Raw genomic sequence first — 125388 nt, 5'->3', positions numbered from 1 at the left:
GTTTTGTGGTTTTTGCTTTTTGGCTAGAGTCGTGCTGATAACGTGTTTAAGTATATTGGTATTCAAGAGAGAATTGTAGAGAGAGATGTGTATTATTATTGAGAATAGGAGCCCTATATATAGGGATTACAAAGTACTAGTTCTAATGTTACAAGGAATACCAATCCATGTAGGATTGGGAAATCTAGAACCTTCTCTCCTATTGCTACTCCTAGTTTGATAAGGCACACTAAATCGATATTCCTTCAACAGGATGAACTTAATTTGATAGTAATAGTTAGTAGCATATATGGTCTTTACAGCGAAAGGAGATACCATGCTAAGTAACTAAGCTATAGACTATACTTGAAATCGTTCTACAACAAACATTTTTATAACAATATTTGAAAGTAAATTATCCGAGTTACACAACATATTTGTTAAAATTGAGTTTGTGTAATTGTTAAAAAAAAAAAAACTAAATAAAAAATATAACAACATGTGTGCATAGGAAGTTTTAACTATTTCGTTTGAGGATAGTCTGTTGTAGGGCGTGCTCTCATGCTTAAGGGAGCAAAACATAAGCTTTTTTAATGAAGCTCCTATACTGGAATGCCCGGGGAATTGCTAATGATGACACTCAGCGGGCTCTCTCGGACATGGTACGTATTCATCGTCCTCTTTTTGTTTGTCTTTCCGAACCGTTTATTCTGCTCGATAGTATCAACATGTCTTTTTGGAGATCTCTTGGCCTTGTTCCTATAACAACTAATAGCCGTGGACTTCAAGCACCAAATTTGTGGGTTTTGGGTCAGGAAGCACTCAAACCTACTGTAATATCTTCCACAGATCAACAGATCACCTTTTCTTGTTCACTGGATGGTTTACTTTGTGTTATTACTGCGGTCTATGCGAAGACTACCATTGTTGGGAGACGAATGCTTTGGCAGGATCTTTCTGTGATTAATACTTCCCAGCTTTTTGGTCGCCCATGGGTGGTTTTTGGGGATTTTAACTGCATTCTTGGTGCGCATGAGAAGCGGGGTGGTGGTCCTCCTAACTTAACTTCTTGCATGGACTTCCAGCAGATGTGTACTGTTTGTGGCTTAATTGATATTCCGACCAAGGGTCTTGCCTACACTTGGTCTAACCGTCGTATTAATGAGAAGTTGGATAGAGCTTTGGGGAATCTGGCGTGGTTGGAAGCTTGGCAGGTTATGGAGTGTTGCACATTAACAAAGTCCACTTCTGATCACTGTCCAATTTTGCTCTCATTCCAAAGATTTGCTCTCCCTTGTCATTCTCCTTTTAGGTTTCAGAATATGTGGTTGCAACACCCGAATTTCCTCCAGTTAATCAGGGGGTTTTGGACCACGCTGGAATTCCATGGTTGCCCGATGTTTATTTTAAGCTCCAAGCTGCGTGCCTTGAAGTTAATGCTTAAAAGCTGGAATAAAGTGCATTTTGGTAACATTCATGCAAGGGTGGAGGCTGCCAGGCAGGCTCTGGATGGTGTTCAATCTGAAATTTGTAATCTGGGTCCTTCTGATGAAAGGTTCAGCCGCGAAGATGAAGCACAAGCACTCTTTCAAGTGGAGCTTTCTTTGCAACACACCATGCTTCGAGATAAATCTCGGGTGAGGTGGCTCAAGGATGGTGATCGTAATACTGCATTTCTGCATAACTTGGTACGGATTCGTCGCTCGAATAAATCCATCACCTCTCTTTTTGATGGGAGGGCCGTTTTGCAAGATCATGATTCCATTGCCAGTTATATTGTTCAACACTATACAAACATGTTTACTAAAGACCAGGGCATCATTGATACAGGCCTTGTGGAAAGAACCATTCCCCATCTAGTTACTGCAGCAGACAATGAGATTCTTACTGCAATCCCTACAGATGAGGAGATTATGTTAGCAGTTCAGTCTATGGATGGTAGTAGCTCCCCTGGTCCTGATGGGTTTGGAGGTGGCTTCTTTAAATTCTGTTGGAATATAATTTCCAAGGATGTGATTGATGCTGTTAGAAGCTTCTTTGCAACTGGGTTCATTCTTCCCCACTTTAATTCCAACCTTATAACTTTGGTTTCGAAAGTTGTTGAAGCACAAGACATTAGTGACTATCGTCCGATTGCTCTGGCAAATTTCTCTTTCAAAATCATTACCAAAATTTTAGCTGATCGTCTACGTCCAATTGCTTCAAGGATTGTCTCCAAGAATCAGAGTGCTTTCATCAAGGGAAGATCAATTGCTGACCCTATTATCCTTACCTCTGAATGCATGAATCTCCTTGACCATCGGTGTAAGTATGGGAATATTGCCATTAAATTTGATATAGCAAAGGCATTTGACACAATTGATTGGCATTTTCTCTTAAAAGTTCTTAGTACCTTTGGGTTTGACTCGGTATTTGTGAGGTGGGTTCATTGCATTCTTCAGTCAGCACATCTCTCCATCCTAGTTAATGGCCAGTCTTGTGGGTTTTTCACTTGTTCAAGAGGAGTGCGCCAAGGCGATCCTTTATCACCAATCCTTTTTTGCCTTGCGGAAGAGGTGTTAAGCAGGGGTTTGTCCTTCCTTGTTTCTCAGAGAGAGATTGATTGTATTGCTGCTCCTGGTGCTTGCAATCCTCCTTCACATGTGCTATTTGCAGATGATGTAATGGTTTTTATGCAGGCTAGCCCCCTTGGCCTTAATGCCATTACCGAGTTCATAGAGGAATATGCAGCTAATTCTGGCCAGGTTGTGAATAAAAACAAGTCACTGCTATTCTTAGGGGCCTCAGCTCGTCCTCGGCAGAGTATCATTATTCAATCACTGGGCATACAGTTAGGATCTCTTCCTTTCAGCTATCTTGGAGTCCCCATCTTTCAAGGTTGTCCTACTAATGCATTTTTACGACCCATAACGGATAAGGTCCGTTGTAAACTCAGCTCCTGGAAGGGTAAGTTGTTATCTCAAGCTGCTAGATTACAACTTATTGATTCTGTAATACAGAGCTTACTCATCTATAGCTTTCATATCTATGCCTGGCCCCGCTCTCTCTTGAAAGTGGTTCAAAGGTGGATTCGTAACTTCTTTTGGAATGGGGACCCATTGAAAGATGGAGGAGCTTTGGTTTCTTGGGATCAAGTATGTCAACCTAAGGACAGAGGTGGTTTGAACCTAAAGAACCTTTTTGTGTTAAACCAAGCCTTGCTTCTTAAACGTGGGTGGGAGGTTGTTTCTAACGTTTCACCTTCAGCGAAGTTTCTACATGCCCGTTTTCTTTCGAATGGGTTACAACCTTGTACTTACTACAAAAAATCCTCAGTATGGCTTGGTCTAAAAAGAGTTTGGCGAGTTCTACTCTCCAAGCTTCGTTGGATAATTGGAGATGGTAAGTCGATAAGGTTGTGGAAAGATAATTGGATGGGTGACATCTTAGGTGAGGCTTTTCATTTTGATTCCCAAACTTTGGGGCAACTTGACAATAAAATCAGTGACTTCATTGTGCATGGAAGATGGGATTTGCCAGATATTTTCCTCCAGGCCTTTCCCGATGTAGCGGCTGCTCTCACCTCTCATACCCTTCCTTTCGAACCTATGAGGGACCAGGTTGTTTGGTCCGATACTTCATCGGGTGTTCCAACGGCTAAGGATGCGTATGGCACCTTGTCCCAATCGTTTCCCAAGTTACATTGGGGTTCGTTGATTTGGCATAAGGCAATACAACCACGGAAGAGCATTTGCACCTGGAAGATTCTTCACAGGAAGATTCTTACTGATGAGCGGCTACAAAGGAGGGGTGTGGCCCTTCCATCTAAATGCAGCTTTTGTGGGTCGGCTGGGGAATCATGGATGCACCTCTTTTGGAGCTGCATGGTTTCGAGGATGATTTGGAGGTGGTGTTTTAGCATGTTCAAGTTCCATTCCGTGCAACGACACTCTATACATCAACTCCTTTCATCAACCTTCATCTCTCCTCTCTCTCCATCAGTGAAATTGCTTTGGCGCATCACTCTTTGCAATCTTTTTTGGTGCTTTTGGTCAGAAAGGAACAAATTGAGACATGAGGGTGGCACTTTCAACCTCATCAGATTCATGCGCTTTTTCTTATTGTCCTTAAAAGAGTCAGCAGGTATGGCTTTTGTCCATTCTTCCCCAACTTCAACTTATCCTATTTTTAATATCTTATTACTTTCATCTTTGAGAGCAACCGCTCCTCGTTTCATAAAAGTGACCTGGACGCCTCCCATTCCCCCTTGGGTCAAGATTAACACCGACGGTTCTTTTCGAGATGCGAACAATGCTGGCTATGGTGGCATCGTTCGTGATGCTGAGGGTGCTTTTGTCCATGCTTTTGCTTCTAGGGTAAGAGTTCCTAGTGCCCTTGATGCTGAGGTTCTTGCTTTCCTGGAAGCAATTGGGGTGGCTAGGTCATGTAATTGGCGCCATTTGTGGATTGAGACGGACTCAGCGGTAGTGGTCAGATATTTTGCATCCCCATCTCTTGTCCCTTGGAGGCTGCGCATTGAGTGGCTAAACGGTATGGTTTTAGCAAGACAATTGCAGTTACGTGTCACTCACATCTTTCGGGAAGGGAATGCTGTGGCAGATGTGTTAGCTAACTACGGTGCATCACATGAAGGTACTCACAGATGAGATTCGTTGCCCCAGTTTTTGTCTTCTGCCTTTGGTCGAGACTTTGTTTCATGGCCGGCCTATAGATTTGCTTGTTGATTATTTGTTCAGTCCTTGTTTTTTCTTTTTTCTGGAGTTTGGTCTGATGTCCTTGTTTTGCTGTTTCTTTTGCTTCCTTTCTCTTTGTACCATGGGATGGAATATTATTTTAGATGGTCCTTGCTGATGGTTAGTAACTTTGTGTATTGTTCCATGGCTGGCTTTGGCCTAGTCCTCCAGCCAGTTTGTATTCTCCTTTTTTCGTTAATAAACTTTCGAGAGGGGACGAGGAGCTAGTCCCTCTCTCGCTTTCTAAAAAAAAAAAAAAAAAGATTAAGCTACTGTTTACGGATGTTTGATTTGTTGATAAAAACTCACCCAAACATTTCCTCAATTCTCATGGTTCTCTTCCTACACATTCTAGGAAAAATTAAGATGAAGGATACCGAGCAATTTTGCATTCTAAACTGGAGTAATATGTAGTTTGCAAGCTTCTTGAATTGGCAAAGTTTATGATCACCAAATATAAATAAACATAAATTATTATAATCTAAGATAGACATATATTAATGTTTAACAACTGATACTAAAATATAAGTGTATGATAGAAAGACATAACATTACAACTAATTAGTTAACTGATAAAAACTTTCTCTCGCATCATCGCATGGACAATCACATCAAAGGATTATGCAACACACTCCAATCAGATTAATGATCCTCGCTGGTAATATGCGTTCCCAACTTTTCAACAATCTTGCTGCACTCATCCTGATTTTGATCATATATCCCGATAAGGAAGATTATCCATCTCTTATCAATAGTAATTCCAGTATTTGAGGTCTACATATTCCACACATTTGAAGTTGATCATCACAAGCTAGGGATACATATTAAGAAAACATCTCTATCGCCCTACTACAAGCAATACGTCATGGTTGTTAACTCAATTGCTACCTTACTTCTGACAGAATAACATGTATTATATAGCCATCATCAATAATAATAATAATAATAATTAATAAAGAAAAAATCTCATCGGATCAATCTTTCCTGAATAACAAAAATACCTACATGTTGGATGTCCAAATATGTTTTTCCCGCAAATGATAATCTTTAAGCCAAAAGGGCAAAGGCTAGCTATGAAATCTCTCATTCATCTCTGATTTTTTGTTTTCTTTATGTCTTCTACTCAATCATTCATATAATGTGGATCGATCGAGCTCTAGACATAAGTCTCTTCCTCAACCATTTATTTCCATTAATACGATCAGGGCAATAAGAGACTACTCTCAGAACAGAAAAGAAAAAACTAAATGAAGATGAGGCAAATGATGAAAATGAGAAGGCACATGCATGTCTCTGTTGCAATTTATGAAGATGATGCTTATTTGATAGAAATCATTGTAGGAGAGTGCATATTTTTCTGGTGCAAGTAAGAGCTAACACAAGGGTAAAATTGTTGCCTTCTCCAAAGTGGGAAAGAGGATTGATGGCATTGCTTGCTTATTACAGATGAGGATGTAATATCTTATGCATGTTTTCCTGGAAATATGAAAGTGATAGGATGAGACCTCGATCGCTACTCTTTAAATTGCCAACTTCCTCAACAATTTTTCACACTTCCAAATTCTCATCAATTGTTCATAGTTTCAAACTTCATGGGAAACTATTTGAAGCATTTTCTTGCTGCTAACTCCAACAATTGAGCACCAACTCGTCCTCCATCACCACCACAAGGACCACTGCAACAGGGCCATGGAGCTGGTAGTAGAGGAATACGTTGGATCAATGAGTTGGCAAAGCCTCGTCAACTAGTTGTTCGAGTTCAACCGTCTATCAACCGCAATCAATCTAAGAGATTTCACTTTGTAATACCCCGAAAAATCCAAATTAAATTCTGTGGATTTTTAGAAATGATTTCACGATAGTGGGAGCGAGTACGAGGCTCGGAGGAATTGTGGAATTAGTTCGAACGATTAATTTTCGAAAAAACGAACGTTATTTAGGGGGTCTCAAAAAGTGACTTTTTATACATTGGGAATTTGGGAAAACTTCCTTCATGAAAGTTGTAGAGGACATTAAACCGAGTGCGTGCATATGTGGTACGTAAAAATCGGAGTTCGTATGCGAAAGTTATAAGCAAAATATGAAAGTTACTGTTTATGGTAGATTGGTATAAATTTGAAATGTTACTGTAGCCAGGTAACTTTTCTTTCTTTTCTCTCTCCTTCCCCCGTGCTCTCTCAGTCTCTCTCTTCTGCAACTCTCTCTTTCTCTCTTCTGCAACCTCCTCTTTCACCACCTCTAGACCACCAAATGGCGAGCTGCGAGCATCGATAGACTCGTCTCTTCCTCCTTATCACGCATGTGGGAGTTGTTTACGACGATTTGGCCGGAAATGTGGAGATCGAAGCCAACATTTTTACTGTAGCAAATTAGTCAACGCCGATTTCCGGCCACCTCCAGTCATAAACCCAGGTCCATTAGAAGCGCCTTAAGCCGCTCTTCATGCTCGCCAAGTCTCATAACCCAGATCGAAGCATGGAGGAAGAAAGCATAATTGGAAAATTTCACTGTACATCGGAGTGCTTAATTGTTCAGCTACTTCAAGGTATTTTCTGACTTTGTCACAGTTGAGAAAGTGATTGGAAATGTTGAGATGATGCTGTGGATGAAATTTGGTGGCCAGAGGAGGTGGTTGACCGCCGCGTTGACCGCCGTTGACCGCCCACTGACCGCCGCTTGTGGCGGCGTATTCGACCATATTTTGAGTTTTTATTATCTAGGTGATGATCTACGCATCCTTACGAGCGTTTTGATATATTACAAGGTCATTTTAGAAAACGTTGATAAATAGTGAATTTATGTTTTGACGTTACTATTTAACGTTTTTACGTTTTATCTTCGGTTTACGATCTGTGAGGATCTGACCATCGGTTTTACTTCAAATTTGGATATGATGATCTTATGACTGTCCCAGTGGCTTTGTGTGGTCATGGGCGAAGATCCGACCGTTGGATCTTCGTATAAATGTAAAACAATGATTCGGAAGGCGATTCGTGAGAATCCGACCGTCAGATTTTCGTATAATTTTATGGAGATGTTTGTTAGAGTGATTCAAGAAGATCTGACCATTGGATCTTTGTGATAATTTTGGAGGATGATCCTAAGGGCGATCCGTGAGGATCCGACCGTTGGATCATCGTATAATTTTGATCCGACCGTTGGATCATCGTATAATTTTGATCCGACCGTTGGATCATCGTATAATTAGGATCCGACCGTTGGATCATCGTATAAATTCGATCTGACCGTTGGATCATCATTAAATTAGAATCCGACCGTTGGATTTCCGTATATGTGTGGTTTATGAATGATTGCTAAGTTAAGATCGTATCTGACTAGGTGATTGACGGTTTGAGTTGGTGGACGATTGTGGATCGTATTTTGAGCTGAATTGAAGACGCAGCGGGATTATCGAGGTGAGTAAACCTCAAGTGGTTCATATTACGAACCCAATACAATTAATTGCTTTATTTTGTTGCAATCATATGAACTATTGTTGGTGTTACTAGACATTCCTGTGTGAATGTCTGTATATATATTATTACGTGAAATAATATGTATTGTTGGAGTTGTGTTGAGTTATTGTTGAGAAACAACATATTGTGAGAGGTATTGAGTTTATTGTTGAGAAACAATATATTGTGAGAGGTATTGAGTTTATTGTTGAGAAACAATATATTGTGAGAGGTGTTGAGTTTTATTGTTGAGGAACAATAAATTGTTGTGATCTGTGGAGATCACTAGGTCACGAGGTGACCATGGCATCTATTAGTGAATCACGCTCTCGTACCGGGCTGGTGGTTATTAATAGTATTAAATCGTAATCACGTCTGTGGCCGGACGAGTGGTTACGTTCAGTTAGAGCTCTAGTCTGTCTGCCAAATGTGGAGTGACCTTATGAGTGAAATTGAGAGTAACTCATAAGTGTCTATATATATGTGGTAACCTTATGAGGGAAATTGAGAGTAACTCATAAGGGTCTATATATATATAATGAGTCTGTCTGCCAATTGTTGAGTAGTGATGTGAGGGTAATGTTGAGGTTACTTGAGACTGTGAGGGGTCTTATGTGAGAAGTGTTGAGGATACTTGAGTCTTTTAAGAATGAGTTCTTAAAAGAGAGCCTCAAGAGTATCCTTCCTTTTATGGTGATCGTGTTGAGTTATAATAATTGTAAGGAAATAAATCAACAATTCTTTCTTGTTTACTCATACTGGCTGTAAAAAGCTTACCGGGTTTTGTGTTGTTGCAACTCCCGGTACACTATTCAAATTGTGTAGCGGGTATTCCTACAGGACAGGAGAACCAGGACGGTGATCGTGCGGTTAGAGCAATTGTTAGAGTTTTACAGCAATTGTAAGTTGTGAGGTGTGTTATGCTCATTTGAGCTTTACAATATTGCTTGTGAGAGTGAATTGTAATAATGAACTCGAAGTTTCGAGATTTGGATTTTGTAATTGTAATTATTCATGTTTCGGATTTGAATTTACTATTCAAAATTCGGGGCGTGACAGTTTGGTATCAGAGCGTAAGGTGCATATTTGGTGATGTGTCAATACCTTCCGAGTGATGGCCCGTCTGCAGCGGATCCCCATCGTGTGCTCTTTGGTATTGGCTAAGTCATTGGGTATGCGTGAGTGTTGGGAGTTGTTTAGGCCGCTAGGTCGTTTTAGGAACGTGAATACCTTCCCTATAGTATTGACTTGGTTAATATGAATTTGTATTTGACTTATACTGTGTTTTAAGTGTTATACATGTATTAGCCAAGCATACTATACTCCTTAGGTGATGGAGATTCGAAGGGGTTGTACTTAGAACCTTACAGTTGTCTTGTAGGTTCGTATTGGAATAAGTTCAGTGGCCGCGAGTTACAATCCTTGAGGAATAGAAACCTCTTGATTCAACTCTGTTAAGTCAACGAGGATTGTTTTATGGAAATGAGGTTCTTTTGATTGTTGAAGTGTTTGGTTGAAGGCATGGTGTGGACCTATGCTCGTCTGTAATGTGGATACGAGTATTAATCGATAGTAATTTTGCCTTTTTAAGTTGGATATACTAATGTTTTTGAATAGATTCTTGACTCATGTGGAGTTGTGAGTAGTGTTGCGGTTAGGGAAGGAATTATTGTGGTTAATTCTTCCATGTGTTTGTAAGTTGTTGAGCAGAGTTTGAGGTGCGAGAACGGAGTTTGATCTTGTGTTTGAGTGATTGAGACGAACGACTATATATTTAAGTTATCTACAAGTACCTATAATCATAAGGGTTATTGAAGTGGGACTAGTAGTAATTTTAGTGATTCTAAAATTGAATCGAGTTCGAGGAACGTGTTTTATATACGTGGTTGATGTTGCGAGCATCATTTTTGATTGATATTTTGCGTTTCACAAAGACAACTGGATTGGAAATTCTCCATTGGACACCTTGGTCTGTTGACCTGACTATGACTTGTGGACATAGTTTTATTTAAGTGAAGGAAATTGATTTTGTGAACTAGTTTTCTTAAGTTTTGGATCGTAGTATGGAGTTGGACTGAAGTGAATTTGAGGTTGTTTGTGTTTTAAGTTTAAGTAGGCGGGACACTTAAAGTTTTGAAATGGAGTTGATTTTGGTGTAATTAATTGGGAAAGTTAGAATCAGTTCTTGTGAAGGATGTTGGATGAGAGTGTGTGCCTTTGGTGATTGATCTTAGGTGATATAGTTAAACGCAATTTCGGATATTGATTTTAGTGACTTTGTTAGGTATATCCATAGTGGTTCAAGTGAATTACTATGTGATATGGAGTTTGATTCGGTTTCTAAATCGTAAATTCATAGGGTATGAATTGTGGTAAGTTTAATGGAGCAATTAATAGAGGAAATGGTTGAGATTTTATAAGATTTGTATGGGTAACTCTAAGGATGTGGGTTTTTCCTAGCTAACTCAGGATGTGTTTAGCTTTATTAAACCCTAATTCTAACGACGAAATTGTTTGTGTTTGGTTTGACTCAGAGGATACTAGCTAGACCTCGATGCGACTTATTTGATTGTTGGATTCTTTTTGAGTGATTGTTTTTATTGCATCATTATGAAAGATGTGTGCAGTAGAGTTGTTTATGGTTTTGAAAATAGTATTGGGTGACCAAGGTTCGATCCTTGGTGTTGTTGTTGGTTAAACAAAAAGAAAAGAAAACATGCACACCATCTTATTGATTTTATATTACAAAAAAAAAAAAAAAAAAAAAAAAAAAAAAAACGAGGACTATGCTATACTAAGCCTAGTCAGCAGCTCCGGATGGATTTAGGCTGAGCTCAAGAGAAACGTTTGAGCCACTGTGGTAACCGCCTGAGCCACCAGAATAGTAACCAAAAGCGCTACCTTCCTCGGAAGTAGCCTTCAGGTTACCAAAGACGTCCTCGCCGTGCACGGGGAACAGAGGAAGAGTTTGAACCTCCTGGTGATCTCCTCCTCGTTGTTGCAGGGATGTTTGTCCTCCTGTTGTGCCAAAAGAGTTGTACTGGTATTAGTGTTGAAGTGTGAGGAAGAATACGAAACAAAATTTAAGTAAATAAATCCTTCATTACCAGTAGAATAGGTGGAACCAAAGTTGAGATCAATGGATCTACCATCATCAGTAGAACTAGTGGACCCAAAATTGATGTCAATGGATCCACCAGCTGGCCCAAAATTGATGTCGATGGATCCACCAGCACCAGTAGAACCAGTGGACCCAAAATTGAGATCAATGGATCTACCAGTACCAAGAGAACTAGTTCTCATGGGCACTGGAGCAGCCTGATTACACCTATTCATCTGCTTCTCTCGAGCCCTGACGTTCTGGAACCAAAAGTAAATGTTCTTACCCTCAACATACCCATACTGGTTCAGCTGGAGACAGATCTCGTGAATCTGCTCTGTAGTTGGGCACTTAAATCCCTTGACATAGTAAAGATCCTTGAGGATTCTTATTTGTTCTGGAGTAGGAATCCACCTGGTACGGCTTCGCCAGAAATCCATGTTGGCACTACTTCCAGCTGCTTGGGTGTTTCCTCCCTCCTCTGTTGGTTGCTGTTGTTGTGGTTCCATTTGTTGCGGGGTTTGGAGCTCCATTAGTTGCAGAGTTCGTGGCTCTTGGGTCATGGGGTGAGAGGATGTGGAAATCGAGGAATACATGGTTTAGTGTTTGAGGGAGATTTTGTTAGAAGGATTGGAGTTGTTGAACTGGTGATTGGAGATCTGAGATTCTCAGAGGAAAGATGAGATCGAATCTTCAAATGGAAGAAAAGATCTGAGAAAGAAGGATTGAAGATTTGGAGGAAAAGATTGAAGATCTGAAAGTTCAGAGGAAAGATGGGATTGAATCAACTAGATGGGAGAGAAGATCAGAAGAGAAGGATTGAAATTGATGAAGAAAGGATTTGAGAAGAGAAAGGCTGAAGAGTTGAGAGAGAAAGGCTTGAGCTCGGAAGAAAATTTCTTTTCTTTTGGAGTGAACAGTTTTTCCCCAGAATGCACCTATTTATAGAACAAGGTGAGCAGATCTCCACCGTTGGATGAACGATCTCAGAATTTGAATCCACGCGTTGGATTAAAGTCATCCGAAAACCCGGAAAAGTTGTTGGCGCGTGGAGAGCGTGTAAGGGGACAGGCCGAACCTCGAGATGCTGTGGCAGACAGCTTTAGCCGAAAGCAGATTTGACTGCCGTAAATCACGGAAGGGATAAGCCGTGACACAAGTGGGCCGTACTTGGGCCTGTCTCGGATCAAGGCATCACTGTAGCTGTGGGTGGAGGCCTGATGGGCCGAGTTTCAGAAACAGTTTTGGACATGATGGGCCGAGTTTCTGAAACAGTTTTGGATGAGTTGGGCCGGATTTCTGTAACAGTTTTGGATACGTTGGGCTGGGTTTCTGCAACAGTCTTGGATGTTTTGGGCCGAATTGTTGAAACAGTTGAAACAGTTGGTTTAAATAAAAGGATTGGTATGGATAATAACGTGAGCAGCCGTGCTCGAGTGGTTGAGTGTACAGTTCGTGTACAAGAGGTCTGAGGTTCGAACCTCGCCTCTTGTTTATTTTTATTATGTTCGTTTATGACATAATAAGTATAAAATTTGTACACATTATATTAAGCACAGCTTGTGCTCCAGTGGTTGGGGGACAAAGGTTTCGTGCGGCAGGTTGAGGTTTCGAACCTTGCCTCCCCCGTTATTTTATTTATGTCGCTTATGACATAATAAATATAACACGTGAGCATATATTAATGAAGGCAGCTCTTGCTTCAGTGGTTGGGAGCAAAACCTTCGTGTTTGAGGTCGGGAGTTCGAACCCTACCTCTTACAAATATTTTTGGATCTCGTATATGCTTGATATACGACGTATATACGGTATGTACGGTATACATACGTATATACGGTCTGTACGGTATGCATACGAATATACAGTTGTACGGTATGCATACGTATATACGATCTGTACGGTATGTACAATTTCATACCGTAGCCGAGCTGGAAGTTGGTGGGCCGATTGGTAGGCCCAAATAGTAAGCCCAAATAGTAAGCCCGAATGGTAGGCCCAAATGGTAGGCCCAAATGGTAAGCCCAATTGTTCGGCCCGAATAGTAGGCCCAAATGTTAAACCCAAAGTGGTTTGGGCCGGTTCGAAATGTGGATGGTCCGATTTCTTCAGGCCCAATTGGCCAGCCCTAGTGCTTAACCCAAGGATTGAGCAAGCCCAAGTCATCATCATTGGATGACATAATTTATTGGCGTGCTTTTGGGGATGATTTGTTTTGAGTGATGCATCTCTATGGTTGTGAAGAGTGGTGCATGCTTAAGTTTTACTATGGAGATTTACCGTGATGCTAATTGAGTAGCGAAACACTTTGTGGGAGTGATTACTGTGCTTGTATGCCAGTACAGAGTGATGATCTATGTGAAGATCTATGTGATGATCTATGTGAAGATCTATGTGAGGATCTATGAGATGATCCATGTGACGATTTTGTGTATGTGATGTGGAGTGTTGTTGAACAGTTGTTTTGTGAATTTACATTGTGATGAAGGGATTTAGTGGCCATAGGAATGTATTTTTATACAAAGGATTGTGGCTTTGTAGATTACTACAGATTTGGAAAAGATGGAGATTCTATGATTAGGTCAACCTTAATCGAGAGGAATTGACTTACGCTTAAATTTCGGGACGAAATTTCTTTAAGGAGGGTAGATTGTAATACCCCGAAAAATCCAAATTAAATTCTGTGGATTTTTAGAAATGATTTCACGATAGTGGGAGCGAGTACGAGGCTCGGAGGAATTGTGGAATTAGTTCGAACGATTAATTTTCGAAAAAACGAACGTTATTTAGGGGGTCTCAAAAAGTGACTTTTTATACATTGGGAATTTGGGAAAACTTCCTTCATGAAAGTTGTAGAGGACATTAAACCGAGTGCGTGCATATGTGGTACGTAAAAATCGGAGTTCGTATGCGAAAGTTATAAGCAAAATATGAAAGTTACTGTTTATGGTAGATTGGTATAAATTTGAAATGTTACTGTAGCCAGGTAACTTTTCTTTCTTTTCTCTCTCCTTCCCCCGTGCTCTCTCAGTCTCTCTCTTCTGCAACTCTCTCTTTCTCTCTTCTGCAACCTCCTCTTTCACCACCTCTAGACCACCAAATGGCGAGCTGCGAGCATCGATAGACTCGTCTCTTCCTCCTTATCACGCATGTGGGAGTTGTTTACGACGATTTGGCCGGAAATGTGGAGATCGAAGCCAACATTTTTACTGTAGCAAATTAGTCAACGCCGATTTCCGGCCACCTCCAGTCATAAACCCAGGTCCATTAGAAGCGCCTTAAGCCGCTCTTCATGCTCGCCAAGTCTCATAACCCAGATCGAAGCATGGAGGAAGAAAGCATAATTGGAAAATTTCACTGTACATCGGAGTGCTTAATTGTTCGGCTACTTCAAGGTATTTTCTGACTTTGTCACAGTTGAGAAAGTGATTGGAAATGTTGAGATGATGCTGTGGATGAAATTTGGTGGCCAGAGGAGGTGGTTGACCGCCGCGTTGACCGCCGTTGACCGCCCACTGACCGCCGCTTGTGGCGGCGTATTCGACCATATTTTGAGTTTTTATTATCTAGGTGATGATCTACGCATCCTTACGAGCGTTTTGATATATTACAAGGTCATTTTAGAAAACGTTGATAAATAGTGAATTTATGTTTTGACGTTACTATTTAACGTTTTTACGTTTTATCTTCGGTTTACGATCTGTGAGGATCTGACCATCGGTTTTACTTCAAATTTGGATATGATGATCTTATGACTGTCCCAGTGGCTTTGTGTGGTCATGGGCGAAGATCCGACCGTTGGATCTTCGTATAAATGTAAAACAATGATTCGGAAGGCGATTCGTGAGAATCCGACCGTCAGATTTTCGTATAATTTTATGGAGATGTTTGTTAGAGTGATTCAAGAAGATCTGACCATTGGATCTTTGTGATAATTTTGGAGGATGATCCTAAGGGCGATCCGTGAGGATCCGACCGTTGGATCATCGTATAATTTTGATCCGACCGTTGGATCATCGTATAATTTTGATCCGACCGTTGGATCATCGTATAATTAGGATCCGACCGTTGGATCATCGTATAAATTCGATCTGACCGTTGGATCATCATTAAATTAGAATCCGACCGTTGGATTTCCGTATATGTGTGGTTTATGAATGATTGCTAAGTTAAGATCGTATCTGACTAGGTGATTGACGGTTTGAGTTGGTGGACGATTGTGGATCGTATTTTGAGCTGAATTGAAGACGCAGCGGGATTATCGAGGTGAGTAAACCTCAAGTGGTTCATATTACGAACCCAATACAATTAATTGCTTTATTTTGTTGCAATCATATGAACTATTGTTGGTGTTACTAGACATTCCTGTGTGAATGTCTGTATATATATTATTACGTGAAATAATATGTATTGTTGGAGTTGTGTTGAGTTATTGTTGAGAAACAACATATTGTGAGAGGTATTGAGTTTATTGTTGAGAAACAATATATTGTGAGAGGTATTGAGTTTATTGTTGAGAAACAATATATTGTGAGAGGTGTTGAGTTTTATTGTTGAGGAACAATAAATTGTTGTGATCTGTGGAGATCACTAGGTCACGAGGTGACCATGGCATCTATTAGTGAATCACGCTCTCGTACCGGGCTGGTGGTTATTAATAGTATTAAATCGTAATCACGTCTGTGGCCGGACGAGTGGTTACGTTCAGTTAGAGCTCTAGTCTGTCTGCCAAATGTGGAGTGACCTTATGAGTGAAATTGAGAGTAACTCATAAGTGTCTATATATATGTGGTAACCTTATGAGGGAAATTGAGAGTAACTCATAAGGGTCTATATATATATAATGAGTCTGTCTGCCAATTGTTGAGTAGTGATGTGAGGGTAATGTTGAGGTTACTTGAGACTGTGAGGGGTCTTATGTGAGAAGTGTTGAGGATACTTGAGTCTTTTAAGAATGAGTTCTTAAAAGAGAGCCTCAAGAGTATCCTTCCTTTTATGGTGATCGTGTTGAGTTATAATAATTGTAAGGAAATAAATCAACAATTCTTTCTTGTTTACTCATACTGGCTGTAAAAAGCTTACCGGGTTTTGTGTTGTTGCAACTCCCGGTACACTATTCAAATTGTGTAGCGGGTATTCCTACAGGACAGGAGAACCAGGACGGTGATCGTGCGGTTAGAGCAATTGTTAGAGTTTTACAGCAATTGTAAGTTGTGAGGTGTGTTATGCTCATTTGAGCTTTACAATATTGCTTGTGAGAGTGAATTGTAATAATGAACTCGAAGTTTCGAGATTTGGATTTTGTAATTGTAATTATTCATGTTTCGGATTTGAATTTACTATTCAAAATTCGGGGCGTGACACACTTATTGGGAGAGAATGACATTCTGAGTGAAGAAGGCCGCAAAAGTACCCCTGCCCTCACTTATCCCATCTTTCTTCGTTGCTGCGGTTGCAACAATACCCACATCGTTTGCAATTGCCTCACCAGAAGTGGGAGAGGACAAGGGTGATGAGTCTGGTGAGAAGGCGCTTGGAGATGGCGAGGGGAATTATCTACTAGGGCGCTTAGGTTTTGCCTTTTTTGGATTGCTTTCTATACTGACTTAGATTGTAATCTTTCCTTTGTTCTGCGCCTGGCTTTGCCGTTTTAATGAAATATTTCAGTTCCAAAAAAAAAAAAAAAAACAATTTATTTCCGTTCGGAGTTCTAACAAATATTCTCATTCGGAGTTCTCTAGTTTTTCTTCTCCTATGCTTCGTATCAAAAGGTGGGTGTACTAAGTATGTGCTTGTATCATAGTGTGTAAATTCCATAGAATTTTCGAGCCGAGTAAAGGAGGAACGCGCTGCACGCGCTCTAGGTTTTCAAAAAAGTCTTCTCCTTTCCGTCCGGCGGCGCGTCCTCGGGGCGTTGTCGTCGGACGGGCTTCGTTGTTTGCCTGAGTTGGTTGAGGAAGTGGTTGGGGGTTCGTCTGGACCGCCGCGAGTGGATGGAGGTGGTGGAGGAGATCGTAGTCCCTGTAGAGTGGAGGCTCGGTTCTGATTGCCGACTTTGGTTCTGGATTGGGCGGTTGCGAGGCCTTCTCGTGGTCGATGGTTTGGGTCTGGTGGGGGAGTCCAACATGGGCGGAATCGGAGGTCTTCTGGGGGAGCTTTTCAGGATTGGATCTGTGGGTATTTCCAGATTCGATCCCGAGAGGGTGGATGCCTGGATTGGAGGAGGTTGGACCGGGAAGCGCAGACGGTGGCGGCCAGCTGGAGAACGGGTAGTGGAGCAACTGTCTTGGGGCGTACAGGTTGCTGGAGCACCGACGGTGGCGACCGGTCGACAGCGGTGGTGCAACAGGGACTTTGGGCTGTTGGTTGAGGCTGCACCAGAGTTGGGCTGGGCCTGGCTTCGTGGCTATGATCTTCTTGCTGCTTGGGTTTGTGGTTGGAGTTGGGCTCTTTTTTTGGGCCTGGCTTATGCTGTTTTTTTGTTTAAAGTTTCTACTTACTTATGTTGTTTAATGGGTTAAATACTAGTTAGTACCCTGTGGTTTAGATCCAAAATCAATTCAGTCCCTGGACTTCTAATTTCATCAAAAACACCCCTGCACTTTCAATTTTGATCTAATAGGTCCAATTTGTTAATATTCTGTTATGGGTTCAAGTTATAGTTGGATTATTTGTTGAAAAACTATTTATTTTTAATAGTAGGACTCACTCCTAAATTGACTATGCAGACCACCTCGACACCACATCATAAAATATAGGTCATATATGAGCCACATTAACAAGTTAAATAACTCAATTGTCGGAAAACTAACAAATTGGACCTATTAGATCAAAATTGAAAGTGCAGGGGTGTTTTTGATGAAATTGGAAGTTCAGGAACTGAATTGATTTTGGACCTAAACCACAGGGTAGTAATTTGTATTTAGCCCTTTCTGTTGCTCTTTTTGCGAGTAATAAGTCCCTGCATTAGTTGTGTAGGGCTAGTCGGGCCTTTTGCCTGTGCGTGCACTCAAAGTGCCTTGTCTGCTCTGGGTAGGCAGCGAGTTCCTTGCTTCGTCAAATGGTCGCTACCTCCTAGTGGCAGGGTGAGACTAAGTGTCACTGGATATATTTTCCAGTGGCAACATGGTGGGAAAGCTGTGATTATGGAAATTATGTTATGCTGTATTCGAGTTGCAGATCGAGTTATCTTTCTGTTGTGTCACTGCTGCGAAGCAAATAGAGTCGTCTGGAGCGCGTTCTTTGCTAGTATGTGCATGTTTGAATACAAGTGTTTAGTAGAGTCTCATGATATTATTTCAGGATGTACTCTAAGTGCCTATTGTAATCAGGGGTTTAGGCTCAATGTCCCCCATTTGTATTCGACAGTTTCATTAATCAAGGCTTGAGGGCAGCCGCACCAGCCCTTTATTCAAAAAAAAAAAAAAAGTATGTGCTTGTATTATGTGCATTCTAAGTAGGGCAAAATACGAGTTAGTACCCTGTGGTTTAGGTCCAAAATCAATTCAGTCCCTGGACTTCTAATTTCATCAAAAACACCCCTGCACTTTCAATTTTGATCTAATAGGTCCAATTCGTTAATATTCTGTTATGGGTTCAAATTATAGTTGGATTATTTGTTGAAAAACTATTTATTTTTAATAGTAGGACTCACTCCTAAATTGACTATGCAGACCACCTCGACACCACATCATAAAACATAGGCCATATATGAGCCACGTTAACAAGTTAAATAACTCAATTGTCGGAAAACTAACAAATTGGACCTATTAGATCAAAATTGAAAGTGCAGGGGTGTTTTTGATGAAATTAGAAGTTCAGGAACTGAATTGATTTTGGACCTAAACCACATGGTAGTAATTTGTATTTAGCCCGTCTAAGTAATAACTCTTTCTGACAGCATCTCAATTACAGGTCATTATTGTATTGTTTGCTAAACTACATAATGAAAGACTTATTCGATTAAAAAAACATGTCTATCTTTCACGGAGATTTTGAAGGATACAAGTGATTAAACTTTAAGGGAGCAGATTTTCGTCTTGAGCTACAAGCCAACCCTAAAATATGAGACTGAACGGTACTCATCCCTCGCTAACAACACATGAGAAGGCCCTATGTGATGTCTTAATTAAAGCACACTTCTGGCTTTTATGGGAAGATTTTACCCACGAATTGAATTATACCGTTGCCAATATGTATCACGTACCTTGGGACTCATTTGGGTGGGAGTCATAGGTCCAGTCGTCCAAACTTAATCCGTCTAAGCCTAAAACCGGCCCTACATACTTTCATCGACATAAGTATTTTTTCCATATGTTACAAGCATGATTATAGTTTTACTTACCCATATTTTGGGGTTGATTTGTTTCCACTTTTATTAATTCGACCATGAAATTCCTTAGAAGATAGTAGATTGCATTTTGTTCTTCTTGTGCAAACTCTTGCAGTTGTTAGTAAATAATGAGAAGATCTAATTCCATTCTTTACTTGATATATATGTTTGCCTTTTCAGTGTTTGGTATACAGCTGCTCAACCAATCTATCTGATATTGACTTGATGCTACCAAAGTAGACTCTGCATTTCGGACCAAATACTTTGATTTGTAGCTGAAATAGAATAAAGCAGAGGACCCAGATATGGGTTCAACCAACACAAATCAAATAGTTATTGAGGATCACTGTGTATGAAGCTCTATCCTTTGACTTTCTGAATATGTACATGTTTCATTGCAGAGCAATTCCCTTGAAACAAAAGGGATATAGAGGCCACATGAAGCAAAAGAGGCAAAACTAAAGTCACTATTACAAATTAGACTCATACTTTAGCTTAGTTTTGGTATTTCATTCTCTCCCAAGTCCTAACTGGAAGCAAAACAAGCCCCATATGCCTACGCGCCATTTCTTGGCCTGCAAACCTTGGCTTGACGCAGAACTGACCTCTATCACCAACCCTCTCTAATCTCTATCACATGATCTGATTCCTGAACTTGCACTTTTCGCAATTTCTAATCCGATATGGAGTGATCGTGCCAGCAGAGGAGCATCGAAACGCAGCGTCCGAGGATGTAGAACCTTGTTTTCTGGTGCTTTGCCATCATCACACATCTTTTTCGGAACCCGATTTTCTGGTGGCTTTTACGGCGGCTCTGGTGTGACCGTGCTTGAGCTAAGTAAGAAACTGACGACATAGTTGCAGCCGGCAAAGATTGGTGGGAAACAAAAACAAAATGGATTTGATAGTTTGGTGCTGAAGAAACACAACTTCAAGAGGTTCTGGTTTTGTGCACACACATTTATAGGCTCGTCCCTCTTGGACATTGATGTCACACCATCCATATCTCCTTTCCCCAACTTTACATTCCTATCCCTCACGCATCTTGTACCTACTTCAGGGTCACTATGCAACTGTAAAGGGCATATAGGCCATTGTGCAACAGAACAATATTCTGGTCAAAAGGATGGTGGGAGAAGAAGACTAGCAGAAAGCGAATAGAAGCCGTGTGGGAATACACAACATACACAGTTGGGGCCAAAAGGGTCCCCAATTGGCCATGTTCAGCCCCTAAAACTCACACAATACGACTATCCATCGTGGCATATTTTGTCCTTGTTTAACACCACGTTTTCTTTTTGGCCTTTTAAGGCTTCTAGAGGCAGAAATAGGTTGGCGCCTGCGGCTAGATAGATCAGAGGGAAAGAGGCTCTAATGGTATATGTTTTAAGACAGTGACATTCAGGTCGGCCAGCGCGGCATTAGATATATCGGATTGCGACGTAAACAGAGCAAGTTTATCTGCCCGACTTGGTTATAATATTTTTTAGGTTCATGGACTAAATAACAATAGCATACAACTAAAGCTGGACTGTACTGAATTATAGACATTATAATAAACACGTAGCCTGATAGTTTTCAGTGAGCAAGATAATGATAGGAGAACTAGCAATCCCAACAGAAACTAATAATGCAACTGTACATGGTCATGATGAATCCTTGGTTTATTAAGTATTGTGGTAAGCGTTCTTCGGCGGTATAATTTGCATAGAGATTAGGTTTTGAGGTGGTAGTATTTGTCGAGGAGCTTCTCTGTGTACTCTCCAAAGGTGAGAGCACCATTTGGTGGGATCAACTGAAAGAGAAGATTGAAAATGAGAACTAAAGAAATGAACAGAGGAAAATTCTAAATTGATGAACTATGCTCAATGATAAATAATTTTTGTCACAAGATTAAAATTTTTAGGCTTGGAAAGGAAAAGACTGATTTTTATTTTATAAGAAACTAAATAAATTACCTCTTTATGGATATGAACTTCTTCAGGAAAATTAAGCTTTTCATCCCTACAAAAGAATTCATACTTAGCTATCAACCACAATGCTTTAGTTATCTGATGTGTGACAGTCAGTGTACATACCAGTCTGGTTGCATAAAGAAAGCAAATGTTGAACGGTCAAGGCCAGAAGCTTCCTCTCCCTTGGGTGCCTAACAAACAACCACTTGATCAAAACAAACGCAACTGGTGCATATACATGCAAATGAGAGGATGAGAGAAGAGAGGAATAGAAGACACCAACGTAGGATCGGAAAAGGTACCCGGACACAATGAGGTGTTGCACAAAGATAGCCTCTGGACATAACTTCTGTGGTTTCACCAATTTGGTATGCTATTTCATCTTCTCCAAAGACAACCTAATACATAAGAAACCAAGTTAAAGCCCATACCATTGATGATAGTAATACAACTTCGACATGTGAGGATTCTGTAGAGAACTTAATTACTCTTTACATTGCATTCATCACTAGGAGACTGCTCAACAGAAGGAATGGTATAACTTTAAGATTTCAAGTTGAGCAAGGCAACCTTTTAGGCCAGATCAAGTAATTTTATTGGAATTCACAGTGTAAGTTACTGTGTTTTTCTTTCCAAGAATCTAGCAGACATATCGAAGGAGGTGGATTACGCCTTAGTTTCTACTATTTGGCAAGATCAACTGTTTTTTGAATATACTAGTGTGGAGAAGAAAAATAACTTATGATTTTCACAATATGCCTGATTGCCTGCATGTACACAATAAAGATAGGAATGCAAGAAGTCCAATGACAGGGGAAATAAGGAAGGAAAATCATTATTGTGAGCTTTGTCTCGCACAAGTAGTGGTTGAGAACTTGAAAAAACGTACTCTGACAATCTGATCAGTTCTTGTCCTAATATAAAGGCCAGCAGCACTATCAGGGCAAGGTATCTCAACAGCATCTCTCATGAACATGGCACAGGTCAGACCTACATGTTAAAGTGAAGCAGAAATTAGACATACCGAAAGAGGCCAACTAACAATCAAGATGTTCTGCAGAAACTACTGATTTTGTATGAAGGGTTGTGAGATATTGCCTTGCATAAATAACATTTACAAGCAAGACATGAATACATTAATATAAGATGATAAGAGATACAATTATCACCTGTCAGTGAACCATGGTCTGTATGCCATCCACACCAAGAAGACATGTTTTCGCTATCTTCAGTAGGAGTGCTGCAAGTCATAATTTACTTGTTCATACATAACAATCGAAACATAGCAGAGCTATGCCCATCAAAACCATGGTATCTATCTAAAGCAAAACTTTTTTACTTTAAATAGAGTTTATCTTGATTCTTTCCCATACAAAACTAGTATTCCATCTCCTCCATATACTCACATCATCATATGATTTTCTACTTCCTAGAAGCATGGCCAGTTTCCTTATTTTTATTTCCCAATAAAAAGAACGGTTGATTAAACTTAAGACAAGCCAGAAATACTATGATGACTGGAGAAGAACTTGAGCTTTACAAGTACTGAAGTAATCAGCCATGGAATGTAAATATACAAATGTACTCACCTCTCTTTTGTGGGAAAGTAATAAAGCAGACGCCCTTTATGACACCGAGAATGAAAAAGTACTTGTTCAAGGCCTTCATCCTCACGCATTTCAATTGCTTTTGATACTGTTCAACCACTCATGAGAATTATTGAAATGGTTACCATTGATCAAACAGCTATATAACACGCAAAAGATTTGAAGCTAAAGAAGCTGGAGAAACAATCTAACAATTTGGAGTACGGTGTAGACAAGGTCAGTATCATTTAGTTCCGAGTCATAAACTCAACATGGGAGGCAGAAAATTTAGGGTTCCTGATGTAAAACATTCAGAAATCTTTATCCAAATTCAGTAAGAATCCTTTCCCAAGATCATAGATTCAGTCATCTCAATATCTTATTAACCTCACACAAGTGCTCATCAAATGTTGCTTTCTTGTCTGGGCCTATGCAGAAAAGTTCTGGCCAAAGTTTATAGAATAGGACCTAAAAATCATTATAGTTCTGATCCACTGTAGTAAAAACTATAACACATTTGACTTTACCATATCTATCACAGTGAAATGCCACCATAAGCCCAACTTCAAGGATCAGCTTTCCCAGAGCTTTGAAGGCTACAAACCAGTACTTGATATTAATAAGACTTTATTCAGTACATAAATCAAGAAAGCCAAATTATTTTAAATCAGTATAAGACCCATAAGGTGAGCCAATAATGTTCTACCAATGGGCAACAGGAAACTACATACCCACTTCAAGTTCTGGCAACTCACGCTTAGGCCATATATTTGATCCACAATACGATGGGTACCTACAAAAATTATGAATGAAAAACTGAGCAGGATTAAGGTATCATGTTCTATCTGCTGAATCTGAAAGTTTACATCTAGGTTTGACACTGCTTAAGATATTGCAGCATAAAAACTAATGGCCAATATAACAATCTTGTCCGAGATTTATGAAGTTGGCCATTTACTGACTTTAAGAGTCCTAATTTAACCATCTATTTTGCTCAAACATCAGTGGTCTGAGTCATATACTAAGATACCTCAGACAAATTCCACGAGCACTCATTTTATGACCAATGTTCCTAGAGCATTTACCTTTGAATTAGAACCTCATCTGTTGTTGGTCTATCTAATATAGGATTTGCGTAGAAAGATCCTTTTAACATATCTGCAAAATCAAAACAGAAATCACATATCAGTAACTTGATCAAGTAATTGTTTCAAGAGTTTCCAAAATATAAACAGAAAAAGTTTACCTGGCTTTCCAGATTCCAACTTCTCCTTTCCATGACTCCATCCAAAATTATACCTGCAAATGAATGGAGATAAAGAGTACTCAAGTCATATATCTCTGACAAAAAACAAAGAGTTGAGATGATCAGATGAAACTTCATTTTGCTTGCAGGAGGTCTATGTAAAGAAGGTAGGAATGAAAGCACAATTATGGCACTCATATGCGATCAAATTATGGCTCTAATATGCAATCAAATTATGGCTCTAATATGCATTACCTACTATGAGGATCTTCGAGTTCCTTCTTCACCTCTTCAGGAAGATTGGCCAACCTGATGAAAGACAAGACAAAGTCCTTATAAGAAATGCTACTCTCAAATGACCTCCTATTCCATAGAGAGAATGGCAGTTAATATAAAATTTCAGTCGGGAGATTACACCTAGGTGACAGATGTAGAAGATTTCGGCGCAATGATGAAAATCCCGGAACCTACACAATTCACACAAAAAGGATGCAATTACAAGGATAGTAATGAGGAAAAACTGATCAATACAACATAGTTTAACAGCTACTAAGTAATCGTTGGCTCCGGAGCTACAACCATGTCCAGATCACACCAACTACATGTGAAATCTACAAGATGGACAAAGTAGATTCCTATAATTTATGGTGATCTTTTGTTCTTTTAAAACCCTGCCCATCGCAAACTTGGCAATTCTATTGTGAAAACACAATTCAATCAGCATAGTGATATGTGATGACTGATGAAAATGGAGAATTACCAACCATCCAACCTATCATGGAAAATAATATGATAATAAAAACAAACAAACAGTTGGTGATATGCGTCACGCAACCGATCAACTTACATCAGTGACGGATAGAATCCCTAACCCATTTGGCCCAAATCCTTCTTCAATCGTCCTCGACAAGTCCGTCTTCTTGTCCTGTAATCACAAAATCAAATTCAGCAACCTGATTTCGCTGAATTTAACCCCAGCTTTTTCAATTTTTTTGTTTTCTCAGTAACCAAATCCGCAATCAATAAAACTCTTGTGCTCAGTTTTCTCGGCGACCGAGCAAACAGTAACTGGTAGAGAGAGAGAGAGAGAGAATTACTTGGAGCTCCGTGTATGATATGGTGACGGCCGTGAGAGTGGGGACGATGGTGGTCGGCGGCATGGATTCGGGAAGAAATTTGGCGGGAAAGACGGCGAAATTGGACTGTGACGGTGAGAGAGAGAGAGAGAGGTTTTATATAGGAGGAGGTGGGAGTTTGGTTGTCAATTCAAATTTTGAGCAGTGAATAGAGAGAGAGAGAGAGAGAGATGCCTCCCTCGGGAATTCGACGGGGGAATAAAGCTCCCGTTAATAGTGTAAAATTGACGCGCCTTTCATTCCCTCCAAGCCGAATTAAAGATTTTCTATATCAAAATATGGAGTGGGCTGCAATGAACCAACACAAATGTAGACCAAAGGGGGCCCACTGACGTGGCCTCTTCTCCTCCACAGAAACTGGCGAAATTTTGTTGACTGTTAACCTTCTGTTAACTGTAAATTCCGTGCTGTCATGGTAAAAGGATAAGGGGTTTCTGGTATATTGGCATCTGGGATGTGAGGGTTACAGGGACATTTATCTGGTTTGGCAGCTTATTCATCGAAGCCACGGAGAAGCGAGGACTTAGATGATCCTGGAGCTCCGCCGCATCAACCAGCCCATTACGGTGTTGAACCGGTCTCCGTTTTGCCCCACAATCAATATCCAAATACTTGTTCTCCTTCTTCCGATCTAATTCCCTCTGCATGCTGGCTTTTCTGGCATTCTTTGCTTAAGTGACCCCGTGATTAGGATTTTGTATCCACTGATCTACACCTACATCTACTTCTTACTTTACAGTTTCATCTTCCCTGTCCTATCCTATGTGAGTTGACGCGGTCAAACTAACGGAAGTCTTCACGGCATCTGTTGGTCTACAATGTAGTTGGTTCATTGCAGACAAGGCCTCAAAATATTCACCCCTCGGCCAAAAAGAGTGAAAAGATATTCGGCTCAATAACGCTACATCAAACGGTAGAGGATCAAATTTGATCCGCATCCAATGAGGGTCCTTAAATTCTTTAGGTCTTGATTGCTTTGCATATTTATAAGCTTTAGAGAAACAAATTTATTTATTTTCAGCCACTATGGCCGGCTAGACTCTGCCAATCAGACCTTAATTTTTTTATTTAAATTACTATTTAAAAAAAAACATTTTCATACAATTTTCTCAATATTATCAAACATCAAAATAGTTAGATAACAGTAATTTTAATCCTATAAAAAAAAAGGCAAAGGAATTAATTTTTATTTCCCAAACCAAATGAAGTCTAATGTAAATATGTAATCTTACTCTGTGTTGTATCTTTTCCATAAATAATGCATTTAAACACTCATGAAAATGAGGTTAATGATGTCTATGTCTAGCAAGGTTAGAGATGCTCATGTTAAATAAGGCTAATGATTTTCATACTCAAATCCATACAAATGAAGCTAATGGTATTCACGTAAGTGAGGATAACATGTTGTATGATTTTCTAACTTCGTGTCAATTAATTCTTAAATTTTCTCTAAAAAAAAAAAAAAAATCGTCCGAAACTATGATTTTTCACTCAAATTTCAAAAATCTCAACCTGATTCGGTAAAATAAAAATTTGTTAAATGAAATTTGATTTATTTTTATTTTTTAGAGATAAATTTGATTAGTTAAGTTCGTTGGTACAGGTGTAAAAAGTGGGTACCCGCTGTGATGGCCTTCGTCCACTCCTTCACCTTCCCTATCACCGCCAAACCTTTTCGCGCCTTCCCCAACCCCCAAACGCCGTCGTTTCCCTCACGCTCCACCCTCCCTTTTCACAACCTCCTCACTCGCCGCCACTCCGATGTCTTCTTCACCTGGGACGACGTCATCCGGATATCCCAACCGGAATCCCTCCCCGACGACGACCCTTCCGATCTCAAATGCTACTCCGATAAGATCAAATTCTGCAACCGCGGCCACGTAAGTCTCACACCGATCGTCCTCTCAGTAAATCTAATCTTAAACCCTAAACCCTAAGCTGCTTGCAGGAAATGCAATCGGAGTTCCGTTCCTTCGTAATTGAGGACCAAATCGTTGGGTACATTCACAACGGGTGAGCTTGAATTCATCGAATTTCAGACTCTTTCATGGTTTAGATTAGATTACTGGTGAGTAATTAGCTGAAGCTTTGCAGATTTGCCGAGAATTTACGGAGTTACCAGGACGTTTTTACTTTTACACCAGGCCAAGTAACTCTGCATTCTTCGCTGAGCTCACCTGAGGATAGGACTAGAGCTGTTGGGGATGTGGTTAAGAGCTTAGAGGAAGAATTGATTCCAGGTATAAGAAATGAGGTACTGCTTGTGCTAAGTGAATCCGATTCGGTTATATGTGGTGGTGTGCTTATATTCTCGGATTGTATGTTGAAAAAGTAGAAGATGTTTGAAGGTTTTGTTAGTTTGGCTAACTATATAATCACTGTGTTTTGATGGTCAGTTTTACCCGGTGACGTCGGCTTTTGGGGCTCCAATATATTTCTCTCTTGAACGTGCAGCCGCTCCTTACTTTGGAATAAAGGTTTGTTCTTGCACTTTTAGATAGTCATTGTATTTAACTTTTGAAGCATTGCTTGCAAGTCATTTGGTTGTATTAAGAATCATGATCAAAGGGCCTGGCTAATGAAAGTATGTGGATATTACCTAGAAGTGTGCCAATGAGTTGTTATTGGATAGTCATGGAGGTTTTGTGAAAAGATTTGATGAGGAGGCCTGGGAGGCAACTACTTTTTGATTACTTTTTTTCGCGTTCTCAGTTTTTTCTTAATTTGTGAATAGGTTTATGGAGTGCATATGTGTGGCTATGTTGAGAAAGATGGGAAGGAATTTCTATGGATAGGGAAGAGAAGTCAACAGAAACAGACCTATCCAGGGATGCTTGATCATCTTGTTGCTGGTGGACTGGTTTGTAACAAACTATCAATTCACTTTTTAACACAATTTACTTTACTTTCTTTCAGTATTTAGGCTGTTAGAGAGCCTCAATGTAGTCTGCTTTTGGCAGCCAGAATGACTTTTAGTCATCAAGTTTGTCCTATCAATAAGACAGTGCAGTTGCTGCTAATCGAATGATAATGAGCATTTGGGTTTGTAATCTGAAGCAAGTGGAAGATCTGAGTACTTCTTACTTGCCTGATATTTAGAGGTTTACTAGCATACCAAATTAATGTGCTGGTTTCTTGATGATCATCTTGAAGAAAGCTAATAATAAAACAATGTTTATACATTCCTTTCTGCAGTCGGCCTATTATTTAGTTGACCTCATTACTTTTTGAGATAGTTGTAATTATAAACCCAAAGTTGTTAACTGCAGCCTCATGGGGTAGCTTGTGGGGACAATGTTGTGAAGGAATGTGAAGAGGAAGCCGGAATACCAAGCTCCATTTCCAAGGGGTAATTTCTTATTAACTGATGAATTGCCAGTTATGATTTCTAGATATTGGACATGCCTTGTTTCGGCTAGAAAACTGAACGTTATTCGGCTTATCTCTCTCTCTTGGAAATGCTCTTATACAGTGCTGTACCAGTTGGTGCTGTTTCGTATATGGACATTGATGGGTATAGTTACAAAAGGGATGTCTTGTTTTGCTATGATTTAAAACTCCCTGAGAGCTTCATGCCTAAGAATCAAGGTGACACCCTCGTCTATTGTAGTTGTAGAATATGCTTTAAACCTTCATTGTTTTCTCATCAGTCAAGTATTGCATGTCAGCAACGAATTTTCACTTTCCATTCATTCAAACATCTGCAACTTTTCCTTGAAAGAGAGTAACTTCAAATTCGATTATTAACATGTGACAGATGGAGAGGTGGAGAGTTTCAAGTTGATCCCTGTGACGCATGTTGCGAACATCATCCGGAGGACACCATTTTTCAAGCCAAATTGTTCACTTGTCATCATTGATTTCCTGTTTCGACATGGGTATTTCTCTTTTTCTGTCGTCATGCTTACATTCGAGTAATCGGTTAAACAAACTTTTTTTTTTTGCACTCTCACTCTTCTGCTTACCTGACAACTATCAATGCTGCTGCCCTGAACCCCTGATGATGTGTGGTCACCCTCAAGATCTGCCTATATTCTACTCACTTACAATTGTTCCCACTTTGATCAATCTATATCTCAGTTCATTTTCATGTACAACCATAATTCTTATATATAACCTCAGATGCACTACTATCTGATTCTCCCTAACAATCTGTTAATGTCTATAATCAATGCAGGTACATTAGTCCCGAATGCTTCGGATACCTGGATCTATTACAAAGTTTGAGAAGCGGTAGTTGTTCCTAATATTATTTTTTACGTACTTTAATCGTAGAAGACTAGAAGCTATCTTAAAATCTGTGTAAGTAATACATTGCTTGGAAGAACACTAGTTAATGTTCAAAATGTTGCTGTTCCTGCTTTCTTATTTTACTAGTTAAGTATCAAAAACCGAACACTAGTGTTTCTCGAGACTGGAAAAGGGAGACCACAGTTAATGTACTTGGAATTCTTCCTCCACCAACACCGTAGTTGGGTCCTTTGCCGGAGCTTCACTCGTGTCCTTCTTGGTCCTTTACTTGCAGTAAATGACTCAACCAAGTAGAGGTAGGAGGAGGAGATGAAGGCTATCGATTTCAGGGTGTGTGTGTGTGTAATATGTACTGTAATAAATGAATTAAAATACTTTGTTCGCCCGAATTTGGATGGTTCTTGAAAATTATTTTTCAGTCCCTACGATTCACGAAATAATCACACATAACATTGAACTATGCGCACAAAATGAGTGAATTTATATCTTGATCATTCTTCTCTTGTGACTGATCATTGGGATGGAGGTGTTATTTGTTAGCAAACTATGTGTGAAATGTCGAGGTAAAATAGGAAAGAAGTTGGTGAATTGAAAAATTGATTGATTAGTAATGTACCATCGATAATTGATTGATTAGAAAATTTTCAGCAAATTAATTGGGCTATTGAAGAAAATTAAATTGAATTTTAAGGAGTGATGTTCATAATAAAAAGTCGAAGATTGAGAAGGCGACAATGAATGAAATGAAAATGCTAATCTAAGTGTGCATTTCTATCCAACTTGGTCATCTCACCCAAAGACACGTAATTGCTGATGCCTTTATTATGTAGAAAAGATAAAGTTAAAAATGTGCATATACATTGTTAAATATGTGTATATTATACACTAACAGTTAACGATGTACATGATGAAACAAAAGATAAAATTAGGTGTTTGAAACAAGGATAAAATTAGGTCTTTGCCTGGTGTGTTGTACCAGTTGCTGCTATGTTGTAATGGTTGCTATCTTCTGTATCTCTTCCTATTTTTGGGCCTTTTATTCAAAGCATTCAGACCCAAAAAAAAAAAGGATTTTGAAACAATATGAATTACTGCAGTGTTAGCTTCTTAACTGAACACTAGTTAATGTAATTGAAATTCTTCAATTGAAGAGAGTCCACGGAAGCATCAAGAATCCTTTGTCCCCGCGACCAGTTAATGTAATTGAGAATTTTAGCGATGAATTTGTAAGGTTTAAAAATAAATAAGACTTTTACATGAGTAATCTGTTGGTAAAATTTTAACAGAGATAACACTTGTGCCAACCATATTCGTTGGCAACAAGCCAACAACACTATTAGTACCATATTTCATCGGCAGTGATCTCAAAAATTACATGAAGAACGCACTACACAATAGCATTAAAAGCACCGAAGTGAAATGCTTTTTATCGTGTAATGTAACTTATTTGCATCATTGTTCAATATATTCCAATGGCATGCACAACCAGTCAAATGTTTACTGCTGAAGCAAGATAATACATTTTCAAATGCTAGTCACACGCTCAACTCCTCCACATTTGGGCTCAATGGTTCAAACAGAGCTTCCACTTCGTTCTCATTAACTTCCTCCAACCTTGACGGGTTCCACTTTGGATTCTGCATGGGCAACAATAGAGATTCAATGAACTACTTCTGTTCTTTGGCCATTACAGAAGGGAATCTAGATTAACGAACCTGATCCTTGTCCACCAACACTGCCCGCACACCTTCAGCAAAGTCATTACGCAAGGATGATCTTACAGCAATGCGATATTCAGTTTTCATGACACCAGTCAGCTGGATTTGGCCAAGTACAGAATCATTATTCATGTTGCTTCAACGAAAAGTGAGCTAGCAAAGACCATGTGATGAAAGAATGAAAAGTGTACACTCCAGACTCACTGTGGATAATTGATTGTCATTCTTCCCAAGGGCAGATGCAACTTTGGAGAAATACTTCTGTGTCAAGAAAAGTGAAAAAGGAGCACCCTTTCCAAGACCTTGAAGAGCTTCATTAGCCCACTCCACCACTGCGACAGAAACAATAAATCAGCAAGAACAAGATTCAAGGGATATCAGAGTGAAATCCAATACTTTTAAGGTAAATTCAATCTCTCTAATAGCAGAAGTATAAATGATCATTTCATTACCGATAAGTGAGTGGCATTCACAAACTTACCAGTAGCATTTGAACTCGATTGATGCTTTTTGAGTTCTTCAATTGTCCCAATAACTGACTTATTTGCACCAAATGATGAGGCTATTTGAGGTAAAAGCTGCTTCAGTTGGGATTCGGAATCAGGTTTACTGCTGAACTTCGCCAAAATCGTTTTGATGTCCTCATGAGGATCCTGGGAACTGTATCAACAATGGAGTTACTTTTATCTAAACAAGCATATTTGACAGAGTCACGGTGCCAACTAAATTCAACCCCACATGTACATCAGAAGTATGGAAAAGGAGAATGTATAAAGAGGATAAGAAAACTTTCTCCAAAAGAAAAAAGAGGATAAGATAACGTACAAGTTAGTTGACAAAAGGGTCTCCTTTACTGAACCTAAGTTTTGAGATGGCACAAAATGTGTCCCAAGACCTACATAGAGTGCATCCGACGGCGTCGAAATTCTTTTCCCAGTGATTCCAAGATAAGCACCTACAAACATATATAACTGTTAGTCTACTACATAACCAAGAACTGATCATTGTAGCAAAGGGCATACTCTGTAAACCTTAATCAGATGGTTTAAATAACTTTTTTGCACTTTGAGTTAAAACAGCTCAACTGAGATAGAAACGACATTCTCTGGATAGAAAAAGCATACCAACTGATCCTCCTCCTGGACTCTGTGCCGCTATATGTGAAAAGCCAACGTCTGGAAACAATCCAATACCATTTTCTGGCATAGCAAGAAGAGTCCTCTGAAATGTACCCGTACAAGCAAGAGAATATGAATAAACAAAAGCTGAAAGCCATTGTAATGTAATAACAAGATTGACAATATCAATATGACAAGGCAATTATACCTCTGTAATGATCCGGTAGCGACCATGACCTGATAGGCCAATTCCAAAGCCCATTGTTATGCCATCCATGAAACTTACATACGGCTTCTTGTAGTTAGATATTTTGCATATTAAAGAATACTCAGCAGTGAATACCTGAATAATGAGCAGCCCCATGAGATAATATTATTTTGGTGACCTCAGTCTTAAAAGCACTACAAATGGCAGTTCAATTGAGTAGCACATAAACAGAAGCAATGCACAATTTGGCTGCAATCTATACTATTTAGATGAGACTGAAATACCGGATCAATTAAAAATACGAGAAGAACTCATCCTAGTGAATTTCGTACAATTTTGATTTTCAGAAACACTCAACATTTTAAATGTAACCAGTAACAAAAATAAAAAGGAGACAGCCTAAACCTACTAAACACTGAAGCTTTTGATCAAAACAACAAGACCAGTGGCAATATATTAGTAAGAGCTAAATTACTTTTCATCCAGATTAATAACTATATAGCTAAAGTTCAAGTGTTGTTGTAAGGGGCTGTTATTAAGTTTTAGTCATAAATGGTTTTGCAAGAGTTAATGATGTTGGTAGTTGTGAAGTCCATCCACACAAAAAAGTATCACAATCACATGCAGCAAAGGAGACAAGGGGTCGTCTTATATTAGCTGGATTTTAGCAAACTGTATCGATGTATAAAGTCTTCTACTCTATAGTTAAAGGACACAACAAGACCTCAATCACATCGGATAGTTGGTTTTTGGCCGTGATCTGCTTCACATCACCGCCTGCAGGTAAACTATGATCCAGGTCATCAACCAGACAATAAGTCCACTGAAATGTCACCCGACATTGTACAAAAATGCAGCATAAATAGAAAAATAGAATGACAGAAAACAATAAACAATATAAAACGAAACAGCATGTGCGACTAAAACCAACACTCTATCCCACGCAAAGGAACAAATTCTCTAGTTCAAAGCAAGCAGTAATGTAAAAACCTTGGGCACAAGAGGTGTGTTCTTGTCCTTTTGAATTTCAGCAACAACCCCTTTAATATCCATTCCTGCATTTACCGCGATTTCGTAACTCTCAAAATCTTGCCTAACACTCAAAATAACCTCCAAAAACATAAACATTTCTAGCAAAAACTTCTGCAGCTACCTAAAATCAACACCAAAAAAAATTACACCATTAACAAGTAAAGCCTAAAACTCAAATCTCCATTGTTACCAGCACAAAAGGCACGAGCTGAGCTGCTATCGACCAAAACACACTTCACACTCGGGTCCGATTCCCACTGATCCAGATAGCTCTTGAATTTCAAATCCATATCTGCGAATTGAAACCAAGTTTTCAGTTAAAAACTGTACACAAATTTCTACAATTAGTTAAACAAAAGCAACAATCTTTACCTATGTTCATGGCGTTGAGAGCTTTGGGGCGATCGAGGGTGATCACAGCGACGCCGTTTGGGTGAACGGCGCCCTTGACGAGCTCGTCGGCGGCGGTGGCCATGATCGCGAAGGTTCGGAGGAAGATGGGGGTTTTGGAGAAGGAGAGGTTGGGATTTGTGGGTAGGAAGAAAGATGAAGACTTGCTCAGAATTTGGGTCGCTCCGAAAAAGCTTCGCATGCTTTAATTTGGATTTTTATCTGAGAAAGTGAGAGAGCCGGAGAGTGAGAGACTTGTCGCTCACTGAGAAAAAGGTTTGGTGGTTATTCTTGACCGGATTGCCCCTGGGTTTTTGGTTAAATTATGGGAAGAGAGAGAGGAAGGAGGGGATAGTGGGAGGGTGTTAATGGTATTTTGAATTTATGTGATTGGGCCTCATGACGTGGATCAACCATATTCAAAATCATTTTTCTTTTTAATAATTAAGCGTGACGGTGTGGTTTCGATGAATAGTAGTGTTCTCCTGGTTAAATAAGGAAATGGTAAGATTACCGTGGTTGTTTAAGGTTTTCATCGTGTATAATATAATCATGATTCACGACTCGTGATGACAAAAAACCAAAACTCCGAATTTTTCTCCTTTTGCACAAGGTATGTAGTATGTTTCATCAAATCGATCAACCAAGATGGCAATGTAAGTTTGCTGGCAAAAACTAGGATATAACATGAGATTATTTAGCACAACTGATTGCACATACCATTCTCTTTACCAATTTAATGACTAGAAGATGGTTTTTGAGAATCTATCACATAAAAGAAGAAGAATCTACCATTAGGATTCATAATTCGACTAGGAACAAGAAAGAACTAGTTATTTATTGACTAGGCTAGGACTAGTAGTGTGCCTTAAACAAAATCTTATAAATTAGGGACAACATAGAGCTCTTGATCATATCCGGGCCTGTAATATACTTGTAAGAGAGTCCTCTAGCTCCATATGCTCTTTAAGGTGATTAGATAGATGATGTTGCGATGCAAGACTCATGGCAGATATATTCCCTTGGATGATGATGATGATGTTGCGTTTTTTGTTTTGGAAAAGCTGTTGGAACCCATTGATCATGTTCGTTTCGCTACCGTCTGTAAACACTGAGTTCTGTTGCAAAAGATTATATAATCACATAACTCAGCGTTGGCGTAAGCAAGGATTTCCCATGCTCATGATCCCTCCTCTTGGACTATCCCAAGGACTGTTGGAAAATTTAATATTAAGTATTTTATTTTCCATAATTTGTGAATGAATAATTAGTGAAAAGGTGTGAAGTTGAATATTTGTAAATGACTACGTTATGAGAAATCATGGCTGATCACAAAAGATAACTTTTGGTGAAAAGTCATCTCTCCTTCAAAAGTCACTTTACATCTATAAAACACTTGCTACACCATATTCTGAAAGAACTTCTTGAATTCATTTTTCCTCCTCTCCTTTACATATGAGTCTTTCCTAATGTCTTGAAAATCAATCGAGTCTTTTCAAGAGAGAGTTCATACACAATCTAAGTTCGATGTTCTTGAGGTTTGAAGTGCTACTACCACAAGAAGAAGGTCGTTGTATCCTGGGAGACGTTTGCCATTGAAACCTTTAAGCACCGATGAGGAGGCAATTTCGTCTTAAGAACATAGAACCAAGTTCTAGACTCGGCCATATTGTTTAAGGTTTTTCTAACTTTATCGTTTTGCATTGTTAGATCTATGCATTCTATTTTGTATATAATCTGCATAAATGATTTCTTGTTTTTCCTTTTAATATAGCAATTAGACCATATATTTACCAACAAGGACTACTGTACAGCGCGCGTTTCCGAAAGAACAATGTATAAGAACATTCGGTTACCAGTACTGCCTGCTAATGAAAAGTATTGTGGCTTTGGTCATGGTTGGTTGGCCACAATAGACATATCTCTGACTAACATAACTCTTCGAAAGTTCCCTGCCCGAAACGGCCGACTGAAGGTCATCCATCTTCCTCCTCTCATATATGACTTCACATATTACAAAACGAAGTCCCTCCCAAAGGTTATCTTGTCTGCCGATCCCACTTTACGTCCGGACAGTTATGTGGTCTTAGCAATCTTCTGTCATGGTCATGATGCTTACATTGCAGGGGGACAAAATCATTGGTCGACCGTCAGTTTAAAGCCGTGTTGCTATCCCAAGTATATGTTCATGCTATATTTTATAGAAACGATGTCTACCTAGTCAATACCTGGGGAAATAATGCTAATCGGGGTTTAGAGTGTTCAGAAGTATTGAATACTCAACCTCAATTTAGTCTTAAAAGGTGTACATATCTTGTTGAATCAACCAAAGGAAACCTATTGCTTGTTGAAAAAGTTTCGGCACATAAGGAAGTGTCTGCTACAACCTTCAAGGTTAATTTACCGGTTGGTAACTGACGAATCCATATATAGATCCCGTGATGCACAACTGCTTGAGCTGAATAGCATTGGAGATGATGCTCTATTCGTAGGTGAGAGTCATTCAATGTCCGTTTTGGCTTCGAACTTTCGTGGATGCCAGCCGAATTCTATCTAGTATGCTTATTACAGTGTCTCAACATGGGAGATAGGTATCTTCAATTTAGAGAACAAAAGCACCACACCACTTCACTCTCTGAATCATTGTGAATCGGACTACATACCATTTTGGATCACACCATCGTTTGAAGGACTCTGCTGATCGATAGTACTTAATTTCTTGTGATTTTCAATTGAATGTTTTATATTGTCCTGGTTCAGTTGGGTCTATCAACTTCATGTAACTTTGGATCACTTTCACAAAATGTTTAAGACATGCATATCTGTTGATTATATGCAACTTTTATACATTAATTGAGAAGAATGGGCTGAGTGTTCATTAGTGTTCAAGCTAGCTAGCTCACGAGAAACCAAATAATCCTCGGATATACTCACAAGTCACAACTACATTAGTTCAGTGAATCTCTTTATGTAGCCACTCTGAAATTAGAAATATAAACCAAACACAATTTATATTTCATGAAATGATGATTAACATACGATAACATAAAGGACGAGGCCGTCTGAAATAGGCATATATATATATGTCTGGCCTTCATATTATTCTAGCTAGCTATAGTGCTATGCTACATTTCCACAAGAAAAGCTAAAACAAAGAGGACAGGAGTACGAGAAATTACTCATCTAATTCATAATCAGCATGATAATTTGCCCAATCTTGGTTTAAGATCAAGATCAAGATCCAATTCAACCCCCAAGATGAGTCCTAGCACATCAAGAAGCTCAATGTGTGCAGTCAACTGTGGGAAATGGCCATTAGTATTCATAATCTCCACTTTGGGGTTTTCCTTGATTTTCTTCTGCATGTAAAACGCGACCGATTTTGGAGAGACAATGTCACTGCTGGTGTGGATGATAGTGCATGGAGTTGAGACCTTGTCGAGAGTGTCTCTTTCGTCGCTATAAAAGACGATTTTTCCTACAGCAAGTGCAAATTCAGGTCTCATTTTTTGCAGGCACTTGGTAAACTTGTCAACAGAGAGAGGGTCATTTGAGTCCACAACAAGGGAAGCAAAGTGAGCAGCCCAGTTGTGAAAGTTGGATTCTATGCTTGAGAGGATTTGCTTAATGTCTGAACTCCCAAACCCACCTTCATAGTCATCTGTATTCATATACCTACATATGGATGTAGCAGAGAATTTCAGTATATATATATATATATATATATATATATATATATATATATATATATATATATAGGAATTGTATTAAAAGAAAAAGTGGACCTAAGCCCTGGTCGATCACTTCTGGATTAAGTGGTTGTATAGACCAATCCATAATAACTAAAGTGGTCACAGTCACATGTATTTAATATCTCATGATATTATTTTTTTGATTTGTCAATCACACGGTGTCCTCAAAAGCTTCCTAGGCCCAGAGACTAATCACATGTATTTAATATCTCATGATATTATGATTTCATATAAAAAATGAAGACTGATTTTATGATTTCTGTTAGAGAGAATAATGCTAGATTGTAGCCACTGCATTATTCTCTCTAACAATTTCTGAATTTCATATCAAAAATGAAGACTACACAATCAAAAATGGTTTCTTATGATACTTTATATAAAGCCCACAGCATATATATGTCTGTCAGATATTCCACTTGAATTTAGCCCCAAAAACTAATTTTCCTTTTCAGCACCCTTGTTCTGATAGTTGGTTCATAGTTCATACAATCATACATGAACTTCCAATACAATAAGAAGCCAAATATATATGAGCTTGAACAGTACTATAGCTCTACAGCTGATGCATCATGCATATGCTTGAACAGTAAAGAAAGAGCTACAACCAAATAAAAGACTAAAAAATCTATTTAAGATGAACTAGGTGAGTTTTCGATTTGCAAGAGGCAAGTTCTGGAAGATAGTATATCTAGAACAAAATGAACTAGTTGAGTTTTCGGCTAGCAAGAGGCAAATTTTGGAAGAAAGTATATCTAGGGAGAAGAGTAGTATAGTATACCTAGGAGAAGCTCCAATAAGTATGAGGCTGCTAAAGAGGTCAGGTCTCTTGATAGAAGCAATGCATCCAACCATACCAGACATGGAGTGGCCAACATAGACTGAGGATTTCAAGTTAAGTTCATCCAATAGAGCAATCAAGTCATGAGCAAAATCATCGTAGCTCGAATATTTGGCAGGATCAAAGAGGTTGGGGTCCTTAGCAGCACCCGAAAAGGTCCAGTCGAAAACAAGAACACTGTAATGTTGAGCCAAGTAGGGAAGGATTTTGTCCCAGACAGACTGGTCTCCCCCATAGCCATGTGCTAAGACTATGGACTCACTCCCCGTGCCCACGATTTTAGCATTCATGGCTGATGAAAGGCTCTTGGTTTCTAACACCATTGTGCTTAAGTTGGGATGAAACAGATGGCTAGAGAAACAAAGAGAGAAAAATTAAGTTATGAACTTATGAAGATCAGGAAGGAGCTACAAGCCTACAACTGTGTCTGGTATTGTTGGTTAGCTGTGTGCTAATCCTGTACTCCTATTTATAGTCATTATCTTACAATAACCAGGAATGGATTAATATGAAATAAATTAAAAATAAAAGAAGAAAGTTGAGTGTCGTCAGTGATTTTATATGCCCACATTTTATGGCTCTAGTATCGATCACCATGGTTTTTTTTTTTTGGAATAACTCCAAACTAGCTAGATTGACTTCTTGACTGTGTTAAGTAGGTACATACTGTAAATATGTGTGTGTGTGTGTGTACAAGTATATATACGCGTACAGGAGCTAGTCAATCTCTTATAGCAGAAGAGTAAAGTAAGTAGTTAATTCTATCAAGTAAGGTGCAGGTTTGAGTAGACCAAGAACAAGATGGTCGAATTTATGGTGGTCGCTGTGGTCATTTAGTACCCTTGACTAGTGGTTGCTGGCTAGAAAGGTATAGAGGATAAGCCTACCAGCACCAGAAACAAGATTAATTATCAAATAATTATTACGCAAATGCTGATATCATTCTGGCTTCATTGTCTTTTGAGATGCTAATTATAATTATAAGAGAGGAAGAAGAAGAAGAAGAAGAAGAAGAAGAGGGAACCATCAACCAGTTCTGGGGCATGGTTTCATGGTTGCGTTCAGACCAAATTAAAAGGCAAAAGGACCCATTTGTCTTCTTGTGCTGATTGTATGTGTTGTGACTTGACATTGCTAGTTGCTTAGCTAGAGATCAGATTAGATATTTCTCCCTTTCAATTTCTGCAATATGAGTCCAAGGCCAACCTTTTTCTGCAATCAAAGCTGCCACACCCCACCACCATGTGTTTCTTCCTTTATGGATATTTATTTTCAGGATCACAACTATTCAAACCAGAAGATGCTGGATCACAACTATTTTAAACCAAAAGATTCAGACTGTTTGGTTGTATTTTGCATACTAGTCCTTTGGTTGCAACCAATCACATGCGCTCATTTCTTGAGTTTCAATTAGTCTTCTTCTTTGTGTATATATGTTTATAATATAGTATTGTTCTTGCCGAACACTGTTGGTGATTATTACATTGTTCATTTGTCAAATTCCAAAATTGACAAATAAATATGATACACTGTATTTGTACTTGGAATCTCTTTAATCCTTATAAAATGCTAGGATCATCAGAATATGTAAACCAGCTTCATAATTCTCTGTATTAAATACATATGTTTCTAGGTATGCCAACTTATTCTCATAAAGCTAAAAGTTTGTGGTGATCAACTTTCTAAAAGTTAAAAAGTTAGTTTCTTAATTCTTTCCAGAGGCAGAGAAAAAAGTCTTTTGGAAGATTATATTAAAGTATATAAGGCCACTGATAAAAGATTTGCACAAGATCTTTTGGTCAAATTATTTGGTAAAAAGGAATTTATAAGAAAAGAAAAGCCAAAAGGAGAGGGACAAAATAGAAACCTAATAATGGAGTTGTTTGTTCTTATGTGAATGTCCTGCTACAGGCTGGTTTGTGTGTGTGTGTGTGTGTGTGTGTACTCTATATAGATATATTAAATCAAACTGATGAACAAACAAAGGCTCACAAGTTAGACACAGAACCATCAATCCTGTCTTAAAGTGGAAAATTATCAAATAAAACCAAAGAAGAGACTTGTCATTTTAGGTGATGATCAGTATTTGTCTGAACCATTTAGAATATGAAAATAAGACCAACTAGATGACTCATATCATTATCCATGTTATGAGTTATGAGAAACATCAAACATGTGTATCACATAAACATTGATATCAAGCGGCGAGAATAGGGAATCATATGAACCCTATTCTTCATCAGAAACATAGACCACAACAGTACTAGCTAAGCTTAGGGATCAGGACAGTAGTTAAAGCAATTCTTAATCAATTAATCTGGAATCATCTATTTTGGATATGTAGCTTTCTCATGGTCCAGTCGCTTTTGGTTGAAAGTACCAACTTGTTTCGATTCAATTTTTGTGTGGTGTTCGTAACGTTGTGTTTATATCAGTATTTTCAACTCAAGGAATTCATTTAACTTGGACAATACTCACAATAGTGAGCGAAAAATCTGTCCAACTTGTCTTACATATTTAAACAATACATAAACAGAACGAAGTATGTTGTCAGATTTCATTTATATTTCTTGTCAAATCTCCCTGTTAATGGCTAGGATTTTGTTTCAAGCAATGAAAAATGTGTATCTATTCAAGAAAATTTATACAAAAGAAACTAATGTGAGAACCATGAGCTCTGTATTTGTTACCGTGTATGAACTCATGATGCTGCTGCAGGTCCCAGTTGGTATAACCCATGTGAAGTAAGGCCTAGTTTGCTAAACATAATATCCAGCAATTTAATGACAAGATTTCTCTAAAATGACACATTTGTCTAATGACTAATGACTGATTAACAATATTTTGTTGACCATTCATCAATCAAATGGCTTGTTTGACTTGAACTTGGAATCTAAGAATAAGGCCAAAGCTGCCCTTTTTACAGTGAGTTTTAATCAAGTTTACTGCTACTCATTTCCCAACAAAAAGTTGGTGAAAAGTGACATCCACCAGCAGAGCCTGCATGATAGGGTCAAAATAATCAATCCATGTGGGTGGCGAGGCAATAATGTGAAGCACTACACAAATTTCTAATGTGTAATTCTTTCTTCTCACCGGTTGTATACAACTACGTGTCGATTTTTCAAATCACTCCATCTATAATCTATTATGTGATGAGATCAAGAAAAGATATAACTAACATTTGTATACAATCGTGATAGACACAATTACGTGTCTACTTTTCTCATCACTATCACTCGATCTAAGCAAGTGATGAGATCATGAGATAGATAGGGTAGGATTGTACATGACCCGGTAATAGGGAAGAAAACTGAATACTGTCACAGGCTTAACCATGGATACATCAACGTACATGTCATCTGCATTTCTGCAAGAACTCCTTTATTGCGGTTGCTATTAAAGTGAAAAGTTGCAACTCTCGTTCAATAAGGAGCATTGACTGTTAAAAAATGAAAAGTTTGTTTGAAAATTAAAAGCTAGTAAAGACTGCCAAGAAAAAAAGCATGATGGTGAATGGTGGAGGCAACAAATGCAAAAAGGTCCCATTTTGAATACAGTTGAGGAAGACATTGTAGTTGCTTATGGCATTCAAACACTGAATGTTTCTGAAATATCTTGAAGCAGATAACCTCATTAATTGGGCGGTTCCTAAAATGCTTAATATTACTTCTGCAGAAAGGAACCAGCAAACCCTTTGGCCACTAAGGTGTTCGTCAGCTGCCTTTGTATTAAATTTTGAGGCTGGTAGGAGATGGAGATGGCATTAATCTGTGGTCCTTGTGTGAATTTTAACATTTCTGTGTTTGATCTGGTGTTTCAAAGTGGTCCATTTTGATCTGTGAATGGCTTTAGATAAACTGACTTCATTTTCTTCTCTGAAAGGCAGAATGAATGACCTAGATTACAAATCCGAAATGATTTCTTAACCGACTTGTCGATAGAATCCATTACGATTTGTGCAGAATTTTACAGACCAGATCATATGAATATGGGAAGTGCAAACAGTGACTTGTTGAAATAGTGATACGTATGCTATCTTTGATGATGAGAGAGCTCAGGATCCTAACTTTGGAGCTTGAACAAGCCGAAGTGGGGTGACAGTTTGAATCATGGAGGCTAAGTGCACCAGATATAGTAAAACTTCTATTACTGGAATGGTCTTATACAAATATGCCCCAAAATCAGGAGCATTAGAACTCCAGTCTAATTTTACAGAGCAAACTATCTGTGTGTATAAGGATTTGACACCCTAATATCCATTAGTATCTCTTGATGCTATCATACCTGCACGATGAGAGAAAGAACAAAAAAAGTAAGTATTTTAACAATGAAGGCTGCTGATGCAGTTAAAAAGAAAAACAGGAAGAATGTTATCATGCCTGGGAAGGAATCGGGGGAAGGAATTGATTAAATTCATCAACTAACCGCTCCATTGTCTGCAGCTGATCATAGGGTGCGATCTGCACCATAAAACAGAAAAATTCATAAATTGACCATGGATTTATTCCTAGACTATATCACATTAGGCCAAGTAGGTGATGTAGCAAATAGATATACTGGTACATCATGCATGATTCCTTTTATCTAATTCGAGTAGAAGATTATTCATACTTGGTCAAAGAACAGAATACGCTAGAAAAACACAGCAGCCATATGAATGCTTTGTAGCTGCACTGGTGTGCATGTGCCAAATCACCAGTCATAATGAGCCAATTCAATGATCTACTTTGACAGCTAAAATGAACAAAAAAGTCCTAGTCCAAAATCAGCCAATTCAATATTTTTGAAATTTTCTGGTATTTGCAATATGATGAAAGTTCACCAGCATTAGTGGCATGGATTCAGCATGCTTTACACTTCAGTCAAAAGGAGTAAGATCATGATTCTCATCAAGTTGACACTATACCGTCGCCCTGTCACTTTTTCTAGTATCCCAGCAATGAAATGATCCCTGATGCCATTTTCTTTTGTTTGTTTTGTATGACTAAATCAAACAAAACATATTTTACCTGACTAAATCCGTCTGGCCATGTTATTGACACGGCATAATTTCCCATGGGCCGAATTTCTTCAGGTTCAATATCTTCTGGAACATCATTATACTGCAATTTTTGCTCCCCTGTCCACTCATCCTGATTTTGAATAAAATTAGCCACTCAAAAGTCAAATTATACATGTAGATCAATGGGAAGTTACGACAACAAACCAAATTTCTACAGCAAAGAAGGATGTAGAAATAAGGATATTGGCCTTAGTTTCTTCCTAGAAAGTAACATTTTGTTTGCTCTGGACCTTGACCATTGAAAAGGTCCAGTGTGAAATTTAGCCACCTCTACTATATTTCCCCATCAACTAGTATCTCTTCAAAGTCTTGTTTTGCTCCCCTGTCCACTCATCCTGATTTTGAATAAAATTAGCCACTCAAAAGTCAAATTATACATGTAGATCAATGGGAAGTTATGACAACAAAACCAAATTTCTACAGCAAAGAAGGATGTAGAAATAAGGATATATGGCCCTAGTTTCTTCCAAGAAAGTAGAAAGTAACATTTTGTTTGCTCTGGACCTTGACCATTGAAAAGGTCCAGTGTGAAATTTAGCCACCTCTACTATATTTCCCCATCAACTAGTATCTCTTCAAAGTCTTGTTTTCCAACTCTAGATTAATCTTCCAAATTAAAAATAATAATAAAAAAAAGCTTAACGAAACAGGTAAAATTCAACAGCTGGATTCTTACTTCTCTCTGCTTTAAAATAAGTTATGAAGTGACATAGTGCTGATGTGAAAATGACGGAACTCACAGAAGCAATATTCTTGAAGGATCAGTGTCATAAATCTAAACATTATATGCAATTCAATTTGCAGTAATAGTGTGCTACTCTGAAAAAAGAAAAAAAGAAAACTCTATACTTGGTGCTTTTAAATAAATCTAGTCATACCACACTTTGGGCAGAGCGGTCATTCCGTCTCACAGTTGCAGGATGGAGAAGAAATTCATCATCTGAATCTGGTACCTTCACTCTTATTGCCTTGAGAGATTTATCATAGGTCACTGCTGTTGAGACTACAATAGAAAAACATAATATTTCATCAGAAAGAGGCCAGTTCAGTAAAAGAATAAAGGGAATTTAGCTTGCAAGGTTTTAAAGTTTGGAAAAACACAACTTTTTAAAACTGAAATTTGATTTCAAAGCTTTGGAGACACCAATACGGCACCTTCTATACCCAGCTACTCCCTTACTTTTACTAGGGTAATTTACCAGAAAACTTTGTTAACCTGAATAGGTACTGGTACTGCAGGTCTAAGATAGCATACCTTGTTGGCGAATCTTAGCACACTGTTGCACAACACATATTCCGAGCTCCTGAAATGTCTTAGAAACTTCACCTAGAGGATCAGCTACCACTTCAGGTACCCCACTATCTCCAGAAGCAGATAGCTGCCAGATAAATGTAATCAAAATTTTACACAGTTTTTGCCTGTGGCAAATATGCATATTGACAAAGATTTTACAACATGATATAATAATACACCAAATCATGATCAGTGTGTGCTCTGAAAAAAAAACTTGAACTGTATAGAGAATGTTTGGCCCTTATTGTCAACCAAGCTAGTCTCAAGCATAGGACTTACAGTTGGTCTAATGGGAAGATCAAATAGATTTGGGATACCAAACTGCTTTACAACCTGCAAACATGTGAATCAAACTATTTCAAATACTTGGTAATGCTTGAACTGCAGCACTGAGATTGATTAAGATATCCTATGTAGCAAGAAAGTAAATTATGTATGTACATACCTCTGAGCCTGAGCCTTTACCGAATGGGTAATGACGCTTCCCATCAGCATCAAAATGGCTCATATTCTCAACTACAGCAACACATGGCACCTAAATAGATGAAAATTACAATATGTATGTGTTAGATGAGAAACCTTAAATGAACTCAGCATAAACATGACTGAGTAAACTTTCCATTACTGGTTACGAATTAATCACAAGTTTGTCAGTTTTGAACACTGTTAAAGATCTATTATATGCCATTGACAGGTTAATTTATAATCGAATGGATGCTTGTGTGGAGAAAAATACGCAGACCTTCAACTTTGAAAACATGCGAACTCCTTTTGCGACATCAATAAACGCTAGCTTTTGAGGGGTGGTAACAATAACAGCAGCAGTCAATGGAACTACCTGAAAATCCAGTACTTTGCCCAAATCAAAACGTAGAAATATTGAATAGAAAAAGATTTGGGTAGAATATCTACACATAACAAAGTAACATACTAGATATAAAATGATAATTAATCACACAAATACAAAGGAGAAGGCATAATTAATGGAATTCTCTTAATCTGGACCCCTAAAATAAAAAGGAAAAAAATAAAGTGCATATGGAAAGGAAGCAGGACCTGGCACAAAGTAAGCTGAATATCACCAGTTCCAGGGGGCATGTCAACAACAAGATAATCCAGTTCTCCCCTACATAATTAAATGAACACAATTAGCACTGAAAGTACCATCTTTTAGCACTGAATTATGTAAGGGCCTTTGAACTCAAATCTTAGTCAAATTATCAAGATTCATCAGAGAAAACTGATTGAGATAGAAGCTTCATTAACATAAGCTTCACAAGAATTTCATTGGCGATAATGGACATTAGACCAACTGTAAGATATAACTTGTTCAATTGGTTATAATTGACAGTATTTCAGTATACAACGAATCTGTCTGACTATTTATCATTCTCTCAAAGTTTCCTTCTTAAGTTAATCAAAACAAAGAGTTATTGTAATGGTAATATCAAGTGCATTTAATGTATAAGGAGCCTTCCTACAAATGTCCACAACTTTCTGGGGGTACAGTACTTAGCTCATGAAATGTAGATAATGATCAAACGAATTTGCATAATTTATTTTTGGAAGCATGCCATACCACTCTGTTGTAGTTAGAAGCTGATCAATGACCCCAGAGACCATTGGACCTCTCATTATTGCACGACCTTGTCCGGCAAATCCAAAAGACACCAATTTCACTCCCAAGTATTCAGTAGGAATAATGGTTTTCTTCTCTGGGTTCTAAAGGAAACTTTCAGTGTCAGAACTGCAGAACTTGACAAATTGCAAGAAAATTTCTATAAAAAGTTATTACATTACCATTACTAGTATTTGGTTTTCAGGGGAGACCATCGTTGGTAGACTAGGACCATAGACATCAGCATCAAATATACCCACTCTAGCACCCATACCAGCCAAAGTATATGCTAAGTTTACTGCTACAGTTGATTTTCCCACGCCTCCCTGCACATATTTCACAATCAAGAGAAATAGTACAAGATTAGCTGTCTAATTTTCTAGACAGGAATTCAAATTAAAAAGATATGCCACCATCAAAAGTGTTAATGACAACAATCAAACCCTACAATATACTGAAACCATGAAGTTCAGCATGTAGCTCAAAAGCAAAATACCAGCTAAGAAAGCACCAAAATGAAAATGGAAAGTCTACCTTGCAACTAGAAACTGCCACAATATTTGAAATTGTCCGTAACCCTGGTGGAAGTTGCCCGGCATAAAGGGGTTTTGCAGGTTGTGCTGACATAGTCACATTGACATTCTTGACCCAAGAAAGCTCGTTCACCACCTCATTTGCCTTTTGCTCAAACTGTAATGCAGTTAAAGCTTATTATGGTTGCTATTTCTTTCGACCAAAAAAAAGAAATGGTTGCTATTTCAGTATTTCTAAATTCTTGATGATTGATTTATTGGATCCCAACTATCTCAATAGTTCATTCAATGTTACAAGTAGAATCTAATAAAGTCATAATTTTTCTCATCAATGATAAAAGGTGAGAATCATGAAGCTAATAGTGATGGTTGCATCTTTTCATTAGATATAATTCATTCAAATGACAAGAAAGAAATCAAAGAAAGAAAACGAGAAACATTCACATATATATATATATATATATATATATATATATATATATATATCAATCAGTAAGCATTTTTTAAGTTCACTTATAATTCAAAAGTCTACCATATCAAGTATATGCGAGTTCTTGATAAAACAATGGTGATTGTGTCAATTACCATGTCCTTTACTGGACATGCTGGTGTAGTGAGCTCTAACCGAAATGAAACCTGAGATGAAAAATCAATATATTCTGGTAAGGACATCATTCTTTATATGTCTGTCATTGAAAATCTTCACATACACGCTCTAAATGACCTCTCCCAAAGCCTCATTGATTTGCAGGTCTTTCACAAATCCACATGAGACAATGTCTGTCCCGAAGTCTGGATCAATGATTTGAGACAATGCTTTCAGTACATCACTCTCAGCTTTCCCATCTGATACTGCAGCAGCGCCAGCTACATTTGACAAAAAGCAATAGAATAAATAAAAACTACTAGAAAACAAAATCATCAGATGAATCTAGTGTAACAAAATCATTCAAGGATAAGTATACGCACTACCCAACTCAATTTCTAATATTGTTCAGTAATTCAAGGCTTCCTCCTATCTGATTTGATAGAAAATTAGCAATGCTGCCCAAGTTCCAGTCTCGAATGCTAATGCTTAAATTTCACAACATAAAGTATGGTTCTTTTGTAAAAGTTATATTGGATTCTGAACAATTTCCAGTTCATCAAAAAAATCAAAATCCCTCCAAAGACAGGCAATGGGTTCTTTCAGAAGCAAATCAAAGACTCTTGTTAAACTGAATTATGCAATTTTGGAAAACGGGTTTAATCCAGAAGTAGCTAAAAGCTGCTGGGTTTGCTCAAAGAAGGTAGAGAAAGCTTTACCTTCCAAAGAAGCAGCTTTAGTTGTGAAGGAGCTTAACACAGAGCCTCTACGTGATACCCATTTAGACCTTTTTTCAACTCTTTCTTGCTGAAGAGAACAAAATATAGAAGATGATGATAGAAGAGGCTTCTCATATAAAGCTAGTCCTACAAGTACAAGAAGCAGAGCAGAACGGAGTCAGTGAGAGTTGAAATGAAACAGGAGCATATAGATAGAGATAATCATCACCTGCTGCTTCTGAATGTGTTTTTAGGGTTTGAAAAGAGAGGTATGGTGAAGAAGGAACGTGAAGAAGTTGCATATTTTTGAGAGGGAAAAGATGTGAGAAATGGGAGGTGACAAAGAAGCAGGAAGTGATCAGTGGCCTCTGTCAAGTGTGAACCTCATGTTACTACTTTTATGGCGTCATGCCATGCCAGGTCTCCTATTTTGTAATCTCATTTAGATTTCACAATCCAATCCCCTTCCCTTAGGGTCGGTCAACCAAACGACCTGTCGTTTATTCATCAACAATGTTTCCAATACGGCATTTTTGATCATCTTCCAAAAAGTTCCCCATCAGAATCAAAAGAAAAGACAGATCAAAAGGAAAATGAGAAATGACAACTGCAATTATGAAAATTTCATGATAAATATTGGGTACTCTTCTTTGAATTTAATTTATGAAGGCAATGATAACAGTGAATATGAAAATATCTCCAATGATTAAATTCTACAGCTTGAATAACTAGGATAACATCGGGAATGACAAATGCGTCCTACGGCCAGAAACCTTGCCTCCAAAGGCCTTCCCGAGACAAATCAGAGTCTTCTCAATCAGTGACCGAAGTCTTATAGCCGGACGAATCTTGTCCGAGATATAATTAAATCGCTTGTGACAATGACTAAGAAAAAATGCCTGTACAAAGACGGCAAAATTAATCAGAGGCCATTTATCGATTCTCAGGAGTAATATAAATGCAATGTGAAGCATATGGTAAGTCATATCAGCATGCCTCGCCCTTATTTAATGCCACAGCTTACTGCAGAATCCGTTCCGTTGCCTCTTGCGGGATATGATATCTGCAAAGGAGTCAACCAACTGTCCTGCCAAGCTGCTTGGATCATCAATCATAGTTTGAATAAAGGTGTTGACCACCCTACGCTCTTGCTCAGTTGATCTCAAACTGAACCATGTTAGCAACTTCAATCTGAATTCCTCCGTAAGGTGACCCTCGCATTCCAGCCACCTGATTATTTTCACACAGTACTCAAAGTTCTCGTCCAAGCAACAAGAACCATTTTGCAATGGTGGCCCATTTATCAGGGTGCTGTCACAATCATGGGTCTCTTCGTTTGAGTTTCCTTTCCTCTTCCTGCAAATTTCTGCCCGAGAATCAACAGCAGGGACATCTCCAGTAATCCCATGAGTCCAGGTCTGTGAATCACCACTACCATGTGATCTTGCTAGGCCGTTCTTCACCATGTCATGAGAAGCAGCATCATCATCTGCCTCCACAGCCTGCTGCAAAGTGCATCCATTATCTTCATCTCTGGAGGACTCAAAGGGCGGGGTTAGCTCTTCATTCAGATCGGGCATTGAAAGAACATTTAAGTCAAGCCCCCGTGGAACAGAAGGCAACTCTTCTTGTAGAGTTTCAGTTTTTATCGGGTTGCTTGGTCCACAACATTTTTCTTTGTTGGCACTACAAAAGCCCTCCAAGGAGCCTTTCTGTTGAGCCTGAGCCAGACGAAGTATCTTTCCAAGATCACGAACTTTAAATTCGGAAGAAGGCACAACTGCTGTTGTAGTTTCAGACTCCCTCATGGCACTAGAATTTGCCTCAATGACAGGATTTTCTTTCTTATGATTCCTGCAGACCGGTGAATCCGAGTTTTTGTGAATTATCTCAACACTTTTGGTGAAACACTTTGCCTCAGAGTGACCCAAGTCACCAGCCTCAGTATAAGATATTATCCTAAATGTATACTCTGTGCAAGGCTGCAGATTGGAGATCAAAATTCTTCTCTGAGATCTTGAAAAGGTACAAGTAGGCTCTTTTGTGTGTGATTCTTCTCTGCTCTTGTAATACCAGAGCTTGTATCCCTTGATGTCATCAGATGAAGCATTAGACAGTTCGATCAATATAATCACAACAGATGAAGGTGTTACTTCCTCAAAGAGAAACTTGCAGGCAGCTGGAAGTGAACCCTCTGCAAAGGATGGAAAAGAAACAGAAGCAATCATTCAGGTTTCTAATGCATGATGGTGATCAAAGAGCAAGTAAAAGGAGAACAGTTTCCTACCTCTGTTTGGGTCTGCACTAGAAACATTGGCCAACCATTCATCAGCTTTCTCAATTGCAAGAGAGCAGAGTTTTAGCACATCACCAGCGATAGATAGTCTGCTGACTATCCCACGTACCATTGTTCCTGAATCTCCATTAATTGGACCTAGTTCTGTCTCGAGTTTAGTCTTCGCTTCCTTCACAATATCATGAAGTTCTTTAAACCTTGAAGTCCCATCCAGAAGCCTATAACTCAAGCATATCCTGTCCCAAAGAACATCAACACGTCGAGCATCCTTTGCTACGAGTAGCTGCTTCTTCCAAATCCTGTCAGTATTGATAGAACCACATGAGTCTCATCAGCGGCTAGAAAAACTATTAGCAAAACACAGATTTACATGCTATAGTTGCTTGCTTTCTCTTGTTATTTTTGGTAATGTATAATAGGAACTTTGTTTTGCAAAAGGTACCTCTTTAAAGAGGGGAAAGAAATGTTCTTTTCTCAAAAAATAAAATAAATAAATAAAAACAACAAATTGACAGAGACATTATCAGATTATATACACTACAAACATGAGCAAAGTGTAACTTGAAAAAAGATTTACTAAATCAGAAAAGCAAAAAGAAAACATGATCATTCAAATTGGAAGTGATCTATGAGATGCCTAGATGCCTGACTATAGCACAAAGTGCTTAAATCAATTTGTCAAAGTGATAGCCTGTCAAAGTGAGGACTACTGCTTTAACCTACACTCACATATGCAAGAGAATTACTTACCCAAGTATCCCAGAAACTTTACCACATGAAGCACAACAATAACTACCATCTAGCTGCATCAATTGCCCAAGATCAACAACTCCCACCTTTTCACATCTAAGCGCGCAGTCAATGTGACAAGATAACCCACAGGAATCTCCCTCACCAGATTCAGATGTGCATACTAACCAAAGACTTGGGTCCTTGTTGTCATCAAACAAATGACAAATACAGCAGGAGCATCTCTTGCAGAATGTGTTGTCTATGGATAGAACAGCTCTACAAGCAGAGTTTTTACAGATCCATGAGTTCGAACATCCAAAATCTGGAGACTGCTCAGAAGCTGGTGAGAGTCGGATGGGATTTTCCCCCTTTCTGGATTGCTTTTTAGGAGGATGATTATTTGGACTAGAAGAAGCTTTTTTTGACTCCTGCTTCTTATTTGTCTTGTTAGTAGTCTTCAAAAGTTCGGCCATCTTGTTTTTTGAGGAAGTCAAATTTTTCTTGTCCTTGTCAACACATGCCCGAAGAAGTTCCTTCCTGGGACCAGATTTCAGAAACTGTTGAAGGAGCTCTGGACTTCTTGAAGCATCATCTGAATGCCCATTCTTCTCGGGAGTGCTTTGCACACTGGAAGAGAGACTTTGAACTCCAGAAACTGGAAAGAGGAAAAGAAAATGACAAAACAAAATTATGAAGTGAAGGAACAGATATTAAAGCACCATTATAGTAGAAGTCTACAACTCAGTAATTAGAAAGGCAAAAAAAAATTTAACAATGCTTGTAAGAAACTCAGATAGGTTCGGTAACAAGAGAGACAAAAGGGGCAATTCAGATCAATGGTGAGGCGCAACCCAATCAAATTCTGCTTTATCCTTCTTTCTACCATCAATGCCTACTATATTTATTTGCATATAAACTAAATCCTTTTTCTCTGAACATTCCAATGGTCTAAATTGGTGCATGCTTATATCTCTTTATATTTTCAACAAGTTCTAACATCCTACATCTCATGGCTTGCCACATTCCTTACCTTCCTAATCAGTTTACTCAACAACCTATCAGCAGCACTTCCATGATTCCATCTACAATAATATAAGTGAAAGATCATCTACATCTTGTCTGAACATCTAGTCCCACTTCACAGCAGTAGAGCTCTATGCGTCTATCTGAATAGTCCAACCTGAACCTGTCCTTCCTCAGGAACTCTTAAGCAAGAAAGAAAGAAATATTCAACACGTACGCTTTTCAGGGTTGTCAGATCTACATAAAGACAGACCACAAGATTTGAAAATTTTCAAAATCAATTTTTTTGATTCTCAAAATCTAAGTTACTAATAAGAAGTATTTTATATCCCAGAAGAAATAACTGCAGTTACAAGATTGATAGAATGAAATTGGCTCAAGTACTATCCTGTTCGTAATATTTTGAAATTTTAATAGACAAAGAAAATGAAGATCGATGACCAACACTAGCAGAACAGAGGGTGCATTTGATTCTAAGGAGAAGCAGAATTATATACTATTACATGAAGAATGAGAGAAGTTCTAACCTGTGACAAGCTGAAATAAAATTACACACAATGCAACATATGTGATTCCTAAACCATAATATCATGCAAAGACCAGATCATCGTGAATCCCAGAAAATTGTATAACTTTTCAGCAGAAACGGAAAGAAAGATCAGTAATTTTTTACAAATGGACCATCTGCAGATACAGGGCGGCGGTAGAGACTCATGGAAGACGGGACCAAGTTGAGGTTATATCACTGTTAGGGTTTGTAGAAAACCATATATATGTACACACACACACACTAAATAAAACCCAAAATCAATTGGGCGTGCCCAAACTGGACGAGACCACCAAAAGTCCAAATTCTAATTAGTACCTCACAATAACAAGTTACTCTTAACTTTTTGGACAGTCCATATATAATCTACCTGTATGGTCAAAATCCCATGAATCAGACGTTTCAGATAAGAAAAACACATCTCCATTAAGACGTTTCAGACGTTTCTTAATGATTACCCTTTAATACAGTTAACCACCCTTTCCTAATTTGTAAGATATTAAATTATCAGTTCCACTGAACAACAGACCTAATCTAGAATACCTCTCATTTTTGCTGAATAGTTTATCAATAGTTTCACTGTCCTCCACATATGGTAGAATACGAGCAAACAAACTCCAGATTCACCTAAATAAAGGCAGTCTGCACACATTTTCTTTCACAAACTACCTTACTTCAGGAGCAATTGGACTTAAACAATTTCCTAGTAATATTTGCTGTGCATACCAAAAACATTATGACCTACCTGATTTTGTTTAAACATTCAAAGCAAGTACAGTAAAGGCTTCCAAGGATGATGATGAAAAGTTTTATCTTCTAAATAAAAAGGCAATTCAAGATTTACAGATGCAATACTACATGAGTTCCAAAAAAAAAAAGTTTAAAAAATAATAAAATAAAATAAATTTTTTGCATATGATAAGAAAAATGAAACAAAACAACTTGACAAGAGTCCAAGTGTCTGGCCAGACAAGGATACTTGGCATAGTGACAGTTCTAACAACAACATAACAGATCATTTGACTAGCATGGAAGGGTACCAATTACTCATGAAACAAAGTTCACCGTCTTCTACTTTCCACTGATTAAATGTCAGCTATAGTTATTATCTCGCCCATGATACCAAACATTCAGTAACAACCGCATAGTAGGAGCATAAGAACTTCATACCAAAAGAAATAAAATGCATACAAAAGATAAAAAAAGATCAAACCTTTAGCTAGAAACTTATCTTCCGAATCCATACAATGCAATAATTAAACCCCCTCCCTGCAACAATCAATCCGTGTCATAAACCATTACATTATCAAAATCACACACATAATAATAATTTATCGAATTATACTATCACTTCAGTCAGCATAATGTACTTCATAAACGCAGCTAAATAAGCCAAGAAACCACACATAGTAACAAAATTCAGCTCAAAATTCCTCAAACTATCAAATCACACCAAATCCTTCAACTTCCTAATACTAAAACAAAGCTCCTCTCCTTTCTAAACATGCCAGTTAGTCCCCATGCAACTAGAAAAACAAGCAAATTCACACAAGCCGAAAATTTTCAAAACACAAAAATCACAATAGCAAGCTGACCACATTGTTAATACAGATTGCGTGAATCAAACCGGCGAAACGAATCAAACGCCGTTTCTACACATAATTTCCGACTGTGATGATTTCCGATATTATTTAACTTCAGAATTCACGGAATTGTGGAGAAGGAAAAAGTAGCAGAAGCTAAAGCGAAGAAAGCGAAAGCAGAAAAAACGGATCTGCGGTGAATAAGACTTTGAAAAAAAAAAAAAATTCGGCAATAAAAAAAAAATTACGATAAAGATAAGGAAGAACACGACGACGAAATCAGAGGAAGACGTACTTTACCTGCTAACAATGGCGCTAGGGTTTTTTTTTTTTTGGCGCGCCGAGGACGAAGAATTGGATTTTGCAGAGAGCTGAGAGAATGAGAGAGAGGGGGGGAGGGGGGGGGGCTTGGTTTGTTAGTTGGTTTTGAGAGAGAGAAGGTTGTACGAGTCGTTCACGTTTTTGGAGAAGAGCGCTGGGGGTGGTGTGGGTAGGGGGGGGAGGCTGGCGCGCGGGTGAGGCGCGTGGGGGCTGAGGGTCCAGTTGGAAAGAGAAGGGATGGGTCTGCCGCGCAGGAAAAGTACAAGGAGCACTGCCCAGCGATGTGATTGGTCTGTGGCAAGGGGACGCGATTCGACGGCGCGTGTAACAGAATTATCCACATTTAATTAGTTTTTATTTTCTCGGACGCTTTTTATTATTTCCGCAATTATGACTGAAGTATTATTTTTTATTTATTAATCAGCCTCAGTGTTATGGTTGGTCCAGCAATATAACATGAGGATTTCATGATCTGGCGTTTAGAATTTAGAGCAAGTTCATCCGTTGGGTCACCAGGTCACCTACTATTTACTGATTTTTAATGTATATTTTCATTATCTGGGTCACAAAATACACTGTGCCCGTGACCCAGAGGGTGAAAAATACACTAAAAAGCAGTGAAAAGTAGGTGACCTGGTGACCCAAAGGGTGAACTTGCTCTTAGTGTAGCGTTTCAGTCCCAACTCTCAGCAATTTGTGGTAGCAAGTTTGAGGGGCCTTCGGGTTGGTGCGAGCCTATAGTATGAGATTGGTCTGGTTTTGCTAAGATACTCTCGTGGACCCTCGGTCCGAATACTAACTAGTGGATGTGTTACTAATTTGCTAACGTAACTGAGGTGGCTTGCTACCTCAATCTCAATTAAAAAAATTATAACTAAAAATATTATTTTTTAGTATTTAAAAGTTAAAGCTAATTTGAAAAATGTTACGTTATAGAAATGTTACAGAATCTTTGATGAAAATTTTGAAGAAATTTAAACCCGCACACACCGATCTTGAGAAGAAATTGAACCATTGATTCAAACTCGCGTGGATGCTCAACACGTTTAGAGCCGTTGACCTGGAATCGTATTCGGTAGTTCTAAATTGACCGTAGACTTTATTAAGAATCAAAGGCATGAATAATTGAGATTAATCAGAGAAATGAACACGTGTCAGGAAGAATCTTATAGGTAGTGAAAAAGAAAAGAAACAGTAAACGGTACACGTCAAACATGGTTTTGGTACTTTTTTATGACTGTTTCAGAGACTTTATAATCTTCTGTGCTTTTTACAAGTGTACACACAAATCAACCGTCCTTGGATTCTCATTGGTTGAGTGTGGTGTGAGGTGACAGGTTTTTGTATGGAGGTCAGGATCTGTTTTAGGGTTGGTTGTGACAAAAATGGTGAAGAAAGATAATGTGGGATGCGGTGAGGTTCCATCGCTCCCTGCTGTCTCTCTTCTTCTGTTCATGGCATGCCATGGATGTGGTGAAGAAAACCGCATATCTATCACTCTATTCAATGGTCGCTTCGGCTATTTTGACAAAAGCATGTAGTATATTTATTGATTACATATATTACATATACTGCAGGTCGGGTAAAATCTAAAATAATCTCGATTGGATGAGGCTACTGAAGAAAAATTCACAATTGGGTTCCGTAGACGATTTCTTTCCATTGCATATGCTGGAGTCTGACTCTGACAAAGAAATTAGAAATGGCAAAGAAAGATGAGGTCCATATATAACACCATGCCACCATTCATTCATGACTTGGTCACAGGCATCTAAACCCCAAAAAAATAAAAGCTAGCTAGCTACCCATGGGACCATAACCAAGGGACATTATTTGAACTTTTGAAGCAGGGACTACTGAATCATATTGATTTTGCCACAGAGAGTGGGCCAAAAAGTCATAACTTGGCCGTTGGAAACCCCAAAAAAACCCTCGAGGAAAAGACTACTACTATATTAGGAACTACTGCAACAATGGCCGCAGGTGGTTGACAACATATCAAAACAGTGTAGAATAGTAACTACTAAACATGGTGTCAGACAAGGACAATAACCAAAACTAAAGTGAATAATGCAGTGTGCATGTAATCACGCCAAAAGCAGAAGCTAATTGATGCACATTCCTCCCCACCCAAACCCTAATAAAAGTGACCCGAAACTTTCCGTCATGCATTAGCTTTGTAGCTGGCTAATCACTTTCGGCATGCGGCATGCCGACTTCGACTCCGTCTTCTCGGGATGACATACTAAGCGGTAACTATATTGAGTGTGACGATCACGGTACTTAAATTAATTATCACAATTGCCTCAAGAGTATACTCTATAACAATCAGACGCATTTGAAAACAGCAAGGAACATATACGGTGAATTTGAGCATGAACAAGCTCTTATTATGATTGATAATACATGAAATTGATATTTCAAATTGTGTCATTGTAAACAACTAATTACCATCTTACAGTTCTTAATCACCAGAGTACCAACACTAGACTTGTTGAATATATACATATAAGATAGATGATGGACGAAGGATAAAGGATGATGGTTATTGCCCTCGTAGAGTTCTGATCATACAAATGTCTGAAATCAACCTTGCTTAAGTAGCATTAGTATTGGAATTAAAAACTGGACACCATCACATAATCTAATTGATGGAGACCCGAGCAAAGTAGAACCCTGCAAAGTGGGAATAACCAAAACAAAGTCAAAATCAATTTTATTGATAAATATGAAACATATGGTTAATTAACCTACAAAGTTCAGAATCTACTTTAAAGATGTGCTCCAATATTTGGGGGTGAAGTGGTGAACTACTTAATGAATAAAAGCCAAAAATGAAAAGGATTCGCCAAAGTCTCACCAGTGTGAAGAAGATAGCTTTAAGGCAAAGCAAAGCAAATTAAATTTGATGCATAATACATCATTTCTGTCCCACTAGATGTTCTCCAGCAAGTAGTATTTAGTTACGGCAACCTTTCTCTTTCAGCTCATTTACAACTTACAGATTACATTACCAAAACCTCTCAGGTAGATTCTTAGTTGACAAGGAAACAGAGAGCAATCAATTTATGTTCAGTGTTCATACGAATCTGACTTCCATGTCTACTAATAACACAAGAAAGCTTGCCTAGCAGATAACAATATGTGCAGCATGCATATTCTCAGTTAGCATTCAGCTCCAACCAACCAGAATCTTGCCCAAGAGTTATGAAAATACAGTAACAACCCTTCAAACCTTTTGATATTGACTGACTGAAAATAAACTGTCGCCTCCATATTTACCAACCTGAATCTTCATGTTTGCACCAAAAATTGATATTTATTGTATGTTGCTACTGCTTTTCATTTTAAATTGTTGTTTTTCTTAGTAAGTAGGCTGAGCATAGTATGCTGCCATTGGCCGTAACATTGGAGGTATCCTTATCCAGAAAGTTCACATACACCTAGCTAATTACACTTACCATTTCCAATCCATCCTTGATTGAGAGATAATGACTTAATCATTCCAACGTATAAATTTGGACTACACTAAAGAATCACAAACTTTACACTACAAAGTACTCAAATTCTGGGCTGACAGTAATCACAAAATGTTTCATTTGGACATAGAACTGATAAGTGATAACCGGACAATTTGACTGCTTTTAAGGTTTCAAAATAACCATAATTTAATATCACACCAACCAATTATAAGATTCCACAGCAAACACCATGGAGATCTACAGTGCTTGAGTTGTGACAAGTGTTGGAGCTTTAGCCTTATACTAATTCGCCGAATATGAGTCATTCCTTGCCAAAATGTTGGACATTCTTATCAAAGATTAGGTGATTTAACACTAACAGGCATTGCCACAAAACAGATGCGTATCAACAACAATAAGAATATTTCCATTCGGATTCTTGAAGTTTCAGAATGGTCCAATATATGATTCCTCATTCGCACTCCAAGGAATATATGATTCCGCATTAGCACTCTAGAGAATATTCAATAATCAACGAAGAGCATAAATTCGAATGAAAAGAAAGTACAAAAACACAATAGTAGTACTAGCTCACAATAACCAAATCAGAAACCCTAAATTCAAAACCCTAATTCAGCCGAATCAGAATTCCAAACTTGAACGGAAGAGGACTGAATCAAAACCTGTTAAGAAACGGAGTGGCGTCGGCCCTCGCAAGCCGGACTATCATTGAAGTTCTTAGAGGGGTACCTCGCCGTCACCATGCCGACCTCAAACACCAAATTCTCGCCGCTGGACCTGATTCCGGTGATCGACCACCACTGGTAGAAGGCCCGGACGCTGATGCCGTTGATTTCGGCGATCCGGCCGCGGTTGATTTTGCCGGTGACTTTCTTGGAATACGTGGCCAAGTAGTTGTCCGGCGGGAGCGTGATCTTGCACGCGTCGCCGAGGTCGACGACGAAGTCGCCGGTGAGGGGGTTGACGGTGTAGTTTTTGACCGGAGAAGGGAGGAGCCCGATTGGGAAGCCGTAGCGGGTCAGCTCGGTGTGGGCCGGCGATGGGGTTCGGGTCGGGTTTTGGGTTTTCGGGTCGGCGGTTTGGGAGGAGAGAGAAACGAGGAGGATGAGAGCGAAGAAGAAGAGGAGATATTTCGTCATTTTTGAAATTGTTTGAGAAATTATGAGAAGATTCGGTCGGTCCGTTTTGATATAGGGTGGGCACGACGCGTCGTTTGAAGGCGTCGCGCTGGCGGGTAAAAAGGTTGTGGAAAATTTGTTAAGTTCGTTAAGACTTAAGTTGATTGGGGTAATTAATTAAGATTGTGATTGTGATTTGAGTATGGTTATGACTTGTGAGGGCTGTGGTTTTAGTCCAAGAAGAATAAATGAGGTGTGGTTGTGACTTGTGCGGATGTTATAATGCCAAATGACCAATCTTAGATGAGCTTTGTTGGAGTAGATTTGTTTCATTTGTTTGTATGCATAATGATATGACATTAAGGGTAAGGAATGAACTAGACATAAGCAAGAGCCCTAGGCCCAAAGACCGTACCGGCAGCAAATTGTAAGAATACATGATGCACACAAGATCATATCACAAATCACATAACACACAACCTGCACAAGAACAAAACAATTATGCAGCACACCAGAAGCTTTCCTAGTCCCGGTAGGAGTAATCACCTGGATTGACACTTTCAATCCCTGCAACCACAGCTTGTCCAAGAGCATTCATCGAGGTAGACATCTTCTGAGATCACGAATGAGCAGCTGCACAATGGAAGAAAGTCTTCTATGTTTCAACACCAGATGCTTCAGAATGGGGCTGAGGATGTATGCAAAATGCAGTGTTGAACATAGGGACTTTCTCCTCCTTATATATTGGCCAAAACTTATCCTCGGACTCATCCCATAAGGAGTCCTTGTTTTACTTCATGTTTATCAGTTTAGGAGACTTAAACTTATCACAAACACTTCATGTTAATCAGGTTATTAACAATGAGAGTCCTACTCCTATCAAGAGATATACATCTCGATAGGTGACTGGAATTAGAGTTATAATCACATATTTCTTGTTATTTATTTAGCTAGATCAATTGTTCTATTTACTTAATGCTTTTCGATAATGTTAAGTCCACTTAATTCCAACATTCTCCCACTTGGACTAACATTGTCTATTTGCAGAACAATTCAACTAATAACTTGAATCAAACAACAACTGAAGTGTGCACTTGAAACATGTAAAAACTCATATCTCATTCAGCTCGGTCAAGTACATAAACTAATGCAGAATTCAGAACCAACTAAGTTTGGAACAAACACATTGGTTAAAAATCACTAACATCAGCTACTGTATTCACATGAGCTCTAAGTGATAACAAGAGAGCTATATGGCAAGTATATCTACCTGTAATGCCATTCTGCTCACAGTCCATCATAATGTTTTTGATAAAACAAAATCTTGACAACAACCTCTAAACACCAGTGAACTTGTAGTTGTCCTTCTGTAACTGTAAGTCTATGCAAGCATAGCAGTTCACTTGATAACACACATATATTCAAAATGAAATAACTAAAATAAATGCCTCACACAAGTTAACTATCAATGAAATAATTTCTTTCTGGAATACCTCAATTTTATTGATAAATTGCAGATGCAAAATACAAGTATCTAAAAATTCAAAAAAACCTGTGATGGAATTACTACACAGAAATAAAAATTCAAAAAATGACTCAACACTCCCACTGAACTCAAGCTCTCAAATCAGGTAATACTCCCATGTTCTCAGTATGTCTCTTAAAATTCACAACTGATAAAGCCTTGGTAAATGGATCTGCAAGTTGAGATTCTGTGTCAATATTCAAAACAGTGACTTCACCATGCTTCACTCTCTCTCTCACACTATAGTACTTCAAATCAATATGCTTGGAGTTGTTGGATCTCTTACTGTTCTTGCCAAAAAATACTGCAGCTTCATTATCACAGTAAATCTTAAGTGCATCTGACACAATCGAACTTAAAACATTGGTCTGCATTAAAAAGTTTTTAATCCATAACCCTTCACACATTCCTTCATAAATGGCTATGAATTCAGCCTGCATAGTGGAGGTAGAGACTAATGACTGTTTCATGGTTTTCCATGCCACAGCCCCTCCTGCAAGCATGAACACATAACCAGATGTTGATTTCTTTGAATCTGGATAATTTCCTGCAAAGTCTGAGTCAGTATAGCCAACTAGTTCCAACTGTTTGACTTGCCTATATACCAACATGTGAGATTTGGTCCTCTGCAAGTATCTAAGTACCTTTCTTCCTGCAGTCCAATGTTCTTGAGTAGGGTTTGATTGAAATCTAGATAAAATTCCAACTGCAAAAGCTAAATCAGGTCGAGTACAGACCTGTGCATACATGAGGCTGCCTATTAGTCTAGCATAAGGCTTGCTATCCATATTAGACATCTTCCCCCCATTTTTGGAATTTTTATTCTTTGACAGTTTGTCTCCTTTTGTCATAGGAGCTTCACCTGATGCACAAGTTTCCATCCCAAATCTCTTTAAAACTTTTAAAATGTAGTTTTGTTGAGATAAGCCTAATAAACCATGTGCTCTGTCTCTCTTGATTTCAATTCCCAGAACATAAGAGGCTTCTCCTAAATCTTTCATGTCAAAATTATTTGACAGAAAAGTTTTGGTGTCTTTAAGCAACTTAATGTTGCTGCTAGCCAAAAGAATATCATCCACATACAGTATGAGAAAAATAAAATTATTTCCAACTGTTTTCATGTACACACATTCATCAACTATATTTTCTGTAAAACCAAATGATGAAATCACAGAGTCAAACTTCTTATACCATTGCCTAGAAGCTTGTTTAAGTCCATAAATGGATTTCTTTAGTCTGCATACATGGTTTTCTTTTCCTGATTTCACAAAACCCTCAGGCTGCTTCATATAAATGACTTCATCTAATTCCCCATTTAAAAATGCTGTTTTAACATCCATTTGGTGCAATTCCATATTATAATGTGCCACTAAAGCCATTATAATTCTAAATGAATCTTTTGTGGATACAGGAGAAAAAGTTTCAGTATAGTCTATGCCTTCCTTTTATGTGAAACCCTTGGCTACTAATCTAGCTTTATGCCTCTCTATGTTACCATTAACATCCCTTTTTGTCTTGAACACCCATTTGCATCCTATGGCTTTCTGGTTTGGATCAGGTTTAACTAGCTCCCATACTTTGTTTTGACTCATGGATGAAATCTCAGCTTCCATAGCTTTCTGCCATTCTTCAACTTCACTGCTTTCTAATGCATGTTTAAAACTCAATGGATCATTGTCTTCTGCAAGGACATCAATTTCTTGCAAGTAAACTGCATAATCACTATCCTCTCCATAAACTGGTCTTCTTTCTCTCTGGGATCTCCTAAGCTGAGGGTTAACATTTTCTAATTGCATATTTTGAGCCATATCAGGTGCTTGATCATCTAAGGCTACTGGTTCTACTGAATTTTGATTTTCAACTTCATTTCCTGAACTAACAGTTTGCATTTCATCTTCACGTATTAAGGGTAAAAAATTTTCTAAAGTCTCATTATCTATAATTTCTTCAAATTCTGAAGATAAATCTTCAAAACTTGTATTACAGACCACTTCATCTAAGAACTTTGCTTGATTTGTTTCAAAAGTCCTGGTTGTATGATGAGCTGAATAAAATTTATATCCCTTGGATTTTTCACAATATCCTATGAAATAGCAACTCACTGTTTTTGGATCTAACTTCTGTGTTAAGGCATTAGGTGTTTTAGCCTCAGCTTTGCATCCCCAAACATGACAGTGATGCAAACTTGGCTGTTTTCCACACCAAAGCTCATAAGGTGTCTTTTCTACAGATTTACTAGGTGATCTATTGCAAATGTAATTTGCAGTCTTAAGAGCCTCACCCCATAAATATTTTGGCAGACCTGAAGTACACATCATACTCCTCACCATGTTTAACAAGGTTCTATTTTTTCTTTCTGCTGTTCCATTTTGTTGAGGGTTGTAGGGAGTTGTATACTGAGCCTTAATGCCATTTTCTTGTAAATAAAGTGCAAAAGGTCCCTTTTGCTGGCCTGCTTCAGTATGTCTACCATAGAACTCTCCTCCTCTATCAGATCTCACTACTTTAATTTTCTTTTCAAGTTGCAATTCAACTTCAGTTTTGTATATTTTGAATGCATCAAGAGCTTGTGATTTTTCTGACAACAAGTAAATATAGCAGTATCTAGAGAAGTCGTCTATAAATGTGATGAAATAAAAATTTCCACAGAGTGTTTTATATTTGAATGGACCACATATATCTGTATGAATGAGTTCTAAGAGATTTTGACTTCTTAAGGCCTTTTTCTTTCTGCAGTTAGTCAATTTTCCTTTAAAACATTCAATGCAATCATTCAAGTCTGTATAATCCAATGCAGGCAAAATCTTATTTTTCTCAAGTGTTTTAAGTCTTTCTTTAGATATATGGCCTAGTCTCCTGTGCCATAGCTTTGCAGACTTATTATTGAATAGAGTTCTTTTAGTACCTGTAATGTTGTTATCTGCATTCATGTTTTCATTGTTCTCAATCAATAGAATTTCCTGCTTAATAACAGAACAATCCAATCTCAAATAATTATTTGAAAACATTCCACAACCAATGTATTCAGAACCCTGAAATAATTTTATTCCACTAAAATCAATAATGAGTTTGCATCCAATACTAACTAAAAGACCTACTGAAATAAGATTCCTTTTTAAAGAAGGAATATAATAAACATTGTCCAGAAAAATAAATTTGCCTAATCCTAAATCGATCTTCAGAGTTCCAATAGCCTTAACTGCTACCCTTGTTCCATTTCCCACACAGACCTGCTGCTCACTTTTCCTTGGTGCCCTCCTCTTTGTTATACCCTGCAGTGAGGTGGTAATATGAATAGGTGAGCCTGAATCTAACCAATAAGTGTGTGAATCTACATTTATAAAATTAACTTCTAGAGAAAAGACTGAATTAGGAAATGACTCACCCTTCTTGATCATCCAAGCTTTAAAGCCACTGCAGTCCCTCTTCATGTGCCCTATCTTTTTACAGAAATAGCACTTATACTTAAAGACTTTTCCAGCTCTAGCTTCTGCAGGTTTCCCAGCTACTTTAGTGATGGTGGTCTTCTTAGGCTTAAGTTTATTCTGCTTTTTCCACTTTGGTTTCTCAACCAGATTAACTGTAGTGGTTGGTACTCCCTCTCTCTTAATTCTTTCCTCCTCATCCACACAGATCGAGATTAGCTTGTTCAGGTTCCATTTGGTCTCTAAGGCATTATATGAAGTTCTTAGGTTGCTGTAGGTGTTTGGCAGAGAATGAAGTGCCACATGCACCACCTGTTCATCTTTAACTCCCATGTCTAGGTCTCTAAGCCTAGAGTTAATGTCAATTAGCTGCATAATGTGCTCCCTCACACTGCCCTTCCCAGAGAAACTTAGTTCATTGAACTTCCTAGACAACCTAGCTGCTTCAGCCTTGTCACTCTCTCTATATTTGTCTGCAATTTCTTCCAGAAAGTCCATGGCTAACTCGGGCTCCACTATAGACCCTTTTACTGTGTCTGACATAGTGCACCTAATTACATTTTTGGCTTTCCTGTTGCTGCTATATCACTCCTTATAATGCCTCCTATCCTCATTGGTACTTTCAGAATCTAGTTCAGAAGGCTGATCCTCTATGAGGCAAAGATCCATGTTTTGATGCATGGACAGATAAAATTCCACCTGATTTCTCCACTTCTTATAGTTCCACCCATTAAGCATCTCAACCTGACCTAAGGTCACAACAAGAGGTCCTAGACAAAAGAAAAATAAAAAACGTGTAAGTTACTGCAGTATTTCATTTTCTGTGTGTTAAGACTGTATTTTAATTTTATGTGTTTCATTCATAGGTTCAAAAGTAGGCAAACATCACAGAAACACAATCACAAACAATAACCCCATAAACTGCAGTAATATCAAGTAATGCCTTTGTGGCATAAAACTTAACATTCTTAAGGTTCTAAATCATCATGCTATATCCTACATATACCAGTTATTAGTTGAAACAGTCATACCTTTAGATAAGAAAAGTTTCAAAAAATCAATATAGGTATTTGTGTTTATACATGATGCTGTACCATAATCAAGATTACACAGTGAACATCTTCTTTGGAAGAACAAAATATAAGTGTAATTTTAAAAAAAATAGCAACACAAGTGTTAATTTGTTTAATCTTTAAGAATTTTTCTGAAAAAATGATGGATTGCTTTGTGCAACATGATCAAACTGTAACCAGAAATTCACAAATCAAAAGTTAATAATGTGTTTTGCCTAATTTTTCACAGTTTATTAACTATATTCTGCATATACGAGAACATAACAAGATTCCAAAAATTACATATTGGGAGATTTGTACAGAATTCTTGTTAGTTTCAAAATCATATTCAACTGAAGACAAGATTATCAAGGATATCAAGCATAGACATATTTGTGCATCAGAAACATCACATCCATACATTTATCAACAATCGCAGATTTAATCCACATTCCACACATGATATTTATATGCAATATGACAACCCTTTCCATATGCTAAACAGTAATCCATATGACAACCCTTTCCATAATGCAGAAATTGAAACGCAAGTTCTGATTTCTCAGAAAACATACCTTGGCCTCTGCTACAGCGCTGCAACAATCGTTTAGCGGAAGCAAAATTGAAAAACAAGATACAAGCAGCAATTTTAACCCTTTTTTCTGAAGATCCAAAAAATTCTAGACGGGGTCTTGAATCCCCAAAACTGAGAATTCAATCTCAGTGAGCCCTATCTCAATCCGATCCCTAAAGCAAAAGTGACTGTTATATTCTAACGGTAATATTCTTTAACTAATATATTAATTATGGACTCGGGTTTGGGCCTATTTACTTAATGAATTGGATTAGTACTAAAACCGGGTTAACTACACTTAAGGCCTGCTTTATCATACATAGAAAATATATTTTATTTTCCAAAAAATAATTTTCACAGTATGTTTTTTTTTCTAAAACAAACAAAAACGCATGATATGTGTTTTATGAAATTCCTAAGCTCTGATACCATTTGTAAGAATACATGATGCACACAAGATCATATCACAAATCACATAACACACAACCTGCACAAGAACAAAACAATTATGCAGCACACCAGAAGCTTTCCTAGTCCCGGTAGGAGTAATCACCTGGATTGACACTTTCAATCCCTGCAGCCACAGCTTGTCCAAGAGCATTCATCGAGGTAGACATCTTCTGAGATCACGAATGAGCAGCTGCACAATGGAAGAAAGTCTTCTATGTTTCAACACCAGATGCTTCAGAATGGGGCTGAGGATGTATGCAAAATGCAGTGTTGAACATAGGGACTTTCTCCTCCTTATATATTGGCCAAAACTTATCCTCGGACTCATCCCATAAGGAGTCCTTGTTTTACTTCATGTTTATCAGTTTAGGAGACTTAAACTTATCACAAACACTTCATGTTAATCAGGTTATTAACAATGAGAGTCCTACTCCTATCAAGAGATATACATCTCGATAGGTGACTGGAATTAGAGTTATAATCACATATTTCTTGTTATTTATTTAGCTAGATCAATTGTTCTATTTACTTAATGCTTTTCGATAATGTTAAGTCCACTTAATTCCAACACAAATCTCTTCCACAGTGTTTGGTTTTAGTCACGGTTGTTATTTGGTGTCGCTTCGGCTTGAGAAAGATATGATGTGGAGACTTCACAAGATAATCGAGGTCATTAGGTCTTGAAATCAAATCCCCTGATTCAAGTAATGGCGGAGGAATGCACCTGGTCGGTTATAGTGTCATGCATCATTGTTGGGTTTGCCACTTCGAATATGATACAAACATTAATAATTTGGTAGCAAAGAAGAAGGATTCACATCTTGGAAATTTCTTGATATGGCTCTTATTTGGGCATTTTGCTAAGAATGCATATTACTTGGTGTATGAAGCCACCATCGGTTATAGTGTCATGCATCATGGTTGGGTTTGCCACATCTATTTGATTTGATCCACTTCAAATATGAGACCGACATCAATAATTTGGTAGCAAAGAAGAAGGCTACACATCCTCAGAAATTAATTTATCGATATGACTCTTATTTGGGAATTTTGCTAAGAATGTATATTACTTGGCGTATGAACACACTATCGATTATAGTGTAATGCATTGTGGTTGGGTTTGCCGCATCTATTTGATTTGATCCACTTTTAATATGAGATAAACATTGATAATTTGGTAGCAAAGAAAAATTGTACACATATTCAGAAATTTCTTGATATGACTCTTATTTTAGCCTTTTGCTAAGAAGGCATATTACTAATTGTTGATAGTGGGAAAAACTAGCGATGCTCTCTCTCTCTCTAGAGAGGCAAAACCTAAGGCCGCAAACTGCCTTGATTGGAGGCGGCGGTACTGCAAATCTATTGACTCTCGGCAGGGAGGTTTTCCGGCCACGCAGTGGCTCGGTTCCTTGGGGCTGGAAGGGAGGCGGCTTGCCTTTTTCTTCTACTCTACTTGGCGGTGATGGCGAATGGTTTCGTCAGTGTCCCATGATGGTGGTCCGATGGGCTGCGCAGACTCGAGATGGTATCTCATCGGAGTCAAGCGGCGCTGGGCTGTTCGCTCTGGGCGAGGTCGGATGGGGACTGGTTGTTGGCTAGGGTCGAGGATATCTGGGTTCAGATCCGATCGGGGACAGTTTGGAAGTGATGGAGGGCTGTGATCGAGCACTCTCTGAGGGTGTGGTGAGTGATCCCGGGGGCTATGCTAGATCGGGATCAGATTCAGGCCAAGGAACTGTTGCGGCTGCTGGAGTGGCGGCTCCGACGGAGAGTGTCTGCGGCGGCGGCGACGGCGTGGCTGATGGATCGTGGCTAGAAAGATATGTGTGGGCTCATTGGGTTAGGGCTTTGGTTTACCCTACTCTTTGGGCCTGCATTTGGAGAGGATGGGTTGCATGGGCCTTGATCTGGTCTGTGGGCTGGATTACCCTTATGCTATGGGACTGGATGAATTGGGTCTCTATGGCCCATAGTATTGTTTAATTTCTGTTTTGGTCGCAAAAACCAGTGCCTTAGTTGAAACCAATTTTATGTCTGCTTCGAGGTTTCTTGGTTTTTGTTAGAATAAAGGTGCGTGGACTTCCTAAAAGGTGGGTGTACTCGGGATTTTTTGGGGTTTTATTCTTTTAGGATAGGATTTCAGGAGGTTCTAAGGAACGATTCTTTCTGTCGACCCCATAGGGGTGTTTCGTTTTTGTACTGCTTGCTGAATATTAATGAATGGGCTGACCTATTTTCCATCAAAAAAAAAAAAAAGGCATATTACTAAACATATAAAGCCACCATCACGTATTACTTTAATGTGGAAGTTTGTGGTAAGAGACCCTTGAGTGTTGTCTAATAAATTGATTTCTTATGAACACTAGTAAGAGTGTTTGTGTGGTCCTTTATATTCACCAACTAGTCATTGGTTCAATAAAATTTCTCATTTATAGTGTTGGATAAGATCTCAAGTTCGAATTTTTTTTTTCCTCTCAAAATTAAGATAAAAAATAATGAATGCCCATCAACTCATAAGTTACGTAAATCTACCAAATTATTAAATCTCAAATGTTTGTTTTCTCACTTAGAGTTGTGGCCAATGAGAAACTCTGTTGAAGATCCATTATGCAGTTTTGGACCTTGTTTTTGAGCTGATTTGATGTTCAATAAAAGAAAAGAACAATACTCTAGCTTATTGAACTCATGGAAAGGTGACTGGACAATGAAAGCTTTGCTTTCTAAGATAAACAAGAAAATGCTTAATCAACATATAATATCCAGTTGATTTTTATATATAGTGCGACTTTGAGAGATAATCAGATACAAAGTGGCCTTTAGATCCTCTAAAACGTATAATACATATGAGCTTACAATCAAGATGAGATTGACAAAAGCTATATAGGGAGCCATTTTTTCCCTCTCTGCACAAGAGTAGAGGGAAACAAACCAGAACTTATGACAATTTTCAGATCTTTTATTCTTTGTGGATTGGCACTTGGGTAATAGGCAGTAGCGCTTTTAGATAGAGTGGAAGACATGAATTGTTGATACTGATCATCACGGCGAGTTCCAAATCTCGGCATTTTTTACCTTGGACACACTCTGCACCACCTCATAAGGCAGAACATCTCCGATCACAACCACCATCTTGCTTTCCAGGTCTACTTTGTACGAAGTCACCCCTGTTTCGAATCAAGGCAAAAACACCAAAATATACAAGAATTTGTAAGAGACTACAGAATACGAACAGTACAACCACTAAGAACTTGAGCATTAATCCGGTTTCTATGTGTAACGACGATCATGTATGTATGAGAGATTTTTGACATACCTTCCATCTTCGAGATATGTTTTTCAACTTTCCTGGCACATCCATTGCAGTGCATGGAGACCCTTAACATTACCATCTGCATCATTCACCAAATTAGAAATCTGTTTTGTCAAACATGTACTTCAAAGAGAAAAATGAGGGGGATATTCACCTTGGGTTTCAGTTGAAATGCCAGTGTTTGTTTACCGGCAACAACATCCTTGAGTCTCATAAACTGATCCTTTTCACCAGGAATCAATGGATTTTTCTCAAACTCGTCTTGGTTTTCCTCGGAGTAGTTCATGCAGAAACAAGAACTTGATCCAGAAGAAAGACAAAGAGAGCCTAGCACCCTTCCAAAACTAAGCTTCCCCATTTCAACCAAAGAAACAAATCTGAAGTGAGACAGAACTTGACAGCTTATTTAAGCAATCCACACACCCTGATCTGTCCTTCCCACTCGGTCAGAGTGATGTAAATCCGAGACAAACCAGTGTGACCATTAATATATGCTATATATACTAGGGTGGGGGTTGGAGAGAGAGGAGAGCTAAAGGTCAAGTTTTCATTGGGGAAGCCAAAAGCTGAACAGAACCCAATGAAGCCTATGAAGGAGGAAAGGGAACAAGACCGAATACTTTATACTTATAACAACTCAGATGGTCAAGAAAACTTAGAAGGAGATCCAGGAACCCAGAAAAACACTCCTTTTATTGTAACCACTTCTCAGACCAAGATCGAAACCCCAACTAGATTTTGTCATGTGATGGTGAACTCCTAAAGATATAACGCACTCACAACCAATTCTATAAAAGCCTCAATGAGAGAAAGTTCATGTGACCATTCAGCTAAAGAAAGAAACCCAAATCTGTAACCGAAGCTTTTTGATCAGGAACTCTGTTTCATGTGATTGAGTAGTGAAAGGAAGGAAAAGAAAAACTCACAGTGACCAGTGGAGAGGAGTAGGAACTAGAAACACCATGCTTTATGACATACGTCCAAGTTAGAGTAAAAGAATATGCTTATATATAATATATAGCTGGATTAGTTTGGATAAGCATCTTTGGCATGTTTAATTCAAGAACAATGAACATGAGAAACGTTTAGGTGTAACAAATAAAGGAAAGAAAGAAAAGTAGTAACATTTGGTGAGCATCGGAACAACTTATGGGACAATGTATCATCTATCACACAATATCTTTTCTTATGTCCATGAATTTAGTCACAATATAACAACTTCCCCGAGTCTTGAAGGAAGCTTGAATGTTGATCAGATGTGTCACTGAAGTCTATACTGATGTGGACTTAATTAGTCACTTCAGTGAAGTCACTCGAAGCATTTAGGTCATTTGACAGAGAGTAATAGAGTAAGAGAAATTCTTGCGTAGGGGCGTGGCAGTGCGGCCCTCCAATTAGAAGAAAGAAATTTTTCCATCTTTTCCGAAACTACCCCTGATTTTAATGTGAAATATCCAAAATATCCCCCTACTTGGGCACTGATTAGGCCGCCGCACTGGCCACGTGGTGCGGGTGCCTTACGGAAGTCTCTCTCATGGAGTAAAGTAGTGTATGATCATCCACCTAATACGCATAGATTAGAGAACCCCCCAAGCAACCCAAAGGTGCTCGTGATGGATAGTATAATATAGCTCAGAAACCACCACAGAGCTTGAATTGTTGACAGTTTTGTCTTGGCCTTCAATACGAAAAATCAAAATGGGACAGACGGCCTCCCATTATTGGAGCCATGAGCTCACTAATGTTTCTTAATAGTTATATGATAGGATATGTTGGGAAACAAAATGAATGGCTCTATTCTCTACAGTCTACGACTACACAGGTTGTTCCATGTGAGATGGTTCTTTATAACAAACCAGAGAAAGGGTTTATGAAAAGATTGTATTGAAGTCATGTTAAGCACGTGTGGGACACATGACAATCAAAGTTGGGTTGGGTTGGCAAGTCTCATGTGGGTTCATATGAATAATTATATAGACAACGCAGCCAAAAATGAAGGGATGTGTTTTATCATCGATCACTGAGAAAGTGAGAAGAAGCAAGCACCACTCAGGGAGCTTGCTTTGTAAATTTGTAGGGTGACCAACTGTAGTGCACTTATGGACATGGGAGTGATGGAGCACTGCACTGATATGACAGAAGATATGTAATAATGTAATATGATTGGATGGCTAAAATGGCCCAAATGTTCCACAGTACTCCGGCGAGTATTGAAAGTGCGAAGATAGCAGCCGTCCAAGTAACGGAGCACTATTCCAGTGCACTCATGTGTCCACATATACAATACTCCATAATATATATTTCGGAGTATTATAGAACATCATGCATTTAGAGCAAATCCACCCGTAGTCAAGAAATGTTAGAGCAAGTCCACTGGTAAGTTCTTGACTGGGCATAGTCAAGAAAAATCTGACTATATGACCTTGAGATGGATTCTGATGCTTCCACCGGTGATTTTTTGACCGGGCAAGAAGATGACTTCCTTGACCGAAGCCAAGAAAAAAGGCAACGGGCTGACATTTTTCTTGACCAGCCAAAGCATCTGCCAGCTCGGCCAACTGATGGCGTCACCCACGTTATCTACAGAAATGGAGAAGTCGACGCGCTGAAGTAAGGCAGTGGAGGACGAGACGCTGACGCGTGGCGCCACAATTAGGCAGGATTTGACGCCCAGTCGCCGAGAGGATGCCGAAAAACTGGAATTCCGGCCGGGTCATGTCGCACGGCTGTGGGAGGCCTTCGATCTCCTTCTGGGCTGAGTGGTGAGGTGAGGCAACACTGTGGGGAGGACGAGCCGAGCCCGTATGGCCCGGGTCCGATGACGGAGGACTCACGACGGCGCCGGAAAACTCGGGTCGGGTCGGTCGGGACCCGACGGTCTGAGGAGACGCGGAGGAGAGAGAAGAGAGAGTTTCAGGGGTGAAAGTGAAGAAAAGAGGAAAAATCTGTCCTTATGAAAAAGGACCATAAATTTTTGATATTTATAGAAAATTTTCAAATTTTCAAAAATTTATAACTAATTCATACGAACTCCGATTTTTGCATTCCACATATGCACGAACTCGTATCGACGATCTCTATAACTTTCATGAAGGAAGTTTTCCCAAATTATGTATGTGTAAAAAGTCGATTTTCGAGACCCCCCTAAAATTATATAATAATGAACAGTGTTCACCGGGCAAGAAAAACAACGGGTGTAAACCCATGTCCAGTGGCAATGAATAGTAACTTGATTGGTCGAATTCTCGACTTCTCGACTTTGCCTTTTCTTGACTACGGGTGCACTTGCTCTTAAGGTCAAAAAGTCAAGGGGTCGACCAGTCAAGAAACTGTTCACTGCCACTGGACATGGGTTTCCACCCGTTCTGTTTCTTGACCAGTCAGATTTACTGTTCATTGAATTATTTTTTTTTTTAATTGGAAAATTGAAATAGATTTGATGTAAATAAATGGTAATAATGGAGATTTATGGATAATTAATGTCAGAATTGTGATTGTTATAGCTTTTCGGAAAGGGAATGACCCTAGGAAGAGAACTCGTCTCTTCGCCACGACGTGTGGGGTTTTTTGGGCTTTAATAAGAGGAATTTTCAAATACAACTTTTATTTCATAACATTTATGCTTACATAAATGAAAAACTAGGAATAAGTACAATACAATTACACAACATGCATAATCACCTAATTATTCAAATCATGATCCTCATCCTCTCTAGGAATCCAATTTGTGTTTGAATGGTCATCATTAGGGTTAGGGTTGGTGGAATCACCCGTAGAGAAAGGTGAAAATTGTGGTTGTGTAGGATATCTCCCGGGGTAAGGTGGTTGCGGATAGTATCCACTGGGGTAAGGGGGTTATGGGAATCCACTGGTGAAGGGAGGTGGTGGGAATCCACCTGTGAAGGGAGATTGCGGGAATCCATCGGGGTAAGGTAATTGTGGGTATGCACCGAGGTAACGAGGTTGTGGGAATGGACCACCAAAATTTGGTTGTGGTAATGCACCACCAAAATTGGGTTGCGGATAGTATCCACCCATAGAAGGTGGCGTCTGCTCGCCAAGATCTTCTCTCTCCGCTATCTTCTTTTGCCTTCTTGACCAATAACACTTTTTAGTTGGCGTCATCTGACTTGTGTCAATCTCCATAATACGCTCTTCCCTCTCTTTAATTCGGTCTTCCCTATTTTGAAATAGGAATGCCTCTTTTCACATATCCATTTGCAATCGGATACAATCTCGTTCATTTTCCTCTTGGTGACTTCGAGCGAATTCCTCATCGAGTTTTTTCTTACCAGCGGTTGCCTCTTTTTAGTTGTTCGCTATACTCTCGACATCGCTTGACAAAGGACTTTGATCTTTCTCTGCCTTCTTTCATTTTCGAATTGCTTCTTTCGCAGCATTCCTTCCTTGAGGCCTCACATTAGGATCTGCAGTTTCACCTGCAATTACCTCATCTACATCCATGTCTAAGTTGATGGGAGAATTTCCAGCAATTGGTTGTGTGCGCGTATGTTGACTTCCTTCATTTGATGTTCCTCCGGATGTATGGCTAGGGATGTCTTTAAATTGTGCAAAGCCTTCCACAACAGCGTAACTATCAAAACTCTTAAAATTGTGTCTTCTGGTCTTCCCTCTTCTCTTCATCCCGACATGCCACAATTTATGTGCTTCATCTTGCTATGTAATTAAAAAAAATAATAAAAAAATGCAATTAGTACAAATATAAACGCTATTATGATTATGAAGGGTCATCTATTATAAAGGTCATAATTTTAATAAGAAAGTATTTCACCGTGTTACAATAAAAATCAATAAGTACAAATATAAACATCGTTGTAATTACATCATTATTTATCAACTAATTATTTTAATTATAACGAAAATCAATTGCTACAATTAAAACGATATTATAATTACTACATTATTTATCAAGTAATATTTTACTATAATGTATCAACAAATTAAATGATTTATCAACAAATACATACCTCATCAACCGCATTCGAACCACTCTTGTACCAATTTTTCGCTTGCCTTAATGCACAATGCCACTCAAAGAGTTCAACCTTCAAAATTTTCCACCTTCCCTTCAACGAGGAAGCTGATCGGCTCTTGGGCCAATTTGCGACAAAGTGTCGCTTCACGCGCCTCTATAGGTCTTTTTTTTTTTTCTGATTTGTGCCCACTGCTGGATCTTGGCTTACAGCTTTCCAAGACTTGCACAATTGAACATCTTCCTCATCTGTCCATCTCCTTTTCTCTTCGGTAGTATCATCTTCACTTTGATCTCCTTCTTGTTCGGCCACTGGACGTGTGGTTCCCCTTTGTTCGGCCATATTGGATATAAAAAAATTTGGAATATGAGAGCTATATGAAGAGGAGGAAGAACAAAATTGGGTTACTATGAAAGAAATTTTTTGTGGATGTGAGATGTAAAATAAATGGTAGGTATTTATAGAGAAATGTTTAGAATTTTTTTATAATTTATTTTGTTACCGTTTATTAACGTTATATATATATATATATATATATATATATATATATATATATATATATATATATATATAATACATATTAATTGTTTGCCGTTGGATCCTCTTCTTAATTGAAACCAAGGGCTGGGATTATTTGACCGTTACTCTCACTATTCAAATTGGACCAACGGCTCTGTTGCACGTGGCACAGGCCGGCCCATTCATTGTCGCGTACGTGGCACAGGCCGACCCGTTCATTGTCGCTACGCGACAAGCGACTGGGCCGAGCTGGCAGATGGGTTGGCTGGGTCAAGAAAAATGTCAATCCCTTGACTTTTTTCTTGGCTTCGGTCAAGAAGGTGAGGATTTTGCCCGGTCAAGAAGCTACCGGTGGAGTTGCGTTTTCCTCCTCCATGGTCACCACCTCAGCTTTTCCTAGCTAGTGACCAGTCAAGAGGCAACCGGTGGAGTTGCTCTTAGTAAATTAGGTTTCAACACTAACCATCCACATCAATGAAAAATAGAAAAAAAATAGAGCTGAACTCATTGGATATGTATTTCAAATATCTGCTTTGTGCAATGCATATAGCAAGATTAATTTGTGCACTCAAACTCATGAAAAAGGTGCTAGCAAAAACAGCAATAATGAGAATGCTACCTAAGTTCTGGCCTCTCTCTCCAAGTCTAATATTCATTTTCTTTTTCATTACCTTTGCCATCAGTTAAATACAGCAGAAAACTTATTTAAAATGACTGAACTCAACCAAGAATGGAATTAACCATTTAAAATGACGAGTCAGAGTTTAAGCTTTTCAATAAAAGTAATTAATTAGCAACGGTCTAAGCAATACCTGGCAAATGGAAGTGCAGATCTGACTATACTGCATCAAAGAGGTCGAGTACTGCATAGGAATTGTTTAGACACAAAATAATAATGGCAACTATACAAAAGCATCTAATTTCACATGGCATGGAATGGCATAGTATAAGGTATAATTAAAGCACACGCCTTTAAATAGAGTCTCAGCCCACTGCATACTCATAATAGATAGTTTATAAAGTTCTTTCTCTTTGGGTCAGTTCATAGTATATGAAATAGGCCATACAATGGGACAATGGGAGTAGTCTTTTCCTTCCAAATTAATCCCAACAGTAGAAGTTTTTCATCAAACTGTACCAAACTAACAAGTCTTACAAGTTACAACTACAATTAATCTTGCAATACCAGCTGATCTATTCACCATTATAGCCATCCAATCTGTCACCTACCAGAATTTCAATTTCTTACAAATATAGTAGAGGCTTTGGAGAAAAACTGAGCTATATGTTAATCGGTTTCTAATCTAACTTGAGCATAATTATTTTTTTTTTTTTTTTGGTTTGATACTTGAGCATAACTTTAGTTTAAGGCACGAGGTGAGTCAATTTTTAAAAGGTATATATAAGCTGAAATACTTTCTAAAAAGAAAAAATGTCCTTCAACAACTGGCTTCTAGCAAATGTTTTACCACAACTAATAGTAATAGTAGACGACAGTAATCATTAGCCTGTGGACAAAAAAAGAAAAAAGTTAGAGGTGCTTTTCAAATCATTTAGTGTCATTTGAAGTTCATATCCGTAATAATCAATAATAATCGCTATTTCAACTTATTTAATCATGTCTTACTGGATCCGCATGCATATTTCATAAAAAGAATATATGATATCAGTAGTCATAAAGAATCTATCTAATCAATATATCCAGTTATACGTTTAGATGATAGCAACCAGTTGATCGGGAAGGCTTCATTCCTCATCTAAAAAGAATAACCAAAGAAAAATACGACTTGCTAGATTAGAAAAGCATATTCGAAACAACTCATCCAATATAAAATCGCTTTGACATTACCAAATTCCATGTGCTGTTTAAATCACAACTTCTTATTCGGTCGGTTTTAAACTATACATCATACATCACAACGTCTATAATATGCTGGCTATTGTCACCACCACCGTCATTTTGTATAAGAATATCCTTGACAGTAATGGACACTAATCCATGTTTGCAGCCACTGTAGGAATTGTACCAGACTCCAAATAAACCAAAAGAATAAAACCCTACAAAACACAGACAATAATTAATTTTCAGCAAGATCAAAGTTAAAGCTTTAAGTACCTTCGCTTCGTTCCATACTTCATTTTCACACAGTTCCATCTTGAGCTTCAAGTCTTCAACAACCTCAGGGGCTCAGGGTCCTCCAACTTTGCTAGCTTTTCCCGCGCGTTTTGCCTCGATTTCATAGAGCTCATCTCTTTACAACACTCCGTCATCAATCTCCGGTGTCCGTCGCAGCCAATCCCAACTCGTTACCTCATCATCTATGTAAAAGCCATAAGTTTTCATCTCTGCCAAAATTGGAGGCAAATCGAGCGCCGTTCTAGTTTTTTTGTCTTCGGCCATGGTTGTAGAAGTTGAAAAGGTCAATGTAATTCAAACGAAAGGAAAAGGTCAAAGACACAAAAGCCCAACTTTAGACCCGATTTTGTACATTAAAAAAAAAAAAAACTCCAGTCTGGACTCCAGACCCAAAAGCTTGAAACCGACCCGACCTTGAAATTTTTTTTTTTTTTCAAATTTCCAATCTTATAAGGGGGTGATGAACTTATATGATTAATTTTCCTTATAAGGGCAGGATTAATTTGTACAACAACCTTAATCATGATCGAGTTTCCTTTTATTTGCCTATTGAGATCGACCATGTTTTGAGAGTAAGAGAGAATATAAAATATGAGAGTTTGATAGAAAATTATTAATCAAACGGCTATAAATAAAGAAAAATTTCTCACACTACCTTTCTTGAAGCTCGACAAGTTTGGAGCAGGAAAGAAGAATAAGAAGAAGTGGAGCAAAGGAAATCTTAAGGAAAATGTTAATAACATGGTGGTCTTCAACCACGCCACCTACAACAAGCTCATATTCGAGGCTTCCAAAGTCCAAGTTCATCACACCGTCTTATAAGCAATGAGTCTATGGTGAATACTGAATACGAACTAAATTCGAGCTTAGTGGGTGCATTATGAATCAAGTGTATTACAACACCAATATTTTGTTTTAGTCACAGAGAACTCAAATGAGCGGAAATAACTCTATTAATTATTGAAAATGAGTTTTACAATATGTTATTTTTATTTTATTTTAATATATAATGATGTTATAACATGAAATATTTGGGACAAAACAAATAACCCCATCAAAATCACCGAAATTAGAAATATTTAATTTCATAGTACTCAAAGTCCTACTGCACAAAAGCCCAAATTAAACAAAGAACACTTGGGTCAAACAAAAGAAAACAGTACGAGGAACCAGAAGGAAATAAAAAACAAAAAAAATTGGAATTTATCCCAAATAATTAGTAAAAAAGATGGTAACTAAAGCCCTTAATGATTCTAGTCGCCTTGTATGACCACAGGTGGACCCCCACCGTCAATATAGGAATTTGGCACTCCCATAGGGACAGCGTAACGCCCCCTGTGTCCGAGAACACTGCAAAATATCCCATCCAACTCTCTCTTTCATTCTCTCTCTCTCTCTCTCTCTCTCCTTCTTCGAAAAACACCAGCAGATTTTGATTAAGCTCTTCAGAGCTCTTTCCTTCGATCCAGTAGGCGGATGCAGTCTATAGATCTCCGCGACGACGTCGTTTGCTAGAACCGCACTGGAGCTTCTTCGAGGTCAGTACTGTCGTTTTCTGATTGATATGTAGTTCGGCGAGTGTGACTTTTCAGATCTTAGCTTCGTTATATGTGCTTGTTCTTCAGCTTGTAGTTTTTGGATGGTGTGAGGAAGAGAGAGGAAAATTTGGATTTGATTGGATGGATTAGGCTTGGATTTGTTGAAGATTTTTGATCGCTGTGTTTGATTTAGTTCAGTTAAGTCAGCATTTTGTGGATGTGAAATCGATGTAGAGCTTAAAATTTGTGATTAAGCTAGGGTTGATAAGCAATGGATTGGAGGTTTAGTGTTTTAATTTGTTTTTTTTTTGGTCCGGCTTATGATTTCGGTGTGATTTGGTAACATTTCTAGTGGCGAAGTTATGATTCAACTTGCTGTTTTTTTTTTTTTTTGTTATCTTGAGTTTGTGTTTGTTTAATTGTTTTTAGAGTTATAGTGAATGACACTGTGGGTTGAAATGTATTAGGAAGTCAAAATGGCGAGCCGAGTGAAGGAGGACGAGAAAAATGAACGGATTATTCGAGGCCTTCTTAAACTTCCTGAGAATCGCAGATGCATTAACTGCAATAGTCTGGTAAGCAATGCATTTCTCTCTTGTTCATCTAGTTTTGAGCGCATTGATTTATCTGCTACTTGTGCATTTGATTATTAGATTGTTCATTAAGGCATACTTGCTCATACATAGTTACTTGACGTGCGAGAGAAACATCATTTTTCAGTAAAGAGGACCATATCCTTCTTCTTATAGCAACAATTAGGCTTAGAAATGATACTGGTGACAGTGGCACTTCCAAAGTAAATATTTATTCTGTTCCTACATAGAGTTTATAATAAAGTATTGACAGTATAAGCTTGTCAACTTTGGAACAAAAATAAATGTGGAGCTGTATCCACACTTTCTGTAAAGGATTTAAATGCATCAGATTGCTGATATAGTACATTGGTTGGTATGCAAAAATTAGGGATTTTCAGTGCAAAGTGTAGAATTTTCACATATTATACCTTACAAGTTATTTTCTGCTAAGCAGGGACCGCAGTATGTTTGCACTAATTTCTGGACATTTGTTTGCACCAACTGCAGTGGAATACAGTAAGTTCTGATCACATGCTCTGCTGCATATATATTTTTTTTCCTTACAAAGTATTATCCTTACTCTTTGTATGAGTTTGTTAATTACATGAATATATTTCCAGTCGGGAGTTCACGCACCGAGTAAAATCAGTGTCAATGGCCAAGTTTACGTCGCAAGAAGTTAAATCCCTTCAAGAAGGGGGAAACCAGGTATGCATGCATTCATCTTTTCAGTTCTTACACATATGTTTGATATTTTCTTTTCCATTGATAATCTTCTCATTTTCTCACATTGTACTCGTCTCTGTTTCCCAATTACAGCGTGCAAAGGAACTTTATCAAAAAGAATTAGATCCACAACGTAATTCCTTCCCTGATAGCAGGTTAACATTCATTTTTTTTTTCTGCTTTATATTGATATTTGTAAATAGTGAGTTTCTGATTCAAACTTTTGCTACCAGTAATGTTGAGAGACTTCGAGACTTTATTAAGCATGTGTACGTGGATAGAAGATATACTGGTGAAAGAAACTCGGACAAGCCTCCGAGGGTGAAAATGGTAAATTATATTTCCCCTTATATTTTATTATAAGGTGTTACTTGGGCCAAAACAAAAAGCGTATAAGCTGGTACCTATAAACCTAAATTGACCTTACTGGTTCCATGATGAAAGTGTTTTAAATGTTTCTGGGTTTTAAGTTTTAAATTATTGTCATACAGGGTGACAAGGAGGATTCTTATGAAAATAGAAGGCTAGATTCATATCAGGGCTCTCGAAGCCCACCATATGATGATGAACGTCGTTATAGTGGAAGGTCCAGTCCCGGTGGTAGAAGTTATGAGGAGCAAAGAAGTCCTGGATATGATCTAGAAAGTCGACAGTATGGTGATTCTAAGAGAAGTCCTTCTCGCCCTGAAATTGTCAATGATTGGCGTCGAGAAGATAGATTTGGAAATGGTAGGAGATATGATGATCGTAGAGTATCCGATGGAGATTCTAAACTGGACGCAAAATCTCCTGAACGACCAAGAGATATAGATTCGTCCAGTCCCCCTATGGTACGACCTGTTAGAGATATTTTGGGGGATAAGACAATACCTCTCCGTATTATTGAACCTCCTAAAGCCAACAATGTTAGGCCTACTGATGGTTCCGTTCTTACACAGGTGATGAGTCTCCACTTTAAAACTGCATACTGCATATATCTGCTGATTGTAACCTGCTCTATTTGATAAGCTTTATTTCCTTTTCTTTTTCTATTGGTTCATAATTGGTGTTTAATCATGTTCAAAATGACCTTGAGAGTAGCTTTATTGGGATCAAATGAACTTGAAAATTTTGGAAAATAGAACACTACTAGATGTTTAATAATTTGAGGTATTCGTGCTTTTAGGTTCTCTGTTTTATCCTGGGTCCCCCTTCCCGGGGTGCTAAAGAATTCTTAATTTCTCCTTCGAAAGAAAGAATTATGATGCTGATCCATTAGTATTTTTCAATAGATAGTTGAGTGGACTGTTCCCTGGTTTGTTTGGGGCTTCTCTGTGGTAAATCCATAAGGGGGCATCTTGGGTTGGAACTTGGAACTGGATTACTGGCTTTTCAATTTAGTAGAGTATACGAGAGTTCAACCCGAAAAATTGGCATGAAGTAACCTGGTTGTGGCCTCCAACGGGCTTGCCTTGGGTTTGTCTAATAATTAATTTCAGTATTAATGAGTGGATTAGCCTTAACCGACAAAGCAATATCTTGCTGGTTGGTATATGATTGTAGTTACTTGAGTTTAATATTTGCTCATTTTTACTGTCTTGGGTTTGTAACTTTGTATTAGTAAGTATGATTCTCTCTCCCTCCCTCCCTCCCTCCCTTCCGCCATATTTGTATAGCTATCTATAGACGCCTATACACCAGCACAAGCTTTATTATTTATTCCACTCCTAATGTTTTCAGGCAGCTTACATGTTCATAGCTTTGCACACTTTTCCAAAATGATATCTACTTTAATTCTGTTATAAAGAACAGGCTTGTGCTGCTGTAGTTGTCTGAAATATTTGTTTGTTTTTCTTTTAACTTTTCCAAAATGCTTTTTAGTAATTTCTGTCATATTGTTTCAATTGCAGAGAACTGCTTCTTCCAGCAGCTTGGGTTCCACCAATGGGAACCCAGTTGAAGTGAAAGTGGAGACATCTGGAAGTTTAATTGATTTTGATGCCGATATTGAACCTGCTCCAACTTTAGCAGTTCCTCAGGCACAACAAACTTCTGTAACTCAATCATATTCACAGCCAGAACATTCACACAGTGACAACAACTGGGCCTCTTTTGATGTTGCTCCACAAGTGAAAGTATCTCAAGCTCCTGCAAATGCAAATTCTTTGGAATCTCTGCTATCAGAGTTGTCTGTTTCAGCACCTGTCCCTAGTTATTCTGGAACTGCAGATAATACCGGGGCTTTTACAGCTGCAGGTAACATGACTGCACCATTCAGTGGTAATCCAGTCATCACTCCTGTAGGACACACAATGTTGCCGACTGCTTCTCATACAGTTGCACCGATTACGAGCTTGTCAACATTTCCCCCTGTTGGTGCTCCAGTTGCAACCCCTGGATTGGCTCAAACATTCCCTGCCAATGCTAGTAATTTTCCTGCTACCGGTTCTGGGCAATGGCCTAGTATGCAGCATCAGCAACCTTCTTTATTCCCTGCTAATGGTATTCAGTCTGCCTCTCAACAATACATACCATCAGTTGGTGGAGCTTCAAGCAATCAAGTGAGCTTATGTGACACCCTTGTCAATTTATTCTTTTAGCATTTTGTTACTATTTCGTATTCATTCTTGTTTATCATATGCTTTTTTCGTAGCCATGGAATTTAGCACATGTCCCAAATGCACAAGGTCAACCTAGCTATCCAGCTGCACAAGCACCACAAGATGTTTCAAGATCTACCAACAATGTTAGTACTGTTGCATCACAAAATTCGGCTGGGGATGTAAAATCAATTGGAAGAAGTGCACTTCCTGAGGTAATTATGTTTCTGTTTGGCTTTCTTGACAACATTATACAAGGGAAAATTTCACTTTTTTTTCCCCTGTAGTTCTAATTTCAACTAGTTTACCCTTATAGTTGCTAACATCTTCAGTATGGCCTGAAATTACTTTGTGTCACATATGTTGACCAAAAATGTAGATTTAGAGTTTTGGATACTTTAGCAAAATAAGGGTGAATTAGTTGAAGTTGGAACTGTATCGACTAAATTAAATTTGGGTCTAAGCAGTAGGGACCTTAAGTGTGATAAGCTTACATATATTTGTGCAACTGCATACTAACAAAGAAAACTGAATTACTTGTAGGATCTTTTTGCGATGAACTATTCATCCTTCCCTGCACCAGTTCCTGGATGGCAAACTGGTCCTCCTCAGGGTATGGGGTTTGCTATGCCATACAACACTGCAGTGGTATTTTCTCGACCCAATGTTTTGCATATAATGAGTTAATTCTGTTCCGCACCATTAGTTGTGTCAATCCTATTTAAATTCAGTGCGTTTAAATCCATGTTTATTTGCAGCCCATGCCCAGTTTTCAGCAGTCGTTAAAGTCAGCAAACCCGTTTGATGTCAGTAGTGGACCTCCTCCAGTTCAAGCCTCAGCGGTATGTGATTTCAGTCCATTTTATATTTACTAGTCTTTGCATCCACACTTTTTTGCATCAATTTAATTTTTTAAGATAAGAATCAGAATATACTGACATGCGCCTCATGCATGCTTGGCAGCCTATCAATTTTGAATGAGTTTACCGGTTGGATAAGGGGAGTTGGGGCAAGCAATTGATCTTAAAATAGGAACTTCAAAATTTCTATTTAGCCTAGAAGGATAGTTTAGTTTAGCCCAATGAAACTGGCTGCAATGCTTGTTATTGTCAGCGCATCCATTGTTTAAGCTTCTGAGATCATGTGGTTGTTCATGATTCACAATCTCCATCCCCTTTCCTAGTTTTATGTCAATTTGCAACATGCAGAGTGGGTTTGCACTTATATGCTTTATTTATTTATTTGTCTACCTCTTCACATATTAAATGGGATCGCACACGAGGCATGGTGTTAACTTATTACTACATAACTGGTCCTACCTAACAACTTGGATGTTTGGAATAAGTTTCAATTCCTTGTTTTTGCTCATAACAACAAGCCATCAGAAGTTTTTGTTTTAGCTGTTGTTGTTCTTGATATCTTCAATTGATGCACAAAGTTACCATCCTTTTGTGATGTATTCGCCTGCAATGCAGTTTCCTTCCATGGCATCCTCACAAGGACCGCTACCAAATATGCAGCCTCCATCTGGCTTATTGCGTACAGCTAGCCTTGGGACACCCTCATCAGCTTGGGGGCCCTCATATTCATCTGGATTGCCTCTCCAAGCACCACCATATGCATCACAAATGCCTCCAAGTAATAAAAAGCTGCTTTTCCTTCTTGTTTTTTCTTGTTATTTTCCCTTATTGTACATAATGAAAAGTTATTTATAAGCATTCATTTTCTTAATTTGGTGTTGGTGCTGAATTGTGATTTCAAAATCTCAGGTGCCTACGTGGGGCAACAAATTCCGAGTAGCTTGCCACCTTCAGGGTAACTATAATTGTTTAGCTTTCATTTGATTATTTCGACCATACATGTACACTTTTGATAACATTCAACAAAATAATTAGGAAAAAATGGTGTTACTGTCATCAGTATTGGCAGTTTCTCTTTTGTCTCAAACACTTCAATTGTTTTTAAGTTCTCAACTTGAAGTTTTTTTTTTATATTTTTTTTTTATTTTTTTACAGCAACTAATTTGCATACATTTTGTTATACTTCTAGGTATCAAGGAGCAGGGGGCTTTGGTGCTGAGGGGGCTGCTTTTGGTTCATTAAATATGGATCAACAGCCGGTTGGTAGATTCTCAGCACCTGCTACCCCAAATCCTTTCCCGTCTGCAGGAGGAAACCCATTTGGATAGTTGCGAAGAACAAAGTGTGCCTTATCCCACTCAGGGTAAGCATTATCTTCTCGCTCTCAAATTGCCGGGTGGAAAGTTTTGGCTGCTATGTTGGTAGTTTCTAAGTCATCTGATGCCGCCTAGTGAGAGAATTTTTTATTTTTTATTGGATCATCCCCCTGGGTTGGGTCAAAAGGTCGACACCAATTGTCTTGTACAATTTGTTGCTGTAAGAAAAGGAAAGAGAGTATATAGTAGAAAAGGGGGATAAAGCCATAAAGGGGTACAGACTACAGTGGCCTTAAAAGGAACCAGGTATCTTTTTTGCCAGCCAAGGTATTTATTGGTATTTGCAGCATTCTATCGGGTGATCCCTGTGTTCAATTGCTTCCTGGGCTTCCCCTTAGTTTTTTCCCCTCGTCATTCTTCGTTGCTACGTTGTATGATTTTGCAATCTCTTCATTGTGTTGTGAGCTCATTGAATCTGTGTAAGCTAATGAATGAAACAGCAAAATGTTGCAGTCGAATTGAGTTTGTATGTTAATATGATTTGATGTTATGTTTTGGTCTTTGGTGGAACTCTTGATTAAAGCTTCGCTTTCGCTACTTGATCAACAATTCAACACACAAACCCCATTGCATTCGATAACATTTTTGGTTATGGACTAATATTTACCGGTATTTAGTTGGCAAACTTGTGTCTTTTTATTTTTATTTTTATTTTTTATAGGAGAGTTTTAGCGACGAAATATCGGTCATTTCAATTACATACAAAAGCTGTTGTCTCTCTTTTTGAGTTCGGTTTTGCTTCTCTTTGTAAGTTGTTTCTTAAATATTTTTCTCTCTATTTTGCAAAGCAACTATAATTATTATTATTTTTTATACGAAAACAACTTAAAAGCCTCTAAAGACAATTAAAGTTATGAATATGAAAACTATTAGCATGTGACACCGCAGTTGGACTTGGTAGAGACTTGAAGAGCTCTGATGACTCATTTTTGCTTGGCATCCGGCAATAATATTAGGGGATGTGAGCAATCTTTTTTTTACTCTCATATAAGGATGTACATGACAATATTATTTATGGCCTTAATAGAAGGGTCTACACCGTGTTGCCCTTAATTTCCATAATTTTTTGTCTTTGCCTTGATTTTCAAAATTCAGTCTGATTTTGTCGATATTGGTCTCGAAAAGTCTATAAATCACCAAGCACCCAAATTCCCACTGTGTGTTTTACCAAGGAAAAAGAGAGAGAGAATTGATTTTGATGTTTGAGTATGTTTGCCACTAGCATTTCCAGACACCACGAATAGGAATCCTTCTCTTACTTGTGTGTGTGTGTGTGTTTCACACATCTTATATAGGGTTTAGGGTTCATCTGTATTCTTAAGCATTCTGCAAACAAAAAAGCCAAAACGTCGACCTTCCACCCTGAAATTATTTCAAGGCTACCAGTGAAGGCCCTGTGCCGCTTCAAGTGTGTGTCAAAGCCATGGCGGTCCCTAATATCCCATCCTGATTTCGTCGCAAACTATTCCAAAGTCATTGAGAATAAGGACCTGATTTTCGACTATACTCTTTGGATCTTGACCAATTTTTCAATGAGAATCATAATGTTGATGTTGATGGTTTAGTAGCAGCACCCACTGAGCTCGACTTTGTTTACAATTATCTTCTAGATGATGGATGGGGTTCTGCTTGGGCTCCCTATATCCATTATTCCTGCTATGGCTTGTTCTTGTCCCAGGTAATTTCTGGTGGGTTTAGACGACGTTACAGTTTGATCAACCCTGTAACCAAGGAATCGAAGACACTGCCAGAGCTAGGCACCAATATGGAGACTACCAATAAACCCCTTAGTTGGACTTGGATTTGATTACTACACCAATGAATACAAGGTAATTCACGGGCAGGAACATTATGATGGAATTGTGCTTGGTGTCTGTACAATGGAGAATGATTCTTGGCGACAGATTGAGTGCTTGTTTCCCTACAAATCTTTATCAAAGGATCGTGGTGAACGGTGCTGTTCATTGGTTGGTGAGTAAGGTTGCAGATGGAACATTGGTGATTATGTCTTTCCTTTTAGTAGAGGAGGAGGTTAGGGAAATTCCACTACCGCCCATTCCCAGTACTCTTTCAAGTCGACTAGGGGTATTCAGAAATTGGCTATGTATAACACTAGTATCAGAATGGAATGCAGGAGAAACATTTAATGAGTTTTGGGTCATGAAGGAATATGGAGTGAGGGAATCTTGGACTAAAATGCAGGTATGCAAACCATATCACGAATTATCACATTCCGGTTTCTGTACAGAGTCTCATGATCTGATGGTGTTTGATGAATTGTCATTAGTTATGTACAATTTTAATGATGGAACATTTTGGAATCTATCAATTGGTGATCTTAGCGAAAATGGTCGTTTTGGTAGCGTTGGTATCTATGTGGAGAGCTTACCCTACACTCACCGATCAAGATCAGCGTAAGAGGAGTAAAAAAGATGAATCCACTCAGTGACATCCTCGAATATTTATTATTTTGTTTTACCATTACCTCTGCAATTGTTATGTGAGGAGGCTCTTGTGTGTACAAGTGCAGTGCATTACTTATTTGTATATTCAAGTCTTTCAAATAACAGTAAAATGAATGAAACAGTGCTACGTTGTATGATTTAATTTGCAATCTCTTCATTGTGTTGTGAGCTCATTGAATCTGATTAAGCTAATGAATGAAAAGTAAAATGTTACAGTCGAATTGAGTTTGTATGTTAATATGATAGGGGAAATTTATGAAGCAAAGATAAAGCCCTATTACCATATAATAACAATTCCATTCCCTTACTTCAGCAAATTACATCAAGTGTCAAAGATAACCAACAAACATCATAAGCAACCTAATCAACAACGGTAAATGACATGTAGATACTGATAGTAATCAGAGGCTCTGTTAACAATCTAAAAAGAGAAGAACAAAAAAAATAGTTTATTTATTGAATATCTTAGATGAGACATGACTAGAACAACTTGAAAGGAAGGAAACTAAAATTACGAATATCAAAACTACATAAGACACCGCACTTGAAAGACTTCATGTGTATGAGTGACTTGAGGAACCCATTTTTGGAAGCAGCAGTAATATTCAAGGATGTCCATCATCTTTACTATTCTCCAGTTGTTCTTGATCAATAAGAGGCTTAAGGCTCTCCACATAGACACCCATGCTACCAAAACCATCAACTTCACCAAATTCATGAAGAATCGATAGAATCCAGAAACTTTTATCATCAAAATTGCACATAACTAACAATGTTGCATCAACCAGCATCAAATCATGAGGTTCTGTCCAAAAACCAGAATGTAGTAACCGGTGATATGGGATGCCGAACTCCATTTTAGTCCAAGAGTCCCTAACTCCATATTCCTTCATGACCCAAAACTCATTATATGTTTCTCCAAGTGATAATGAGAATGATGTTATACATAGCCGATCTCTGAAGACGCTCAGTTCTACTATACCGGTGCTGCAATTTGGCGGTACTTGGATTTCTCTAACCTCCTCCTCTGCTAAAAGGAAAGATATAATCACCAATGATTCATCTCGTTTCACCAACCAATGAATCCCCCCATTCAGCACCATCCCATCCTTCCTACAAACACGAGTCTGTTTGTAGGGAAATTTTCACTCGATCTTTCGCCAAGAATCAGTCAAAGAAGCATAGACACTAAACACAAATCCATCGGTGCAGCCCTTCCCTTCAACCACCTTGTATTGATTAGTGGAGTCATCAAATCCAAACCCATATAGCTCCCAAGAAAAAGACATCTTTGTTATTGGTGTCTTTGGTACTTTCTTCCATTCCTTAGTCACAGGATTAATCAAATGGAACCCAGAATCTGACCTGCACATCAAGAAGCTATTGCAGGAAAGGACAACGGGAACCCAACCACTTCCAATATTGTCATGAACAAAGTCGAGCTCAGTGGGTTTTGCTACAAAATCCAAATCATCAACATTATTATTCCTCACAAGTGCAAAATTATGGTTGAGGAACTGAACAAGGTCCAAAGCGTAAAGGCGTTTACGTGCATGGTCAGTAAATACAAGACGCTGTCCCTTATCCTCAATGGCTTTAAACTGGCCCTGGTCTTCCATCTTCACGCAAAATGTAGATTTTCTGCGGTTGAAGTACAAACATGAACTTGTATTTATAAGCTGTACACATTCCTTGGTCTTGGAGGAAACAGATAAAAGGACTCCTATTATATTCGGGGGTAATTTATTTATAACAAATTACTATTTATCTTTAAGCTGCCTATCCCCTGGTCTATGAGGAAACTGGAAATATTCAAGTAAGAAAAGGACTGCTATTATATTCCTAATCAAATTAGGAAAAGTCACCATAAAAAATAAAAATAAATAGAGAGAAAGATTTCACATGTCCCAAAAATTTGAGGAACGTTATTCCACTATCTTAAATAATTTATTACACGAGCAATTGTGGGGAGTTCAGTTCATTTAAATGTTTGGAGGCCTGAATGACTTGTTCCTTAGAAATTTTGAATCTCAGAAGAGTTATTTCTCTTGTGCTCTTGGATATTAACTTTTCCTGAAACAAGATTCTAAACTGATGACATGAAAATTTACTTGGCTGATCCCATATACATGGATGAAAATTTACCAAATGTGCAGCCTCCATCTTGGCTTGGTGCCAATCTTCAAAAAAGGGTACCGACTTGGCCTTAAAGGGAACCTAGGCATCTTTTTTTGCCAGCCAAGGTAATTATTGGTGTTTGCCGCATTCTATCGGGTGATCCATGTGTTCATTTGCTTCCTGGGCTTTCCACTAAGCAAAGAAAAAGCACATCTTACCATTTGTTGTTATCCATTCCCATACTTAGGCAAATTACATGAAGTATCAAAGGAAACCAATAAACATTATAAGCGACCTAATCAACAACGGGAATTGACATGTAGATACTGATAGTAATCAACAAAAGCCTCAGTCAACAATCTAAAATGAGGAACAAAAAAAATAGTTATTTAATATATCTTACATGAGACACGACTAAAACAACTTAAAAAAAGAAAGGCAATAAAAATAGCGAGACACAATACTAGAAAGACTTCATGTGCATGAGTGACTTGAGAAACCCATTTTTGGAAGCAGTCGGCAGTAATATTCAAGGATGTCCATCATCTTTACTTTTCTCCTGTTGTTCTTGATCAATAAGAGGCTTGCGGCTCTCCACATAGACACTCATGCTACCAAAACCACCAACTTCGCCAAATCCATGACGAATCGATAAAATCCAAAAACTTCTATCATTAAAATTGCACATAGCTACCATTGTTGCATCAACCAGCATCAAATCATAAGTTTCTGTCCAAAAACCAGAATGCAGTAACCTGTGATATGGGATGCCAATCTCCATTTTAGTCCAAGAGCCCCTCACTCCATATTCCTTCATGACCCAAAACTCATTATATGTTTCACTTATTGAAAATGAGAATGATGTTATACATAGTCGATCTCTGAAGATGCCCAGTTCTACTACACCGGCGCTGCAATTAGGTGGTACTTGGATTTCTTTAACCTCCTCCTCTGCTAAAAGGAAAGATATAATCACCAAGGATTCATCTCGCTTGACCAACCAATGAACACCCCCATTCAGCACGATCCCATCCTTCCTACAAACACGAGTCTGTTTGTAGGGATATAGGCAGTCAATCTTTCGCCAAGAATCAGTCAAAGAAGCATAGACACTAAACACAAATCCATTGGTGCAGCCCTTCCCTTCAACCACCTTGTATTGATTAGTGGAGTCATCAAATCCAAACCCATATAGCTCCCAAGAAAAAGGCTTCTTTGTTACTGGTGTCTTTGGTACTTTCTTCCATTCCTTGGTAACAGGGTTTATCAAATGGAACCCAGAATCTGACCTGCACATCAAGAAGCTATTGCAGGAAAGGACAACGGGAACCCAACCACTTCCAATATTGCGACGAACAAAGTCGAGCTCAGTGGGTTTTGCTACTAAATCCAAACCATCAACATTATTATTCCTCAAAAGTGCAAGATTCTGGTTGAGGAACTGAACAAGGTCCAAAGAGTAGAGGCGTTTACGTGCATGGTCAGTAAATACAAGACGCTGCCCCTTATCCTCAATGGCTTTAAACTGGCCCTGGTCTTCCATCTTCACGCAAAATCAGCTTCTCCCCTAAACCTGATGCATCATGACAAGACATAAGTAACATCAAATAGGACAGCACGGCTTCCATTCCTACTGTGTATAGATTCTCTTTACACTATGAATACCCTCAACAGATATTAAAAGGACCCCAAGAAGATTTATATAACCAAATCAACAATGCTAATTTTGTCATACAGATATGCAAAAATAAAGCTCCCAACCGTACATGCAATCCTTGTGAGAACACAAGCTAAGAAAGACAACCCTAGAAACAAACAATATAAAAAGAGATATTTCATCAGTTACACAGACATGTACATTGAATAGCACAAGCCCATTTGAGTAAAACATGCCAATCACTTTAGAAACCAGATCATGGTCATTGAAATAGCGCAAGTACTTGTACGTTGTCATGCAATGAGAGAGAAGCCTTAGCGATTCTATACACTGGCCATCATATAATGAATTCTAAATTTTTCAGAAACCCACATATGACAGAGACAACAATTGGAACTTGAAGTGAACCAAAAACTATAACAAAGTTTTCAATTTAGTCATCAAATCAAGAACAGATAACACTAGGAAGAAATGGTATAAGCAAACCAACTAAGGGAACAGGAATGGTATCAAGATCGTACCTTTAGGGTTCTTCTGCTTCTGCTTCTGCTTCTTGAGAGCGGGAGAAGCAGAGTTCAATTGATCAAGCCCTCACAGCCGTGCAACCGCAACCTCGAGGGTTTTATATTCTCAAGGGTCGGTTTTTGGACTATTGGGCCTTACACTAGGTTGCAAAGTGGACCAGCCCAACAAATATCCAAATGGGACAGAATGATGGCCCAACTAACTATTATTGTATAGAGTAAAATGAAGAGAAAAATTCAGTCACCGTCCCCAAACTATGCTGCCAAGGTCAATTTGATACCCGAACTCTCAAAAGTATCAGTGTGATACCCAAACATGTATTTTGACATCAACGTGATACTTCCGTTAAAAATTCCTAACGGGACCGTCTGTTTGCTGACGTGGCAAGTACGTGGGCCCCAAAAAAAATGTAAAATGACCAATTTACCCTTTTTTAATTCATTTTTTTCCTTTTCATTTCTTTTTCTTCTTTCTCTTCTTCTTCTTCTTCTTTTCATTTCTTTTTGTTCTTTCTCTTCTTCTTCTTCTTCTGGGATTTTCCTCTAGCCAAACCGCCGCAACTTCCGCCGCAAGCTCCGCCACCACATTTCCTTACTTACCTGAAATCGTCATCAGCCACCAGCCACCCACCCCAATTTAATGATTTTAATCATCAATAGTACAATACAAGCCAATACAATTCGATAGCTCGATCAATCTAATCACGGTGAAATTGCTAAGCAATGGCAGCGCCCAACCAACAAACCGGTCAACCAAGCTCCCATGTTCATGTGCTTCTTTAAAAACTTCTTCTCCTCCTCATTTCCTCATCCTTTGAGATATTAAATGCCAAACTCACTTTCTATAATCTGCTTCTCTCGGCATCAGACAACTATCTTCTCTCCAACATCAATCTTCTTCCCATGCTTGCCAACTCTCTCTCTCTCTCTCTTCTCATTGTCCAGACTATGATGTTCCTCTCTTGCTCTTGCTTTTTGCTTTTTGCTTTGTTTAAGTCTCTGACTTTTGTCAATGCCGAACTACTCATCATCTCTTTTTATCAATTTGATCATCTTTCTTGTTTTTTTTTTATAGTTATTCCCTCCTTTTTCTTCTCCCCACATCTTCCCCATTGTCTGCCACATCTTCCCTTTTTCTTTGTTTACAATTTCTTTTTCGCATGCTTGCACACTCTCCCTCTTTTCCTTGTCTGGTGTATCACCTTCCTGTCATGCTTTTATGTTATTTTTAGTCTCTCTTTTCCTTCCTCTTGCATTTGTTCCTCCACTTTTAACGATCAAGCTCTTCTTTTTGCGTCCAAGGCTCCAAGCACTCTCCATGTTCCAGAGAACGATCTTCTCTACCTTGTCTCCGATCTTGTCTCTGCCGCCTTCTCCGAGCCTCCCAGCGGCTGGTCCTCCCTCCACAAGCTCGCCGTTCTGCTTCTCTTCAATGTGAACACACCCAATCACAATCACAAACCCAATAACCATAACATCAACCATCCTCAATATCACACACCCATAATTTACCACAAAAAAAAAAAAAATCTAATCTTTACCCAAGCCGTCGATGAACGCACGGCCACCGCCACCATCAAGGCTGCTTCTCTTCAATGTTAACAAAGAAAAATAGTACAAATCTTTGAAAATGGATTGAGGAGGAGGGGAGGAGGTCCTTGAGGGAGGTGTAGGACTCGGAGCTCTTGAGGGAGAGAAGCTCCAGGTCGAGCTGCGGCAGCCGATGGCGCGGCGTCACGGCACCGTTTGGGGTTGGGAAGCTGCAGCTATGGCGGGGCTTACTGGTGGGAGTGGTGGAGGAGGATAAGGAGGAGAAGAGGTGGCTGAGCTTGGTGGGGACGACGACGGAAGTGGAGATGGAGTTGCGAACCGGTCTCCCAGTTGGTTGCGCAGGACATCAGAGCCTCCTCCTTGTCGCCGACACCGGCGACGATCCCCGCTGCTCCGACTGTTCTTCATAAGCCACAAACGCTTTCGATTAAAAAAAAAATTCTCCATTTCGGCTGCTCTTTGTAAACCCACAAATCCATTCCCAGAAAAATAACCAATTGTGATAGAAAGGAGAGAGGATCAGATTGGCAAAGGAAGAGAGAGAGACAGAGCTCGATCTCATTTTTTTCTTTTTTTCTTTTTTAATGTTTTTTCTTTTTAAATTTTTTTTTTTTTATAATTAATTAGTTGAGAAAGACAATTTTACCCTTACCACATCAGCAAACAGACAGAGCCGTTAGGAATTTTGGACGGAAGTATCACGTTGATATCAAAATAGGTCTTTGGGTATCACATTGATACTTTTGAGAGTTTGGGTATCAAATTGACCTTGGCAGCATAGTTTGGGGACGGTGACTGAATTTTTCTCTAAAATGAAATAGAAAATAACATTGTAATTAATGGCGTGATCACTTAATCTCCATCATGTATTGTAATTTGTAAGTAGACCACAGGCAGAGTGTATAATCCACGCTTAAAGCAGCAAACTAAAAACTATTCGATCGATTAACAATGGAAACCAATAAGCACGTACAATAAGCAAACTAATCAACATTAATAGCCATGGAGTTGTACGTACAAGAGCCTCGCATTGAAATCGCAAAGCTAGGTTATGCTAAAGAGAGAAGAAACAAAGTAGTCATCAAGGATGCCATTGAGTGGATTCATCAATCTTCTCTACTTCTCTCATGTTCTTAAGCGAAGCATTGGAAGCAAGACTCTCCACATAGATACCGAAGCTACCAAAATAACCATCAGCTGTGGTAATATCACCAATTGATAGATTCCAAAATGTTCCATCATTAAAATTGTACATAACCAATGATGACTTATCAAACACCATCAGATCATGTGATTCTGTCCAGAAACCGGAATGTGATAATTCCTGATATGGTTTGGAGACCTGCATTTTAGTCCAAGACTCCCGCACTCCATATTCCTTCATGACCCAAAACTCAGTAGATTTGCATCCTCCTGGTTCTAATGTGATACATAGCCAATTTCTAAAGACCCCTAATCTTGATGAATATTCTCGTCGTATGGGTGGTAGTGGAATTTCTCTGACCTCCTCCTTTGCTAAATTAAAAGATATAATCAACAATGATGGATCTTGTTTGGCCTCAAACACGGCCAACCAATGAACATGGCCATTCAGCACGATCCCACCTATACTAATAGGAAAGTAGAGAAATTCACCCTCAACTCGTCGCCAAGAACTAGTTTCCAATGTATAGACACTAAACACAATCCCACAAATGTTGTCATGAATGTTATATACCTGCACGTTAACCACCTTGTATATATTGATTAGTGGAGTAATCAAATCCAAAACCATAATAGTCAAAAAAATCAGGCTCCCTTTGTAGCCTCCACGGTGGTGGCAATGGTACTTTCTTTAATTCCCTCGTTGCAGGGTTAGTTATCAAATGGTTATGCACAAAGCCGTTATTTGTTTCAATAGGGTCAGTTATCTGGAAGAATAAGAAGCTATTGCACGTATGCACAAGTCCAGTACAATTGTATCGACCTCTTCTTGGAAGATTATCGAAAACAAAATCGAGCTCAGCTGATGTTGCTACTAAACCATCAACTTCAACATTATGATTATGGTTGAGAAGCTGGCCAACATCCAAAGAGTAAACGCAATCACTTTCCCGGTCAGTAAACAATAGTTTTAGTCTTTGGGACAACACATCCTTAATCTCAAAGGCTTTAGAGGAGTGCATGGCAATAAAATCAGGATCAGAGATCAGGGACCGCCATGACTTTGATACACACTTGAAGCGGCACAAGGGCTTCACTGGTAATCTGGAAAGAATCTCATCTATGATCTCCGCCGGAAGGTCGACGTTTTGGTTTCCCGTCAACTTGACACGACGGTCTTCCATCGTCATGTATCCAAACCCTAACAAAGCTTTTTAGAAGATTTTTATCTTTAGAAGTAAGAAAAGGAATATAAGTGAGATGGGCTGATGAGTCTCCTCCAAATTTTGGGCCTGGGCCTGGACCTGGACCAATGAGTCCATGACATTATCACACAAGAATAGGTTAGACCAGGGACCTTAAATTTAACATTATTGTAAGAGAAGTCTCTCGATTTTTCTTTTTAATTTTATTGAATCGTTTTTTATTTATTTTTTTATTTATTTTAAGAATAAGGGATTAGGCGATATTAGCTCCTCGGAGGCAGACGATGTAGGGAACTTGTCTCACCCTCAAAACCCGAAGGCGAAGGGTCTGCCCCACTCTGGGAACCCACCGCCCGTCCCCTATTCAATTTATTAATAATAAAGAGAAAAAATACAAGGTCCAAATAAAGAAGAAAAAAGTCAACGAAAGAGGAGAGAAGGGGAACTTCCCCCTCATGTACAATTCTAAAAGAAAGAAACAGCCATGAAATTAAAAGGCTAGCACCCAAAATATGCCAAATTTTCCCTTGCAGCTTCATGCAGTTGATCATGTAGCTAACCTTGTGCACAACTTCCTAGAAATATAAGCCTCTGACAAGGCGTGAGCAATAATAACAAACCAACAGGATCCTCTCGACAACCATAATAACTTCCTTCATCATGCCACTTGCAGGCATTAAATAAGCAACCATTTATCAAAATGAAAAACGATAATTTGGGAGTCCCAAAAAATCAGCTTGCAAGTACCTGTGAAGCTCAGCAGGAGGGCTAGCATACCAAAGTTGATTGAACGCCTAAAACATAAACTAAAACATAAAGGAGTAGATTAGATGAGTGACTGTTATTAAAATATATAAAGGAGTAGATTAAAATATATAAAGGAATAGATTAGATGAGTGACTGTTATTTTTTTAAAGATTAAAATAACTGACAGTGCAAGTGCACTGTCGGTGCATACAATCCTCTTCCCTAAAACAAAGTACAAATCGTTGTAAAAATAATTAATAATAATAATAATAATCGTTGTAATAGGTAACAAACGACCTGAATTAGAACCTAACAAATAATCCTAAATTCTTGGGAGCAAGAGAACAATCCAAATCGACAGGCAAAACCAAAATCCTAAAAGAAAACCAAGTGTATAATGCAGTGTCCACATGAAATTACTGGATCCAAGATACTGTACAACTGTTTCGATCTTGATAAGATATGTGTATGCTCTTCGGTATTGTAAGAAATAAGGAGAAGCTAAAGTATTGGGCAACTTGTATGTGGTCTTTTGCCCTCTTAAACCCTCTCAGAGGTCCTAGAGGCTTGAATTGCTGTAGAAATTGGACTCTCCCAGTCAGTTCATCAGTTTAGTGCTGGCAGGGGGTGGCTCACGGCCTCAATGGCACTTCTTGAACATGCAAATAGTCCTTCCTCTCTTGCCAAGGCTCGAGTGTCATATGTACAACCACATAATTTCTTCGAATTTATACGACGGATTCAGCTGTTTGTCTACTCTTCCATATAATTGGACCAACCAGCATCCACACTGCAAAACAGAAGATTCCCAAGTACTTCACATTCAAGCAACAACAACCACATAATACTCCATCTAAAAAAGAGTTGCTTTCTCTTTGTTTTACTTACAATACACACAGACAGCGATCCACTCGTTCACGATTCTGACCCAAGTGCTAGTCCAGCCCACATCAATTGTCCACCTGTAGGAGTGAGTGACTTGTTGAGAATCCAAGAAAAGAAGTACAGTCATTCAGATATAAACACAAGGGTCTACTTCGGTGCATTTGTGCATCAATACATGGAACTAGTCTACAAGTGTATGAAGTCGATTTTCATTCATGTACCAATGCATTTGCACTCGAGAATGTCCCATAAACACAAATAGGATGAAAATTAAACAGAGCAGGTATGGCAGGGGAGCATACTTTTCCATGGTGTGATTAGTAGTATTCCAACTGATCAATAGCATTGCAAAATACATTGCTCCTGTGGCGAAAACGAAATGGAAGAAGCCATAGCCATATGGAACGTCATCCTCGGATTCAGTCTCGTCCTTCTTGAACTGCAGTGTCTATCACTGTCACTGTTACATTTCAAAGGAACTATGCATGATCAACTAAAAGTTGTTCAGACAGTAGAGCAGACCTGAAAGCATTTGGAGTCTATGCCTGTTGAAAATGTTGCAATAACGATTGCAAGTACACCAATAACAAAGCTCTGTAAACAAACGAATCTCTGTCACATTTTTGTGTGAGATGAAAAAATAAGCATGAAAGTTTTTCAATACAAGCTGTGCAAACCCATAGTTTGCATACAATGGACAATTGGACATCATACATAAACATTAGGGCTTTAAATCTATGATCTTCTTTGCTTTAGGTAAAGATGTAATATCATCATGTGGATAAAAATACTTAAAGAGCCTTCTTATGTCACTAAACTCTTAAAAAGACTTGGAGTATTACTATAATGCTGAGCCAATCCCTATGCTGTGAAGCTTCTGCCTTCCTGTTGCAAAGGTTCCCTGCTACTGGCTCACTGCACGATAACGCAATAAACATGTCAAAACTAAACTCACAAATGTAATCACACAAAATCTGCGAAGGTTCAGTTTACAATTCGAAGGTTTTTCACTAAATCATGTTTGATTGGAGGCTAAGAACTACAAAGGAAGCAATTTCATAACATCCAACACCAATTTTGAGCACAGAGGGAAGAAATTGTAACCGCACCTTCTAATGGCAAACCAGCAGATAAATACTATATAGAGCCCCATGAGCCCCGGAGTCAAGATACCAGCATTCACCTGTTTCAGGTGGGAAATTAGCAAGAAGACTGCAGTAAAACACAAATGATGGAACAAGACAGGAAAATTGTAAACAAAACTTACTTTTGGGTGGAGAGAGACGCTCGTCATGAGTTGAAGTAGTACTAATGTCCAGGTAATGAAGAAAATGTTGATGAAGCAAGATGGATCTGGTGAATACCATATGTACATCATTATGATCCCCACTAAGCTTACAACATATGCAGTTGTTGCAATTAGCATTGAATGAATTTGGCTGCAGCACAAACCAAATTAGCCACAAAATACAAGTCATGAATATGGCTAGTAGCTACATTACAGTTGTTTCAGTGTCTCAAAACTGAAATAAAGAGTGCAGATAAAACTTTTCCATTCAGTCCTCTCAATCTTATACTATTCTTAAACAAATACATATACAACTTCACGTAGTTCATCAAGAAGTACATACTAGTTAGAAACTTATTGTGTCTATATATATACAGAGGGCTGAGTTGGTGGTTTGAGAAAAGTCTTACCATCTTTCTGATTTCGAAGACTGACAGCAATCATTCACCCATCTAATGAAACTGATTATGCTTATTAGCTGAATCAGAAGAAATACCCTGAAAAATCAGTACTTGAACTTGTTAAAATAGAATTTAACAAATGCTAATGTCTGGCCAAACATGTATGATTTATGACGAAGAAAACGGTAAAGATAACAAGGTAGAAAGGTACCCTGCGCCAAAATGTGCAACCACACCTGCCAAAAGATTTGTATCAGAGGCATGAAATGAAACGATTTCAAAAACAATAGTTCAGGGTGTGTTGTAAAAATGGCACTAACCATAGATCTTTATAATAGCCGAAGGAAGCAAAAAGGGGATGATAATGAAAGCAATCCACAGGACAATCTTAGCAGACCACCATCCAGATTGCCAAGTATCTCTGGACTCATTCAACTTCGAGGCACCCACGGTTGAAAGAAACATAGAGAAATAAAACAACTGATCATCATTAAGGCTTCACATTTGAACAAAATACATAAATTATGGAAAAGCCAACAAGGTTTGGATCCATCCTAGTAGTAAATAAATATTGTCATATAACCGAGAAAAAGGATACAAAGCATCCCAAGCTCACACGAAGAACACCTTCTGCAGCCAAACATTCATTTTGACCTTCACATCTTTCTAACCCTGTAGTCATAATTCATAAATCACAACCAATGTTAACATCATATACTACTCAAGCTTTGCTTATGATCAATAGAATAGAGCAATCTTTACTTACTTTTCATCTCCATCAAGAAGCTCTTTCCGTAATCCCGGACGGCCCATGCCAGAAGATTTGCTAGCAGAAACATAAGACCATAAACATATCTAGCCATCCATGGATTCGAGCCATTCCGGAATTGGCTAAACCATGTATCAACTTTGAACGTGTTGCTCCTCTCATTGTTGCCTGTTGGAGCAGGACTCTCCATTTTCTCTACTCATTCATACAACTTTCAGGCTCTCTTCTTCATCAAACCAAAAGTAAAGCCAGTTTCTTTCTGTTCCTGTCAGTTTCTCTTCTTTCCCTGCAACGTTACAGTCGGTTATTCCAGCGTCGAAACTACAAAACTGAACAATTGGGCTGAATAGTATACCAGCCCAAAATGCAATCAAAGTTTAAATACCCTATTCACGCTGATCAAACTTGTGGACAAGATATTTACATGAACACACTCAATTAAACTTGGTGAATGGTATGTGTGGCATTATGCTTCTTTTTGAGTTGGGTGGGCATGACAAACACAAACACAATCGTGCCATGCACGATAATAGTTGACGATGGATAGACCAGCATATATATTCTGATTCCAATTTGATGAATATTATCTAAATCTAATTGCTATCAGAGCCGTTAATTGCAGCATAAGCATACTCTCTACTTGAGGTTGAGGCTAGGGGGAGCCTTTTTCTTTCTTTTTTCGAGTTTGGTGCCAATTTTTTGACGACTCATTTGGACCCACTAGTAGTTCTATATGCTTTTGAATTTTCATGAAGCACAAAAGGAATCCATAACTTCCGTGAATTGGTATACTACTTATTTTCTTTTCATTTATCTATAAACATGATAATATTAAGTTGGAGATCCTTTCTTCTAATGCAAGCCTGAATATCTTCCACTGAACTCCACAGTTTATTTCAGGACGGTTATGCCCTCAAATGCTATGTAATCAAAAGGGATAGTAGATACAATTTGGTAATTGTATTGGCAAACTTGGTATTTGACTCTGTCACACACTCAACCCAGAAGACAACAGAAAAGAGAATAACTTGACTCTTTGCCTGATCGTTGAGAAGGACATAAAATAAACCTCCGATTTCTCACCAATTAAAGGGATCAGTAGTGGAAAAATCGGCATTTATGGTGTTGGGCTCATCTAAAGAATGTGAAATATGCTTTCTAATTTGCTATCGGAAATGCACAAACAAGACAGGAACCAAAACAACCAGATTTGACATCTTCAACAGACAAAAGAGGTTGATTATATACTGAAGCAATCACAAATTAGTTGTAGAAAGAAAGAAAAGGAGCTTAGAAAAGGTGACGTACAGAAAATTAAAGCTATTCAAGATTATCCAAGATTTCAAAGGAGTACGTACCTAGAATGAAAGAGCTAGAGAAGAATGTATATCACTATCAGTAGCTAGCTTGGAGAGGCTCCGAGACTCTCTCTCTCTCTCTGTCCCTCTCTCCCTCTCGAAATGTCTGTGACAGAAAACAGAGACGGAGATTCGTCTTCTAGTTTTATTTAGAGAGAGAGAGAGGGGGGGGGGAAGAAGAGAGGTTGCTTTGTAGTGGAGGGTTTGATTGCTTTAGCTTGTTTGCTTTTTCTTTCTTTTTCCCGCCGTAAGGCTCACTGGCTTCGCTTCACGTCGTATCTTTCAAGGTACTTGCGCCATTTGCTTACCACTCTTTTATCGAACTTTGCTACGCACTGCAAACTATAACGCAACAGAAAAACGTGAAGATCAAAATGCTTATTACCTCCTATCCTTGAAATCTCGAGTTCAAATCTCATTCTCTTGAGATAATTTCATTAAAAAAAAAATTAAATATAACATAATATATGTTAACAAACACACACTAATACATATCGGATATAATTCATTGACCGATAAATATAGTATTTTTGACCCAAAAAAAATAATTAAAAAGTTGGCAACTCAATGGATTGGTGTTAGCTAATTAAGTGCACTCAATGATCATCAATTAGGTTGCCTCACGCCAGAAATTCATGCCTAACATAATGATGCTTTTGGTTATAATCTCTGTGCACTGTTGTCCTATATATCCCTCTAATTATGCCAATGATCTAGCTTTTGCAGTTAGACAATACTGTAACTTTTATTTTACTCATGAATTCCGGACATTTTAACCAACTACTAATATAAATACTCCAAAATTAAAATGGAAATTTTTACTATAATCTCCACTAACAACAAGACTACAAATATCAGATACATGAACTTAGAGAGAGAGAGCTAATAACTAAGCATGAGATTCGTTAGCGAAAAAGATTGTTTTGTTCTTAAATAAATCAAACGGCCATTCCAAATCAAACGGTCGATAATACCTAACGGAATTTATGAACATCCCCTTTTCTAGTTCGGCGGAGCTCCATATACGTCTTTTTTTTTACTTTATTTGGGAAAAGAAAAGAGAAAAAAAAAAGAAAAAAAAAAAAAAAGAGAGAGAATGAAAAAGAAGAAAAAGAAAAGAGAAAGAAACAAATTAGGGGAAGGAATCTTTGAAGCAGTTTGTGACTGTGACGTGTTCTTTTTACCTTTTTTGAATTTTTTACTATTTATTTGGATCCGTGCGAGCACGTGCCAGCGGTACAAATTTTTCAGTCACCGTTGAAAATCTTTTTGGATTTTTCAATTAAGTTTCACTTTTTACTTTTTGAGTTTTTTCTTTTTCACCCGAGAATTGATGTGAATTTTGATAAGGTTTTAGGGGGCCATCAGCGTTAATCAAGGAGATCTTTTCTTGTGTTTCATGTACAGCAATAATTTGATTTAGGGAATTGATATCAAGTCATTGGTCATCATTATTAAACTAAAGCTTTGATTAACATTTCTTTTTTCTTTTTATGGGTTCCGATTAAGAAGGTTGGTCAAGTGTAAAACATATTTGAGACGGGGTACTACCAAAAGCCAAAATAACTATTTGACGTAGGCTATTGGTGTTTCTTCTTCGAAACACATTTGCTCAAAATCATGGATTTGTTCCTTTGAGCGATTGTTTACGAAATATGGGAGAGCTTCTAATGAAGAATCTTGTAAGACCCACTTTTTTATGACATTTTCACAAATCAACCGTTATATATTTAGATATTCATGTGTAGATCATTTATGCAAATTTTCAACCAAATTGAAAATCTTTAAGGAATACATAATCTGTTGTAGAGAAACTGAAATTGAGAGGAATTTGCTGTGTATTCTCATTGATAATAGGGGCCTCTTTATATAGAGGATTACAATGCATAGAATCTCAATCATACAAGGAAAGTAATTCTACATTGATTAGGATTCTAGATCCTTCTAATTAAATCCTATTACCATTAGGTCAAGTAACCTAGAGTTTGGGCTAAACACAAATTAGGTTTTCCTTGAACACTCCCCCTTGTGTTGCCCAAACGCGGTGCTTCTCTCGTTGCCTCATTAAAAACCTTGCCGAGTAACAAAAACCCAGTGGGACAAAAATAACCTCGGTCGAAGGGGAAAAAGAGCACAACACACCCTTCACGTTTCGAGACCATACATGTAGACATCTCCCCCTGATGTCTGCATCTCCCCCTGATGACTACGGTCATGGGAGTTCGGATAACTTCCGTAAACGATGCTACCAACATGTTTCTCGAAAGTGGAATTTAGGCAATGACTTAGTGAGCAAGTCTGCCACACTGTCCTCAAATCGAACCTAGTTCATTTTGATCTTGAGGAGAGTCTGTTATTGCTGATTAAGCTTGGTGTTGTCGCTTTGATGTAGCCTTACTTCATTTGTTCAAAACAAGCTGCATTATCCTAAATGCTCGTAGGCTCATCTATGGTAGACTTCAAACCACAATTGTTCGAACATGCGTAATTATGGATCCAATCCATATACATTCACGAATCTCTTCGTGAAGAGCAATAGTCTCTGCATGGTCCGAAGATATAGCGACTAGGGTCTATTCTGTAGACCTCCAAGATATCGCAGTCTTTACCCATGGTGAACACTTAACCAGTTTGGGAATGACCTTTGTGTGGGTCAGAGAGATACCCAGCATCAGCAAAACCTTCCAAAACGCTAACTTCGTTTTGGGATGGGGAGAGGGGACGCAGGCCAGTGTTGGCGGCGTTCCTGGTGTGTGATGGGTCCGAATCCATCATCTCTCTGTAGGGATAGAACAAGCCCATATCAATCGTACATCTCAAGTATTGAAAGATATCTTTTACACCAATCCAATGGCGTCGCGTTGGCGCAGAGCTATATCTAGCTAACAAGTTCACAATATATATGAGATGTCCGGTCTTGTGCATGGAGCTAAGTACAATAATGCGCATATTGTACTTAACTAGGGCATTTCTGCCCCTAGCGCATCTTCGTCATCATCCTTTGAACGAAGAGGATCCTTTTCAGGATCAAGACTACGGACGATCATGGGGGTGCTTGAAGGTTTGATCTTGTCAAAATGCCTAAGCATCTATCAACACGATGCTCAAGTTCCAAACCGAGACATAATCGTGTTCTCCCAAAATCCTTCATCTCAAACTCGGATTTCTAATGTTCAGCGGTTTCCCTTAACTCTTTAAGGGCTTCTAATGAAGATCATGTCCAACATGAACCGCGATAGAATCCGAAACTTGTTATGGAAACGCGTGGGCATATCCCTTCCCAATCAAGTAGTCACTTTAGTGAGTGTTTCAACCTCTTTGTAACGCGCTCCGTGGTCTAGAGCCACTTGACTTAGGTAAATGAAGTTCACCATGAACCTTCATGTATATTCCGTATCTAGATCCCCATAGAGATACGTAGTGACCACATTTGTAAGCTGCATATTCAGTTATTCGAAAACTACCAAACTGACAAGGTAGTGGAGTGCAATGACATCCATTACTAGAGAATATGTCTCATCGTAGTCGATTCCAGGGCGTTTTGTGAGAAGCCTTGCGCCATAAGGCGAGATTGCCATCTCTTTTTCTCATCACGCTTTCTAACGAAGACCCATTAGTCAATAGGTTTTATGTCAGGAGGTGTTGGCATCACTAGCTCAGAAAACCTTCCTCTTCGTTAGAGAATCCATCTTAACCTGGATCGCATCTTTCCATTTGGGCCAAATCTCTCTACGTTGGCATTCATTCATCAATGGAGCGTGGTTCGATATCATCAGACTCAACAAACTCATGCGCAACGAAATGCGCGACTACATCATCAATTATGATGGAGTTTCTATCCCACATCTCATGTACACTAGTGTAAGTTTCATAGAGCTCTATATTCTCAGGAATAGGGTTCTAACGTTGAGGCGTCCCCCAACGATAACCATAACCCGGAAGATACTCATGAGACGGATTTTGAGTGTCGATGATCAAAGGATTGCAATGTGCCAAAGTATCATTCGAAACCCACGGGCCTCCCATGCATCCTAGCTGGGGCCATGGCCTGTAACGCCAGAGTGCCACTCTCTATGGCGTTGGCGCCATGCCTACCTCTGTGTAGGGTGGCGCTACGTCCTCTCGTAGGGACGTCCATCCTTGCAGGCATGTTTGCAGCATATTTGTGTGATCTCGTCACTTTAACAGGGATCGAGATGAGACATAGTGGGGACAGACTACGACAATTCCTGTCGTTCCTGTTGAACATTCGTGTTCTTATCTCCCCCTAACGACGGGAAGACTGTCTCATCAAAGTGACATCCGCAAATCTAGCGGTAAGGAGATCGCCTAGCAAGGGCATTAAGTGGCGGACGATTGTTGGAGTCTCAAATCCAACTGAGTTGCTCATTCGTCTGTAAGGACCCATTATAGAGCGCTGTGGCGGCGCAATTGGCACATAAATGGCTCACTCAAATGTGCGTAAGTAAAAAATACTTGTACCCAGTCACTAGCTGTAACGCAGAGAGACATTGAGTGGCAGTAGGTCGTAGACGAATTAGCATTGCTGCATGCGATATTGCATCACCCCAAGCGGATATAAGGCGGTTGGTACGCATTACCAATGTCCGGACTACCATCGTAGTCATGTCCGCGAGACCATTTGGGTGTGCTCATGGGAATATGATGTCCAACATCAGTCCCAAATGCAATAACTATCGAAAGTCTTCGATGTAAACTCACTAGCATAGTCAAATCCAATTGACTGAATAGGATGATTCGGGGAGTGAGCCCGTTGTCATATGATGTGTGCTAGGAGTGTTTCATAAGCAGCATTACAAGTGGACAATGGCACAACACGTGACCAGCGTGTTTGCATATCAACCAACATCATAAGATATTTAAACGTCCGCAAGTTGGTGGAATTAGTCCACAGAATCCCTACGGATTCTATGTAAGAACATAATGAGTATTTTCATATCCTTTGCATAGGACGGTCTCAGTCCTAATTTCCCTAAGGAACGGGCTTTGTAAAACGAGCGAGAGGCTTTAGAAGCAACCAATGAGAATTTTGGTTGGGCCTGAGCGTCTGAAACGCATATTGAAGCAAAGTTTGTGACTACATCACCCATCATGGTGTCATGACCATGAGAAGTGGCATCAATGGCGTTATAACCATGGGGATTGACATCCATGGCGTCATGGCCATGGGTAGCGCCATATATGGCGTTGTCACAAGGGACTTGGGCGGCCATATGGCGCCCCAAGACAGCTGCAGCGCCAAATGCTGCAATTGTTGCGGTCTTGCTAAGTCCAGGAACCAATTTTTGATTCTTGCTTCATTTCGCTCGAGGGTGTCCATATGAAGTCTTTAGTAGACGGATCACCATATCATGACCAGGGTGACTTATCCTGTCGAGACAAAGCCAATATGTGTCTAAATCCAAGAGATCTTCTCTCATAACTTTATTGGATTTAATAGCTCGAATAGTGACATAGAGTCCACTAGAGAGACACATAAACTTCTCTAAGATGCGCCTTTGTTCGCAATCATTAGAGGTATTGCAAAGGAACTCATTTCCGTTCTCTATATGCGTTTTCGCATGGAATCCGTTGGCTATCCTTAGGTGCGAGTTGCCCTGGGAGCGTAGAGAGTTTCTGTGACATTAATCAAGGTGCCATTTGGCAAAGAGACTTGGGCTATTCCATGTCCTTGAATTAATACTGATGGCCCAGCCATCGTAGTCACAAGGTAACATGCTCATGAATCAAAATGGAGTCATAATGAAAAGAACTCAAAATTTTATTCATAAGCCAACGGAGTACATCATTGTCCCTTAATCATTAGGAGAATCTAATCCAAATGCTAGCTAATGCAAAACAATGGTAGTCGTCTAACTTCTTTCGGTAATTCCAAAATAAATGTGACCAGGTGAGTAGAGAGATGTCGGTGGAGCAAGGCTCGCTTAAGTACCACTAATCTCAAAACCTTCCTAGACATCACATTTACGTTGAGTACGCCTACTTTGAAGAAAGACAAAAACATTGGCATCTACTACAAAAATGATATGGCAATTGCCTACATCTCTTGGAAAATAAAGGCTTAAACAGAATTGGCGATCTATTGATCCCAGCCAAATTTGTAGTCTTCAACCCTTTACTCTAGATCATCTTCTTGATCTTCTTGTTCCACATAGTGAGCTTCTCTTGCTTCACAATATGCTTTGTAGGCGGTGACAATTTCTTCACGAGCTCTACAAATGTGTGCCCAATGATCAGACACTCCACATCGGGAACATACATCTCTTTGCTCAAACTCCATTGATTGAGGCTCTTTGAAAGCGTCATTTAGATGGCTCTTTAATGTTGGTGGCGCCACCAATATGGCCAGAGGCGTTGCCTCCCTCTCTCTTTCCACGTTGACCTCTTCGGTTCCGTGTTCGCCTATATTGGCGGTTACCTTCCCAAGTAGAGCGATTATATGGACTAGAACGTCCAGAAGTATCCCTAAGATTAGGGTTTCGCTCTTGGCGCCCTCTCTTAGAGGCGCGACTATAATTGGATTCCGGAATATGCTCTATTTCCACGGATCTCGAATTATAGTTCTTCACAAGGATGTTGTCATGCTTTTCAGCAACATTCATAGCTCCAATGAGCTCATGAAACCTTGTGATCCGTCCTGCAGTAACATCGATTCGATAGTTCTTAGCAACCATCAATGCAGAGACGAGGGAAGGTAGAGAGAGTCTCCTCAATCAACATCGCATCTGTGATCTCTTTACCACAGAATTCCATTAAGGATTTAATGTGAAGTGCTTCCGAGTTGTAGTCAAGAACTGACTTGAAATCACAGAAGCGGAGACTATGCCATCTCACTTCTAGGTCAGGAAGCAGGGAGTCACGGACGTTGCCAAATCTTTATTTGAGTGAGACCCACAGCCTTCTGGGGTCTTCTTTATTCATACACTCGTACTGGAGCGAATCATCCATATGACGAGTCATTAGGATGATGGTTTTCGCCTTATTTGCCTCTAAGGCTGCTCTATTTGCTTCCAAAGCTTGAGCTTGCTCAACAGTTAGCACGTCCTGGCTAGGCTCGAGAATCGTATCCAGGATTCGATCGGCTTTGAGATGTTGGCGAATATCACGAACCCACTTGTGATATCCAGAGCCAGTTGTTCCCAATGGAGCAAAGTCCAATTTGTTCAGGTTACTCATCCTGAAAGAGAACAAGAAATTAGGGTTAGTTTCGGAGCGAAAAAGGCTACCACGAAAACATATAAAATTTCTGAGCGTAGTCGCTTCCAAGAAATTAGGAATTTCTGAGCGTAATCGCTTCCAAGAAATTAAATTTCAAGAGGTATTGAATTAGATCGAAACAATGATGTAAGTGGTCAATCATAGATTCTCTACAAACTCTAAGTTTGGAGATCTCAACAAGCTCCAAGCTTGGAGTGAGCACGAACCCCCACAGTTCGGCTATTGGTCTCCCCTATGAAGAAGAAAGGGGGGTAGAAGAAGGGAGGTTGCAAGTCCCCGAGAAAAGAAGAAAAGAATGAAAAACTTCAAAAACAGGAACTTTTAGAAAAGTTTACCTCTTAGGATTGCAGAACACATATGGTCCTTGTCGTAGGATTGGAGACGAGCTTCAGTCCTAGTGCAAGTATGCAGACTTGTAGGATTACAGCGTGGTAGCGAAGACGCGAGGGTCACGGAATCGCGGAGTCGCGAGGGCACGAGGTCGCGGTGTCGCGGGGGTCGCGGTATCGTGGGCGTGTCGCGGGGTTGCGAATGTAGACTGTGTCGCAGGGTCGCGGTGTTGCGAGAATGTAGGGCCGCGAGGATGCTGCAGGGATGCCGCGAGGTCGCTGGTGAGTTGCGGTCGCAAGGGCAGGCGAGCGCGTGAGGGCAGAGGGCAGAAGGCAAGCAGGGCTTGCGGGCGCTGCATGGGCAGCGAGGCTAACCTGGTAGGGTTAGCGTTGAGTTGCGACGCGGGGGTTGTGGGGGCAGTAGTAGCGCAGGCAAGGCTAATTCGGTGGAGCTTGATCAATTTCTGGGGTTTTGGTTTCTAAAGCTAGGGTTAGGGCTCGTGCTGATAACGTGTTGTAGAGAAACTGAAATTGAGAGGAATTTGCTGGGTATTCTCATTGATAATAGGGGTCTCTTTATATAGAGGATTACAATGCATAGAATCTCAATCATACAAGGAAAGTAATTCTACATTGATTAGGATTCTAGATCCTTCTAATTAAATCCTATTACCACTAGGTCAAGTAACCTAGAGTTTGGGCTAAACACAAATTAGGTTTTCCTTGAACATAATCTTGATTATCATTTTTTTTTTAAATTGGCTGGTGCAGCTGCCCTCAAGCCTTAATTAACGAAACAGCAGAATACAAGGGGGGGGACATAGAGCCTGAACCCCAGATTACAATAAGCATAGAGAGAACGTTCTGAAATAATACCAGAAGTCTCGACAAAATCTATGTATTATAACAAGCACCAATTAGCAAATAGTGCACGAATGGCTACTCCATTTGCTTTGACATAGCGGTGACATACCGGAAAGATAATTCTCATACGAAGAAGCATCATTATAAATAACACAGCTTTCCCACTATGTTGCCGCACGAAAATAAATCCAGTGACACTCTGTTTCTTTCTAACACTAGGAGGTTGTGTCCATTTGATCAACCAAATAGCTCACATCCTCGCTAGGCCAGACAAGGCACACTGAGTGTGCATACCGAGACAAAGCCCACGTCGCCTTACCCAAAGGTGGTAGGGACTTATTGCCGGCATAGAGCCACATACTACTAAAAGTAAATAACAATAAAACAAAACAGAAAAATAAACTGGGTCAAGGGCCAAAGCCCAGGCCCATCTACCGCTAAGCCCAAGTCGTGGTTGAACACTACAGGTTTCACACCCTCCCCATCTCGCCTGAGCCAACCTTCCGGCAACCTCTTCACCGAACCCTGCCTGACGCCGCACGTCGGTGCACCGTCCCTCCATCCCACCGTGCCAACAAGAGACGACGACCCTCCTCAGATCGAGATCAATATGTCCCATCCAGATCGGATCCAAACGATCCGCTCCGATCACAGAGGATCCCAGCGCTGCCGCCCTACTGTAACGACCTCGCTTCGCTCCGGGATAAGTTTATCATTTATAAACATGAACGGTTTAAGTTTGAGAGATTCGGTTAGTCAATTGATTTGATCTAGTTTGGTACATTAACGATTAGCAATTTGGAAGAAAATTTTTCAAAAGTGATCTACTCATGCATACATATACATCTAACGATTGATTTGCAGTAATGTAATTGAAAAGCGAATCTCCCAAACCGTTTATTAGAAATTCCTCATTTTAGTGATCCTCGTTAGAAGGTTTCACGATGAACTGTATAGGTGATTAACTCTTCATACTTTTTCTATGCGGCATACCACTAGCTCGTACAACATATAGTGTGGTTCATTTACTTACTATAAACATGTTTTAGTGCATAATGTTATCGAGACATGGACAATCTCAACTCGTCTATATTGGAAATCTAGGGGGCAAATTGAAAAACAGGCCTTTTTGCTGGTTTATGGCCTGGTCTGTTGGGTAAAGGGAACTAGGTTTCAGCAAATATTATTGAACCTGTGCTTAAGGCCCAAAAAGAAGTTTATCTACTTGGCAACATCCGAGAAACTTCTCAATTGGGTTTAGTTCGGGTCGCGTGGTTGTCTTCAATTGAGTGCCACAAGACGTCATGTTTTCCATCCTAAAACTAGTCGATTATAGGAAGATCAACTTTAGAGTTCTGATAGGATTAGTTGCACTGTTGCACTATCCTCACTTCAACCGCGCTTAATTTTATCGTCAAGAAATGTGTGTTTTTCGTAATTTTGTAAGTTCAAATAGGGTAAATTCTCCGCCCATCCGCTCTTTCCACGCATTAGTGTCAAGCGTCGAGACTATTCAATGAAGATGAGTACAAGCATGTTATAAAGTTCAACAAAAATTTGTACACAAGAATAAAAGCCAGGGCCCTGTAGCAAGTAAATAGGCAACCAAAGGATGTTGGTACTGGTAGAAGTGGTAGTAGTAGGAGCCTATGAAATAATGTAAGGCCATTTTCAAATGTATATGGTCTGAAAAAAAGCACATGATATCTGCAACACAATTATTGAATCCAATTTCTTGTATACAAAGATACATTAATAACCCTAAAGATTACACTCCAAAAACAATTATATAATCTGATTCCTTTGGACATTTTTATATGGGGGTTTTTGTGGTTCAAAACTAATCAAGTATGCCCCATTATATTAAGCAAATAGACCATGATGAACTGGTGAAGAATTGCCGGCCATTTCTGCATAGCTTGCCAAATGCCCTTTTCCAAAAGCAAATTGATTCTTTTATTATGAGGACAAAAACTCAATATCATTTTCTACATATGGCAATTCATGGCTTCCATGTTGCTCTTTTACTTTAATTTTGAGAGCCCTTTCCCCCCTATTTTATTAATGAAAACCATGCCAAAAGGGCTTGAAGCATGGGACATTGTGGAGGGAAGGTCTAAAATCTTTAGGAGTCTTGTTTGGTGCACAACTTTTTCTTTACTTACGTCAATAATTTAGAATACACAACGATTGGTTTTTCTTGAGTTGAACTCACAACTTTTCACTTACAAAAATGAGAAGAAATAAATTAGGCTGGTGGGCGATTTTCTGATTTAGGGTTTTTGGACCTATAGTTGGTGTTAATATTTTCATGTGGTGATTGATCAAAAGTATATGCATAATGAGCATCAATTTTATGAGATGCCCAATTTATATGTTGACCTAATCACAGGCTGTCAATATTAAATGGGAGTTATTTCCTATTTCAGGTAATGAAAACAAGTCAACCAACTAGTTACATTAAAAATGGCACCTTTGCCATTTGTTGATGTGGAAAAAGCTCTAACATCCCATGTGGGAGTCTATCTTCTCAGGCCCCATTTCCATTTAAACCCTTCACTATCCCTTCCTTGATGGGTTTCTCTTGTTTTCCACAGTAGAAAAAAGACAACTTCAACAAAAGAAAATTATGGTCTTTGAGATCATTTTTCTAGCATAATAGGCTCTTTCTTTTCTTTTTTTTTTTCAAGAACATACACACACAAACACGCTCTATATGATGTAAATTACGTATTGGATCCAGCTATACGAATTTGTAGACGACGCGGGTCGCTTTTTGTTGTCTAGTTTTGGATCTTGGGGAGTTTCTATTTCGGTTACTTGCGGAGATTAGGGTGATTCGGTTGGAAATAATTTGGACCTAAATATTGAAATTAGAAACCGACATATCGATGGATACAAGAGAAAATCCACCAAGAAGATTGTGCTTCTGCTCGAGCAATTTTCCCAAAAATGTAGAAGCGGATCGGAAAATGACTTGACGATTGTCTGGTGTTGGCTGTCATTTTCACCAACAATGGCAGAATCATACACTTCTCCGCGTTGCTGAATTTGAGTGCCCTTTATTAGAGGTGGGTGGGTGCTTTACAAGAGTAATGAGCTTCACTTGATTTGGGTATGCATGACCTTAAAGTTCTAGGGCAGATATGAAAGACAGTCGGTTGTGGAAGAGGTTACAGCACACGAAAGTTTGGCAAACACAAACAGGGTCATCATCGCAATCATGTACCAATTACATGTGATAGAATTGAAAGGAATGGATGGTGGAAATGCAGCACTGGCATAATGGTGAAATGCCCACAGTAAAAAGTAAGAAGATCGAAAGTATTTATGGTGGACAATGATGTAGAATCACTCGGTGATGTTGGGAAGGCATTGAAATATTATATGGCTTCACCCCAACCCTGTGACCCTGCGACCCACCACAAGATAAAAAGAGGGGCAGAGAGACAAGAGGACTTTCTGGAAAGTAATTGGGGTGTGTCAATCAATCTAGCGATGAAGAACAATCTATATTTTCAAAGAATCTAAACCCGGAAAAGGGTTCATCCTGCATTTTATTATGGAAAATGAAGGTAGAATGACAAGAGTCAACAACAAACAACCTTCTTGATGACTCATTTCAAGCTTTTCATGAGGGTTTTGGGGGATTGCAGATTCCAATAGAGAAAGTGTGAGGGTGAAGCAAAGAGGTTTGAATTTGAAATTTCAAATCGATCTATTTGATATATTAAGAGGGGGCTGCACATGAATCATGATGATGATGATACTAATCCCAAACAGTATTAATCTAATGCAAGGAGCTCAGATCAGCAATTGAAGGTAGCACCAACCCCCAGCACCCTCCATTCACTACTCCGAATTTCAGGTCCTACAGGGATGTCGATTGCCAATTGGGACCTGGAGTCTCGATCGAAAATTAGGGACCCAATCAACCTAATGACTTATCTATCTATCACCTAGACAAAATCAACAATATGATAAACAAAATCCAGCTTAGCTGTGTTTTTGATAAGACAAAATCAACAGACGGACACAATCTAGCTTAGCCGTGTGACTATTCAAGTCGTTTTGTCAAACACCATAGCTGCAATGCACATGGATTCCTCATCAATCCAACAATTCCAATTCCAATGACACATAAAATTTGTCTTGTGATTGATCGAAACACTATAGAAACCAAGGTTTCTCAAACAAAAACTCTATTTCTGGCGATTCCAACAAGCAAATGGAGACCGATGGATTCAACAAATGCAATTTTAATCTTATAACATTAAGAGGGAATTGGAATGATGTGAACTCTGAAACTTAATACAAGTAAAGTGTTCATGATTATACTATAGAATTTGGAAATGAGAAGAAACAAAAGTATGATATAAATGAGACAATAACAATAAAACCCTAAAACCACAAATCAGCAGCAGAAGCAGCTAGCAGAAGGCGGTGCTGCGGTGTTTGTAGCCTGAATTCATTCATCCCTATACATACAACATTCTCTGCAACCTACTCTTTCTCTGCCATTTTTATTTCACAACCCCAAATCTCCATAACAATTCAAATAAATATGGGAGAGACTTTCTCCTCTTACCTCTCTCAATCTATAATGATATTCATGTCTATGCTTTCACCCTCTTCTTTTTGTTCTTTTCTTGAGACATTTGTTGTCGCCGATGATCATGATGACTCCAGGAATTGCATACAATCTCAATTATACAATTTTTTTTCCCACTGAGCGATGAGAATTGCCCAAAAGAGAAAATGCCAGTGACGCTGAGTTTGTTGGTGCTCCAGGAAAGGTTAGAGGAGGAAAATTCTCAAAAGAATCAATAGAAGGGTGGTGGCGGAGGAGACGCGTATGAAACTCCAAAGACTGGTGGCAATGGGCCCTCATATACAGGAGTGGGAGGCGGTGGGCTTGCTTCAACACATGGAGGAGGTGAATTTGGTGGCGGTGGAGAACTGTATTGATAAACCGGTGGTGGTGGTGAATGGTGGTGGACCGGAGGTGGTGAATGGTGGACCGGAGGTGGGGGAGGAGACTCATACACTGGTGTTGGTGGCGGTGAAGGAGATGGTGGTGGTAAGTGATGGTAGGGAGGTGGTGGTGGTGGCGAGGACTCTGGACATGGTGGTGGTGATGGCGGTGGTGGGGGCGGCGGTGGGGGTAATTCAATGCAAGGAGGTGGTGGTGGAGGCGGTTCTATACAAGGAGGTGGGGAAGGGGGAGGTGGGGAATGGACAGGTGGTGGAGGTGGAGGTGATGAGTAAGGATAAATTGGTGGTGGTGGCGGTGGTGAATGTGGAGTAGGAGGCGGGGGTGAGTAGTATACGTAAGGAGCTGGTGGAGGTGGAGAACTCAATGGAGAAGGCGGTGGTGGTGGGGAACGGACGCAATATGGCGGTGAGACTGAAGGTGGAGGTGGTGATGGTGGGGGTGGAGAAGGTGGCGGCAAGGAAACTGGCGGGGGAGGTGATGGTGGCGGAGGTGGTGGTGGTGGTGGTGGTAAGTAAACTGGCGGCGGAGGTGAGGGTGGTGGTGGAGGTGGTGAGTAAACTGGGGGAGGAGGTGAGGGTGGAGGCGGTGGTGGAGAGTAAACTGGTGGAGGCGGTGGTGAGAAAACTGGGGGTGGAGGTGATGGCGGCGGCGGTGGTGGCGGAGACGGCGGAGGAGGTGGGGGTGAGGAAACTGGGGGAGGAGGTGGGGGCGGCGGATGTGGTGGTGATTGGGGTATAAAGATCGGCGGCGAGGGAGTCACAACCGGAGGTGAAGGAACAGGAATTGAGGGAGTAGGTGAAGGAGTGAAAGGCTTACAACCAAAAGAATTGCAATTCACAGGCTTAGACAAGAACGACTTACATTGCGCCGCCGACCTCTGTAAGGGCCTATTCGGCAAGCAATTCCGCTTGTCATCGAAACCAGGCAAGGCCAGACACACCGGAGGCTCGCCGGTGAAGAAGTTATAAGAGTAAGTGAAGTTCTCCAGCCTCGGCAACGTGCAAATAGCCGGCGGAATCGACCCAGACAGCAAGTTATGAGCCACATTGAGCTGCTCAAGGCTCACCATCCCTCCAATTGTGTCCGGCAGCGAACCCAAGAACTGATTGTAGCTGACGTCGAACACCGTCAAGTTCTTCAGCATCCCAATCTCCTCCGGCAAGCACGACCTGAACCCATTGTTCATCATAATGATCTCGTTCAGGTTCGACATGTTGCCCAGGCTGGAAGGAACGCAGCCGTGGAACTTGTTGTTGGCCAGAACGATGACGGAGACCGGCGAGTTCCCGAAATTATCCGGCAGATCGAACCTGAACCGGTTATGGTTGATGAAAATAGCATCCAGGTCCTTGTCAAACAGCTCCTTGGGCACAGTCCCCTCGAACTCATTGAACCTCAGATCCAAGAATTTCAGCTCAGGAAGCTTAAGCACAACATGCGGGAACTTACCGGCAAATCGATTGTTACTGATATCGAGCTCGAAAAGCAGCTTCAGGTACCGGAATTTGTGCGGCACAGTCCCACAGAACCTGTTGGAATTGATGTGGAACAATGCGAGATCTGTGAGCAGCCCAAGCTCCTCCGGCAAGTAGCCAGCAATATCGCCGTGGTTGAGGTCAATGCCGGCGACGGTTCGGATCGAGCTGTTGTCGGGCGCCGGAGCACAGAACACTCCAGTGTAGTTGCAGACATTAGATCCGACCCAATCCCCGGTGAGATTGAAAGGGTCGGAGAGAATAGCCTCCTTCCAAGCTTGCAATGCTATGTAAGCATTTCGGAGTCTCTTGTTTTCAAAAACCAGAGAAGGGTCTACTTTCACCATCTCTCCCCGGTCGCCGAACTCGTCCCGGTAGTAGAGCAGCTGGCGCTGCTTGATGTAGAGGGCCTCGGCGTCGGTGAGACTTCCATGGCTGATAATGTGGCTGGATGATGAGAGTGTAGAAGCAAAGAAGAAAGCAGTAGTGAGGAGAAGAAGAGAAAAATCAAAGAGAGTGGTCTTCTTCTTCATCTCACATCAGACATCTGACTCCTCAAATGCCCACTTTTTTATTTGTTGGTCTTTTAAACCCTACACACAAAAGAAATTAAACCTTCTATGTATTTTTTGAGCTGAGATTGCAAATGGGGATTGAATTGACCTAGAGATCTGAGGAAGAACAAGAAGAAGGAGAGAGGAAGAGAGAGAGAGAAAGAGAGATTTTGGGTTTGGGATAATGGGAATGGGAATGGGTAATGGGGAGGAGAAGAGTAGTGGGGGACTGTTTTCTAGGGATTTTGGAGATGTGTGTTTGTAGTTTGCACCAGTGGGAGGAGGTTAGAGGGGATTTGATTATACACATAAAAATAGACAGCTAAATCACAGCTCAAAGCCCACCAGATTCTCTCACCTTCTTTTAAATTTCCCTTTCCTCAATCTGCTCTCTCTTTCCTTTTTATTCTATTTTTCACATTCCCATTCACATTATTCAAAACTCTAAATCCCATTTTAATTTGTTCTTTTTTTTTTAACTAACAAAATTAAGACAATGTCTCATATTCACTCATACTCTAATAAGCTTGATACAGAGATTACAGAATACCTAAAATGTTACGCTTAAAAGTATAATTCAAAATTATTATTATTATTATACTGTTATCACTTCACTCATGAAAAGTCTCTAAATATTAATTTGGTCATTTGGTAACATTTGACTATAAATATAATTATTTGTGATTTTTCTTTGTTAATTAAAGTTGTTAGGGTGGAGTTGGTAAGCGTTTTAGAGAGATTTACCAATATCTCGCGAGAATGAGACGAGATATTAAGAATTGGTCAATTGGAGGAGCGATTGGTGGGTTTGAATTTTCTCTCTCTCTCTCAGTCTCTCTCAACAGTCCAACTTTATGAATGCGGATGTGGGGGGATGTGGGTTTGTTTTTGTCAAATCGGACAAGTCTCGGAGTAAATGAACTGCCGGTAAAGTTAACAGAAATTACGGAAATGTCCTTGGTGCGTTTTCTTTTATGAATTCTCTCACGGGTTCACTGTTCAGGAGCGTGCCGGCTTCTTTGGGTAAGAGCTCAAAAGACACCCTATACTCTAAATCCTAAACCTAAGTGAACAATTACTATAATTACACTGTCATCTTCGTTTTTTTTTTTTTTGGTAAGAAAAATGGTGGTCGAGTTATTTATCAAGATATTTTTGACAAGCTGGGGTTTCAAAAACCTCCTATTACCAGGAGATGTCTTGCAACGTCCACCCCACTTGCAGCCTAGCATGCTTCCACTAGACTAACCCTATTGGGTACACTATCATCTTCTAAGCAATAGAAAATGATAACTTTTTTCAATTTTATTTGTTTAAATATACTCGCTTTAAATGTGACATATCATTTTTACAGTAAATTTTCAACTATATTTAAGTACATAATACCAAAATTCATAAAAAAGTGCGCAACAGTATTTCAAAATGACACGTTATATGATGATTCATTTTATTTGACTATGCTTTTGCATGTACTCAACGACAAGCATTATGATAGTTCCAATTAACCCAATCTTCATTGAATTTAAATAAAACAAAAGGTTAAGTGTCATTGTCTCATAGTATTTTCATGTCTTTGTAGCTCTAGTGTATATTATCTCAATATATTTAATTACATTGTCACTATTCCTCGACATCAAGTACCCTTTTTTTCACTGAACTTTTGTTTACCCACTATTCCACTAATCAACATTATCCAAGTAAGTGATATAAGTAAAATGGTAAAAACACAAGATTAATGTAACTAATCAAGGAAATTGGGGGCATCCGTTACGTTCTTCGTTCTTCATAAATGACCGTAACGGCAGCATTGAAGGACCGTTATGACACGGTAAATCATGGGCCGTGTTCTTATCACGTGTCCAATGACAGCAGAGACGAGGTATTTATTTTATTCAATGCAAGTTTTTCTTCTTCTTTTTTGTCATTTTTGCCCCTGTTCTTTGTAAAAATAGTTTTGTTTCCTTCTCTTCTCTCTCTCATGTTTTCTGGGTAAATGAGATTGAAGCTAGAAATTGAAAGCGTGAAGAAATGCAAGGGTTATCATAAGCCTCATATCAATTTTGTGAAATTTGAATATGTCGATTTGTAATCCCCAGTTTATAGTCCAATTGAGATTTCAGATTCTGGGTTTCTATTGGATTGGAATTTTACCTCAGAAATTCAGCAGCTTTGAATTGAACCAACGAGAGAATAAAGGAAGTGAGGGCAGCTAAGTCTTTTTCGTCGTCTTGAAGCTTCACCAACTATATATCTATCCTCTTCTCTCTGCTCTAATAGCTTTCGTTGTCGCCCAATTCATTCATCAAGCTCTTCACCACCTGCTACTCATCTCGATCTCCTTGTCGTTTGAACCCAGTTATTCAATATCGGATCTGACCCAGTTCATAGTTTTCAATTTGTAATGTCATTTTTGATTGTTAGCTTCATAAGTTTGGTTTTTGGTTCGTGAAGATGTGTGTGTTCATTCAAATTTGGCCAAGAGATGCTTTTGGTGGGTCTGAGATTAGAGCAAAAGCAAAGAGATTAGAGCAGCAAAGGGCAAAAATGACCAAAAAATAATAATATTATAAAGTACTTCATTTCTGCTGTTAATGGACAAGTGGTGTTTCACTCAGACGCAGTATCTAGCATTCCCCGTGATTTTATCACCGTACCGTAGATCAGTAAAAAAAAAAAAAAAAAACTAAACCAGGTGGTGTTCGCCGCGTGGCCCCATGTCAAAGCTCCGAGGGGCCCACGCGTCACGTCCTGCTCGGCTGGATCGTCGGCGTTTGAGATGGAGGGGTCCCATGTTCGTGTGGTGCACCGCGTCTTTGTAACGCGTCGAACACCCACCGCTGAACGAAAAGACCATTTTGCCCCCTCCCCAGAAAACCTTTTCAATTTCGAAACGGCAAAAAAGTCACAAGCGCGCCCGCCCGCCCGCCGTTTTATAACGCGCTTTTCGGTTCCAGCCTAAATGTTTTTACCATCCACCGCCGTTCGGGCGGCGTTCGTCATATATAAACTTTTGTTCGGGTTTTATTATAGTTGTCGGAATTTTTAATTGTTATGTCTCATTTTATTTTTCTTCATACTCCGGAGCATCATAGAAAGAACGAGCTCTTATATGAAGATTATTATTCGGGTTTCATTATCAGAATATCATAATTGTCGTTTTTAATTGTTATCTCTCATTTTTTCCAGTTTTAATTTTCGGGAATATTGGTGTTTTTTATTTTGAGGTTGAGTAACTCCAGAGCGCGGCTGCAAATAACTGTGAGGACATGAGTTGTGTGATGGGATATGATGAATATAAGTTTGGGCTCCAGTTGTTGTCTGAAAATATTGTGCATATCATTATCAAAAAAATTATGAACTTGGACTTGTGATTCAATGTTTAGAGGCACCACCGATCCAACTCATATGATGTGATGTGATATCCACTGTGGTTTACTCATTTCACTTCTTACTGGGTTTTATATACTTTTGTGCTCAAAGTCTGAAACCTTAAAATAAACAAGAAAGAACCGTTCAAACTACAAGAAAGAACCGTTCAAACTGTGGACTTTGATTTTCTGGGTTTTGAAACGAATATCATGAGCTTCATATTGTATGTGTTTTTTTGTTGGCATTGTCGACCTTGATACACCGTTGCAACGTTGCTTTTGTTTTTCTTCTTATTTTTCTATGAAATGAAGCATCAGCAAGTTCTGTTTGGCTTCACGAATCACTATTATAGCTATATAATTGGTAGTAATCAATTTTTCTATATAATTAGTAGTAATCAATTTTTCTAGTGAAATGATTAGCGTTGTCAACCAATCAAGCCGTCAGAAACCTTCAACAACCTGTTAATTAGCACTCCAAATCAATGGTCAACATTATAAGCAAACAATTCACATGAATTGGAGAGCAATATGCCAATATCAATTCACATATATATGTGTGTGTGTGTGTGTGTGTGTGCTGTATCGAAAATTATAGAGTTTGAATGAACAAATGCATGTTATACTTTTGCTTATGGCCAAAGCATACATTCTTATTTGAATGCAAGCATGTTATACAGAGCTTTGTATATAAGCAGCCAAATGCTAGCTTGTGTCATTTTTACTATTAGGGTTTCGAGTTTAGATGTGTGTCCATGCATCCCGATCATTTTTACGATTACGATTTTGAGTCGAATAATGGTAGATGAACCACTTTTTGGGTATCACATGCATCTCACATTACATAGCAGTTAATATGGTACAGCCTAGTCATTTAATGAAATTATGTGATAGGTTAGTTATTTTGCTATATCAACTGCTACATAAGGTAGGATGCAGGTAGTACCTTACAAAATAGTTCACATATCATTACTCTTCGAGTCGAGACGGGCCGGTTTGGATCTCTTTTATACAAACCCTATCTCTAACCCTAAATTGCTATAAATATGCATATTCATCATCCATTTCCATCACCAGGAATAACGATATACATGGGAATAGGATAGGACTTGGGGTCTTAGCTAGCACTTGATAATGATATGAGAGCATATTCTAAACTTGGAACCATGTTTTACAGGTCATTACAAACCGTGTGGGACATTTTAGTCCACGTAAGATATTGCAGCCAATCGATTAGGACAAAAGCTTGCCAGCCGGCAAATCCAGCTGCCCATAACACTTGTCAATTTCTCTCAAACCCTAATATGTTATGCGTGTCATTTTCATTTCATTTGTTTTTTTCTTTTTCTTTTATTGGTCAACGATCACAAAGAAAAAGAGTACTATATGTTTTTAGTTTGTCACAAGTTAAGTTCTTAATTGTACCAAATTTATACTAGATTTATATCAACTAGATAGGTATGTCTCATTTCTATGCTTATACCTAGCTATAATGCAATGCATTTTAACCCTGTCGAGGACATTTGTAGATTATTGCACCCGCTTTCATTGTCGTTTTGATCAAAGAAATGTAACTTTTTTTTTGTCCTAATACATAAATCTTGACCCTTTTGTAACGTGCTAGCTAATCTAGGCTAAACTCAGAAACTATAAACAAATAATTAGCTATCAAGATTGTGTCATATATGCACACAAACACACTTGCAGAGTATCTAATCAGCCTCAAATTGTTGCTAACTGACCTTGAACAATTCATGCCCCTTTGTCGTTGGTAATGCATTATGTGAATCAGTCAAATTATATATAGAGATTAACTAGAACCCGTGGCAAATACTCATTCAGCTAAATTTGGCTAAATAACAAAACTAAGATGCTGGTAATTGGAATCGTCCAATTTGATTTATTTTCAGTGTTCATATCTTTAACGTTTCTGCTAGACTTTAAGCAGCTTGTTTGTGATCGATGTAATGTGTAGAAAATTGCTGCCGAGTTTGTTGTAGAAGCTGTCTTTACTGATGTCAAGTATATTGGAGGTTCAGACATATCATTTATATATTTCCTTTGACTATGTTGATCTTATTCGTTTTTCTTTTTTGGTTGTTGCTCTGGTTTTAGCGTTTTAGGTCGTCATCTAAACTCTCAACATATCGAATGGCCAAAGGATTAAAATACTGAAAGCCAGTTGCTTCTATAACAACTACACACACAGTATTTTTCTTTTCACCTTATGACGAACAATAAGACTAGAGGGTAGCCGCACCAACTCTCTTTTAAAAAAAAAAAAAAAAAAAATCCTTCCTATACAATGTTTATTTTTTTTTTGGAAGAACTTGTGAGGTCGTGGAGTAGAATGTAAGAAAAACTAACGTTCCAATTAGCATGATACTTTGTGGGTGCTAGGTCATAACACACCGGAACTTCATCGGTGTAAGAAATGACCTAGCACTAAAAAACTAACCAATTCATTCTAGAGTTAAAATTTGTTACCATGTAACATCATAACTTCATAAGACATCATCATCAAATTTTTCTGTAACAAGAGAAAAAGAAACACAGAGGGTTACGGCTGAGACCTCTCCACTACGGCCCTAAACCAATTTAGTCACAGTTAAGAAGCTCAAATAACTTATGCAAGTAAAGAACATATATATGTACACTTTTTCTGTCCACAATCGGGGATCCTCCCTAAATTTGTAACAGAATCTGCTACATAATTTATTTTCATTGAAAACATGCTACTCTACTTGAAGATATAATAAAGCCGCGCAGCGCAGATTACGGACACAATTCGAGAACGGAATTTAAGCTCAGCAGGGTTTTTGTTGCTAGCTCCATCATTATATATTTGAATTATAAAGCTTAATTTCGTCGGCAGCCATTTTAGTTTAGTTTAGTTTTTTTGTTTTTCCTTGTTTTTATGGTATATCTGGTTTTCTCTGGGCAGAACCTGCATTCAAATTCGACCCCACATCTGGTGCCGTGTTTTCTTGTTCTTGGGGCCATTAAACGTTAAACGGTAAAGCCACATGCCTTTTTTCCTGCCGTTGCCCTTCTTTCTTGTTTATTTTGTCCCTCCAATTTCTATAAAAAGTCTTCTTCCTCTTCCCAGTTCCCATCTTTGGTTTCATAATTGCTGTGTGCAGCAAAGTCAAAATGGCTGGGTATATATGGGTTACTAGCATTGTGGTTCAACACTTTGAAATCTGATACCACACCACCAGGTATATTATGGTTTATTGAGTTTACACAGTTTCACTGTTTTGGGTCAAAGCCGTGTGAAGATCACTTATTTCGGAACTCAAAGTAGGTCTAAATGATTAATAATGATAATAAATTAGCAACATAACCATACTGCCTCTCTTCTGCTACATTCTATTTCAATAAGAATGTTGGTCTTTTGTGCATAAAAATCTTTCGACCGTTGAGTCATAATAGTTGAATAGTCATTTGCGTACACATTCTTAATCGTCATTTATAAGTTCTCAATCGTTCATTAAAATTTCAAATAACATGAAACAAAAACTGTTGATCTAAATTTATACAATGAAGAATGGTAACTTTACTATTTATATGTTGATATTGAATTGTCAGACTAATAATACTGTAGGTTGGATGAGTCTATCTTTAAATGCACGGAGCAAACTAATTATTTCAAGAACAAAGATATGTCAAACCCTAATAAAACCATTACGCAAGACCAACATGTAGCTAGCTACTAACAACTTCTAATAAGGAATCCATGGGAAGAAGAAGAAGGATTAGAAACGAGACGAGAAGATGATATTGAAGAAGGGCAGTGGTCCCTAAATAAGGCTAAGACTACAACTGTCCCTATAGTAGTGCCATGTGGTGGTCTCTCATCTTATCAATAAGGAATTTGGTACCCATTGCAAATTACAAAGATAAGAAAGAAAAAAATGACAGTCATGCTCATTTAACACATAATTTTAAGAGAAGAGACTACGAGAGATAAGTAAATATTAACTATATGTATTCAATTTAAATATTGAAATTCTAATGACTTAAAATTGTATATTTATTCTAAAACATTAGATTTATATGTCCCTTAAAGTTCCTCACAAGCTATCCCTTCAGTGAGCTGCTAAAGCAAAAAAAAAGTCTATATGCCTTCCCTTAATGTAAAGAACAGGTCCCCCTACGAGTCTCTTCGATGTGGGACTGTCCTATCAAATAGAAGACCATTTATTGCTGGATCTGTTATAGCTGGTTCGTTGCTTCACTTTACATAAAGTTAAAAGGGGGCAAAAAATTTGAAAAAAAAAAGTTAGTTATTCCCCTCCTAAGAAAGATGAAGGTGATGGATCTTGTTGCCCTAGTAGGAAGGACAAAATATAAAGCGAATAGAACAGGTTCCTGAAACTATTTCCTCCACTAAAACTTTCACCTTAAAAGTAGAGCATAACTGGCTTTCCATGAACTGCCAGGAAGGATCTGTAAAGCACAAGATGGTTGCATGCATCAATTGCAATTCAATGGAAGATGAAACCAACCCCCACTCTCAGTTTTTTACCTATCTGATTTTATGAGCCAACTGCTTTTCTCGTGTAAGATTTATGAAAAGCTGCTCGAACCATTTCTTTCTCTTCAATCAATCATGGAAAATGTCACGGCATCATACACTATTAACAATTTTGAGTGTCGGTGTTTTAACATGGGACTCGAAGGGGTCACCCAATTATGTGTATTCACTCGTCAAGAGGTGAAGAAGGCTCGACCTTGTGTAGTTTTTCATTTTTTATCCAAGCCATGACTGAAATGGACATGCCGGATTGCCGGCGTCTGGTTGCAAAGCCCGCAGCTGGATTAGTAGCTATCTCTTGATCTCATAGTGTTCTGAAGATTTTTTAGCTCAATTTTTTGTTTCTTGTAATTCTGTGTAGGTCTGTACAGATCAGTTGTGTTAGAAGTAAGCACTTATGGCTCCTATTTGTATGGTATTCCTACTTGTAACATTACCGTTCCACTTGAATGAAATCTGAAGCTTTGATGATTAAAAAAAAAAAAAAAACCAAGGAAAATGTCGGCATATGAGAACAAGCAACCGA

At 38.9% G+C, this 125388-nt stretch overlaps 15 protein-coding genes across 24 annotated transcripts; 3 read left to right on the top strand and 12 right to left on the bottom strand.

Moving 5' to 3' along the window:
* Positions 1-21113: 21113 nt before the first annotated feature.
* On the bottom strand, positions 21114-25779 carry LOC133711601 (uncharacterized). Of its 2 annotated transcripts, none has more exons than XR_009847077.1 (15): positions 25481-25779; positions 25231-25308; positions 24801-24850; positions 24639-24692; positions 24384-24436; positions 24223-24295; positions 23869-23930; positions 23665-23733; positions 23141-23246; positions 22721-22791; positions 22441-22541; positions 21835-21949; positions 21675-21742; positions 21555-21600; positions 21114-21391 (listed from the first exon to the last, which is right to left on the bottom strand). XR_009847077.1 is itself a non-coding variant. In XM_062137707.1 (15 exons), exons 1-15 carry the CDS (start codon positions 25541-25543, stop codon positions 21311-21313), a joined length of 1071 nt encoding a protein of 356 aa, XP_061993691.1. In that variant the 5' UTR covers positions 25544-25776; the 3' UTR covers positions 21114-21310. The 2 variants fall into 2 exon arrangements, 1 of the variants encoding a protein (XP_061993691.1); XM_062137707.1 differs by having other exon boundaries at positions 21854-21949; positions 25481-25776.
* A 1351-nt stretch (positions 25780-27130) lies between these two features.
* Positions 27131-29883, top strand: LOC133727006 (nudix hydrolase 20, chloroplastic-like). The gene is made up of 9 exons (XM_062154634.1): positions 27131-27399; positions 27468-27532; positions 27614-27773; positions 27916-27996; positions 28254-28379; positions 28789-28868; positions 28992-29107; positions 29277-29397; positions 29697-29883. The coding sequence occupies exons 1-9, from the start codon at positions 27148-27150 to the stop codon at positions 29764-29766; spliced, it is 1071 nt and encodes a 356-aa protein (XP_062010618.1). The 5' UTR covers positions 27131-27147; the 3' UTR covers positions 29767-29883.
* Positions 29884-31092: 1209 nt separating this feature from the next.
* Positions 31093-34487, bottom strand: LOC133711579 (3-hydroxyisobutyryl-CoA hydrolase-like protein 3, mitochondrial). Of its 3 annotated transcripts, XM_062137693.1 has the most exons (11): positions 34219-34487; positions 34037-34138; positions 33825-33869; positions 33539-33591; positions 32815-32949; positions 32613-32709; positions 32314-32443; positions 31970-32148; positions 31693-31820; positions 31486-31587; positions 31093-31407 (listed from the first exon to the last, which is right to left on the bottom strand). In XM_062137693.1, the coding sequence occupies exons 1-11, from the start codon at positions 34436-34438 to the stop codon at positions 31306-31308; spliced, it is 1293 nt and encodes a 430-aa protein (XP_061993677.1). In that variant the 5' UTR covers positions 34439-34487; the 3' UTR covers positions 31093-31305. The 3 variants fall into 3 exon arrangements, with proteins under 3 accessions (XP_061993677.1, XP_061993674.1, XP_061993669.1); XM_062137690.1 differs by lacking the exon at positions 33825-33869; XM_062137685.1 differs by lacking the exon at positions 33539-33591 and having other exon boundaries at positions 33805-33869; positions 34219-34486.
* A 2741-nt stretch (positions 34488-37228) lies between these two features.
* Positions 37229-39311, bottom strand: LOC133711593 (strigolactone esterase D14). Its single transcript, XM_062137699.1, has 2 exons — positions 38767-39311; positions 37229-37911 (listed from the first exon to the last, which is right to left on the bottom strand). The coding sequence occupies exons 1-2, from the start codon at positions 39147-39149 to the stop codon at positions 37431-37433; spliced, it is 864 nt and encodes a 287-aa protein (XP_061993683.1). The 5' UTR covers positions 39150-39311; the 3' UTR covers positions 37229-37430.
* Positions 39312-42939: 3628 nt separating this feature from the next.
* LOC133711567 (fe-S cluster assembly factor HCF101, chloroplastic) lies at positions 42940-49082 on the bottom strand. Of its 2 annotated transcripts, XM_062137674.1 has the most exons (16): positions 48871-49076; positions 48642-48788; positions 48061-48203; positions 47922-47972; positions 47338-47493; positions 46986-47129; positions 46765-46907; positions 46242-46311; positions 45928-46023; positions 45631-45720; positions 45465-45518; positions 45147-45270; positions 44770-44894; positions 43839-43961; positions 43209-43289; positions 42940-43113 (listed from the first exon to the last, which is right to left on the bottom strand). In XM_062137674.1, exons 1-16 carry the CDS (start codon positions 48941-48943, stop codon positions 43108-43110), a joined length of 1626 nt encoding a protein of 541 aa, XP_061993658.1. In that variant the 5' UTR covers positions 48944-49076; the 3' UTR covers positions 42940-43107. The 2 variants fall into 2 exon arrangements, with proteins under 2 accessions (XP_061993658.1, XP_061993665.1); XM_062137681.1 differs by lacking the exons at positions 42940-43113; positions 43209-43289; positions 43839-43961 and adding an exon at positions 43979-44226 and having other exon boundaries at positions 48871-49082.
* A 172-nt stretch (positions 49083-49254) lies between these two features.
* On the bottom strand, positions 49255-55225 carry LOC133711549 (VIN3-like protein 1). Of its 4 annotated transcripts, none has more exons than XM_062137659.1 (6): positions 55123-55208; positions 54453-54508; positions 52700-52874; positions 51688-52324; positions 50929-51236; positions 49255-50835 (listed from the first exon to the last, which is right to left on the bottom strand). In XM_062137659.1, the coding sequence occupies exons 4-6, from the start codon at positions 52140-52142 to the stop codon at positions 49649-49651; spliced, it is 1950 nt and encodes a 649-aa protein (XP_061993643.1). In that variant the 5' UTR covers positions 52143-52324; positions 52700-52874; positions 54453-54508; positions 55123-55208; the 3' UTR covers positions 49255-49648. The 4 variants fall into 4 exon arrangements, with proteins under 4 accessions (XP_061993643.1, XP_061993646.1, XP_061993638.1 ...); XM_062137662.1 differs by having other exon boundaries at positions 52700-52929; positions 55123-55187; XM_062137654.1 differs by lacking the exon at positions 52700-52874 and having other exon boundaries at positions 55123-55225.
* Positions 55226-57502: 2277 nt separating this feature from the next.
* LOC133711543 (uncharacterized) lies at positions 57503-59800 on the bottom strand. Its single transcript, XM_062137648.1, has 2 exons — positions 59288-59800; positions 57503-57819 (listed from the first exon to the last, which is right to left on the bottom strand). The coding sequence occupies exon 1, from the start codon at positions 59762-59764 to the stop codon at positions 59291-59293; it is 474 nt and encodes a 157-aa protein (XP_061993632.1). The 5' UTR covers positions 59765-59800; the 3' UTR covers positions 57503-57819; positions 59288-59290.
* Positions 59801-69498: 9698 nt separating this feature from the next.
* Positions 69499-71260, bottom strand: LOC133727005 (protein SODIUM POTASSIUM ROOT DEFECTIVE 2). The gene is made up of 3 exons (XM_062154633.1): positions 70237-71260; positions 70086-70161; positions 69499-69936 (listed from the first exon to the last, which is right to left on the bottom strand). The coding sequence occupies exons 1-3, from the start codon at positions 70438-70440 to the stop codon at positions 69812-69814; spliced, it is 405 nt and encodes a 134-aa protein (XP_062010617.1). The 5' UTR covers positions 70441-71260; the 3' UTR covers positions 69499-69811.
* A 7796-nt stretch (positions 71261-79056) lies between these two features.
* LOC133711537 (probable ADP-ribosylation factor GTPase-activating protein AGD14) lies at positions 79057-85886 on the top strand. Its single transcript, XM_062137644.1, has 14 exons — positions 79057-79270; positions 79738-79845; positions 80300-80361; positions 80466-80553; positions 80665-80726; positions 80805-80901; positions 81063-81509; positions 82461-83111; positions 83204-83365; positions 83694-83798; positions 83909-83992; positions 84626-84788; positions 84920-84965; positions 85200-85886. The coding sequence occupies exons 2-14, from the start codon at positions 79747-79749 to the stop codon at positions 85336-85338; spliced, it is 2205 nt and encodes a 734-aa protein (XP_061993628.1). The 5' UTR covers positions 79057-79270; positions 79738-79746; the 3' UTR covers positions 85339-85886.
* A 1354-nt stretch (positions 85887-87240) lies between these two features.
* Positions 87241-87804, top strand: LOC133729383 (F-box/kelch-repeat protein At3g06240-like). Its single transcript, XM_062156930.1, has one exon. The coding sequence runs from the start codon at positions 87241-87243 to the stop codon at positions 87802-87804; it is 564 nt and encodes a 187-aa protein (XP_062012914.1).
* Positions 87805-88456: 652 nt separating this feature from the next.
* Positions 88457-88954, bottom strand: LOC133729306 (F-box/kelch-repeat protein At3g06240-like). The gene has a single exon (XM_062156838.1). It carries the CDS (start codon positions 88952-88954, stop codon positions 88457-88459), a length of 498 nt encoding a protein of 165 aa, XP_062012822.1.
* A 1279-nt stretch (positions 88955-90233) lies between these two features.
* LOC133711533 (F-box/kelch-repeat protein At3g06240-like) lies at positions 90234-92274 on the bottom strand. The gene is made up of 2 exons (XM_062137641.1): positions 92148-92274; positions 90234-91542 (listed from the first exon to the last, which is right to left on the bottom strand). The coding sequence occupies exon 2, from the start codon at positions 91510-91512 to the stop codon at positions 90499-90501; it is 1014 nt and encodes a 337-aa protein (XP_061993625.1). The 5' UTR covers positions 91513-91542; positions 92148-92274; the 3' UTR covers positions 90234-90498.
* Positions 92275-94782: 2508 nt separating this feature from the next.
* LOC133729165 (F-box/kelch-repeat protein At3g06240-like) lies at positions 94783-96034 on the bottom strand. Its single transcript, XM_062156677.1, has 2 exons — positions 95531-96034; positions 94783-95418 (listed from the first exon to the last, which is right to left on the bottom strand). The coding sequence occupies exons 1-2, from the start codon at positions 96032-96034 to the stop codon at positions 94783-94785; spliced, it is 1140 nt and encodes a 379-aa protein (XP_062012661.1).
* A 1004-nt stretch (positions 96035-97038) lies between these two features.
* Positions 97039-101860, bottom strand: LOC133711520 (uncharacterized). 3 transcript variants are annotated; one of them, XM_062137629.1, is made up of 13 exons: positions 101498-101860; positions 100137-100425; positions 99969-100042; positions 99691-99850; positions 99582-99606; positions 99380-99466; positions 98949-99120; positions 98791-98864; positions 98524-98596; positions 98204-98275; positions 97984-98129; positions 97685-97758; positions 97039-97586 (listed from the first exon to the last, which is right to left on the bottom strand). In XM_062137629.1, the coding sequence occupies exons 2-13, from the start codon at positions 100327-100329 to the stop codon at positions 97525-97527; spliced, it is 1212 nt and encodes a 403-aa protein (XP_061993613.1). In that variant the 5' UTR covers positions 100330-100425; positions 101498-101860; the 3' UTR covers positions 97039-97524. The 3 variants fall into 3 exon arrangements, with proteins under 3 accessions (XP_061993613.1, XP_061993620.1, XP_061993618.1); XM_062137636.1 differs by having other exon boundaries at positions 97984-98120; positions 101498-101856; XM_062137634.1 differs by lacking the exon at positions 101498-101860 and adding an exon at positions 100525-100673.
* Positions 101861-114282: 12422 nt separating this feature from the next.
* LOC133711514 (leucine-rich repeat extensin-like protein 4) lies at positions 114283-117253 on the bottom strand. The gene has a single exon (XM_062137625.1). The coding sequence runs from the start codon at positions 116931-116933 to the stop codon at positions 114753-114755; it is 2181 nt and encodes a 726-aa protein (XP_061993609.1). The 5' UTR covers positions 116934-117253; the 3' UTR covers positions 114283-114752.
* Positions 117254-125388: the final 8135 nt, after the last annotated feature.

Source organism: Rosa rugosa, chromosome 1 (genome assembly GCF_958449725.1).
Source record: "Rosa rugosa chromosome 1, drRosRugo1.1, whole genome shotgun sequence".
In the NCBI taxonomy this organism is placed as follows: Eukaryota; Viridiplantae; Streptophyta; class Magnoliopsida; order Rosales; family Rosaceae; genus Rosa; species Rosa rugosa.
Note: the sequence above shows the minus strand (reverse complement) of the source record. Positions and strands in the feature narration are given on the sequence as shown.

Bases quoted from the DNA above. Each gene is read 5' to 3' on its own strand.
- LOC133711601 (XM_062137707.1), bottom strand. From the start codon at position 25,543: ATGCCGCCGACCACCATCGTCCCCACTCTCACGGCCGTCACCATATCA. The intron at 24,437-24,638 runs GTAATGCATATT...ATTCATTTGCAG, and splicing joins CTCGAAGATCCTCATAGTAG to GTATAATTTTGGATGGAGTC. The intron at 24,296-24,383 runs GTAAACTTTTTC...TTGATTTTGCAG, and splicing joins GTTGGAATCTGGAAAGCCAG to ATATGTTAAAAGGATCTTTC.
- LOC133727006 (XM_062154634.1), top strand. From the start codon at position 27,148: ATGGCCTTCGTCCACTCCTTCACCTTCCCTATCACCGCCAAACCTTTT. The intron at 27,400-27,467 runs GTAAGTCTCACA...AGCTGCTTGCAG, and splicing joins AATTCTGCAACCGCGGCCAC to GAAATGCAATCGGAGTTCCG. The intron at 28,380-28,788 runs GTTTGTAACAAA...TGTTAACTGCAG, and splicing joins ATCTTGTTGCTGGTGGACTG to CCTCATGGGGTAGCTTGTGG.
- LOC133711579 (XM_062137693.1), bottom strand. From the start codon at position 34,438: ATGCGAAGCTTTTTCGGAGCGACCCAAATTCTGAGCAAGTCTTCATCT. The intron at 34,139-34,218 runs GTAAAGATTGTT...TTCAATTCGCAG, and splicing joins TCTCAACGCCATGAACATAG to ATATGGATTTGAAATTCAAG. The intron at 31,408-31,485 runs GTTCGTTAATCT...TTGCCCATGCAG, and splicing joins TGTTGGTGGACAAGGATCAG to AATCCAAAGTGGAACCCGTC.
- LOC133711593 (XM_062137699.1), bottom strand. From the start codon at position 39,149: ATGGTGTTAGAAACCAAGAGCCTTTCATCAGCCATGAATGCTAAAATC. The intron at 37,912-38,766 runs GTATACTATACT...ATCCATATGTAG, and splicing joins CTTATTGGAGCTTCTCCTAG to GTATATGAATACAGATGACT.
- LOC133711567 (XM_062137674.1), bottom strand. From the start codon at position 48,943: ATGCAACTTCTTCACGTTCCTTCTTCACCATACCTCTCTTTTCAAACC. The intron at 45,721-45,927 runs GTCTGCGTATTT...TCATCTATTTAG, and splicing joins GCATGTTTTCAAAGTTGAAG to GTGCCATGTGTTGCTGTAGT. The intron at 43,962-44,769 runs GTATGACTAGAT...ATTCAAAATCAG, and splicing joins ACCGCTCTGCCCAAAGTGTG to GATGAGTGGACAGGGGAGCA.
- LOC133711549 (XM_062137654.1), bottom strand. From the start codon at position 54,483: ATGGATTCGGAAGATAAGTTTCTAGCTAAAG. The intron at 52,325-54,452 runs GTTTGATCTTTT...TCCTCTTTCCAG, and splicing joins AGATAAGTTTCTAGCTAAAG to TTTCTGGAGTTCAAAGTCTC. The intron at 50,836-50,928 runs GTAGGAAACTGT...CATCCTTTGCAG, and splicing joins TAGTGCAGACCCAAACAGAG to AGGGTTCACTTCCAGCTGCC.
- LOC133711543 (XM_062137648.1), bottom strand. From the start codon at position 59,764: ATGACGAAATATCTCCTCTTCTTCTTCGCTCTCATCCTCCTCGTTTCT.
- LOC133727005 (XM_062154633.1), bottom strand. From the start codon at position 70,440: ATGGGGAAGCTTAGTTTTGGAAGGGTGCTAGGCTCTCTTTGTCTTTCT. The intron at 70,162-70,236 runs GTGAATATCCCC...TGAATGATGCAG, and splicing joins CATTTCAACTGAAACCCAAG to ATGGTAATGTTAAGGGTCTC. The intron at 69,937-70,085 runs GTATGTCAAAAA...GATTCGAAACAG, and splicing joins ACATATCTCGAAGATGGAAG to GGGTGACTTCGTACAAAGTA.
- LOC133711537 (XM_062137644.1), top strand. From the start codon at position 79,747: ATGGCGAGCCGAGTGAAGGAGGACGAGAAAAATGAACGGATTATTCGA. The intron at 83,366-83,693 runs GTAATTATGTTT...AATTACTTGTAG, and splicing joins GAAGAAGTGCACTTCCTGAG to GATCTTTTTGCGATGAACTA. The intron at 84,789-84,919 runs GTAATAAAAAGC...TCAAAATCTCAG, and splicing joins TGCATCACAAATGCCTCCAA to GTGCCTACGTGGGGCAACAA.
- LOC133729383 (XM_062156930.1), top strand. From the start codon at position 87,241: ATGGAATTGTGCTTGGTGTCTGTACAATGGAGAATGATTCTTGGCGAC.
- LOC133729306 (XM_062156838.1), bottom strand. From the start codon at position 88,954: ATGGTGCTGAATGGGGGGATTCATTGGTTGGTGAAACGAGATGAATCA.
- LOC133711533 (XM_062137641.1), bottom strand. From the start codon at position 91,512: ATGGAAGACCAGGGCCAGTTTAAAGCCATTGAGGATAAGGGGCAGCGT.
- LOC133729165 (XM_062156677.1), bottom strand. From the start codon at position 96,034: ATGACGATGGAAGACCGTCGTGTCAAGTTGACGGGAAACCAAAACGTC. The intron at 95,419-95,530 runs GTACCATTGCCA...GTTAACGTGCAG, and splicing joins CAACGAGGGAATTAAAGAAA to GTATATAACATTCATGACAA.
- LOC133711520 (XM_062137629.1), bottom strand. From the start codon at position 100,329: ATGGAGAGTCCTGCTCCAACAGGCAACAATGAGAGGAGCAACACGTTC. The intron at 97,759-97,983 runs GTATGCTCCCCT...TCACTCCTACAG, and splicing joins ACTAATCACACCATGGAAAA to GTGGACAATTGATGTGGGCT. The intron at 97,587-97,684 runs GTAAGTAAAACA...TCTGTTTTGCAG, and splicing joins GATCGCTGTCTGTGTGTATT to TGTGGATGCTGGTTGGTCCA.
- LOC133711514 (XM_062137625.1), bottom strand. From the start codon at position 116,933: ATGAAGAAGAAGACCACTCTCTTTGATTTTTCTCTTCTTCTCCTCACT.